This window comes from Paramormyrops kingsleyae, chromosome 22 (genome assembly GCF_048594095.1).
Source record: "Paramormyrops kingsleyae isolate MSU_618 chromosome 22, PKINGS_0.4, whole genome shotgun sequence".
Lineage (NCBI taxonomy): Eukaryota > Metazoa > Chordata > Actinopteri > Osteoglossiformes > Mormyridae > Paramormyrops > Paramormyrops kingsleyae.
Genome location: NC_132818.1, coordinates 4125722 through 4250537, shown reverse-complemented (window position 1 = coordinate 4250537; position 124816 = coordinate 4125722). Strand labels below are relative to the sequence as shown.

The following is a 124816-nucleotide window of genomic DNA, read 5'->3' as shown; positions in this document are numbered from 1 at the left end:
GTAGTCCCGAAACAGTGTCTCTTAAGAGCAATGAAATTACTGTCTCTAAATTTATAGTTTTATACCCATATACATCACTCCTATGAATTGACGAAAAAAATGCATTTTTCTCTATGAACCAATACTTTAACGAACTCTGACTATACCGTTTTTATAGTGTTTTTAACTACTGTTTTTAATCACTATTTTAAACTCATGAATTTCACTTATGAACTGTATTTATTAAACTAAACACATTTTAAATCCATGCCTTTTACTGATTTCCTATCTTATTTATCCTTAAGGACAAGAACATAAAGTATGTGACAATTTCTCTGACTACCAAGAGAATACATAGTGCAGTTTAGATGAAAAGTTTCGTTAATTTGAAAAAAAAATCTGAAACTGAAAGTTCAAGTTTTGCTGTTGAACTTTAAAAAGTACAACGATGTATTCAAACTAAAAAGACGTGTTTGAAAGTTTTTTTTGGCTTAAAAATCGAGGAAATCGAGGATGCAGATCTTTATTAGAGCACTAGCAGTGAGCTTGATATGAACAGATCTGGAGTGATTCTTCCACCTATTGAGTGTCCCCTCTCTGAGCAGGATATGGCAGACCTAAGGGCCACTGTTAATGTTACAAGACCTTCGGAGTCCTATGGCCGTGACATTTATTTAGCTGTATTGAACTATGTACTAAATCATGTACCCTAAAAGCAAACTGTGATGCCACATGTTTAAAATAAATCGCAAAAAATCGCAGGGGAAAATATCAAGATGTCGTCTAGATACACAAATACATGCTTATTCAGCATATCCCGAAGGACATCGTTAATTAAGGCCTGAAACACTGCTGGAACATTAGTTAGCCCGAAAGGCATCACTAGATACTCCTAATGACCAGTAGGGGTGTCATCTCCCTCCCGGATCCTCACCAAGTGGTAGGCATTACGAAGATCCAATTTAGTAAAAACTTTGGTTCCCTGGAGAAGGTCTAGGATGCACGGACAAAGAGATTTGTCCTTCTTTCTATGAAAAAGAAACCCGCCCCAGCAGGGGAAGAAGAAGGGCAGACAATGCCTGCTGCCAAAGCCCCGTTAACATACTCCTCCATTGCCCTTCTTTTGTGGCCTGAAAGAGAATAGAGACAGCCCCTGGGAGGGGAGGTTCCTGGTAGCAGATCTATTGCACAGTCATACGGACGATGCGCAATGTAAAATTGTTCCAATTTAATACAAGAGCCTAACAATCGGTCAGTGACAATGAGTAAGTGGGAAACAACTCATTCAGAAATGTGGCGCTCAGGAGCATGTTTACACTGACATACTGGCAATATACAATATCCATATTTAGCTCCATAGTTTTGCAGGCTGCTTGGAGCCACAGCGAATATCGGATATGGGCAGCAAGGACAAAGATTCCACGATTAAGCTGAAAAGTTGACTAAACAATTCAGATTAGTGCAATACATATTTGTGCATGTCACTCACAAAAAAGTGAGTAAATCTAAAACTTACAACAGTGGGGCTGGTGACCTGCTGGATGATAGAACTGGCAAATTGTGCAACTGAGGGGCTGGCGAACTTGTTGACTATACAGCTGGCAAACTGTTCAGCAGAGAGGGTGGCAACCTGCTGGACAGTGGAACTGGAGACTTGCTGAGCAGTGGGGCCAATGATCTTTTTCTTTGCTGCTGGCCCAAGGAGTTTTTCTGGGGATGAGTGAGTGAAAGTTCCTCTTCTGAATTAAAATGCTCACTGGATTTTGGTTGCTTGTTGGCTTGATTCTTGCGTTTTGCACTTGCCCTAGAGAGGTTAACATAAACATACACTATATCCACTGCCTTCATATTATTTCTAGAGAAAATGATTTTTAACCTGCTTTCCCCCAGAAACACCTACTTTCTTTTTCTTGAGCCAACTTCAGTGTCTGTCAAGTCTGATGAATACTCTGCTTGATGAAGCTTTACCCTTGCATCTGTGTAAGTGGCTGTAAAATACAATGACACAATAAATGGAGAGGCAAATATTAAAACAGAACTACGGCTTTCATAACTGTTTACAACCATGCAAGCACATGATACAAAGCAGCGATAGCTAATCTGCAAAGGGCTATTGTGGTTACAGGTTCTCTTTCCAAGCAAGCAAGAGCACACCTGATACAACTAATCAACTGTGTGAAGACTCAGATCAGTTTTTAGACTAATGAGGAAAATCAAACTTACCTGCATTTCCCAACACGCGCACATTGCATAGAATTCAGTTTTTGGCTGAATTCACAGCCCTCTTTCACAGCCTTGGTTATATTGAGCAATGTGGCTGGTGGCCACCAGCATGGGCGTAATTTCCAGGGGGGTTAGGGGGGTCATGACCCCCCCCCCCAATAATCAGATCCAGCCAATATAACCCCCACAATAATCATGTTTCCCCTGTAATGGGTGGAGACCTCGACCCCCCCAATGTTCCAGCCAAAGTTACGCCCTTGGCCACCAGTATAATTTTCCGTCGGTGCCCTCAAACCACTCTGATGGAATGATGTCCACTGTCTGGCAGCCATTGAGGTCAACTTCACCCAGAAACTCTACCACACTGAATGAGGACATCCTACAAAGTTCATCAGGTCATGTGCTGTGTAGCATAGTCAGAGCCACAAAAGCATTCTGTAGGGGTAACAAGAGCAGTGTTTTTGTGAAGTCTGTTACTGGAGCACTAGCAAGCTGACCAGACAGTCTTGATAGTAAAAAAGACTCCTAGAGATGTTGAATCAATGGGATAGTTGAAAAAACATGCCCCTGGCTCAAAATGTTCATATACCACATGTGTTTCTCCAGTAGAATGCACAATGTTCCTCACAATCACAACTTTACTCCCAAGTTCAAAACAATTGGTACCACTAGAAGTGGAGACTATTATGTCTTTGTGTTTATACATCTTAATGGTGTCTTCTAACTTTTTCAGATAGCCTACGTCTTTTACAGCATCAAGTACACCTAAGTCTAGTTTATTTGCCACACAGTGTGTAACAAGAACTTTGTTACTTACATGATCACTAAGCTTTCTGGCAACACCATTTTAGCTCCAAAATTAACTGCTGCACCATAAAGATTAATGCACACAAGCTTTGGGTCATTGTCTCCAATGTTTTCAATATCAATGCCACATTTTGACAAACCATTTTTTATGGCAGCAACAACACCATCTGTTCTGGCATTTTCTAAATTCTCAATGCTAGCCATGGCTGTGTAGTTTCTGGATGAACGTACCTCAATAGTATACCTTCTTGGTCTATTACTGATGAGTCGGTGCTTGAGTCACTCATGACTAAAAAGAATCTGACATGTTTCATGTGGCTTGAGACATCATTCAACAAAACAGACGATATTGACTTCACAAACTCAACACAGGTGTCTCTGTCTCGATGGTCACTCCCTAAATTTACACCATTCTTTTCCTGCACAGAACACAGAAATTGAAAGTCAATAAATGGCCTGTTGTGCTTAGCAGCAGCGTAAGCAGTATTGAACAGCCTAGCATAATGCGCAACCTCCGAGCGTTCAACTTTAGAAAACGCTTTTTCAATTGAACCAACTCTTTTCTTTCTTTTAGACTCATGCTTTGACATACAGGCAATGTGTTTGGCAGACAGCTGATGCAACAGTAGCGTGTCTTTTCTGTCGGCTTTCTTGCCTGTAAATAATGTGGATGTTTTGTCGGCAATAAGTGGATACTGACGACAAATTTGGCAAAAAATTGAGTCAGTGTCGTCTGCATTTACCCATGGAAACTCTTTGAGCCATCGTGATTGAAAAGACCGTTTTCATTTTTTCAGGGCCTGCTGTGCCATTTTTAATGAAGAAACGATCCATTTCTCATCCGCGATGCTACTTGCTTCAGTTTCAGCAACACGCATATAGCGACAAAAACGTGCTTACTACAGTGCATTATGGGTTACACGCGGTAATTCCTAATGACGTACAGTATTCAAAATTCCGCAAGAAGTAAATATTACCGATGTTTTCGGGAAAAAATAATCGCGTCTAAGTGAAAATTTTTATATATATTTCATAACATTTGGAAACTGTTACAATGTTTTCATCTTTATTTTTAATAAACTGACTGTCATGACCTGCTCATCCGATCCTCCGCTGTGCCACGCCCCCCTTGTTACCTCGTGTTACTTCATGATGTTCATCTCCGTCTTCCCTGTCTTTACCCTAATAAAACCCCACTTTCCTGCGTCCTCGCCTACCTGCCTCGTCCTTCCCCGCTTCCTGCTTGTTCGCCGAACAGCGGTCACTACACTGACAGCATGAAACCAACTTGTTTTATATGAAAAACTCTCTAATCAAAAATGATCTATAGACAGCTCATCAAAATTTATGTTGTCACGCAATACATTTCTTAAGTCCTCAACCCACGTGAAATCGCAAATTTCAGGAAAGATTAACTGCCTAACAAGCTTTGTTATGTGGTGAAAATATTTGCATTGTAAGTAAAATGACCTGATCATAAAAAAATCATCAGATTACACCGTAATGTCGACATTAAAAAAATGACCGCATCTCCAAGCGTGTAAATAGTACAGTAGGGTAAAATACTTATGTAAGACTGTAAGAGTGCTTCCCCTTTGAAAAATCAGCCGTCATTTTGTAAACAATACTGAAGACCAGTTTGAGACATGAGGAACATGCCTAAGTAGACTGTTTCCGCATGAAGTACGTACCCAAATGTTTCAAATTTGAAAGTAGTGGTAAAAATGTGCCCTGCACAGCACACATAATTCTTTTTTCTCCAGAAAATTGCACTTGTCTGCAGACAACTGAAACCAGAAAAACATGCTTGTCTGACAGTCAATTTACCCGTGTCGGATGAGTTGGGTGTTGGATTTCTGCACCCCTGCCTGGGCAACGAAGAAGAGCTGCCAGGTGCAGCTGCTTAACTAGCAATGATGTGTAGCTCAGTGTAGCCCTCTATAATCTCATTGATCCCTTTTGGTGACAATGTACTCAGTCCAATTGGGCTTCCCATATGGAGCCAGTATTATTGAAACCATATGGGATATATAAAGTGCTGGCCAGATCAAGCCCATGCCTAATTGGCCCATATACATCTCTTATGGGGCCCCTATAGTCAATCCACATGGGCATCCCATGTGGGAACCATGTTATGGAAATCTCATGAGTCCTAGATGATGTTACCCAGTTCCACCACACTTCCACTTAGCCCACTTCTATCCCATAAAGGGCCCATACAGTCAGCCCACATTGGCTTCCTAATCGGGCCCATGTTACACAAACCACGTGGTACCCACACAATTTGCCCAGTTCTAGCCCATGCCCACTTGGAACCCATGTAGCCTATTTTTAAGCCATGTGGGGCCCATGTGGACATGTCGGCTGTGTCACAGCAGTGTACATGCTGGTACAGGTTTTAGTTCACATAAGATGCTATTTGGGTGGGAGATGGTTCTCCTGTGGACATTATGCTGGATGTCGGGACTGGTGAGGCTTTTTCTTCAGCTATTGAATATGTTAGACATTTAAAAGAGATGTTGTCCACTGTAGCTGAGGCAGTAAAGAAGCATCAGGCTAAGGCTTCTAGTCAGCAGAAGGCCAACTTTGACTTTGACAATTTTCAATATTATTCCGGATGGGAATTTGTGTGCTTGTTAACTAAGGCCCGAAAAAGAGGACTGTGTCCAAAATTGCAAAGGCAATTTAAGGGCCCTTATAAGGCCATGGAAAGGATTACCATTACCAGAGATTCCATGCCGTTGGAGGACGTCCCATGCCAGGAGAAAAGTAACAAGAATAGGGCTGAGGTCTCTTGCCAGCAAAGATTGCTGGATTTGAGTGCAGTTAGTTAGCTGCACAGGCTACAGCAAGTGGGGGGAAACTAACAAGCAGTGGGCATATAGTACCAGACTCAGGCCCTACCAGGATGGATACTGGTGCTTCTTTGGAGCGATGGCATGATCATCATCAACTCCATCCAGGTGGGGGAAGCTGTCAACAGGAGGCTGCACACGGAGTCTGTGCAGGGAGTCTGCACAGGGAGTATGCACAGGGAGTCTGCGCAGGGAGTATGCCCTCGGCGGGAAAAGAGCGCATGTGTGGTCAAGGGATTATGACTTGACTTAAAGCGGATGCAGGCAGGTGGTATTATCAAATCCTCATGTAGTCATTGGGCTGCTCCTTGACTCGAGGACGAGTCTTTTCCGTTGAGGAAGAGGAGAGTGTAGTGAGAATAGGAGTAGGTCATAGTTGTTTAAGGACTAACTATACTCACCTGGGTTGGAGAGGGTGGAGACGTGTATAATAGGGGGTGGTGAGTACTTCTGGGCGTGGCTGTTTTGTGCTTTTTCTATGTGGCCTGATTGTGCGGAAATCTTTTTTGCGGCTTTTAGTGTTGCCGGCAGTGAAGATTAGTAACTGAAGATTAGTCCAGTAGGAGAGTTATTCGCCTGCTAGGAGGAGAAGGCTGACTTCATCCTTTAGATAGAGAGGGACCGGGAAGTGGTACGTGCCTTTTGACCCAGCTTTATTTTAATGGGCTCCAGTATAGCATTTGATTCGTCACACCAGCCAGACTTTCTGATTACTCTTTGAATCTTGATTGCAGTGAATTCCCGGGAGAAACCAAGTTAGACCCCACAGGGGGGTCTCATTGTCAGAAGGTTAAATGGATGTTTTATATATTGTCCATTTATGTTTTGTATGTTTTTCTTTTAAGGTTGGGTGCTGTTAATAAAAGTATTTCTTTATGATTCCTGCTTGTGAGGAGTATTCTTCTTCCTCTGATACCGGATCATACCAGGGTGACAAAGATGGTGGCAGCATAGATTTATTCTGAGCTAAAAAAAAAAAACCCTTACAAGCCTCTGTAAGTTAGTCTCTCCGGCAATTAAGGAAATTTAGCTACAGACAGGCAACCACACTCGGTAGTAGAGAACACTGCACGTACTTCATTATGATTATGATATTTTCTAGTTATTTTGAGTTATTATATAGCCATATATTGTACAATGTGGTAATAAGCATCTATTGTTATTCATTGATGTTGAAGGATGTATTGCCTTTCATTTGCAACTTTTTCTAATTGTGCTTGCGGTTTTAATAATAAATATTCTCTGAACAAATTCTGTATTCCCTGCTGTACCGAAATTGCCCCAAACTGTGAACCAAAACTGAGGTTTGTACCAAGACCTGAATCTTATGTATAATTATACCCGTAATACTAAGAGAAGTAGAAAGAATTTTTTTTTTTAATTACTTAAACCAACTGTCATGACCTGCTCGTCCGATCCTCCTGTATGCCACGCCCCCCCTTGTTACCTCATGTTAATTCCCGATTGTGATCACCTGTTGCCTGTTATTTTTGGTTTGTCCTATGTATGTAAGTCTGCGTCCCCAGATCTGTCATTAATGTTCGTTCGTTGCTACCTTGTGGTTCTCTGTTTTCCCCATAATAAATCCTGTCCCTGATTATCCGTCTCCCTGCTCCTGCTTCCCTAGACACAATCGTTACAGAATGACAGATCTCGCTCAAGACGCACCGCGGCAGACAGAGGACCAGTGCCTTGGTCTGCTGCAGGAGGTGTTGTACTGGCTGAATCAGCCCGAGGTTTTAGCCAGCCAGAGTAGGACCCTCCTTAGCGAGATGTCCCCACCCGGAAGCACATACACAATACATGTGGTCTGCGAGAATCTCCGACAACTCACGGACATAATCACAGAGAGGCTGCTCCGGCTGGTCACGCAGCATACCAAGGAGGGTACTGACTGGATACCTGAAGTCTCGGAGGTGCTTCAAGCTTCGCCACCCCAAACGAACCGGAGGAAGAAAAAGTGAAGACCGGCGGAAGCCCCAACGATCTTCCTGGGGGCCTGCTCTCTCTCCGCAAGGCTCACCTTGGACAGCCCCACCGCCTCGCTTTTACAGGTGCCCAAAGCCCGCCTAGCCACCATAGAGCAGCCACCGCTGGCGGATTATGGAGAGGAACTGATGTCCTACACTATATTGAAGAGAGCCAGCCATGTTGTTGTAAAGCAGAGGTCACAGTCCTGGAGGGCCGGAGCTCTGCACAGTTTTTGGTTTACCCTCATTTAATACATCTGATTCAACTCCATGTGCTAATTACCACACAGCTCCTGAGGTGAGTCATTTGTGGTGGATCAGGGGAAGAACTGAGCTACACAGGGCTCCGGCCCTCCAGCACTGAAGTTTGAGACCCCTATTGTAAAGGTAAACTAAACACTTTTCCTCGCCTATCCTTGTTTATTTTCATTGTTACCATAAAAATCGCTATTCTGTGAAACGAAGATTATTTGGCTCCCAGTTCAGAGGGTAGTGCAGGTTATTGTACAGAGCTAGAAACATGGCAGATTCTGAATCGCGGATCTGAACTACTATGGATCCAGACCATTATGAGTGAATCCACAGAACTTCTGACTCAGACTCAGAGCAGACAGGACTGAATGAGCGGATCAGTGTCACGTCCTCCTCACAGCACTTGTTGACTCAAGGGACTCATTAAACCAGATCTCTTTAGTGAGTTACTCAGAGGAACCCGAGTCAGTAAAATGTTCTGAGTTTACCATCAATACTTTGTTAGGGTATGTAATGTATGTAATCCAACAATAGTTAATCTCTTGCCTCACCGTATTTGTCTCCTAGGTCATCGTCAATGCCAGTGGTTATTTCCACGTTTAATTGCGTCTATTTCATATTTCAACGCTAGGTGGCACTAAATTTCAGTGTAATATTGTTATATTCATACTTCACTGTTTTTCTGATCCACTACCTCGCATCTTTCTTTCTTTCTTCAAAATGTCCCATTATGTATAAACATTGCAATCAACTCCGCTGCACTGTATGTTGTCTTGTCCTGTATATTGCACATCTGTAGTCCTGTGTTGTTTCTGTCCATTTTTGTGCACCTTGGCCCCAGAGGAACTATGTTTCATTTCACAGTGAATGAAATGTCTGAAATGACAAATAAACCTACTTGACTTGCCTAATGGATTGCCACACACACTTGTCAAGCATCTTGGGGTGACAAAAATTGCACTGTCCATTGTCTCGCACCTTCTTGTATTTATGGCACTGCTCTTTTGTCTTTTATTACACTGTTTCTGGTGCCATTACTTTTTGTTTTATTCATATTGTATTGTATATTGCATTATCACAACATCCGCACTGCTCATCGTTATTTATGTCACCCTATTACTTTACCCTAATGCAGCTACAGGTCATACTGTTACTGTATTTATTTATTTACCATTTATTTACGTCATATTTATGCACATCTTCACTGCTGCTGCTTGGTACTTGTACTTATTATCACTTAAGTGTCAGACTGCGAGGAGACATGCAAGTAAGAATTTAATTGTATTTTATTTTAATACATATGACAATAAATCTTGAATCATTGTTCTCTCATGCACCTGTCACCTCCCATGAAACTGTGGCACAAGAATTTCATTGTATTCCTTGAAACACATGTAACAATAAAACTTGAAACTTACATTACAATACCACATACACCAAGGAACCCTAAGAATGAATCCGGCATTCAACAAAATGGAAGTCACATTTAATTCCACACTAGCCCTCAATCTCAAATGGTGCCCTTTGTTTGGACCTCAGCTCCCTCACCCTGTCTGTGATGCTTAGTGTTAGCCCTCCGTCATATAGTAATGACTGTATTTGCTCTGTGTAAATGTCACCCTTATTCATCGTTCACAGAGGCATGACCCCAGAGACCGCCCTTACCCTTTTCTCAAACGTCACAAATCATGTGTTGGCCTGCGCTGCAAAAAGGCCACGTACACCTAAGCCAGAAGACAGGCCACTGGTTTGAAATGCCCTGAGGAAGTAGTGACTGAAGGGTAATTCCAACGAGTGGGCACTTCCAGCCGTGATCTCAAAGCCCCCCCCCCCCCCCGCTGGAACCACCTCCACTAGCCTTCCCGACTTGGCACCGGGTTCGAGAACACTGCCCTTTCAATGAAAAATGCAGGGCGCGCTGCATTCCATGGTCACACAAAAGCCCTCCTTTCACAGCACGATCAGACTAGGAAAATGATATAATTGCAGACATGCCGACAGATTCAGATACAGTGCACTTATGCTTGTGACAGTGAGCTCAAGGAGTTCAAAGGCTGTGTGGCTTTTAGGGGAATTACTGTATGGTAGAACTGTGGGGAATAAGTGGCATTTTTCTACATAGATACTGTAGTGTTGTGTGTGTGGTCTGTTATGGTTTCACATGCAGACCAAAACTGTGTGAGCAGCTAGATGTAAAGATGGGTCTGTTAAGGCCTGTAAAAATGATCTGAATTAAAATCAAAAATAAAATACAAGTGATATGAAAAGTGCAGAATCCTCTTTCCACCCTGAAGATACAAACCCATGAGAAACACAGAAGATGCCCCTGCCTCATGCAATCCCCCCCACACACATTCATGTGTGAGAATTGAGCCACTGTCCTCCATTTTGGACATGTCCCAGCATCTCTTCCAGCTCTGCGGATGGGTGCGTCTCCTTGGAGCACAAAATAGACTATTGTTAATTAGAGAAGGTAAGGGGGTGGGTTGGAGAGACAGGGGTACATATCTTAAACAATACACCCTCCCCCCCCCCCCAAAGACACACACAAGACGCTGCACATTGACGTACTTTAGGGGAGATTAACTAGAGCATAGTGCACAAAAACAGGAAAGAATCCCTCTTTACGTCGTCATGTTTCACTGAATCTTTCGCCATATAAATGTCTCTGTCACATCTGTTCCTGATGGGTAATCAGGTATTTCAGGCTGTCCTGCGATCCTGCTCTGAGCCAGTGGAAATTGCTGTATTTCATTCATATTCTAGTTTGTGTTGTGTGGTTTAATTTGTTTTTCTTGAGTTGTCAGCATTACTACTAGCTTAGTGATATTGAATACTGGCATCTTGTTTCAGGGTGCATGGTTTTTTATGACTAGGATGTAGTCTTGAGTTTCTGGTTTTGGTTAGCCAGTGACTTGTTCCTGGGTTCATGGCCCTGGTAAGTTTGAGCTCCACAGTTGGTATGCTGGGAAGCTGTTTCCTTATTTCCTTGTCTTTCCATGACTGTTCTGGATTTGCGTTTCAGCCCCATTTCCTGCTTCCTGGTTTCCCAGTTCTCAGCATCAGAGTTTGCATCTGGAAGCAACCCATTCAGTCAGCAGCCCAGTCCCCATTGGTTACCGGTATGTGAAAGCCAATAAATGTGTTTTTACCTGAATGCTCCTAGTCTTGACAATCTGTTGTGTCCTTAACCACTGTGCCACCTGCTGCCTGAATAAAATTTCTTTTAAAATCCCTGAAAAATTACAAACAATGAAACAATGTGTGATTTCTGCAAAACACAGTTATCTTAGCTGTCAACTTATTATTTAGCAATATATTATGGGCAATTTAGAGACACAAATACATGCATACATTGAGTACTTCAGGGAAACTTTTTGGGCAGAACCTCACATGCGTGTATTATTCTGTATGATCAGTAGGTGAATTGATATATCCCATCCAATTGGTGCTTTGGAGCCCCTTATCTGCCAGAAGATCAGAACCAAACCTTTGTTTGCTTGGTAGAACCAGATTAAAGATAAGCAGCAAAACAAAGAGATGTCATACGAATCTTCCTTTCATCTTCATGTTTGTTTTATAAATATTAATTATGGCTCAGAAAATATGAACTTCTTTGTTTCAGCTCCAGAATGGACCTCTGACAGTGTGAGGACAGGCTCTTCCTTTGCTGAAGCTCATCAAAGAGATATGTGAATATGGGACCACTCACTTCTGAAAGACGTTTTCCAAAGAACAGCCCAAAAGTAAGTTCCAGAAAGTAAAAAAATACAGTGCACATTATTACATACATCCATACTCCCATGTCCATATCCTGGTCTGGGTCACGGCAGCTGCCTATCCCAGGCAACACAGGCCACAAGGCCGGGGGCTGTTGCACTTTATGAAATGTGTAAAATGGTACAGGTGTCTGACATGCCTTAAGCAGATAATGTCTTTCAAACTTAAAAGTGACTCAACAAAATCCAGTCGGGAGTTAAACGTCGCTGATTATGATTAAACTTTTCACATGCATATTTTATGTACTACTCAAATTTAGTATTTCTAAGGTTGTCAGCATGCACTTGTGCAGGGACTTCAATCATTCTGCAATACAGATCAGGATTCTAATGAGGCTGAGAGTGATCTTACGATGGTAACTGATAGAACCTGGAATTTCAGGTAAAAATAACAAGAAATGTGAAAAAATTCTATCACTTAGGATGGGAAACCCGTCCATTGCTGGAAGTTTGAAAGCTGGATATATTTATATGTAAATTCTTCTGGTTATATATTATTAAGTAGACCTTTACTTTAATATTGTGACCTTTGGTTGTGAGAACAATCCCATTATATAACAAGCATGACCTTTCATTGGCTGGCGATCTGGCACAGTCACGCTGTGCTTGGGAGAGGGACAGTGACGGCGCTCTGTGCCATGAGGTGTCTGTGCTGCAGCAGGCTTTCCTGTAGTCTCTCTCTCTCTCTCTCTCTCTCTCTCTCTCTCTCCATGTTCCTTGGAATTTCTCTGCTGTTTGTGTATACACACACACACACACACACACACACCGGTTTGTAATTATATTCGTTTGTTGGGACCCTCCATTTATTTCCATGGGGGACACTCTAATCCCAACATGACGACATTAACCCCTACCCAGCCACAACCTTAACCATGACCTGAAAAATGGTCTCCACAACGTCAAAATAACAGGTTTTTTTTGCATTGTGGGGAATATAAACATAATACACACACACACACGCACGCATACATATGTGTGTGTGTGTGGGTGAGCTCTGAGGTCCCATCAGCAGGAAATGCAGCCTGTCTGTCCCTCGTTTAAGTCCACAAAAGCGTGAGCTGTAGAAAAAGTCTAAGCCGTTAGGGGGGTTTAATGTGAGATCTCTATCTATCTTAACTGCAAATGTGTGAACTTCAAGACTCAAAATTTGACGTCAGATGCAGGGGATGGGCAAAAGAGTAACCTTATTATTCTGCATTTTCACATTTTGCTGGTACTTCCTGATTGTTCCACATTAGAAATTAAAGGCCATCAGCAGAGTCGGTATGATGCTAACAATAATAGCCTTGTTGACCTTTTGGAACTAAACTGGTCTTGGCTTTGTGTCTGGCGGGCTCTATTGTGTTTGAAGTCTTATCATTGTATTGCAGTTTCCTCTTCCTGCTGTGACTGTGTGTGTGTGTGTATGTGTGTGTGTCATAGTTAGCATTAGCATTTTTCCCATAGAAATTAATGAGCGGTCCCCAAAACGATATGATTACACGACTCTGTGTGTGTGTGTGTGTGTGGGTTTGCATAGCTCACATTTGAGAAACAAATTGTCCCCAAAGTGTAGTGAAACCTGAAATTTCCCTACTTTTGGGGACATCTTTTGAGGTCCCCATTTGGATAACCTCAGTTTTATAAAAATCTGTGAATGCAATCAAAAAAGTAAAAATGCCAAAAGTCTTGTATTTGGGTTGGTTACTTATGGTTATAAGGTTAGGGATGGGTAGAGGTTCAGGGTGTCGTGATTGGGATGAGGGTTTTTCCCATAGAAATGAATGGACGGTCCGCATTTAGATAGGAAGACCAATTTGTGTGTGTGTGTGTGTGTGTGTGTGTGTGTGTGTGTGTTTTATGCATATATTACACTGTGGGGACCAAATGGCCCGACTAATGCGTTAAAAACCCATTTTTTGGCCCCACAAGGGGAAAATCAATTTTATAAAAATCTGAGACTGCAATCAAAAAACTAAAAATGCCAAAGGACCTGAATTTTGCTTGGTTACTTATGATTAGGGGTGGGTAAGGGTTAGGTTTGTCATTGTTGGGATTAGGGTTTTTCCCATAGAAATGAATGGACGGCCCCCATTTACATCTGTAGGAAGACCAACTTGTGTGTGTGTGTGTGTGTGTGTGTGTGTATTCACTTTTATTATTCAGACCTTGGCAGAAAACTTATGCAGACCTCACGGGAAAAATAAGGAAAAAATGGCCACAATGGAAGGCATTAAAAACTGTCGATTGCTGTGAGCTAACAGGGATAAGCAGACAGGGCAATACAGCCCAGCCTACACCTGTGAACCCCACACCTACATAAAACCACAGATTAGAGTGGGACTTACCCAGTGAAGTCATGTCTGTCCTGCAGACAATACACCCACACCTCCGAACCTCCAACAGGGGGTGCTGTTGTGTTCAGTGGTATGTGGATGACTCATCCTTTTTTCTCTTCCTTCGTGTCCCCCCCCGACCCATCTCTGCCTGTATGGACAAAAGTGGCAGCGACTGCGGGGGTGAAGAATGAGCATTGCTAGGCGAAGCCCGTGTCCCAACACAGCAACGGTCCCGGAGAGGTTCTCAGCGCAGGACAAATGCGGGCATTGAGGGAGAGAGGGGGCGGGACGGAGAGTGAGGGAGGTGCTGGGGTCGTATCCTGCCCCAGACAGACAGAATGAACTCTGCCTGCTGCTGGAAGTCTTGATTGTCTGCCTTGGGGCACCATACCGGAGACTGGGAAAAGGCCTTCTCAGTCCCCCAGGAAGACATATGGTCCTGGGAGAGCCAGTGTATCGAGGACTGTCACTCAGAACATTTAAATCAAACACCACTGTCAACAAGCAAATTCACTCCAAGTGTTACCTCTGTGGTCTGCGTGAGAAAAAAAAAATATTTGCAGGTCATTTTAGATTAAGGGATAAATGTTTGGATAAGGATGATATAAACCCATTATGCAGATCTCTGTCACTACCATAGTGGATCTGAGGATGAAAATAGCCCAGCCTGCTACATCAAAGCTATACCACCATTGTTCCCACAATGAGGAAATCGGACTCGCTGTGTTATTGTTGGATGAGACGGTGAGAGAGACAGGGGGTGTGGAGTCCGGAATACAGGAGCCAGAGAGCCATGGGTACCTGAGTCACTACGGAAGGGGGGAGCCTAACCAACACTTTCCAAAGTGGAATTCGGGCAGAGTAGGAAAACACCTGGGAATGCAGAACAAAAAGATTGAATAGGAAAGGGAGAACAGGAGGCTTAATGGTAAACACACGTGTACGGCTGCGGGGGAAGGGATGCAGCAGCACGGCAGGAAGGATCTTGCTTCCTTCACTGGAGACCAGGTTGGTCAGTGTCAGTTAGACCTGACAACAGTTTGGCCACAACAGAAGCTTTCAGGTGACCCAGCTTGGAGGTGCGGAGGCCAGAGATGAACAAGGTCTACCCATAAAGTACAGGGTTCTAACTGCTGAGATCTGTGAACTGTGTCACATGGCGAAAGAACATCAATCATTTTATTCCATTTTTTCAGATCTTTAGATATGCTGTAGTTAAAGCAATAAGACAGAAAAAGAACAATATAATACATATAATAATTAAGGAAGAGAAAGTGTGTTGGGTCCCTGCGGCCCATATTAATCCATTTGTTTAGATTATGGTGCCAACAATTTTAATGTCATATACTTATTTGTTTGGTGTGTCTCTAAAGACATCACATAGGTCTGACCTGAAAACCCTTTCACACATTCCTCAGCAATGGAAGCAACTGCAATGTGATTCAGATTCTTTTTCGTGGACGGTAACTCCAGTTTTCCATGAAGCATCATCCTACTTTCATCCTGTGAAAAAAATCCCATGTTTTCATGTAACAAGCACCTGCATGGTCAAGAGGCATTTGACCTATGACCTATAACAGCTCATGGGAAAATGTACTGCAGATATGCATAACCTTGTACTCCATCTCCCACCTGCTTCTGTACGGAATCACTTTTTTGGGGGAAAAAACACAGATACCCCCATTACCAGTCAGTCACGCTGATGTAATTTTTATGAACATGGTCTGTATTGTGATCTGTGCATGTGAGGGTGCTGAGATATCAATAGGTGGACATATGAACTCAGAAACTGTGTGAGACGATCAGCGCATTTCATCATCTGCTGTCTACCTGCTGTCACTGTGCTCTCTGTGCAGGCTTGTTTGAACAGCATGCCTCGGCTGCGATCATTCCCCTCTCAGCTGCTCTGCTGAATGTACAGTACGCAGGGAGTGACAGTTAAGCCACCCCAGGCATGGACAGGATGCTCGTAAATGCAGTCGCAGTAGGAATCTTGGATTTCCCTGATTTCGCTGCATTGATTTAATTTTTTCCCTTTCAACCCACAGCCTCCTGCATTTACCAACTCTGCTATTATTCACCCATTACATTGCCAATATAATGTAAGCATATAAAATCTAAAAGTGATATATGAGCAATGTTCACTGTAAAATACCTCATACACTTGAAATCAGGGCATTACAGTTGCATGTGACACTGAAGCTAACTGGGATTAATTCCTTGGATTTCCGCAAATGATGGGAAAGCAGGGCATAGGTGAGAAGAACTCCCAAATAAACATAGACATTCATACTGTCATAGGCCTGCTCTCTGGGAGAACGCAACACATTCACCTTCAAGCGGAAAATCTTGATTACGTGATCTGTAGGCGTAATAGTCGTAGCATTAGCGTTATCATGGTGCTTCAATATTCTTGTCAACTATGCATAGGGAGCAGGTGTGCATGCTGGTCAAACAGACTTAGAGGGGGTTGTTCTCCTAGTCTGGGCCTTCAGCATTTCTGCTCAACGCCCTTCAGACCAGAGGACATGGCTGAATGGACACCGGGTTCTAAACAGAAAGCAGGGAAGGCTGAAGATGAGGGGGGTGTGGAGGAATCCATTGAAACACACACCCACCCTATACATTTTTTGGCTTTTGCTTTTGTTGTACTTGGTCTTGGTCATTCAAGGCAGTTGGGCTGTTTCTTTGATCTAGTAAAGTTATAAATTGTTTTCATATGTGTATTCTCTCTTTAACTACATATCTCCGCCTGTCGATCTCCTGCTCCATTCTTCCCTCACTCATGAACAAGATCCCGAGATACTTAAACTCCTCCACTTGATGCAGTAACTACTCCCCAACACGGAGGGGGCAATCCACCTTTTTCTGAATGAGAATCATGACCTCAGATTTGTAGCTGCTGATTCTCATTAAAAAGTCACGTGTTTGTAGACTGCCTCAGTGTATTAATTAGCAAATGCAGTGACTGGGGGAATTACTCATGTTGGGTAAACGCTGACAGATATGGTGACATAGGTCCAGTGTATTACTCCTCCTAGATCCAAGGTTCAACCCTCCTCTCCAGTACCCTGGCATAGACCTTCCCAGGGAGGCTGAGGTCTGTGATTCCCCCGAAGATGGAACACTCCCTCTGGTCCTTTTTCATAAAGATTGGGACCACCACCCCAAGTCTGCCAATCCAAAGGCACAGTTCCCAACCTCAGTGTTGAAGAGGTGTGTCAGCCAAGACAGTTGACTCCTACCCTAATGATGGGCATGTCTTCCTCTGATTTTATAGCTTCCAAGGAAGGCATGCAGTGGGATTCAGGTTGTCCTTGAAGTACTCCTATCACTGCCTGTATATCCCCAGTGGAGGTCAATAGCACTATGAAGGTGAATGAATGTTCTACAAATGCATTATGCTGGCATTATGAAGGTACAGTTAATGTAAAACGTTACCAGATGTTTTGCTTCCTTTTATTAACCTAAGGGTGGTGCTGTTTTGCATTTTTTTTTTAACTGCACTGTACAGCTGCACTGTATGTATGTGTGTGTGTGTGTGTATTCACTTTTATTATTCAGACCTTGGCAGAAAACGTATGCAGACCTCTACTTCAATAAGCCCTGCGTATAAAGACCTTACTGCAGAAGTCAAATTTCTTAGCATTCTTATCTAATTGTGGTAACTTTACTGAGGAGTGAAATACAGAATAAAAGAAAGCCATGCCTTTTGCAGCAAAGGGGCAGGATTCACCCTCACCAAGCATGAGAGAGCGGGAATGAAAAATGTGTCCGTTTCTGAAAAAGGCCACCCTTGAGTGTCCTCCTCCATATCTGCAAAGGCAATTTCCTGAGTGGAATTCCAGATCAAAAGGCTGATTCCCACTCTGCCGTAGTCCCTGGGACACTTGCAAGCATTACAGTCAGCAGCAAGTTGAACGGCAAGCAATACGTGGTAATTCAGACAGTATAAAAGCAACAAGTTAATGCTGAGGTTTTTTTGACACACACAGCCCTGCCTTGTATAACCATTCTTTTCTTCCAAACAGAGAAAGCCTTATTTGCTGTTAAAAATGACAGTGCTCTCCAAAAATCTGAGGACTCTTGAGGCTTCTAATGGGGGTCAGGGGTATCAGAGCCAGCTTGATTCATTCTGAATATGTGTTGTCTTTTTCCACCATCACTGGCAACGGCAAGCTTCTCTACAACTTAGAATGGACCTAAATCATTACATCACTTATCTGGTTTATTAGTCAAGTTTACTACCAGCATGTATGGCATACCTACAGAAACTGTCAGTTTTACTGCCAAAGCACTTACCAGCATTCAAAAGTAGGTTCACACCTGAACTGTGGCAAGCCTGCTCTCCTCACTCCATCCACGCTGCCTGAATTTGCCTTTGGCAAAGTGACCCTTCCTGCACTGGTATGCTAGACTTCCTCACAAACAGTTGTCTGTGTATGACCTATGTGTACTATAAATTTAGCAGAATGATTTAGCTTCCTTAGGTACAGCACTGCAAACAATGCAGCTGGCTGCTTGTCCCCCCCTAACCTTGTTTCACCAGGGAAATCGGAAGCCTAACATCTTCCTGCTTCATCATTCGCAGTCAGAGATAGTTCCCTTTATGTTTCTGTGCTCCTAAACCCTTTGGTTCCCCATGGGGACCCTATTTTCCCCAATATTACCATTAATAATACCAACTATATTTCTATTAGAGTGTGGATCAGAACCCCACTGCTGCATGGAGCTTATCCCAATGAGGGACACGACGCACAAGGCTGGGCTAGCAGGATAAGTACTTAGGGGATGGATGGATGGATGGAAAATCCCTTTGCACTCAACCTCAAAGTGGCACCCCCCCCCCCCCCCCCCACACACACACACACACACAACACATAGCATGTGAACATGACTGGTCTGTAAACTTGCATGTTGGCAAATTAAAACAGTTACTACCTTTACTCAAGTTTGTTAACTTTTCAACACTGTACAGAAAGAAAAAATAAGTTTAGTCTGAAAATAGTACAGCTTGTTTTTGTTTAAATTTTACTCAAGATTTTTTTGACCATAACAACCTACTTTACCAGAGTTGCAACCATTCCATGAATAAGTTAGTTGAAGGAAGTTGTTATTTTTTGCATGTTTCTCTAATATAGGTTGATTACAGATTTATTTGAGCCATGCAAAATAAAATTAAAATAAAAACTTAAATTAATTAACTTATTTAGATATTGACATCTAACATGCATATTTTTGCATCATTAATTCAATTCAATGTATTGTTATATAGTGTCACAACACAATCACACCAAGGCACTTGATAAAAGTGTGCGGCCATGCAAATACCCTCCTGGTGCTCCTGTGGTTGAAAAAACGTTGCTAAAGTGCCCTTAAGAGTGGTGAAAGACCGCTGTTGGCTGCCCTTCACAAGGAAAAGAAAGTGATTGACGGTTTTTTAATCTGTAAAGCGCAGTGATACAGCTGATGCAAAATGTCCGAGAGTCATTCTCTGATAATCGCACTTAAAGAATTCCACTTGTCCAAACAGATTTCTTAGTCGGAATTATTATATAAAATAAATTAATAAATATATGTATATCAACATGAACTGTTCATTGCACTTGTCCTCCTTTAAAACATCTCAATTTAACATTTCCTATTAGAAAATCTGCCTTACCCTGCCTTCACGTCGGAAATCGTAAATACAAGTTGAGAGGACACGTACGTTACTACAAAGTCGTATTTATCAGTGGGAAAATCGGGATTTTCTTTAAGCCCAGAGTTCCCGAGTTGGGGGTCTGTCATTACAACAATCAGGGCGGGATAGCTGCACTGTGAGAAACAAATTATTTTGAAAGTAGTAAATTTAATATAGCGTACGTCATTGCAAAACTGAATTGTTTTTAATGGTGAGGAGATTGCTATTAAATGGTGTAGCCTGAAAATTATAGGATTTTGTCTCAATATTTGATATCTAATTGGTCATCCACCTGCTGTTTGAACAAGTGATTGCGAAAAATTCAATTAACGCTACAGATGCGTTTTGGCGTCGGAGGAACGAAAAATACAGTAAAACAAAAAGTACCTTTCTTTTCGCCTCCATTTGGCTTCGACTTAACCACTCGAACACGCGTCATATAGCAATTATGATTTTCCAACTCTCTAGTCGGATCTTCCGAGTAGGACTTGAAGGCAGCATTAGTCCCTAATATGGACATCATGGCCCTTCCTTAAAGGGGCGGGAGAGACGATACAAACTGTTGTCCGTCGTTCAGCCGAATAAGAAAGGAACAGCAGTATAAGAAAGTTGCTGCGTCGCTCTTGGCTCCATTCAACATCGCGTCCCACGGCGGTTTGTGGAACGGAAGAAAACGTGAATGAGTAACCAAACTGTAGCAAAAGTGTAATTTTATCGGAATGTACGCTTGTGTGTGCCTAGTACGGTGTTTTATCTTGACGACATTACCTTGATCATCATATAAAGAACAAACGCGTAGGTCATGTAGCCTACCAGTTTTTCATTGATGAAAATGCTTTTAAAATATTACATTGTTGCGAAGATCATTGCTTTCAGGAATAAATAATGCTCTCGTTGCGCGCCTGGGGTGGTTTACTACCGTAAGAGTGCTGCTTTACATACACCCATTCAGGGCTAGTTGTCATATATCTCTTTAAATAAGTTTTCACATATAAACCGTAAAAGTTTATATCTTCGATATTTCTTCACGGACATATGAGACTTTTCAAGAGAAACATTTGAAGTGAAATTAATTGACTTCTTCAGTGGACATCGACTCATCTTGACCTGTAAGACCGTTAATTCACAAATTGGGATTTAGGAAAACCCGAAACTAGACACTGTGAAGTAAGACAATAATCGGATATTCTCAGGAGAAGAGCGTCTTCGGGAGAAGTACGCGCTGCGAGCCACTGTCCTTGAACCAAGTGCTGAGAAGCGAAGTTGCCATAAATGAGCAGCCTTTTGCGGAGGCTCCACGTCGGGCAGCAAGATGAGCCTGCGGCTTCTGCAGCTGACGCTGCTGGCTTATCTGCGGCTTGCTAGCACAGAGGTAGGACCGTGCATCGCGCACCTTGGACGTATAGCTCGGCTTTACCCGTTCAGGTGCCTTTAATTGCCATGACATTTGTAAATGAATCCACTTTTGGCCAGAGGCTTTTTTTGTTTTGTAATGTGCTGTTTTGGAATGTGGTACGATAGAAATTGTAATCCATTTAATTAATTTCGTGTTTAATTTATACTTTTTTTTTTGTTAAAAAGGGGGTAATCCGTCGTCAGGGGTATGATCTTCCTCCAAGTGAAACGCGCACAGACATAAAAATTTTACATGTCAAGTTTGACAGCAACGGTAAACACCGTCCGGATTATAACAGCATAATTATGAGGCACGTTAGTAATACATAATGTGTATTACTATTGAACTTTTTATAATATAAAATTTTTGAATTATGGTTGCTTATATTAATTATAATTGGTCCACTACTCATTCCATAAAGGCTGATAGAATGTGTAATATCGATGTATTGGGGAGTGGATTCCTGGGTGTTGGGAGCATTACTTAGCTGACACTGTGATTAACAGCTCGCCCTGAGCAATGAAGTGATAGGGAAAAAAATGTTTTAAACAGACTGTATGGGAAGTCCCCAGTGGTACAATATGACTGTGTGCCTGCTTTGTATCTGCATGTCAGCAGTGAGCCAGACCCATAATTACTCCTCTTTGCAATTCACCTTTCACCTCTTACAGCCCACACCTGACATTCCTTAGTTGCTCTAGCTCCTCGTAAAAAACTCCAAGTTTTTGCACTGTGGTTCTGATAAGCAGCCTGTTATACTGACTTGTTGGCTGTGTCTCCTGTGCTTGAACACAAGGCGTGATGTGAATGTCCACGCTGTTGCTTTTTAAACGACATAATGCAACTAAAATGGATTGATCGTGCGGCTTAATCAGGTGTGTGCTTCTGTTAAAGGACAAGTATTGGAAAACATTGTAAAGAACAGCCACCATAACTGACCGGCCACTATGATGGAACACCAGACTTTCCATAATGAAACGTTGAGCCTGACAGCAGAACCCAGGCTTGGTTTCACTGCGTGCATCAACAGAGACCCGCAGGCAGATTCTACTGCACACTGCACACCTCAGCCATTTAATGCGCATGACACCCTGCCAAATGGCAGGTAAGAATGCTATTAGAGGGGCTTTCAGTGTTGACAGTTGCACCAACTGCATGTTTCATGGAGCAGGCGGTGTACAAACACAGGCTCATTAGCGTTGCACTAATGAGGAACATTGACATAATAAGATATGTTCCTAATTAACCTGGAAATGACTTGACAAGAGCCATTCTGTTATGCTTGGAATGAGATATACTGCATTCAGACAGATACATACTCCGTGATGTAGACCTAAATCATACAGGAATTTACACCATGATGTATAACTAATTCAGCTGCATATGTTGTAAAGGCAGCAATGAAAACACCCTTTTACAAGCCCAATGACCATACATTTGACAGATATCATTCATGGCCAAACAGCCAGGTCTCTTGACTCACCAAGTGCAGGCATTCTGAATATACAGCTGACACTCTGACAGTGAACATGGCCACGTGAGAGCATGTGAATAAGGTATATGTGCTACTAAACACACAGAGAATAAACAATGTGAATCATGCCTTACACGAACACATTTCCCATTACACAAACACATTAAAATGCTCTCATCTATCCATCATCTATCCATCATTATTTGGGTTTGTATGAGTTGCATGGCCGTAAATTACGGGGGGGATGGGGGGGTTGTAGCCCCCCCAATAAATCAAAACCAGCTAATACAACCCTCCAAATAACCATGTTTCCCTCGTAATGGGTGGAGACCTCAACCCCCCCAATGTTCCACCCAAAGTTACACCCTTGAGGAGTTGGTTGAGCGTAATTCGGCGTCAAGCCACATAATCCATTACGTTGTTATTATAAGGGAATGTGCCGCAATTTGGAACAATAGGGTACAGCAGCGGAATAAGGGCTAAGTTTCAAATCACTATCTGAGTCTTCTGCCTGAATACTGTGGGCAACAGTGGCTCTTTAACCCTAATTGTCAGTCTGTTTGTTGTTTGTCTGTCTGCCTCGTGACCCCTGGCAGGGAGTTAGGAATGCAGATATTCACACCTCTCTGCCTATGCCTCCTCACCTATGTGGAAATGTCCACAGCTTATGTAGCTCTGCTGCTGATGTGGAATCTCTGATTGTTAATATACCACCGGGTGCTGCGCAGTGCACCTGTACTGTATGCTGCAGGTTATAACTGCTCTATGTTATTTTATTCATTCATTTTGGAAAATTTGGGGGGTCGCTCCCCCCAGAAGAAGTAGGGGCTATAGTTCCCAGTGTGGTAGGGGCTAAAGTCTTAGTTGTGGTAGGGGCATGAGTCCGCGTGTGGTAGGGGCTAGAGACCCCAGTGTTGTTTGGGCAAGAGTCTGAATTTGGGGCTAGGTCCCCTGTGACGTAGGGGTCCCACAGTTTTGGTGGTATTTTATTATTATTATTGTTGTTTTATAATTATTTTTATTGCTACAATAATTATTATTTTTTGATTGATTCTATTGTTTATTTTTTGTGATTTTGTGTATGCTTATTTTGACTCCTTTCTTTTAAATGACTGTTCAGCACTTTGTAAACCATGTGGATTAAACAGTGCTGTATAAATAAAGATTGATATGTCACAGTAAATTGATATGTCTGAGGTAAACATCACAGTGTATGTACCTGTCTGAATGAGGTATACATCATGGTGTACATACCTGTCTAAATGAGGCACATGTCATTGTGTACATACTGGTGTGAATGAGGCATACCTCACAGTGCATAGACCTGTCTTAAAGAGGCATACCTCACGGTGTATGTGCCTATTTACCCTGAATGAGGCATACCTCACAGTGCATAGACCTGTCTTAAAGAGGCATACCTCACGGTGTATGTGCCTATTTACCCTGAATGAGGCATACATCACAGTGTACACACCTTTCTGAATGAGGTGTACTACATGGTGTATGTACCTGTTTACCCTGAATGAGGCGTACATCAAGATGTGCATACCTTTCTGGGTGGTGCGTACATCACAGTGTGCATACCTGTCTAAAGAAGGTATATGTCATGGTGTTCGTACCATGAATGAGACATACCTCATGGTATACATACCTGTCTGAGGTAAACATCGCAGTGTATGAAATTGTCTGAATGAGGCATCATGCTGTATGTACCTTTCTAAATAAGGTGTGCACTAGGATGTATTTATAGTACCTGTACGTTTGATTCTGATGTGATTCTGTCAGCTGCTGACAGACTGTAGATTCAGAAAGGTTGTGTGGCCAGGATCCGGTGTGTTTGTATCTCTGACGGGCGTTTCCTACTCCAGGGGAATCCGGCACCTGTTTCCCTGGTGGAGCTGGTGAGAAGCCCCGCGTCTTCGGTGGAGGACCTGCGTCTGATGATGCTGACTGACTCCGTAGGTAAATCAGCTACCTCATACTGAAACACAGAAAACCTGATGAACAGAATACCCATGCTGATGCTCTAACACCAGCAGGTGGCGCTGTGATTAAGAAACTCACCTGCCCACTGATGTAAATAATACATGATTGAATAATACATGATGGACACCTGTCTTCCTGAAGACAAACTTCAGGTTATATTTTTCCATATAGTCAAACACATATAGCAAGACCATATCTGTCTTGAACATGGTATACATGCACGTACCTATTACAGAACACAGGCAGGCTAAACTTTTAGGTTGTAATCAGTATTGTGCTCTGCGCTTCTGCTAATCAGCATGCATTCCCGTGGGTTTGCATACACACAGCTGGCTTGGCATCCTCCTGCTTCAGCCCAATGGTTGTTTATAACAGTCGATTGATTGCTTGAGCCCACATATCTCACTGACTGTATTACCCACTTATGTTTATACAGCTAGAAACAGATTAAATATTAACTTCTATGTTAGGTATTAAACAATGTGAATGCCTTCTCCCTTCCTCTCTCTCTCTCTCTCTCTCTCTCTCTCTCTCAGAAGAGGATCCAAGCAGTCCATCACACAAGGACATACAGTCCAATGAAACCATCAGTCGGATACCCAGAAGTCTTGGTGAGCCTGTCTCTCTGTTTGTCTGTCTTTCTGAATATACAGCTGACACTCTGACAGTGAACATGGCCACGTGAGAGCATGTGAATAAGGTATATGTGCTACTAAACACACAGAGAATAAACAATGTGAATCATGCCTTACACGAACACATTTCCCATTACACAAACACATTAAAATGCTCTCATCTATCCATCATCTATCACAGTGAGCTCATCCCCAGAAGCACAGGGCAGTGTGCATCCTGGATGGGAGGCTAGGCTACTGCTCACTGTGATAGATGATGGATAGATGAGAGCCATGATGCTATGAGCTCGTCCTGGTGAGTGGTAGTTAAGCATGAGCCTTCAGACCCCAGTGACGAGCTCTGAGCTGTCTCCGGTGGTGCCCTAGGAGTCCAACCCGCTCAGCAGGCCCTCTGCAAGGTGCGAACAGAGGTGCTGGAGGTCTCCCGCACTATGCTGGATCGTCGCAATGCCAACTTCCTGCTGTGGCCACCATGTGTAGAGGTGCAGCGCTGTTCAGGATGCTGCAACACCAAGAGTCTGCAGTGTGTTCCCACCCAGAGGCACACCCGCTACCTACAGGTACATCCCCCCCACACACCCGCTACCTACAGGTACATCCCCCCCACACACCCGCTACCTACAGGTACATCCCCCCCACACACCCGCTACCTACAGGTACATCCCCCCCACACACACCCGCTACCTACAGGTACATCCCCCCCACACACACCCGCTACCTACAGGTACATCCCCCCCACACACCCACTACCTACAGGTACATCCCCCCCACACACCCGCTACCTACAGGTACATCCCCCCACACACCCACTACCTACAGGTACATCCCCCCCACACACCCACTACCTACAGGTACATCCCCCCCACACACCCGCTACCTACAGGTACATCCCCCCACACACACCCGCTACCTACAGGTACATCCCCCCCACACACACCCGCTACCTACAGGTACATCCCCCCCACACACACCCGCTACCTACAGGTACATCCCCCCACACACACCCGATACCTACAGGTACATCCCCCCCACACACACCCGCTACCTACAGGTACATCCCCCCCACACACACCCGCTACCTACAGGTACATCCCCCACACACACCCGCTACCTACAGGTACATCCCCCCCCACACACCCGCTACCTACAGGTACATCCCCCACACACACCCGCTACCTACAGGTACATCCCCCACACACACCCGCTACCTACAGGTACATCCCCCCCACACACCCGCTACCTACAGGTACATCCCCCCCACACACACCCGCTACCTACAGGTACATCCCCCACACACACCCGCTACCTACAGGTACATCCCCCCACACACACCCGCTACCTACAGGTACATCCCCCCCACACACACCTGCTACCTACAGGTACATCCCCCCCCACACACCCGCTACCTACAGGTACATCCCCCCACACACACCCTCTACCTACAGGTACATCCCCCCCACACACACACACACACACCCACTACCTATGGGTACGCCCCCCCCCCCACACCCGCTACCTACAGGTACATCCCACACACACACCCCCTACCTATGGGTATGCCCCCCCCCCACACACCCACTACCTATGGGTACGCCCCCCCCCCCCCACACCCGCTACCTACAGGTACATCCCACACACACACCCACTACCTATGGGTATGCCCCCCCCCCCCACACACCCACTACCTATGGGTATGCCCCCCCCCCACACACCCACTACCTATGGGTACGCCCCCCCCCCCTGACACCCACTACCTATGGGTACGCCCCCCCCCCACACCCGCTACCTACAGGTACATCCCCCCCACACACACCCGCTACCTACAGGTACATCCCCCCCACACACACCTGCTACCTACAGGTACATCCCCCCCACACACCCGCTACCTACAGGTACATCCCCCCCACACACCCACTACCTACAGGTACATCCCCCCCACACACCCACTACCTATGGGTACGCCCCCCCCACACCCACTACCTACAGGTACATCCCCCCACACACACCCTCTACCTACAGGTACATCCCCCCCCCACACACACACACACACCCACTACCTATGGGTACGCCCCCCCCCCCACACCCGCTACCTACAGGTACATCCCACACACACACCCACTACCTATGGGTATGCCCCCCCCCCACACACCCACTACCTATGGGTATGCCCCCCCCCCACACACCCACTACCTATGGGTATGCCCCCCCCCCCACACCCGCTACCTACAGGTACATCCCACACACACACCCACTACCTATGGGTATGCCCCCCCCCACACACCCACTACCTATGGGTACGCCCCCCCCCACACACCCACTACCTATGGGTACGCCCCCCCCCCCACACCCGCTACCTACAGGTACATCCCACACACACACCCACTACCTATGGGTATGCCCCCCCCCCCACACACCCACTACCTATGGGTATGCCCCCCCCCCACACACCCACTACCTATGGGTACGCCCCCCCCCCCACACACCCACTACCTATGGGTATGCCCCCCCCCCACACACCCGCTACCTACAGGTACATCCCCCCACACACACCCGCTACCTACAGGTACATCCCCCCCACACACCCGCTACCTACAGGTACATCCCCCCACACACACCCGCTACCTACAGGTACATCCCCCCCACACACCCGCTACCTACAGGTACATCCCCCACACACACCCGCTACCTACAGGTACATCCCCCCCACACACCCACTACCTACAGGTACATCCCCCCCACACACCCGCTACCTACAGGTACATCCCCCCCACACACCCGCTACCTACAGGTACATCCCCCCCACACACACCCGCTACCTACAGGTACATCCCCCCCACACACACCCGCTACCTACAGGTACATCCCCCCACACACACCTGCTACCTACAGGTACATCCCCCCCACACACCCACTACCTATGGGTACGCCCCCCCCACACCCGCTACCTACAGGTACATCCCCCCCACACACACCCGCTACCTACAGGTACATCCCCCACACACACCCGCTACCTACAGGTACATCCCCCCCACACACCCACTACCTACAGGTACATCCCCCCCACACACACCTGCTACCTACAGGTACATCCCCCCCACACACCCACTACCTATGGGTACGCCCCCCCCACACCCGCTACCTACAGGTACATCCCCCCCACACACCCGCTACCTACAGGTACATCCCCCCCCCCACACCCGCTACCTACAGGTACATCCCCCCACACACACCCGCTACCTACAGGTACATCCCCCCCACACACCCGCTACCTACAGGTACATCCCCCCCACACACCCACTACCTACAGGTACATCCCCCCCACACACCCACTACCTACAGGTACATCCCCCCCACACACACCCGCTACCTACAGGTACATCCCCCACACACACCCGCTACCTACAGGTACATCCCCCCCACACACCCACTACCTACAGGTACATCCCCCCCACACACACCTGCTACCTACAGGTACATCCCCCCCACACACCCACTACCTATGGGTACGCCCCCCCCACACCCGCTACCTACAGGTACATCCCCCCCACACACCCGCTACCTACAGGTACATCCCCCCCCCACACCCGCTACCTACAGGTACATCCCCCCACACACACCCGCTACCTACAGGTACATCCCCCCCACACACACCCGCTACCTACAGGTACATCCCCCCCACACACCCACTACCTACAGGTACATCCCCCCCACACACCCGCTACCTACAGGTACATCCCCCCCACACACACCCGCTACCTACAGGTACATCCCCCCCACACACACCCGCTACCTACAGGTACATCCCCCCCCACACACCCGCTACCTACAGGTACGCCCTCAAACAGAGATGCGTGACTATGGTACATTTTGCAGTATAATTCATGTCTGTAATTTCCTTTCTGTATCTAACTCAGTGTTATTATACTTTTTACATTTTATTAGATTATATTAGTTTTATATATATTTCTATTTATTTGTTTGATATTATAGTTTTAGTACATTAAGTTTTCATCATATTTTTCAAGGGATAGACTAAAAGTTGTACAGCTTTTCTCTGTCTCTGATCTTCAGAGAATCCTACAATAAATACATAGTGCACATTATGTACTAATCTCCTCAAAATGAGTAAAGCATATAAAAATGTAGAAATCATCACAATAAGTAATATATATATATTGTATATCCCACTTAAAATAATAGTTCAGTTATATTAATATGTGTGCATGAAAGGATTAAAGACAATGTAAGAAATGTTACAACTGAGTATCTGGAAAACTACCTGTTCCATCTTGGTTATGATATCTTTTACTGTAAACAGTATTAAAAACCAGTAAAGCAAAGAAAAGTTTGACATTTGTTTTCCTTTTATTTTATTTAGTTTGGGAAACAATATCTAGTGTTTTCATTTAATTATACTTTTTAATTTATTTCAGTTTACAAAAATGTTTTCTTGTCGTTTTAGTTTCGGTAACAGTAATAACCCTGATCTGCTGTTCATTCTAACATAACTCTCTTCCTTACGGGTCAGGTGATGAAGATCCAGTATGTCAATAAGCATCCCTACTACGAGAAGGCCGTCATTCCCATTGTGGACCACGTGGAGTGTCACTGCCATAGGGCTGCTCCCCTGATGGCTCCCCAGACCACACCAGCAACCCCCCCCCCTCAGCGGCAAACCCCCTGGCACCCTAAGGTCAAAGGTCACTCCAAAGAGGAGCTGCACCGACATGACGAGCTGAAACAAAACCAACGGGTGCAGCTTGTAGAAGGTGCTGAACTGGGGCTTAACTGGTCCAGCCACACCCCCACTCTGGGTCTGCCGGCCCTCAATCTCACGAGGCAACTGGGCACAGGAAGCAGCCAATTAACGCCAGAAGAGAGCAGCACCCACATCATGGAGGAGCTGTCACAACGGGACTCCCAGTTCCCTCAGTTTGAGATCTCCCAGTTACCCCAATATGACCTTCCACTTTCCAAGGAACTTGAGAGACAGGAGCAGCCTCATGATAGCACAGGGGGCCCTAAGCACCAGCACCTTGGGACCCTGGAAAGAGGGGGGCGACTAGACCATCCGGCAGGGCAGCCACAGAATAACCAGCGAGTCCTGAGCATCGACGGTGAAGAGAAGCATCCTCTTCATCACCCTCACCAGCCAGCTGAGACACAAACAAGCACACAGAGAGCAGGTAGGCTGCAGGCCCTCTTATAACACGCCGTGCATGCATGCCGAGGCTCACCTGCTGTTTGTGCCCCCTGTCTGTTTGGTAGCGACAGCACCTCCCACTCCCGCACACGCCCCGTCAGCTTCAAGTGTGCCGCACCCCCCCTCTCGTCAAGAGTCCCCCAGGAAGAAGAGGCGCAAGAGCCGAAACCGGATAAGCAAGGCCTCCATGAGGGCGCTGCTGATGTGACAGAACCAAGCCGACAGGTCAGGAGGCGGCTGCTTTACTTCCAGGAAGAGCCTTTGCATGAAGAGACCGGCAATCGGCCTTTAAAATAACTTATTTTCATTTTTATTATTATTATTATTATTACCATGTTGCCCCAAATATAAGACGTTTTTTTTTTTCACAAAATACGTCTGAAAAACTGGTGCCGTCTTATATTCGGGTAATAAAAAAGGGGATAGATGCTGAAAAATATGATATTTTGTAACTGATTCAGAGCTAAGTTTTTTGATTTACTATAATATAGGTTTCCCTTAAGATTTCTTGTATGAGCGCATGAGTCAAAAAGTGTGAGTGTCACTCCGGATGTGTGAGGGCTCCCACCCTGGGCTACCATCCTGGGCTCCCACCCTGGGCTACCACCCTTGGCTCCCACCCTGGGCTCCCACCCTGGCAATGCGCATGTTTAGCGTGTCTCCCTGACTGTGCTGTGAATTATCCGCTTCCCTGTCTATGCCACTGCTAGTATTAAATCGATTGTGGCTGTTAATAAAGATAGTAACATGCATTTTAAAAGAGCTGTCATATCATTTATTAATATGGCTCAAGTATTCTCCGCAGTCTCCTGAATCGAAAACACCCTCAAGGGTTGTGGAGTTTGTAATATTCATTATCTACACCCCTCCCCGCCAATAATATATTTGTTTTTTGGAATGTTTGCAAATTAATACACTTATTATAATCCATTTGTCTGTGATTGCTTTTTAAGCTATGGTTGCTGGTTAATTTATTACATGTTCTTATCAAATAAAATTATTTTATTTATCTTAATCTAACACTTGATATTCCAAAAACGTTTTTCTAAAAATAGTTGCCAAAACGTGGGAGGTCGTCTTATAATTGGGGTTATATTCTTATATTCAGGCCAAAACAGTACAATACGATATAATTTATATAATAATATCTTTATACTATATATGATATATTTCTTATATTTTTATATAATAATATTATTGATATTATTATATATTATTACAATGTAGTATGTTATGTATTGTATATTTTGTATTATACTGTGTTATTATTATTATCATTAGTTTTGAGGTGTGAGTCCTAAGAACTGTAATTATCTTAATTAACCAGTGATTTCTCACTTCATCCCCTTCGCACAGGAGCAGTGACGTTGCCTTGTGTTCTGTTCGGGAGCTGAAAGGCGCCACCGTGGGAGAATCGCCTCAAAACTCATCCATTACCATTAGCCACATAACACATTTGTGCCTGCAACTATAGTATTACTAATGATTGTCCAGTAGGCCCAAAAAGCCTGGGACACCACTAGCAGGTGCCAGAGATCCACTCAGAACTGTAGCTTCCAGCTGCCCCTGTGGTGCTAATGGACACCGTGTTTTAGGTTAAACTGGACTTAAAAGGGGAGCTGGACTGTGAAACACTTCAGTAAATAAAAAGGCCGCAGAACTTACAGCTCTAAGCCTGTAAGGCAGAGCAGGGGTCTGAAGATGCTGAAGAGTGATGGCTGACTGCAGTCAAACACTGACAGTTTCCCTGTGAGAGACACAGAAGAGGAATCACTGCTGTTATTATTTCCTGTTTAGGTTGGAATCAATAACATTTCATATACACGCTGGATTCTTGCAGTCTGAAGCTGTTTCAGGAGGGGTAATTTACAGAGTATTAGTATTTATGGCCGCAGGCTTCAGTGATTATAAACAGTGTGACTGCAAAGCTTTCAATTTCAGTTCTCATACATGCAGACAGTCACGCATGTGTTTCTGACTGGGTCACTGTGTCAGCGGTGTGTGGTTTGGCAGAGGACCCCCCTCCCCCCAGAGCCCCTCTAACACGAGCACACACACACATGCACACAGATGCACACTCACCACAGTTTTCTTTTGCAACAGGGCAGTAGACACTACAGGGAACCATCAAGGTACCACAGTATTTTTAACCAAGCAAAAGGTCAAAGTTTGCACCTTTGCCCAGGATGCATATGCTCAGATCTTGGGCTGCCTTGTTCATTTCTCCATTTCTTTGTGGAAAAAAATTGCGGTTCCAAGACAGGAGAGTGGTGACAGACACCCCCCACCCCCACTGCGATACAATGGCAGGAGACCTTGGCCCTCAGAGAGGTGACCTGCTCCTCCGGCACAGCCAAGCCCCCCTGCACAGCACTCGATGGCCAACACTCCCTGTAAAGTATTTTCTCAACCTATTTTTAAAACAATGTAATGGGGGTGTTTCATCCTCCAGTCCCTACTGAAATTAAAGGGTGGTTATTTTAATGAAATCATAACTCATTAATGCTATTTTAATAGGAGTAACAGACTTTAGAGGATGTTTCTCATAAACAGTATTAAACTATATTTTCTTCGTTATGCTAGTCAATGAAATGTCAGGGATAATTAAACATTTACTTTAAAAGTATGTATGTACAGTATATACAGTGCAGCCTCTACTGACTGATTACTGACTCCTTGCCTTTCTCATGACTGACGTTCGTCACAACTGTAAATTGTTACATTTACATCCTAAAAGGTATTTATTTATTTATTGAGATGTCCTGATCCAGAGTAATTTAAATGATAGTCGCATTTGAACAATGCAGCAGGAATGCAATAGGGCTGAAACAAATTTGTCTTTAACTACTGAAGGCCATGAATTTATACAGCTTTCACTGCTGAAGTGATTCAGTTCCCTCCCTGGTCCTTCCCAGGTGGTGCTGTGATTAAGGAGTTGGGCTTTGCAGCTGAAAGGTCACTGGGTTAATTCTCAGTGGGGAATGTTGTATCCTCAAGGGTCATGTGTCACCTAAGTTATTGCAACTAATAGCATTTTATGTCAAAAAATATTCTAAGCAAATAAATAAGGGGCTTCTTGATTCCTGTGAGTGAACGGCTGGTCTGTTCTAAAAATACTGTCTGGTTCCTGAGTCTGGCTCCTGGTGGTTGTCTGGGTAAGTATCCTGCTTGGTCCATGCTCCCAGAAGAACATTCATATTTCCAGTGGCTGGCTGCTGTGTTGATTACAGTACTGCCCCCCAATGGACAAATGAGAGAGAACTTAAAGTGATAATACTGGACGCAGGGGTGAACTCATGGCGCATGGAATGAGGCAGACGTGGGGGCAAGAGGTCGCAGAACAGTGTTGCTCATGTTCTCCCTTCTGTCTGGAGATGCAGTGCTGACTGCACTTTGGGTAGCTCTGTCTGAGTGCTAAGATGCTACGTGGCGCCGCATGGACCAGACCCGCCCTGGCGTGAGGAGCCTACTGCTGAATCAGCTTCATAGTAAGAGGTGGCCCAGCTCCAAGACCACCTGAACTCTGGCAGCCCCTCCCTGCGGTTTCTCCTGAGATTATCTCCAGGTCATACTGCAACCCCCTCCCCAAGATGTCACACACTTTTTTGAACTGCAGACAAAAGAGGCTTCATCAGAAAGTGACCAAGTTATAAAGCAGCTAAAGCTATCCACTCTTATACTAACATGCAGGGCATGTGTCAGTTCAGGAAATGCAGTTCATCTGGGAGGTATTTCACAACACTGGAGTTATGTAACTAACTGAAGAGAGACGGTTGGTAATGCTTCCATAGCTTATTTTAGTGTTAAATCACTGATTTTTTCTGTATAGCATATGTTCATATTTGCACATGGCATTAAGTGAAGGCAAAATAGCTCACAGTCCATCTGGTGACCCAGCCCTGTGCTCCAAGCATCAGCCTGCCGCTAAATTCTCCATAGCTCTGTGAAAACAACGCACAGGATTCACCAGACGCTTCTGTAAAACAGGACAAAAAATGATTGTGTTTCACATGTGTCCCTGTGTGTGAGTGTAGAGTCACCAGAGCGCCCACCAATCGACGGCAGCCGTGGTGCTGATGTCACCAGAGCGCCCACCAATCGACGGCAGCCGTGGTGCTGATGTCACCAGAGCGCCCACCAATCGACGGCAGCCGTGGTGCTGATGTCACCAGAGCCCAATCTCTCCCTGTTTCACCACATAATCCCAATAATTTGTACACATTAGTTTGATTCTATTGTTGATGGAGTTTTCAGTTTGCCTACACACAGTACAGTTCTACACTTTTTCCACCTATGTGGCTGACAGTGCCTTCCTTGGATTACTTTGGCACATCCCTGACATGTTTCTCAGTGGGCCCGATGTAGTGCTTGACGTTCCAGCCCCTATACACGTGCACATGCACCCAGACAATGGGGCTGATCATTATCTCCTCTGGCGTGTGCAGAAGCGTTTCCTGTTATTTCATTTGAGACTAAATCTGTCCTGACGCACAAGCATCCTTCAGTTTGCGTGTGTCTATGTAAGGAAGGGGGGAGGGGGGAGGGGGGTTTAAATATACATGAAGGTAGGTGTAGGAAGCTGTTTTTATCTTTCATTGCTTTTCATATGAATGTATGGTATATGGGTGGCATGGTGGTGCAGTGGTTAGCACTGTTGCCTCACACCTCTGGGACCTGGGTTCGAGTCTCTGCCTGGGTTACATGTGTGTGGAGTTTGCATATTCTTCCCGTGTCGTCGTGGGGTTTCCTCCGGGTACTCTGGTTTCCCCTCACAGTCCAAAAACATGCTGAGGCTAATTGACGTTGCTAAATTGTGCATGTGTGAGTAAATGGTGTACGAGTGTGCACTGTGATGGGCTGGCCCCCTGTCCTGGGTTGTTCCCTGCCTCGTGCCCATTGCTTCCAGGATGGGCTCTGGACCCCCCACAACCCAGTAGGATAAGTGGGTTGGATAATGAATGGATGGATGGATGGATGTATTGTATATACAGTATATTGCATTATGATCAGATTTTGGAAGCTAATTGGTAATCCACTTTGACAGCAGAAGAATTTTGAATTTTAAAAACGTCAGTTTTACCTTTTTCCCACAAAGTCCATTCTCTCCTAGTTATTAGATCGTACATAAGTAATTTTCAATAGGTATTATAGACCATAAGCTACCCAAGCCAATTTTGCAAGATCTCGATCATGGTCTTTCCATCCTCTGTTCAAGCTCTAGAACTTGCTTTGTAAAAAAGGAGCCACTGCATATCATAACATTGATCACGAGATGGAAACATAGCAGCTCTTTCCCCACAGGCACTTTCTGAGAATTGCAATACTTCTGTATGGCCACTGGGTGGCGGATGTTGCTCAAAATTACAAATTATTAGGTAGATGCCATATTTTTCCTTCTAAAAAGTGTAAACTTTATTTAGATACTATGCCGTGTTGGAATCTGAAGGGTGTTGATTAACCTTCTGTAACCACACGCAAAAGGCCAGCTGAGGTAAATAACAAGGCAAAGAGATTGCTCCAAATCATTTACACAACAATCATGACCTGTGGTCACCCTGCTGAAAAACTAGCATAGACCAGCACAGCTATGCTGGTCCAGCAGCTATACCAACACCAAACCAGCACTGGAAATCAGCCTGGTCTAAGCTGTTTCTTTCAGCAGGGCAGTCATTAAATAACAAAATGTTTTTCTGATGTAATACACTTTAGATTAGATTAGATTGACTTTATTAATCCCACAATGGGGAAATTCCTTAGAAACAGCAGCAACAATAAAAAAGACAGTATAACAGGATCCATAGGATCAGCAAAAATAACAATACAAGAACAATACAGACAATAAAAACATTAGAAAACAATTTCTAAATTGTATAAATATATAAGTAAAAATATAAAGAAAAAACATATACACAATAGTCCAGCCAAAATGTGATGCTGCGGGGTCAGTCAGCATATGCAGTTACTCGCATGCTTTGCATCACACTGTGGGCATGTGTAGTTTAAACTAATATGTGTATTCACACATTTATGTTGTTAAGTGTCATACCTGTGAAATGAATAACCGTGAGTGAATTTGTTGTGCAAAATGTTGATTTCCATGTTTGTTCCACTAGTAAAGTGAGCTTTTGATGACTGACCATGAAGACTGAATCTCCTTTTTAAATAAGTAGTTGTTTCCTTTTATTGCAGAGAAAGTAGTGGCTAACACAAGGAGAACCCTGTGAATCGAGCATTGTGTCTTTTTAGGGTGATCCATTAAAGCTAGAATGCTGAGGTGGAGATTTCAGGTCCAGAAAGTATTAATCCAGACCAAGATTTTGGTTTAACCAACCAGTTGAGTACTCTGTGACTGTGACCCTTTATACTCAACTGGTTGGTTGAAACAAAATCTTGGTCTGGATTTGTACTCTCTGGACCTGAAATCCCCACCTCTGCTAGAATGTTGTACTGCCAAACCCAGAGAGCAGAGGGAGCCGTGGTTCAGTGATGTAAGGTGCCCAGTTTGGAAGTGCTGAATAGTGGGACACAGACTGCTGTGAAGCTACCCTGCTTCTGCAAAGAGGGGCGCTTGGAGCCTTATCTTGCCTAAGTACGTCAGGCACTCCAAGACCTCATCAGCCTTAGCCAGGACGATTAGCGAGATTACGCCACTTCATGTTCAGGTACCAGGTTCAACTGGTAGCCGTTGGAAGAGGCCTCATCCACCTAATCACCCCCCTCAGGCACTGACCAGCCAACCCCACCAGGGTGGGAGACAACCCAGGTCCAACTCGCATTTGTCACCAGTATGTCTGCACCAATGAGGGGGAGAAGGCAGCTCTATATCATTCTGGCAGGGCAGACCATTGGGCAGGAGGTATGATGGAAGCCCTCAATAAGTAAAATGATGATATTTGAGGACCACCACACACATAACCATTGTTGTGGTCTTGTATGCAGCCATCAAAAAAGGTTTTAACAAATAATCAACACTAATAGCATTTTATGGTATGAAGATGCTTTTGAACAGCTTGCCAATTACCACAAAAAAATTCGATGTTGTATTCAGTCAATAAAATAACACTTACAGTATTTCTGAATTTCTAAAACTCTAAACCTTATTCTTGGAACAAAACCACCAATGTCACTGATTAATGAAACTCAGTCACTGATTTAGCAAAGCTGATTAGACACTTAGACACATTGTGCAGATCTGAGTCACCCATTTTCCGAAACTCTAAACACATTGTCATTTATCAAGACACCTTTTGCACCGTTGTGAAAGTTGAAATACGGGCCGCAAAAGTTAAGCACAGCCAGCACAAGGTAGTAATCATTCAAACACGATTACTCAAAATTGTTCACACGTTTCTAAAAATGAGAAGAAGCCAAAGAGTGATTAGAACATATCTGTACACAATCATTTTTGGTAGACAACATTTGTTTTACTGTAGTCTTGTGGTTTTCAGTTTTGCAGCTCAACATGCAAAAGACTGTTTCTCTACATGCCGGTTTTGCCTGGTAGTGTTTTCAGTTTTTTCGCAGTAGCGTGCAATGACTGCTTAGTAGTGTGTTTTTAACTGACTGGCTTGATGCCTGATCTGAAAGCAGTGTTTGTTGTTGAGCAAAGATAAGATTGACTTTGCAAGGCGAGTTAAAGGATTAGTGAGCGTGGCTTGAATTTTAGGTTTTGTGCTTAGTGTTTTGAGAAAATGAGAGATTTTAGAAAATACCTTTTAGCAATTCAGAAAAACTGTAAAACACCGTGTTTCCTGCGAAAGCCAAACTGGCTGGTAGCACGCAAACTTTCAAACTATAGATATCGCTTAAATAATAAATATAATAAAGTAATCAGTCACAAGAAGCCATTCATTTACTTGAATCATATTTTTCACACTTTATTGCTGACATATTTTTGCTATTCTGTCTTTTTTTTCATAAAATGCGGCGATTAACGTCATACTCGGCACCGTCACACATGGAAATGTCATGACATCAACCTAAACTCCACTATCTAAAATACTCAGATATCTCAGAACCTCCTAAAGCACCGACGCAGAAGTGTTGGGCTTGACTTCCATGATATATTACTGGTGCTAATGCGAGAAGAGGTCCTGGACGAGCCCCCAAACTGAAAAACAAGAGCAAAAATATCAACGAGGGACCAGGAACAGGACAGACATACAAAACAGGCACAAGGGCAACAACCAGGACAGAACCTGACACAGAATGGGAAACGCAGACAGGCAGATGAGGAAGGGAGACACAGGGGGAACACCAACAGGCAGAATGAAAGGGCCAGGAGTGAACGTGGGAGGCACAGAGGGATGAGGAGCAGAGACAGGAAGGACAAAGGGACCAGGAGGGAATGGAGGAGACACAGAGGGACGAGGAGCAGAAACAGGAGGGACAAAAACAGGAGGCAGAAAGGCGGAGGAACAAGGGGAGCCCGAGGGAGCCACGGCGGGTGAGAGGCGGCAGCTGGAGGGGCTGCAAGCGACCGAGAGGAGGGAGCAGGAGGGGACCATGAAGGAGGCAAGGAGACAGGCTGAGGGACAAACAGAGGAGTCGAGGAGGAAGACAGGGGGCACCAGGGGAGACAAGGAGGGAGTTGGAGGGGAGCCCGAAGCAGGTAAGTTAGGTGGAGCTGCTGCAGGCGACGGCGTAGTCACAGCCGGCGAAGGCGCAGCCGACCGACGCATCGGAGGAGGGATAAACACAGGTGACCGACGAAACGACGTCGGGGAACCCGCAGGCAACCGATGAGGCGTCAGAGGCGGGACCGAGAACCGTTGAAGAGGTGTCGGAAGGGGACCCGCAGGTGACTGCCGAGCCGGAGACAAAGGACCCGCAGGCGCCCCCCGAGCCCCAGCCGAGGCAAGAAAGGGCGAGCCAGGGGGCAGGGCGGGCGGACCCCTGGCCCTGCTTCTGTATCCCCTCCCCTTTCGGGACACTGACAGGCGGGGCTCTTGCCGGGATCAACCTCGCCGATATCCGTAGTAGTGGAATAAGCACGTTGACAAACAAACTTACGTGAGAAAAAACACAATGGATGTTCCAATCCATCTTGACCATGCTGCATAAGTACCGCGCCAGCCACTACATCACTAGCGTCCACTGCCAGAATGAAAGGTAGAGAAATATTAGGAGCAGGGAACACAGATGCAGTTGTAAGCAAGGCTTTGACAGAATCAAAAGCTAACTGACTTTCCTTAGTCCACTTAAACAACCGTTTCATACTAAGCAGGTCCGTAAGGGGTGCGGTCACTACAGAAAAATTCTTACAGAACGACCTGTAGTAACCCACCATACCAAGAAATCTTCTGAGCTCATGACGGGATGTTGGGACAGGATAGAATAAAATAGCCTCGACCTTCGAGTGCACTGGGCGCACCATACCTCCACCAACCACTTTACCCAAATAAACCACAGTGGCTTGGATGAACTCACACTTTGCCAGATTTATGGTCAGATTTGCATCAGACAGTCGTTCAAACACGGACTTTAAATGGACAACATGATCATACCAGGTGGCACTATAAACCACCAAGTCGTCCAGACACGCCTCACAGTTGGAAAGTCCAGCTAGTATATGATTAATCAACCTCTGAAACATAGCTGGCGCATTCCGAAGACCAAAAGCCATAACAGTATACTGTAGGAAACTGTCAGGTGTTACAAAAGCAGAAATTTCCTTGGCTCGATCAGTCAAAGGAATTTGCCAATAACCCTTCAGAAGATCAATTTTACTCACAAAATTTGCTGAACCAAGGCGATCTATACAATCGTCCATGCGTGGTAAGGGAAAACTATCAGGCTTCGTAATAGCATTAACCTTACGAAAGTCTGTGTACAATCTGTAAGTGCCATCCGGTTTTGGCAGAAGAAGGCAAGGTGAGGTCCACGGGCTGAAGCTTGGCTCTACTATTCCATTTTACTACATAAACGTCACTTCTTTTTGAAGCTGAAGACGTTTAAATATGTTGGCACGATAGGCATGTTGTTTAATCGGCCTACTATCCCCAATATCAATATCCTGAGCTATGACCGTAGTACGAAGTGGAACATCAGAAAACAGGTTCTTGTAAGAGGAAAAGAGAGTAATCATATCATTACGCTCAGAATGAGAAAGTTGAGAAAAATAAAAATTCAAATCCATAAGGATCTCTGAATTACTCAACCTACCCATCACTACTTCAGCAAAAGGACAACGAATTTCATCCTTCTCAACTGGGGTAGCAATAAGTTCACCACGCTGAAATGTTGACACACTTTCAGCATTTGCCGTGGTGGACAGGGCCACTTCTGACTTAAACACACTGCGTGACACGCAAGAACGTTTAATATCGGGTGGAACTTGACCTTCACAAGATCCCCGCTCACAATAACATTTAAGCATGTTAATATGACATAAGCGAGATTTCTTTCTTCTATCTGGAGTAGATACCATATAGTTAACTTCACCTACACGACGCTCTACTCTACAGTATAAGGTCCAGTGTAACGTGTTTGAAGAGCGGAGCCAATAATGGGAATTATAACCATTACCTGATCACCAGGTTTAAATTCTTTCATGACAGTTTTGTGATCATAACATTGTTTCATCCGTTTCTGACAAATACCAAGATTGTCTTTTGCCAATTCACATTCACGATGTAACCTACAGCGAATTCTAGAAACATAATCAGAAAGACTGTGGTAAGATGTTTTCTCGGTCAGCCACAATTCTTTAAGCAACGTCAAGGGGCCACGAACACTATGTCCAAAGACAAGTTCAACTGGACTAAAACCCAATGATTCCCGGACAACTTCTCGCACTGCAAACAAAGCAAAAGGAACATCTTCGTCCCAATCTGTCACGTTCGGCAACGGAGGCGAGCAGGGAAGCAGGCGAATGGAGCCGGACTGACAGGCAAAAGGGGTTTAATTAGGCAAAGTCGAGACATCCACGGACAATACGTAACAATACAATGACAAGTCTGGGAACCAGAGGGAGACGCGAACTCATATACACAGGACAAGGCAAAAGAAACAGGAAACAGCTGGGCACAATCGGGGAAGCACACGTGGATAATGAGGGGGCGTGGCACACACTAGGATCGTACGGAGCCGGGCGTGACACAATCACGCTCAAATTCTAGTCAATAAGCGTGAAGCATAGATTTTAACGTTTGATGAAAATGCTCGAGAGCGCCTTGCGTCTGCGGATGATAACTACTAGAAGTAATGTGCCTAATGCCTAATTGTTGCATAGACTGCTTTGGACTTTGGACATGAAATTACTGCCCTGATCTGTTTGCACAATTTTTGGAAGACCGAAAAGAGAAAAGAACCCCAGAAGAACTTTAATGATGGTGGTAGCAGTTATTTTTCGAATTGGTATAGCCTCAGGAAATCGAGTAAAAGTACACATGATTGTAAGTAGGTACTGATTCCCTGACTTAGTTTGCGGCAATGGACCAACACAGTCCAAAATTATGCGTTCAAATGGTTCAGACAAAACCTGTATCGGTTGCAATGGAACTGGAGGAATCAACTCATTCGGCTTGCTGGTAACTTGACATACATGACAGGTCTTGCAATATTTAACAACATCACACTTAAGACCTGGCCAAAAAAAAATGACGCAAAATACGGTCAGTAGTTTTATTGATTTGTAAATGTCCGGCAAGATAATGATCATGAGCAAGACGCAAAACTTCATTTCGATAAGCCAGAGGGAGAACAACCTGATATAAAACGTGCCACTCATCTTTCGCAGAGGCCGTAAGTGGTCTCCATTTTTGCATCAAACCCCCCTCACGAAGAAAATAGCCATGAGGCATACATTCAATAGCTTCTAAAAATAAGAAAAAAAGAGATGGGTCATTTTTTTGTTCAAGAACAAGTTGTTCATGGCTAAGAGGCAAATTAGAGACACAAGGAGCAAGCAATGGGGTCGATTTACACACTTTATCGCTACCAAAAGGAGACATAGCATGAACAATAAAAGAATCACTAAGATCAATATGTTCATTGTTGCCTTTTTCAATCTTTACTTTTGCCTTGCGCGGGTAACCACATTCGCATGAAATATTTCCAGAAACTCCACATGCGAATCATTAAGACCTGGAAAAGAGGCGACAACAGGGCAGGGAAAAACTTCACCACCTGCAAGGTCATTACCAAGTAACATTGAAACATCTCCAATAGGGAGAGAGGGACGTACACAGACCATTATGTTACCAGTAACCAAATCAGAAGAAATGAAAATCTCATGAAGCGGAACACTCACAAAGCCCATTTCAAACCCCTGCACAAGCACATTCTCACCAGTGTAAGACATCATTAAATGGCAGGACACTCTCTAAGATAAAGCTTTGCGAAGCAGCCGTATGATGAAGTATTTTTATATGGACGCGCACAGCAGGCACTCCCAGCATGGTAACAAAACCATCCATAATAAATGGTGTAAAAACCTTATTACTACTCATTTTCCCGAGATGTCACCTTACAAGACAAAACACATAAGCCCAAATGCGATGCAGACTTATTTAATGCGGAGGAATGAGGAGCGCTATTTTTACGTTTCAAAGAATAACACTTAGAAAGTACATGTTAGCGTTTTTTACAATACCCGCACACAGGAACAAAATCTTTTCGAGTCTCTCGTTTATCCTCAATAACCCTAGGCTCAGCTACAGTATCTTTAAAAGTCCTGCAATCCTTTTGGAAACCTTTACCGCTGCTGTGAAACTGTGGAGGACAAGAGCTCGCGCCTTTATAGGCAAGCACATATTCATCAGCCAGCACCTCTGCCCGAGATGGTTTTAAATCTTTATGCTCACTAATGTAAGTAGTGTTATGCCCAGAGACCAGGGAAGAGCCAGATCCATGAATGCAAAGCGAGTGCTGTTTATGGAAATGCTCAGGTACACCAATAGCCAGTGGGTCGTTAGCCAGAAGGGTCAGTCCTACGTGGATGGACGAGACGAGGCAACAAGAGGATGAGAAGGACGAGGAGGGTGGATCGGGGAGGTAGGACGATGAGGGCAAACAGGGAAGGCGGGGTCAGCGAGAAAGGCAGGGCAAGCGAGACGGTAGGGCAAGGCAAGCGGGAGAGACGAGAGACAAGAAAATGCTCAGTAAGGCACATGAACATGGCAACAATACTTCGCAAAGTACTGTGGGTTATCTCTGTTTAAATACTGGAGTGATTAGGCGGTAATCGCCTGTTGCCCCGCTCCGTTGGGCGTGACAGTACCCCCCCCCGATGGGCGGCCAGGATGGGTGCCGTCGATGGAAATCTGTGATCATGAAGGGATCCAAAATGTCCGAGCCCGCCACCCAGGACTGCTGTTCTGGGCCAAAGCCGTCCCAGTCCACCATGTATTGCAACGTGCCCGCATGTCGACGGGAGTCAAGAATTACCAGAACTTGGTAGACCCTGGAACCGTCCTGCAAGGTGTGAGGCAGAGGAACTGCTGCCTCAGTAGAGGGGTGAGCTAGGCTGTACCGTACAGGTTTAAGTAGCGAGACATGAAACGTGGGACAGATTCGGTACACCTTGGGCAACTGGAGCCAGAACGTGTTAGGTCCCACCTAATGTTGGATCTTGAGGGGTCCTATATACCGGGCTGACAGTTTCCGGCAGGACGCGGGTTTATCCTTTATCCTTGCAGAGAAGCCGTAGAATTTTGGTCACCTCTTGATCCGTTGGTCTGTTCAGCCAGGCCGTTGGATTGAGGATGATATGCAGAAGAAAGACTTAGACGTGGGAGGCGAACTTGGGGCCTCGATCGGAGATGATGTCTTCCGGAAGGCCATAGTACCGGAAGATCCAGGTAATAAGGATCTCAGCAAGGTCAGCGGCGTTAGGGAGCTTGGGGAGTGCGATGAGCTGACACATCTTAGAGAATCTATCCACTATGGTTAATATGGTGGTGTTACCTTGAGAGGCATTTATGGTCCAGCTCGACAGAAAGCCCAGTGTAATCTTCGAACGATAGTCCGGACCCGCGACACGTCAGTTTATCTTGAACTTCCCGGTTCAGAGCGCATCGGTACATTATGCGGAGGCAGTCCTCCGGCCAGCGGAGCCCCGCTGCGAGAGTCCGGAACTCTAAGGCGAATTCAGCGACTGTGCGGTTTCCCTGCTTTAAGTCGAAAAGCCGCTCTCCCTGGCTGCGTCCGACGGCGGGGTGATCGAAGATCCCTTTAAAGGCTTGCTGGAAATCACGCGCCGAATCGAGGAGCGGGCTGTCGTCAATCCAAAGAGCTGATGCCCAGTCGCGAGCCCGGCCAGTAAGCAGCAATATTACAAAACGCACCCGGGCCGTCTCTTCTGTGAAGCGTTCGGGGTGCTCCTCGATGGACAGCCCGCATTGCATTAAGAATGCTTGACAGTGATCCGGGTTGCCGTCATACTTCTCGGGCATCGCTACGTGAACTGAGGCGGCTGCTCAGGGAGGCGAAGCCGGTAGAGTCGCCTTGGACGCTCGCTCCCCCAGGAGCTGGGTGATGAGCATGGTAAGTTGATCTACCTGTTGCTGCAGCCGTGAATGCTCCGCGGGGTCCATGGTGTACAGGCAAAGTATTCTGTTATGCCCAGAGACCAGGGAAGAGCCAGACCCCTGAATGCGGAGCGAGCGCTGTTTATTGAAATGCTCGGGTACACCAATAGCCAATAGGGAAATCCAAAAGAAGTGTCGAGTCCGGGTCCGTGGGATCGTTAGTCAGAATGATAATAATGGATAATCTTTACTTTTCTTACCCTAACTGCTTAGAGGACCTTCAAAGCTTTTCTCTGTTTCCTGTCCTTTTGCTTGTCAATGTTCTCCTTCTTCAGATGATAATGATTTTGGTGTCTGTCATAAGAAGACAGACACAAGTGCAGGGCTGATTTCCATTTTGGAGTCCGTTTTCCCCATTGCCTTTATGTGGGACTTGATAATGGCTAAAGCTTCGTATGTCTCAGTGTTCAGCCTGACCCTATCATTCTCAATTATGTTGTCCATGATGTTAAATGATCCATCAACAAGGGGGCCAGTGAACAATGACAGAAAAGCTTTTACCAGCTTCCCTAAGATGGGGAATCTCATGAAGGGTGTAGATTTGGGTATGGACAGTAGGGACATGTCCCTGTCACAGCAGGACACGGCGCAGACGGAGAAAAGGTGATAATCCACTTGCGACAAAAACTGAACGACACAGAAAAGGCACAAAATAAAGGGATCATTGACAGAGCATTGTCACCAATGGCTGAGGTGCATAGTAAGTTACCAACGTTCTATTGACTCAATAACTGCAGTGACCCCAATACAAAAACTCTGCATTGGGAGCTTCATGGGATGGGCTTCCATGGTTGAGCAGCTTCATCAAGCCTCACATCACCAAGCGCAATGCCAAGCATGAGATGGAGTGGTGTAAAGCATGCTGCTGCTGGACTCTGAAACAGTGGAAATGTGTTCTGTGGAGTGACAAATCACACTTCTCTGTCTGGCAGTCTGATGTGTGAGTCTGGGTTTAGCAGATGCCAGGAGAATGTTACCTGCCTGACTACATTGTTCCAGCTATAAAGTTTGGTGGAGGAATGATAATGGTATGCTGTTGTTTTTCAGCAATTAGGCCTGCCAGTTCCAGTGAAGAGAACTCTTAATGCTTCAGCAAACCAAGACATTTTGTACAATTCTATGCTTCCAACTTTGTGTGTACAAATAACATTGTGTGTTACAAGCTATGAAACATACTCATTAAAATTAAAGGCAAATTCATAACAAAAAAACTACCTCCTGGTGACCCTCACGCAACTTGTCGTGACAGGGGTTGCTCTGTGCTGTTTTGACTCAAACCTATCAGACAGATCATTTCCAGTGGTCTGGAGTGCAGAGGTGTTCAAATCTCATCATGTAATAACTGGTGTTCCCCAAGGCTCAGTCTTTGGTCCCCTCTTCTTCTCTCTTTACATTGACTCTCCAGGCCGCTTGAATCTGAGTGACATTGCAACCTACAATCACCTCCAGCTTAATCTCTTCAAGACTGAGCTTCTTGTCTTCCCTGCTAGCCCTACCATGGCATCACTGTTCAGTTTGGATCATCCTTCAGGGACAGGCAGGAACCTAGTGGTAATGATAGACAATCAGCTGTCATTTGCTGAGCACAGAACATCACTCTCCTGATCTTGCAGGTTTCCCCTGTATAACATCAGGAGGATCTTTTCTGTCTCAGTATGCAGCTCAGCTCAGCTAATCTAGGCATCTGTTACCTCATAACTGAACTATTGAAACTACACTACTAGCAGATCTACCAGCTTGTGCTATCAGACCACTGCAGGTGATTCAAAACTCAGCAACAGGTCTGATATTCTTCCAGCCTAAACATTGTCATGTCTCATCCTTCCTTGTCTCTCTTTACTGACTCCCTATTGGTGCTTGCATTAAGTTCACATCCTTGGTGCTGACTTACAGCTTACAGGTCCATCAAAGGACAGGCACCCATCTCCATCAAAAGGATCCTCAAGATGCCCCATTTAACGCCCTTCGGTCAGAATGAACGTGTGGCTCCCTGCTCCATATGAGAAGTGTCACTTCAGGTGGTTCTGTTGTGTGGTTCGCTGGTGGTGGAATGAGCTGCTAAACCAAGTCTGGTCATCAGACTTCCTCTCCACTCTCAAGAAATGCCTCAAGACTTTCAATTCCATTAATTTCTCTACTAATCTGGTCCTTGTTCCCTCTTCATGTTCCCTGAATGTAATTAAGTTGTGCTTCTGGTCATTGAATAGTCTTATTAGGTTCTTGCTTAGTCAGTAGTTGTTGTGTAGCTCATGCTCCAGTACTACATTTGTACTTGGGTATTCATTGGATACATTTGCAATGTGCTATTTGCCTCACTTGTATGTCAATTTGTACAAAAGTGTCTTCTAAATGTATAAAATGTTAATGAACTTAACCTACACCACTTGCACCACAGTGTTTTGGGCTGGTTTCAGGCTATACTTTGGGAAGATATATATATATATATTTTGGGAAGAACCTGGCCTGGAAATTTAGTGTGGTAACTAATACAGAAAGGAGAAGACAGTGCAAAGATATGTCCCATGGATATCACCCAGTGTTCCAGTGAAATTAATGCCACTGCCCTCTGTTAATTCCCTTTCAATGAGTATTATCATGTGTTCACTCTCAGGATCGACTTACATTATCAGTTTCACTGTATACAGTGCTCTGATAAAAAAAGCTAGTCTCATAACTGTGTCTGGTGTAGGAGAGACAGCTGTTGGGGAAGGGAGAGGAAAGCAGGGGGTGCTGTAGGATATAGTCTGCAGTTTGCCCCCCCTCCCCACCAGGCCGCAGCTGGTACAGGGGGGTCCCCACGGGACCCTGTGCATGACAAGGCTTCAGAAATGCACGTCTTCAAAGGGGAACTCTAGCTATCAGAAATACTCAGCTTTGTTCAGAGACATGATGTCCTCGGGGGATTGTTCCACATGCATCACAAGCAGAGATGAGGTGCTTTATTTATAGAGATGTGCATTTCAATATTGTGTCATTTGCATTACAGTTTTTCTCACTTTATGCATGTAGTACAATACTACGGTTTAACTGCAAAAGCCTGTAACTTACCCAAAACAATTAAGTCATGTCTCAAAAGCAAATAATTCCACCAGTGAATTAGTCAGTCCCACCAAAATGAAAAGTGCAACCAGTATTGTTTTAACCATGAGAGTCAAAATGCTGAGATGTTGAGATGTTGATGTCGTCAAAATATCCTGTAATTATTCTGATGAAATAAGGGTCACAACGGTGGACCATGTCCTCAAAAATAGTCTTACAGTAACCGAGGCTGATCGAAGGGTGCAACTGAATTTTGGCAGAACAACTGTGTCCTCAATCATTCACACATAAAGCAGATATTTAATTGAACAATGTGCACTGTACTGTAATATTATATGCTTGTTGTAATGCTTCATATTACATTATTCCACTTGCATTTACAGCATACAGTAAATATACTTTATAGTTACTGTACATATAACACACAAATATGTATACATACATGCAGTATTTATATATACACTGTATGTATGTATACATACTGTATGTGTGTTATAGTATACTGTTGCAGAAAAAACTGAGATCACAGCACAATCCTTTGTTTCACTCATTTCTCAATTTATGAGTGTGTGTCTGTGATAATATATATATTTCTGTAAACTTCGACACAGTTTTTCCCTGCTTATTAATGAAGGGCTTCTTCCTTGCTTTATGGGACTTGAGTTTTGCTTCTAGGAGCCTGATACAAACTGTCCTAGCAGTGCACTTCACACCTGCACTTAATGTTTCCCATTCCTTTCGAAGGTGACTTGATATCACACTACGATTCATGAGAAGTTAACGGACATCGCTGGCATTAGAAAATTGCTTCTGCCATTTACCTGGCTGGTTTCTGGTTGTTCCCAGTGTCTTGTTTCACCTTATTCTTGAGTACTGCTGTCTTATAAATTTTGAACCTAGAAGCTACCTGCTGCTCAGTTTAGCCTTGATGCCAGCAGAACCAGAATTAAACCAGGATTTAAAAATGCAGATTTGTTTAAAAACATAGAGTGGTCTCTCAATTTTGTCTGTGGCTGTATGTACAGTACATGTAACTTTGTACTGTTGAAACTGTTAAACGGCATACAGAATAAGTACAGTCTCGTTCATTTTCCATCATTATCATCAAAACCTTATCCATAGTTTACATCAGAAAATACTTGTACACAGTTACACTGACAACATGACTAAACAATTTGACTACATTGTTTTTAAACAATGACAAAAGATTTGTCATTCCAATAGTACTGACACGTTCACTGGCATGAATAATTACCGGTACTTTGATTTTGAGCAAGTTATGGGCTTTTGCAGGTTGTCCATTGTGGTGCTATTTGCATGAATTGTTTTGAGAAATGCACTTACTGATTTGCAAATATTAAGGATGATTTGTCTATGTTCCAAAGCATCTGAGAAAAAGTGCAACATTTGCAAAAAAAAAAAGAGTAATCACCACAGCATCGTATGTGATTCCCACAGTACATTATTTTGTTGCCATTTTATTGTTCTTGTATTACCATTTTGTTGTTTTCCCGTTATAGTGTTGTGTGATCAGTCACTGACAGTGAACCAACTACAGTGCTAAACAACTGTCATTCAGAATTGTGACGCTCAGGATCATACGTATACAATGTATCTAGGCATTTTGACTCTCATGGTTAAACAATGCTGACTGTACTTTTCATCTTGGTGGCACTGACCAATTAATTGGTGGAGATATTTGCTTTTGAGACATGCATCAATTGTTTTGGTTTTTTGCAGCTTAAACTTACTCTCGTGCTATATGCAGTTTTGAGAAATGCTGTTGTATTTACGTTTTATGAAACAGTCATGAAAAGCTGTAATGGATTTTTGAAATACACAGAAATGCAAGTGAGTGATATGTGACAAAGCAAATACCCTATCTATAATAATGCAGTATATAACAGGATTCATAGTGTCCAGTTTTAACAGATAAGCTGGTAATTGTACAGTAATACAGTTGTCTATAAAAGGTCATATTGAAATATATGCTTACATAAGGTGCTGACATGTTTGTGCGAGTGGCATACCGCTCTCCTCTCCTTTTTGCTAGCTTATTTTCACACAAAGGAAGAGCACAGGGCTTGTTTATGCATCTTCATTCTATGGTATGCTCTGCTTGGCTCCCCGTCATTAGGCAGTGGTTGTCAGTCATGTGACCCAGAGCGTTGGTGAGGAAGGTGGGTGGAGTGGGGGTGTAGGCTGGGGGGTCACATTCAGGGGGCTCACAGCTGGGTCCGGACCATGGCTCTGGCTTGGCTGTTCCGCTTGCCCCTAGTGGGCAGTCTACATATCCACCTGCCACAAAATCAATGCCCTGCGTGACTACATTGCCGTCCACTGGCAAGATGGCGAGAGGCGATGGAATCCTGATGTAGCCAGTGGCTAACTCCCTGAGGGAAAGCGCGAGCTGGGAGCCTAGGGAGACGGACCAGGACAGGGGGTCTTCGGTGCCGGGCTGAGCACCAGCATTGCCCAGGGAGCCCAGAGATTTTGACATGGTGGGACACAGCAGGTATGGCCCATTGAAGCTGACAGAGGAGTTCTCCTGCTGGCTTTTCTCCTCAGACTCTGAGTGTAGGCTGCTGAAGCTGTACCGGTCAGCATCTGAGTAACTAGGAGAGAAAGGCAGACCTGGTTCACAGCCGCATCATGGCTGGTGGTCTTCTTGTTTTTACACTTACTGCAAAGTTCAGCTCTTTTTGTGTGCATGTCGACAATAAGTAGTGAGAGCACAAGGAAACTGTGATGCTCACCTGGGAGGAGTGACGTTGTCCAGGACCTGGACGGAACAGATCCGGGCTCTCTCAACCTCCCTGTGGGGGGCTCTGGGACATGTGCTCTGGGACCTCTGTGAATGAGGGGGGGGGGGGGGGCACAGATGTGACATCAGCTACACTTGTGATAGAAAGGTTGTGGGTTCGAATCCCCTGATGGGGCCTTTAATGTATCCATCTTGGTGTTAGTTATTTGTGTTGACAATAAATTTAAGAGCTTTAGAGGTGGTCCCTGTTGGTTTGGTCAAACTCCCCTCATTAAATATTAATATTAAATATTAAACAGAAGAAATATGACAAGGCAGTTTGCAGATTGAAAGGAGTAAGACTAGAAAGTCATATTTATGAAAAACAACAGAGAAAGAAAAATTGCAAGCAAGCCGAAGATGGGCAGGAGGAGGAAATACAGTTTGGTCACAATAGGACCTTTTAAAAGCTGTAGTGGATGGGATTACTGTTATCTGTCAATTAGAGGTTGACCTTATTTGCGTGGTAACTCTGATAGTAATGCAGAAAAGAGAAAACGGTGCAAAGATATGTCCCATGGATGTCACCCAGTGCTCCAGTGAAATTAACATCACTGCCTCCCTTAATAAGAATGTCATGTGTCCATTCCCAGGATGGATGTACATTGTCAGTTTTTTTTCAATAGGGGGTGGGACCGTGTTTTGATACAAAATGGCTTCATTATGCCCATGACCTTTAGGATTTGATTATTTGTGTGTGATTTGTTTGTTCCTTGCATCCTGTACTACAACACTACAGTAATTATTTGTAATTGTATAATTATTTGTGTGGAAAACAGTTACTGCCTGTGTCCATTTCAAACTGTTTAGTTAGATACAGGTGTGCCAGTTTCAGGAGGACATCTTGTTTCCTGTTTCATCTCTCGTTCATCTCATATGTTCACTCATTTTACAAGAATAACTCATAGACCGGTCAGTTCTCTGTGCAATCTGATGACACATTAATGCTGGAATGTCAAGATGAGGTGTGACATCATTCTGATGGGCGTCTCACATCATGAGTACAGCACAGACTGGAGAAGAAACCCACCTTTAAGATTCCTTCCAAAACTTTGCTCTTGATGGGAGAGGGAAGGGACACGTTCCAGCTGATTACCCTCCTGGGAGCATGAAAAACACCAAAAAAATAGGGTAACATTATCAAGGTTATTATTCTGTAATGTGGATGCATGTAGCATATGTCTAACATTACATGCAGTGTGTTGCTTACTGACAAATTAAAGTTCCTCATTCCAGGGGCAAACTGCAGCTTCCCTTTCTGGGAAATGAACGTGGCACTTTGCCCAAGTGCTGCCTTGAGTGTTAAGTATCACTAAAGACTGCTCACATCCCGGTCACTACCCGTTTGACCTGTTTCCCTCTGGCAGGCAGTACAGGTCAATTAAGACATAAACCACTAGGTTTAAAAACAGATTCCATCCAAGTGCTATATGTGAACTGAGTGCTATGACTCGCTGTCATCCATGACTCTAATCTGTGTCTGTGACAATCAGAGGCGGACGTTTCAGGTCCAGAAAGTAAAAATCCAAACCAGGGTTTTGTTTCAACCAAGCAGTTGAATATAAAAAGTCAACTGGTTGGCTGAAACAAAATCCTGGTTTGGATTTTTACTTTCTGGACCTGAAATGGCCGCATCTGGTGACAATGCAGTGTATGTTATATCCTAAAGTGCAATATTAACTGTATGGTTCACACCTCAAGCTACTATACGCAAATATATATCTTATATACCCACATGTCCCTATTAAGCTGCTTTATTTGATTTAATTTTAAGACTTTTTCTATTTATTGTGTGTTGCCATGGTTGTTGGCCGAGTTTGCACTAATCAGGACTCGCACTTTTTGAATTTCACTGTACATTGTGCAATAACAATAATTCTGTTCTATTCTATTTTAAAATATGAACACAAGCTATAGCAGTAATGGTTACCTGCGGAAAACAGGAAGGCTCACATACAGACCGATGAAGACTATGGTCACAAGCCCCGCAACGAAGATGTACACGATCATGGGCCATGACCATGAACCTAGAAGCACAGCAAGGATTTACACAAAGAGATTCTGCTTTGAATCCAAAGGTTTCTGTATGGGCAGTAAGATCCCGATGGTGGCAATCGGAGGTGTGACTTTACCTGGAGGGATGACCCACTCCACCGGTTCCGTCCACTCGGAGGGTCGGCCCGTGAAGTATGCAGCGGGCACTGCTCGCACCTGTGCCCGGTAGCGGGTAGCAGGGCGCAGGGTGGCTCCATTAATGTGGTAAGAGTGGATGCCCACAGAGAAGTTCAAATATTTGTGGTCCTAGTGTCAGACACAGGGAGTGAAGAGGAAGACGAGGATGAAGATCACCGCCCTCAGAATTCACGGCAATTTAAAGGCAGAGCAAACAGGTGACTGAGGATAAGTATAATCTGATAGCTGATCTTGAGCTCAATCCTGCGAACATGCTGATGATGCACAGGTCTCTTCCCTTACCGTTGTTTCAGAGTCCCAGTAGTGCAGCTCGTGAGATAGTTTAATTTTGTCGTTGTATTTCGGGATGGTCCAGGTGAGCAGCCAGTCCTTGCCATCCTTTCTCAAGTGCACAGGGCTCGGAGGGAAGGGATAAACTGTGTGGGAGACAGACACTTACGCCAAGCACACGGCCCAGTGACACCGCACTGAGGAATTAGCATTGTTGCCTGCTGTGCCATTTTTGGCCACAAGATGGCAGCACCATCATAAGCTGTGGAACATGCCATACCAATGGGTCATTTTACATTGTCTACTGCTATAATGTAGAGACCTTGCTGTGCAGACAGAGGAGGAACTGATAATGGTGTCCACTCATCCTGACCCATGTGAAGTGACGTATCCTTTTCCGAAAGTTGCCACTTCACTACTAAAGAAAAAATTGCAATAGCGAACGAGCGGTTAGGAGTGGAGGAAGAGGGAGGACTTACTGTAACTGTGAGAGTGAAACTGCTTGGTAATGTGGGCAGGAGTGAGCTCAACCCAGAGTTCCTCATCTACAGGCAGGGAAAAGGAACAGCTGAACTGGAGCACGGGGTTACGGGAGTCACTGGTAACCAGGACTGTCTCACAACACCTCTGGGGTCTATGGGGGGGGAGAGAGGGTGTGAGAAGGATGCATGAGACTGGGCTGAACCCACAGGGCTTCAGTCTCGCACCAGCACCAGGTAATCCAGGGATTAGGAACGCCACAATGTAAAGTGGTGGTTAGACTCTAGAGGATAGTGCTGTTGTACCCTTGATTGGTGGGACAGTCCCAGTGTGAACATTGGGCACTCACTGTGTGCTCCGGCTCGTGCGGTACGACAGGTAGTAAGTGACGGACTGAGCAGACTCCCTCTTCAGCTCCCAGCTGCAGCTCACAGTCACGTCTCCATCAGACAGACACTGCAGGTTGGAAGGGCCTTCAGGCCCCAGGGCTGAAGGGGGGGAAGAGAGTAAACAGACCTCAGCTCTTGTGGCTCTCCATCTAACCGGCCGTCACAATGGCTGTACGAGGTCAGCCTTCCTCCTTACTGCCGAATGCAGTAAAGCATGCAGTGTGGACCTCAGCTACATCACACCAAAGAGGGGATGCTGAGTGTAGGGCAGCTGGCCATCTGCTTGCTTATGGATATTCAATTAAGCAATTTAGCATGGGGGGGGGGGATTTGCTGATGCATGCTTGACACTCACCCTCCTCAGTCTGCCACTGCACTGGGGGGCTCCAGTCGCTCCATAGGCCGGCTCCCGCCCGTGCCCTCACCCTGGCCTCATACTCGCTGTCGGGTACCAGCCACTCCTTACTGATTGTCGTATTCGTTTGTGAAACGTCCAGCACCTGCGGAACAATGAATAGAAGGACCACATGAAAGCCAACATATCACACTTCACAGACGCCTGCCTCCTGGGAATTTGCGTATTGCTATTGGTGGAATGAGGCCTTCTAATCCATGGTGGCTGGGTTACTTTTACGGGTGGGCGGGGCCAGTCAGTGATCGACAGCTCACATCTATCATGGGTTTCGAGGCCACTTGCCTGAAGTCAGACTCATGTTGGTAGACTGAGTGAAACATACCATCCAGTCGTGGCCGGGCCTCCTATAGCTGACCTCGTACCTCAGCGTGGGGTACAGGGGTGACCCCGAGGGCAAGGGGGTGTGCCAGGACAGCAACCTGCTGCCATTGTGCAAGGCTTGCTGGAACAGAGCTGGGGGCGAGCGAACTTTCACTGCGAAAAGGGAACGTCACAATCAAACCCAGTCACTCTCCTTCATGGCCTGCAGACACGATTAAATCACGTTTTCACATTATCTCAGGATTGATAAGTATGCTGTTTTAGTGGGTATTTGGGGGAGAGGGTTCCCATGACAACATCGGAATGGGGGGCATGGCAACCACACTGACCGTGTTGCGACAGGTTCATTGTCTTGGACACCTGTGGGGGGAGCGGGGTCTTGAAGAAGAATCCATGCTGGATGCTCTTGACAAACAGGGTGGTGTTGTAGCGACACCACCTTTCTGTATGGGGGCCTTCAGGAGGGCTGTAAGCCACACAGGGCAATTCCCTGGTAAGGGTGGAGCGGGGGGGGGGGGGGGGGGGCATTACTCTGAGGCCCATGGCATGGAGGAGGCTGCAGCACTGAGGGCGGACAGGGTTACCCCAAACTCTTTGTCATAGGCATCTCATAACAATCCTGTCCACCTTGGGATTTGCACCCCCATTTTGCAACATACATAGGTCATCCATCCATCCATTGGCCCATCCATCCATCCACTTATCCTGATCAGGGTCTTTAGCTTTCCCCCATTCTTATCAGCCATTGCTGCACCTAGCTGTGCAGTGCATGCTGTGCCTGATTGGGTCGCTGCTCTGCTGCGCTCTGCTGCACACTTGGGTTGTCAAGATTACCGTTCAGCACCACTACAGCTGCTTCACATTGCTCTGCTTCACGTCCTGATTCCTAACCCCATGTTATCTTCCCTTTCTCCTGTCCTCCATTCCCCATTATTCCATGTTTGTCAGTCCTGCTCACTGTAATTTGAACACCAACCCAGTAGGTGGCATATTAGTTAAGGTACAGTATTTGGCATTAATTCATTCTGTCATACATCCATCCATCCATACAAATCCATACAATCCAGAACATTCATCTGCCATCACACCTGCCCTCGGCGTCACTGTGGTAGAGAGAGAGATTCTCCAGCTGGTGTTCCTCCGTGCTTTCTGGCCATGTACAGCGAATGTGCGAGCTGTAGTCATTGTAGCACTGGACCCAGTCTACCAGGGAGGAAACTGGACATGGGAAGGAAGATTGGAATGTTTAGAAGAGCTGCCTGACACTTCCTCCCCATTCCGGCTTAGCTCAGAGTTAGGGTGCCGTCCTTACCGTGCTGTGAGCTGGCATTGAGCTTACAGGACATAGATGTAGGCGTCAAGGCCAGGATGGGGGGGGCAGCAATGCACAGCATCCACACGAGAAACATCCTTCCTACAGCGAAGGGAGGGGCAGCCTCAGGTCTGCAGGCACACCGCTGGCCTCGCTCACTCTGCTCAAAGAGATGAGGAACAGGAGAAGGGTTCTGAGGGCTAAGTGGCAGGTTATAGCGCCTCTGAGCGCTGTGGCAAGCGAGATGGCTCGAACAGATATGCAGAGCGGCGTAATGTTGACAGCGTTGTCAGCACATTCAGCAGCAAGCCGCCGAGCTCATAACACATACGCACTTAGGATTTCTGGGTTGGTGCAAAATGTTTTCTCACAGCTTTCTTACCTGGAGAGGTACTAACTGGGCGCTAACCTTGCCCAATTTATTCAGCTGGCTCTTTTATGAAAATGAAAAAGGCTTTATCACCAGCCCAACCTATTTCTTCGGGAATTTCTGTGGTGATTGAATTAAACAATTTAGGTTGGACACCTACGTCAAAGTAGCTGTGTCCCTTTGACATCTAAACCCATCCATAGCTCTAAACTCTAGCTGCTTAAAAACTTTGCATAGACATGTAAGCAGGCAGAGATGCTGCTAGAAGGACATGGATAGAGCAATACAGCTCACCTATCCGGTTTGGCCAACAATACATCCATTAGACTCTATAACACCACAGTCAACTGAAGACCATTAAATTCTCCATCTGAATGTCCATCACCCATGAATGCAATATCCGCTGCAAATACAGTGGAGGAAATAATTATTTGACCCCTCGCTGATTTTGTAAGTTTGTCCAATGACAAAGAAATGAGAAGTCTCAGAACAGTATCATTTCAATGGTAGGTTTATTTTAACAGTGACAGATAGCACATGTGGTCGAAACCTTAGTGATTTAGAGATGATCTGCAAAGAGGAGTGGACCAAAATTCCTCCTAAAATGTGTGCAAACTTGGTCATCAATTAGAAGAAACGTTTCACCTCTGTGCTTGCAAACAAGGGTTTTGCCACTAAGTATTGTCTTTTTTGTAAGAGGGTTCAAATACTTATTTCACTCAATGAAATGCAAATCAGTTTCTATCTTTTATTTAAAGCTATTTTTTCAGTTTTCCTTTTAATGTGCTATCTGTCATTGAAATGATACTGTTCTGAGACTTTTCATTCCTTTTCATTGGACAAACTTACAAAATCAGCGAGGGGTCAAATAATTATTTCCTCCACTGTACATTTGTAATTTCTATTCATATCCACAGGGTGCAATATTTATTTTTGTATCCACAGTCAACTGAAGTTTCTGCTCTGTACCATTGTTTGTCAGGGATCCGGGCGGCTCGGGAACGGGAACGAGGCCTAGTGCAGGCACAGAAAAAGGGTGGATGACCCACTTGCGGCTCAAGGAACAGAAAAGGGGTTTATTAAACAAAACAAAAAAAACTCCTGCTAGTCAAACGGCAGAGGTGGACATTTCAGGTCCGGAAAGTAAAAATCCAGACCAGGATTTTGTTTCAACCAACCTGCTGAGTATAAAGATTCACAGCCATATAGTACTCAGCTGGTTGGTTGAAACAAAATCCTGGTTTGGATTTTTACTTTCTGGACCTGAAATGTCCACCTCTGTCAAACGGGGAAGGGGCACGGAAGGACCACAGCAGGGGCTGACCCTGACAATTGTTAGGTTTTGACTTAATTACATATGAATGTTTGCTAAATCATTGCAATATCCACTGTATTTCTGAAATAAGTGTAATTGTGTACATGGTACACTCTCAGAAAAGTGTACCCTTGTAATTTTACCTTTTAAGGTACAGCAATGGACTCTGAGAAACATCCCAAAGGTACAAGTAGCATTAATAGTACAATGGTACAGAAATGTTTCTCAGATCCATTCCTGTACCTTAATAGGTACAGTTACCTACAGCTGTGTGTACAATTGGCAGATCATTGAGGGTACAGCCCCAGTGACTAGCAAAGGTACAATTTTTTCCTCTTTTTTGTCTAAGAGGGTAGGGCTGTCTCTTTTTAAACAATATTCAAACATTCGTTTGAACATGATGTGAAACATTTATATTCAAACTACAATTAATCCATTTGAATCCATTTTAATTTTAATGCGTCACTGTAGCCAATAACCGCATTAGACCATTAGTTGTGATTTTTTTGTTTGTTGTCTATGTAGCCCCTAAAAGGGTGGAAAATATATTTTTAATAGTTTTGTGTTCTCCTGCAATACTTTTGTGATTCCAGGGAAAAGTTTGTGTTTTTCTCAGAATGCTTTTGTGATCCGACTACACTTGCCCACTTGGTATTTGCTGCAACATGATGGCAAGGATAAACCTAAATATTACAGGAATGTCCTGTAAAGTGTGCTTTAAGCATTAAACCATGGGGGACAATGTAAACCATGTGCCTCTTTAATATTATTTGTTTTTATATGTATTTATTAATAATTGTACTGTGTCCATTTTGTTTTCTACTGTAATTTATTTATATTGGCTATTTTGACAAGTAAATTTCCCCAGTGTGGGATCAATAAATTTGTATCTCATCTCATCTTGTCTTATCTAATTTATTTCCTTATTTTGAGAATATTTTTTTCTGTCGACTTCACAATTTATTTGCCTGTACCGCTGAATGTTTTTCCCCTAGTATATTGGGAAAATTCACACTCTTAGCAATAATGTGATATTCATAAAAGGTTCCGTGTTCTTGTGAAATTGCTGGACTGGAGTCACACAGGATGGCATTGACTAGCAAAAGAGAAGTGGAACAGGCAAATTCAGTATTAGAGGGGATAAGAGACAGAAAGCCGTCCGTATCAGAAAAGGGGGATGGGTACAGAAGAGGGACAGAGGAGGGGAGAGAGACAGAAGGGAGGGGACATAAGAGGAGGAGTGGGATGGAAGGGGGGGAGGGGGACAGAAGAGGGACAGAGGAGGAGAGAGAGACAGCTGCTACACTAGCGCGCCCCTCCCTATATTTAGAGAGAGAGTGTAGGAAAAATGGCCAATGAGTGCTAAGCATATATGTGGGAACTGGCATAGAGAACGTAGGTCAGTCAATTGGGGTGTAGGACCATGCTGAAGAGCCACAATGGTGGGATCACTCTGTTGATCACAGGATTTGAACCGCCAACCTTCTGAGTCTCAACCCATAGAGCTGCCCCTCCCAACATTTTATGTCTTTAGAATTATTCTAAAATGTACAGAATTAGAACAAATAAACCTTTCTATGGGTGGGTGTGTCCAAATTTTTGACTGGTACCGTATATATTAACAAAGCCTCTTGCTTTATTTTGGTACTGGAACAATCAAACATAAATAAATCGTGCCATTGTTTTTAAATGTCAGTAAAATGGTCATGCGTATAAAAATATATGCAAAAAATATATAAAAATATGGGTGTAGAACACTTCTGCATTATTAAATCGTTCATCATTTTAAGTGATTTATCCAGAAAAGTAGCATGACCGGCAAAACTAAATTTAGACGGTAGAAAATCATTTTGACAAATACCGCCTGTGCGTTTAGTTTGATGTAATATATCAAAACATTTGCTCTGACTTTTTAGACCTTGAGATTTTTAGATCTCTTTTTGTACTCCGCTTTTACAATACTGTAGAATAAGACACGAGAACCACTGAGTATTATTTAGTTTAAACTCGTTAAACGAACAGACAAGCAATCGGTTTCCTACTCTTCTCAAAGGTTTGCGTTACTTCGCAGAAGTTTATGAAAAGAAACGCCTTTGTTGCAGTTAACTGGTACTAGAATAAATAAAATTTGCGCCGAAATCACATTATTCGTTAACGGAGTAAAGGTTGTTCTTCCAAGGAAGATCATGTTGATCAAATACAAAGACAAAGTAAAACGAAAGCCAAGAGAATCTTATTGAGGAATAGGCTACATTTCAGGAATACAAATTTTATAAATTAAATGATTTCTCACCATGTACTGATATGTTGCGGTCCGATTCTTCGCCCGGACACTTTTCCTCCGCTTCCGCTAATAATTGCTATTTTACAGCGTCCCTCATTATTTTCTGAACTTTTGCTGGAATGCAGTTTGCTTTAAATTAATGGAAAGCCCAGACGCGCACTCCCCGTTATTCCGCAAAAGCATCCGTCATTTACTTCTGTCCGGGTATGAGGCGCCGCAAATTTCTGAGCCGATCGCTTCCCCTTTTTCGGGGAATTATTGGGAGGGGGCGGCGAGCGTCATGCATCTCTGCCGTCGTCAGGTCTTCTAGTAATACATTCATTCAGCGTGTATGGGTGTACAGTTCATTTTAACACACTTAAATAAAGCTTATTCAGATCCTCCAGCTTTAGTGTTTCACTTTAAAATTTTTAAGTGGGCATCACTTATAGCTTATAGTAGATGCTATTACAGTAGATAATAGCGTCATTAAATACTATTTCTTGAATGCAGCGCTCTCGGAGATGCGGTCTTAATAACAAATATAAAAACGTAAAATAAATTAGGCGAAATAGTTAAAAAGATGAGAGAAGTGGCCTATATTTCCATGAATACTTGATAGGCTATACAGTAAGGGATGCCATGGCTATATTTCGGCATGTAATTATTGAATATAAATCTTCTCACATAAGTTCTCAGTGCTTTTGAAAGGTATGTATTAATATTCGCAAAACTTTTAAACGATCACCAAATTTATTTTGAGTGAATGGCATTTACAGAAAACGCCCCTGAAAGCTCCCAAGAGTATTTGGTTGCTCTTTGACATGTTCATATCACACCTGAAAAAGATTTGAAAAAATATTATGAATGGCTTCTCCTCATTCCGACAGCTGTGTGCAGGCACTCAGAATGCAGGTGGGGTATTTCTTAAATGTTCCATAATGTATCTTACTGATGCTTCTGGGACCCCCACCAACCTCGACTGACATCCACACCTTGCTGCGATGTAAGGGCGCTGTTACTACATCACGGACGCTAGAGGGCGGTGGCGGGTGTTGATTTACTTTTGCTTCTCGGAATCTAACCAAAATTTACTAGGCTACAAAAGTCACCCAGCTGCATACTTATCTGGATACCTAGTTAAGTATCAAGGGTACAAGAGTAAATGCTCACACATACAAGTTTTCTTTTTGTGTTTCGTTAAGCATTGAGAAAATGCTGTTTCATTGTTTTGCTGCCAGAATACAGTCAGTGTCCAGTTTACTGTGCAGTACAGGCTGCTTCTCCAAAAGTAATTATGTGGCTGCAATTGAATATATATGGTATGCAGATAGGGTCAAGAGGTTTACATTACTGTTCGATTGAATGCTGGAATATCTAACTCTATCTAACCCTAACCCTAACCCTAACTCTAACTCTAACCTGATCTAAGTGAGGCAGTAGATCAGGGGTGTCAAACTCCAGTCCTGGGGGGCCGCAGCCCTGTGTAGCTTAGTTCTTTCCCCCTTTCACCACAAATGATTCTGCTCAAGAGCTGTGTGGTAATTAGCACAAGTTGAATCAGGTGTGTTAAATGAGGGTGAACCAAAAACTGTGTAGGGCTCCGGCCCCCCAGGACTGGAGTTTGAGACCCCTGCAGTAGATGGTGCTGAAAATAAAGGTTCCAGCATCTCAGAAACAGCCACCTTCCTGGTATTTATGCATTACAGGTTTGCAGAGAATTGTGTGATGACCAAAAAACATCCTGTCAGGGGGTAGTTCTGCGGCCAAAAGCACCTTGTTAATGAGAGGTGTTAGAGGAGAACGGCCAGACTCATTAAAGCTAACAGGAAGGCCACAACTGGAAAAATAACAGCTCATTTTAACAGCAGCATGGAAGAATGTGCTTCTGAATGCACAACGCATCTGCTCTTGTACATTGTCTTGTGCACAAGTTTGGCAGCTGAGAAAATGATCTAAAAAATGCTCGACAGCTACATTAAACCTACAGATATAACTGCGCTCACTCTCTAGAAAGAGTGTTTGAAAGACAGCTATGACTCTGCTGCACATGCACCAGCCGCTTCACACCTGCAGCTGGGGATGAAACCAAAATAGGGGTGTAGGTGTGAACAAAACGTTAAAAAGGGGAAGCTTCACGCTAAGAATGATACATGCTAATTTGCCTTTCCTTTACTACTGGTATCACAAAGACAAACCTTTATAACTAGTTGAGTTTAGAAATTACTCCTTCAGAAAGTTGTAAAATGATTAGTCTTTGATTGGCTCATGTAAGTAATCTAGTACAATATATACTGTACAGTACAACATGCTGTGAATATACACAATTTCTAATTTACTTAGAGAGTACTTCCAGCCAACGAAATTTATGCAGCAACATTTTCTAGGGCTAGATATCAGTCTCCCCTCCAGGGATTGGGTAGTTTAAGTTTTGTACACCATTTCAATTAATTAATTATTCATTTTCAATTAATTCATTATTTTAGGAGTTCCACATTTTCATTGTCTGCATCCCAGAACTAAATGCAAATATAGGCATTGCATGCTTCATGCAGCAGCTGGTGACTGGGCTCCAAGGAGGGGATGTTGTCATTTGTGCAAGATGTGTGCATGATCATTCACGAGTTTCCTCATCTATCCTAGCGTGTGCATTTAAAAAATGCTAGCATTCACATTTGATTACTTCCTCATTCCCTTCAATATCTGTTTCTTAGCTGACGTATCAATCCCAAGCCAGTACAAAAGCAAGTGACCTGCTTCGTAATTCAAGAACTTTCCGCACTCTAGTTCTTAACAGATAGACTAGCCAGTTTCCTTAGACATGCGTTGCTATCACCCTGTTCTTTCACTGGGTCTCTCAGGTCCCACAGCACCAGACTCTCTGAGTGTCCTTCACATTTAATTTATGTACAGTATTTAGCAGACACTGGGAACCTGATCCACGGAGGAGTTTTCAGCATGACCTCTCAATTAGCCAATAACAGTGGGTCCCCAGTACTGGAGTTGAGAACCACTGCATTATTATTGGCTGATCGAGAGGTCATCTCATCTCATTCATTCATTAACCTTTATTTTACCCGGCAAAGCATTAAGAACAATTTCTTATTTACAATGATAGCCTGGCAAGTACCAGAACGCACTTGTAAAACAAAACAACAAAGTTAATAATATATAAATAAAATAAAATAAAACCCATATCAGAATGATTAAATAAAATTAGTAAAAACATTTAAAACATCTTTAAACAGGACCAAATGCATCATGCATGTCTTGAACCAGAAAAATTGGGTGGGACTGTTGATTGACACTGATAGTGTCAATGATAAGTGAGGTTACTGTATGTCGCAGCGCGTCATGGTGTATTTACAGCAGACTTGGCAGAAAAAAACACTAGTTCCTTTTTCTTTTTTATTTTCTCTGAGGCTGACTTTTTTGTCTATCTGTACTGACACTATGGTTGCCAGCCATCCCTTTTACAATATGGCGTGCGTTCCTCGCTGGGATCCTCCCGTATAGTATGGGAGGCAGAAGTTTATTTTGCAATGCAAGATGATCCCGTATTATATAAGAGACAGCTGGCAACCGCTAATGTCAGTACAGGATTACAACCATACTTATCCTTAATGCATGGAGCATGTAATTCATGACATATGTACAGCAAAAAAAAAAAGGCAGTATGAAAATCAGTAATTTTAAACAAAATTTAAAGTGCACTTAAATCACTTCTGTTTCCCCAACAAGTTATTTGAAGAACATGCCCTAGAGGCAGCACGCAGATAGACAAAAAAAATCAGCCTCAGACAAAATAAAAGAGAAAAAGGAACTAGTGATTTTTTCCCAAGTTGGCTGTAAATACACCATGACGCACTGCGACGTAACGTCACTTATCATTGACACTATCGGTAGTGTCAATCAACAGTCCCGATTTTCGTGGTTCAAGACAACCCTAATTGAGATATCTAATGAGATTCACTTTGAAAACTTTCTAGTGGGCCTACATACTGCTTTCTACAAAAATCTCCCACTGCTACACGAGAGCATTTATAGTTGTGATAATTCTCCATAAACAAAAATGGAAATCACCAGTCAGTGATACAGTGGTTAGGTAAAAAGACAAAGTAACTTGCAAAAGCAAATTTTGCGTGTTAATGTGCTTGTCTGCACGCTAATTTTCATTTTGCATGCTGGTTTGGGCTCATTTATATTCATGAAACTGTCCGATTGGCTGGTGAACATGCTCCCATTGACATGTGCTACCTATTTTTTCAGGGTAGTTCAGGAAAACATTAATATTCATGAGAGAAGCTACCTGGTTAGGCTGTGAACACAAAAATTCACTCTCCGCATACGCCGTGCATTCGCGCATCACACAGTGTGTCTGTTTGCGGGGGGAGGTTCACGTTGAGAGGTTCACTTACCTTGGCAGTGACATTCCTGTCTCTGGTGACTTCCTATTAAATCAGTAAATGGATTGGGAGAGCATTAGGGGTCATGGGGTCGCTGGAATGGAATGTTTTGCTGTATGGCTGCAAGACATGGACTCTATCCCCTGACCTGAAATGTAGACTGGACTCCTTTGGCACTGTGTCTCTTCTGAGAATCCTTGGGTTTGACTTTGTGTCGAATGAACAGTTGCTTAGGGAGTCCCTAATGAGGCACATTACCCGCATTGTGAGGGAGTGTCAGTTACGGCGACTCCCGGAGGGTGATTTGGCTCGCAGGATCCTCATTGCTGAGGATCTGAGCTGCTGGACCAGGCCAAGGGTACACTCATGTAACTGGCTATGGTAGATAGACAACCATTTCCAGAGGGTGACCTTGGACTGCGCATCGGCCTGAGTCATCTTCCGGGATCCTGAGATGTGTGGTCGTCAGGTGGGCGCAGCAACACGCTGTACTGGTGCATGTTCCTCAATCTGACCTGACCATATACTCTCCTGACATTATACCACATATGTTCTGCCCTTTTTCCTACCTGACAAAAATTGCTTCCAAGCACTATAGCAGGGGTGGCCAATCTAACCCGCAAAGGGCTGGTCTGTATGCAGGTTTTTGGGATAACCTTTAGGTCAGCTGTTCAAACCCAGGTGTGAGGACTCTTCAGCCAATCAGTCCTCTAATTAGTAATATAATTAGGGAGTTGCAGCAAAAACCTGCATACACACCGGAACTTGCGGATAAGATTGGCCATCCCTGCACTATAGCATGTAAATCGACATTACTTCACACATCTACAATGTCTGAAAATGTTTGCTACCCTTGCGTGTAGCATAGTTTATCTTAAATGTTATTTGTATTTTGTTGATGTTTGTATTTATTACAAACAATTGAGGTGGTAATATATTTTTTATATTCTGACAGACTCCGAATTCCATAAATGTGGGACCAAATTTTACCATTAAACTTGACAGTACATGTGTATTTGTTTTCCTTGTTGAGACTACTTTAAATTGTAGTTTTTGTTTTAATTTAAGTAAAATATTTTAAAAGCAACATGATTTATGTTTCTCTTTTACCTGGAACAAAACTGATTTGACATTACATTCTTACCCTGGCATTACATTTACCCCCATTCAAAACTATAGGTAGCAGTTTCTGGCAGCATACAAATATATACAAATATCCATTCTAAAGTATGAAAATGATATTTTGGCAAGGTAGCAAAAACCAGCAGGTATAACTGCAAATTTCTGCTACGGTAGCAAATTCTGGAAAAGGCAGCAAAAAATGGCAGAACACCGGCATTTTGAAATGTTTGCGATAAAATTTACTGGTGAAGGGTGGGGGACAAATATTGTCAAAAGGATTTGAAAATGCCTTGGTATGTCGTATTAATTCCTCCCAAGCCTAGCCTAAAATCTTTATCCATATCACTAGGCTACTTGTATTTGTGTTTTTTGCAGTACATCTGCCCTCTGCTGGTCTTGTAGAATATCACTGCTCTGCGCAGGCAACCTTCTGTGTCTGACACGTGTGAACTCAAGATTCACAGACCAAAAGAGCGCGAGGAAAAGTGAAGTATGAACCTGGCCAGCACAATAAGGAATTCTTTTGTTTTTATTCAGAAAAAAATATGAAATGTACCAAGCTTGCTGGCGCAGATTAGCGGAATGACTTTTTTACTCTGTGGAAGAAAAAGGGTCTATAGGCCAGATTTAATAATGAATTATAAACTTTTACGTGGCCGGTACTTTACCTCCACTACAGAAAATGGTTGATCATCAAATGCGTTCATAACCTTTATTTCAAAGTAGCTCTAGTGCTTTGAACGCTGATAAAGTTTAAAAATTGGATGCCAGTTTCAGTATGTTAAGCAATAGGCCAGTATCATGCATTTCTTCATGTATTGTTTGTTCCATCTTCATAAAAACAATATAATAATAATAATAATAATTTACATTTCACAACGCTGCAAGCTTTCCACCACAGATTAAGTGAATTGCATCATATACATATGCACGTGTCCGTGTATGTAGAAGAGTGAACCTGCCTGTATAGTGACGGCACGGCACCTTTGGCCTTTCCGGTGCAAAGCTCAGAAATATACTAACCGATAGCTGCTTTCAGTTGAACACACTGCATGAAAAATCTGAGAGGGATCAATATAAAATGAAATCTGGATCTAATACTGTATATATATATATAATAATTGAACCCTGCGGGGAAATTGTCTTTTTCACACCTCCCTCGACTTGCTCTTTGTAGAGTAAGCCGTCTGTGAAGGGTAGCTACTTGTTGGGGTGTCCAGGGACCTGCAGACGTGCTGAGGCTGGGTGTGAACTGGTGACCTTCTGCAGGCACACAGGCTTAGTCCACGGAGCCACACACTGTCTCATATGTATATTTAGGAGATGTTTGTGTTCATATAATTCAACTTGAGATATTCACAAAAATGACACTTTATGGTAGTCCCTATGTAGTAATGTAACGGATTACAGTAATTTGCGGCGATTTTTATATGCTGCTTGATGTATTAGTGACATTAATTGAAAGAACGATGTATTGTCTTGAAACCTCTTTATGACATGTTTCACCTACGCAATTCGACTATTCCAATATTTACCAATTACAAAGAAAAAAACAAATCCTTGTGTCTGGGAAACTTCAAATAACATTGCGATATTATGTCTATTAGCAGAAGAGAGGTTGATACATTGCGGCACTTGAAATGAGGTGTGAGGTGCTTTTAACATCATTGTATGAACATCCACAGCGCTGCTGTCCGTCGACCTTGGGCTCCAGATCCCACAAGGTACCCGACCTCCTGAGATGCAGCGAGATCATCTGGAAATTGAGGCCAACGACGAGAGTTAGGGATGCCTAAAAGTAAGGGCGCTGGAGGGTAACTGACGACAGGCATGTTTATTTTAATATTTCCTTAATATGCTAACATATTTCGCAGTGTGTGAGCCAGCATCTGCTGCAGTTGCGAGCTCGTTCACGGCAAAGACAAAAGGGGAAGCACATCACTGCAAATCCTCAGCCACACTGCTGAACTAGATAAACTTGATATCGAAGGTGGAAATAACGCTGTGGTTCCCCTAAAGTGACGTTACTCATTTCTCTTGACTACATAATGTCTCTCTTCAGGTCTGCCTTTTAGAATAAACATTTATTTCCTATATATAGCTCGGCAATTCTAATAATGACACAGTGACTTTGTAGCCATATGACTCAGGTGACAAATTAAATTCTTCCATTCTTTATGGAGTTCAGGTGTTATATTTTGCAAGCATAAGTCATATGACAGTATGGTGTTGCCCTATGTAACCCATGCCCAAGTGCCTGAAGGTGGCCTGTACTCACCTCTTTGTTTCTTCTTTTCAGAGCACTGGGACTGTTTCTTGCGTCCCAGCACTGAATAATAAGGGGAGTTCTATTGACAGTTTTCCCCATTTCTAGTACCACTTTGACCTTTGACCTTGACACAAAATCTGTCCAGAGTTTCCAAATCCAGAGAGAAAGGGAACTAATACTAAAAGTATTATTTGGAATATTTCAGTCGAACCAGACTTTAGAATTTTTCAGCGCCAGCATCTGAACAAAACCAGTGCCGGTACCCCCCCCCCCCCCAAAGCGTCCTTGATGGACTGGCATTCCTTCCACGTACCTCTGTCTGTGCCCTGATAGTGCCTGACAGAGGCTCCTGCCCCCCCCCACCCCCACTGTGATCCAGTCCGAGAGTAGTTGTTGGAAGATATATGAATGGATAGTGCCTTTTGTACGCATCACAATACTACATCCTAGTGGACGAAATGCAGAATAACCCTCTGTGATTTTGCCGATGATGGTCATGATGACAGTTTTAATTGCCGTGGGTTTGTAGATTCTGCACCTGTCAGCCACTGACTTATTTGCATCTCTCTTCATTTGTTCCTCTTCTCCATTTTTACCTGCGTCCCATCATCCCTTTCTCCTACCTTTTATTTTAATCCGTCCTTTTTACTTTCCTGTCTCTTCTTTTATCCTCTCATCTCGCCAGCATGCAATCCTCCCTTTCTAGCCTAACTAGGCTCCCACCCCCACGTAACAAAGTGAAGCCCCTCCTTCTCTCTCTCCCTCTCTCCCTCCGTCCCTCCCTCCTGCTGCCTTTATCTATCTGTCGCTCCCCTTCAGTTCACCTCCACTTCTTCAGCGTGCATCTCCTGAGCAGGACCTCCGCTCCACACGGTCAGCTTCCAGCTCCCCACCACTTTGAAGTCACCGTGCCGCCCCGGGACACACTCTGAGGTTAGGGGCCGTGGGCCTGGGGGGGGGCACCGGTAGCCAGGCTGGTCGGGATGGGTGGTACTGTAGAGTCCCAAGCCGGAAGAGTGTGTATGTGTATGTGTGAGTGTGAGTGTGTGAGACAGAGAGAGAGAGAGAGATGGGCAGAGGCGGGAAGGAGTTCGGTGAAGTGTGGAGGGGCGAAAATGCATGTTGTGCCCATAGATGTGGGGGGGGGGATCAGGGAGACAAGGGGGTGCCACAGAGTATGGAACCAGCGAAGCGCAAATTCGGAATGCAGAACAGTGTGATGCATGGAATGCTGCAGGCGGACGGGGGAGAGAGAGAGTGGGAGCAAAGGCACGTTACTGAGAGAGTGTGAACGTTCACAGGCTGTCCCTGCTGCAGCTCTCCCGGGAGCAGTGCGCGAGTTGCGGTATTGCCTGGCCGGCCACATAAAAGTCCAACATTCCCAGGTGTGATCACCAGGAACTGATTGGAAGCTGTAAATGGCTTGGAGAGATGGGGGATGAGTGCGGGTGTGTTTGGAAAGCTGGGGGCGGTGTGGAGGTGGGCTCTGTTTAAATGTGTTTAATCCAGTTTGATTGATGCCCTGGATTCAAATGAAATCTGAAAGTTTTTCTAATGGAGCAGTGAGCCTGTCATGACCTGACAGCTCACTAGGATCAAGGACTGCACTGCAGAACACAAAAAATGTGTGTACGCACCTAGAACCTGAAGAGGGTATGTGTATACAGCACCTAGAACATGCCATGCATAAGTGTGTGCTTAAAGCATCTAGAATGTGCAGAGAATGTGTGTGTACAGCACAAAGAACATGCAGAAGATGTCTTTGTACAGGACCTGAAACATGCAGGGGATGTGTGTGTATAGCACTGGGAATGTGCCTTGTGTGTGTGTCTATAGCACTGGGAATGTGCCTTGTGTGTGTGTCTATAGCACTGGGAACGTGCCTTGTGTGTGTGTATAGCACTGGGAACGTGCCTTGTGTGTGTGTATAGCACTGGGAATATGCCTTGTGTGTGTATGGCACTTAGAGCTGTAAATGTGTAAGAATCCACAAAAAATCACCCACGGATTAGTGGGTGTAAAAGAGTGAGAGCTTCTACCAAGGAACGGAGGAAGAGAGAGTGAGGGATGAAGGAGAACTGCCGCTGGGGCTCGCAGCTTTATACAGGCCATGGCCATGTGGGGGGCCACCTGTGGGTGTTTGGGGTGGCATGCTGTGCAGGGGCGCACAGGCAGAGCTGGGGGTCACACCGCCTGCGCTGCGGAATGAGGCCGTGCCCATGACATCACTGTCCTCGCGGGTCACCTTGCTGGAGGCGGGCTGGGTGTGGGGATGTTTCACTGAGTGCTTGTGGGTTCACATTCCAGGGGGAGCCCTGCTTCTGTGCCCTTGAGATCGGTACTTAACCTTAATTTCCTCAGTCAAGAGATTTGCTTTTTTTTTCTTTTCTTCCAATGAATAGAAAAAAAAACAGCAGCAGCAGGACAGTTAGAGCCGGCAAGGTTTTAGCAGTGACTGCAGGGCACACACATGTCACATCACACACATGTCACATCACACGCGTGTCACATCACACACATGTCACATCACACACATGTCCACTTCAGGATGCGCCAACACCACTACCGCAAACTTAGTTTTGAGAACGTCCCATCACACTCTCTCTCTTCCCACCCCCCCGATCTGTTGGAGGCCGCACCGGGCCATTAATGAGAACAGGAACCCTGGGAGGTGCTGGATTAGCAATCCGCCAGAGGATAGCCCAGGATAGAGCTCTGTCTCTCACTCTGCATGCCTCCCCCCCCCCCCGAGTTCCTGAGGATGCGTGGGAGCGTGGGGGCCCAGTCGCCTGCCTCACTATATTTTCTCATTTCTTTCTCCACGCACAGTTACATACATATGATATTGCGCTTGTGTGCTGGGGTCGCGGAGTGACTTGGAAGATGCTTCCATGTGGGAGTGAGTAGGTGAGGCCTCCTCCAATGGCATTTACTGCGGCGGGATCCGTGGGCAGCACTCACTCGAAGGCTGCAGACTGTGCAGCTGATCGGGGCCGACAAAGCAGGGAACCCTGGAGATCGGTGCTGTTAACTTTGGTGAAGTGAAACGACAGTGGCATAGGTTATACCGTGGAAAAAAGCAAAACAGATACATGTAGCACCAGAAAGGGTGTAATGTGATAAAGCACAACAGTAAGTGATGTAGTTCTACATTTTTACAAATTTCTGGGGGTGTAATTTGCAGAATTTGCAGATGATTAATTACAATTTATTTCCAATTGGCTGGACATACAGTACTTCCCCGATGAAGGTGCAGATGGCTTTAAGGACACTGAGCGGAAAGACAATGTCTCTGCTCGTCTCTGGGATCCGGCACACCTTGGGATCAATCGGGGTGCGCAGCACTGCGTGTGGGCTCCTGACTGCATGACAGGCGCACCCTAGCTGCGCAGACATGCACGCAATAGGTGACACTGCGCTCAGCAACTTCAGTGAGTTCAGCTCCTGCCCACACCAGGTCTGGTACTGCTTCTCTGTCCTGTTTCTGCTTAGCAACCTTAAAGCTTCCCAGTGTGTTGTGCGCACAACTACTGTGTGCTGTGGGTCACCCACAGGCTCCACCCACTTCCATTAGTTACATTGTTACTAACCCAGCCAGTGATTGGCAGCTCCTGGTCCTGCCCACCTTGGGTTTTGGAGCCTCTCTCCCTACTGTGGTGACCTCCAAATGTTGTGGTGACTTTTAGTTCCAGCTGTAGTGGTGACTGGAGGTGGATCAAAAGTGTTTGAGCCAGTTTACATCCCAAAGGGAGGGGGGTTACAGTACAACCCTAGAGCAAGATACTTAACCAGAATGACTTGTATGAGGTTATAATAAGCTTTATAAATGTAAATTGGAAGTCACTTTGGGTAAAACTGACTCGTTACCACATGAATAATGTCATGCTAATGAGCTGCTGTTTGCATTGACTCTAATTTATGGTGAATAAACAGGTTTTGGGGAAATATGTTTGATTTGGGCGGCCAGGGGGGTAAAGGGTGCATTAAAATTCCACCTGTTGGTCTGCCGTACCATTGTCACATGGAAAACCATGCCAAAGACATCTGCCTTTAAGTTGGGGAAAACGGTTTAGTGGAAAAACGTGAGAGAAGCGTTCACTGTTTTGGGGGCTGGTCACGTTTGAAGGGCAGGTATTTTTAACAAGAATAAAAAGTGGAAAAGAGCCCATCTAAGTATAGACTGACTTCAGGGCACAGCGCTGAAACCGGAGTCGGCCATTCCAATTAAGGAGCTGATGACCTCCTAAATGAGATTAGCGTTAGCGCTCCACCCGTCAGAGAGACGAGAACAGAATGAATTGGAGCAATTCTTTTTTTTTTGTCATGGAGCGGCTCTCGTAAATGAGAGAAAGTGACCTATTTCTGAGCCGTTATTGAAGACACAGGCATATGATTTTACATTTTGTTGGGATCTTAGTTCAGTTGACTATCAGGCAATAAGAAAGACATGTGTTATGGTGTGGAGCAAGTCAAAAGGTGTTTTATAGTTACTTTCACCTAAACAAGCAGTTTGGTGAAGATTTTGATGGCAGCTCTTGAACTGTGGAGGTCACTGCTACTTGAAGGTGTAAGCTGTCCCCTGTAGTCCCCTGTAGTAAGTGTAGGGTATTGCAGTTGTTCTCATGGGAAATATTTTGGGTTCACTTGGTTTAACTGAAAACAGTAATTCCCCACAAAAATGTCACAAAGTTACTGAGGGATGTAGAATAAAGTCTTTGAATACACAGTGTCCTAATGGTGTCATCCTTATACGAGTCTCCCTGGCTGTGGCAATGATGAAGGTCTGTGTTTTACATTTCAGCTTCCAGGCTTCTCTCTGGGTGCTCAGTGAGGCAGAGAGTATAAACGGGGGCTTGTGATTGGATCTGCCGGACTTTCCCATTTTCTGGAGGGCCTGATTGGCTGCAGGAGAGAGCGAGGGCAGCTTGGTGGTGATCGGCTTTTATTCATTCATTCATTCATTCAAATTTTTAAATTTGCTTTGATTGCACTTTGGAGACAAGTGCAGAGCACTGGTTTTGCTGGTAAAATTAGATAACAGAATTTGTATTAATCTAAGGTTATAAACACATGTCCACCTGCCAATTGTAAAGTCGATAACAATTAAAACCTCTGGTTTGTTCTACTGTCTCCTGTTCTTCTCATCTGTACCAGCCATGAATCGGCACTATATGTCGGATTAAATCTTCAGCATGCCGGACTTGTGCTTTCTGAGCACATAGTTCAGGCATTTACAGGGGTCAGAAAAGTCGCAGTATAGATCTCAACAAAATCACAATAAAACAACAATAAACAGCAGCCTTTTGAGGGATAACGGGCAGCATGACTCCATCACGCCGGGTTATAAACGCGGTGCTGCTCGCAGTCATCCCAGAATGAAAGGTTCATTTAAGCCTAACTTTTGTATCTCATTTTCCTTTCCATCTGAAAAGGGCGACTGGCTGGAATGACGAACATGCGGTGATTATAAAATCATTAGACGGCGAGCTGCCCTCTGCTTCAACCTCTGCGACTAATGTGAAGAGGTTGATACTTGTGGAAATTGCTTCTGTGTTCCCTGACAAAGGGCGTCCATGTCTCTCTATGGCTGTGTAGCTTTCTGCTCGCTTTTAAGGCACTTTATTTTCTTATATATATATATACATATATATATAGCGTTTATTTTATACCCTTTATCTGCCGATAATGAATAGATGCTTGCACAATCCTTCAAAGCATCTGTATGTTACACAGTCAGTGATATGGGTTAAGTGGCCAGGTGCAACTCTTTATACATACAGTACGGGAGAAATGAATATGTTGAGCAGGAGTGCGCCCCCCCCACCCACCCCGGGGCACTCTTGTAACCCGCATAGGACATTGCGGCTCTTTCCTCCACCCCTCTCATGCTGTGTGGCTGCATTGCTGTGAGAGGCTATGCGGAGGGCCCTTGTGCTCTCTAGCGCCCTCTATGTGTGTGTGAGTATGTGTGTGTGTGGGTGTGTGTGAGTGAGTGAGAGTTTGTACACCGCTTTAATGGTGCAAGGTCAGCAGAGTGACCCGAGTCTAGTTCCCCCCTGCCCCGTTTGCCATACAGTCCCCTAACTGCTGTCGTCATCCATACAGGGGGCACTTGCCCACTGCCAGCACCCCCAGCCCTCAGGTGCAGAGGGACCTACAGCCCTGTACACTCGCCCATCTCATCATCGCTGCTTTTCAGGTCCGGTATAATCAACGAGCCTCTTCACCAGGCCGGCTTCATCCGGGCCAATCTCTCTCTCGCCAAGGCAGTAAATATCATCCATGTGATGAACTCTGCACTCCGTATCCTGTACACTTTGGGAGCAGGATGAAAGCTGAGAGGGATTAACCTTTACACATGTCGTCTTCTATTGCTTTGAAAGCGGTATATGGTGCTGACATAAAGATTGCCCCCCACCTTCGCTCTCTGTACCTACAGCAACCGAATACAGATTATGCCCCCCCCCCCCTCCCCTTTTTCCTTTCTTCGGATCTCTGAGCTGTAGGCATGACTGGAATCGGGAATGCAAGGGGGTGGTAGAGACCTGACACAGTAAGCAAGCTCTCACTGCAGAGCCAGAGAGCCATTTATACAGGAAATACTTCAGACAGAAATAAAAAGATAAAAAATAAAAAGATAAAAAGGCTGCAGTGGTCATGAGGGTGCAGAGCTACAGGCATAAGGCAACGTATAACCCAGGGTGGGGCACCAAAGAGGGGAGAAACATACACAAAATTCATGGTTCAGTACAAACCTTTGTTTTGAGTTTGTGTTGTTTTGAGTTTGTGTTGTATTGTGTTGTTTTGAGTTTGTGTTGTTACAGTTGTAACACTTGTATGTCGTTAAACCTTTAACCACAATCAGGAACAGCTGTAAACCGAAGCCAATACTTCTGTCAACGTGTATGAAAAAAACAAAGATGCTTATTTGCACATTGTAAAAATGACCAGAATTCACTTTATCAGCTGGGTACATCTGCATGTACTAGGAATTTGTTCAGGCAGTATCTGTGCATACATTCACAAACAACACTGTCAAGATAGATGTACAGTATATTGAAAAAATCAAAACCATAACATTATAATAATCATAATGAATTAAAACTGTAGTTCATTACTCAGTTCTCTAGTACTGTAGAGATAAATACCCTATAGCTGTAAATATTTAAAGCCTAGCCTGAATTTCCTGGTAAAAGCACCTTAAATGCCACAGGGACTAACTTGCAGAGGCTGTTTTTGGGCCAGTCGTACACACCCTCGCATGATGTCGTCTGAAATTAGTTAGCATGATGGATGTGTTTCCAGCAACATATCAGAGTTTGGTATAACCACACTTTCTCCAGTGTTGGTGTAATTTATTGGGAAAGCAAAATGTTCACAGGCTGCTGATGATGACTGACTGTAACCAGCTTTACCCGTAAGCAACTCACAGCCACATTTAGCGTAATGGTAGCATAATCAAATTGTGAGTTTGGGTTCCGCCCATGTCAAAAAAGGTATTCATTCATTTTGACGTACTGAATGGTATACGGCACAAATATGTGTACCGGTACAGCCCGAGAACCATCCCATCACAGAATACTGGAAAGTTCTCAATCAAAATTGTCACCATCTGGGACCTGGTGATCTCTGGCCTTAAAAGGTGCTTTCATTCGTAGAACCAATCCCCTGAAATGGCAGCAATTTTTTCCCGGCTTGCGAAGGTCTTTCACCAAGTTCAAACACCCCCCCACCCTCAGGGCCAACCAAGACACGGCAGCTAAATGAGAGGGCTGAGTGAGCCGGGGCCGATCATTAACATTCAGGTGGGGGGGGTCCTGTGATCCATGCCGCTAGGGGGCGCTGCAGTTGCGTTATCTGATTTGGCCACGGTTAATAGGGTGTGAGTTCGAAGTGTGGCTGTGGAGGCCAGGCTTAAAAGCCAAGGACTAGGAGTTTGTCCATGAGTGACCTTAATCATCGTGACGCGAGGATTTCCTACAGGTTAGCTGTCTCTGCCGGAAGCAGGTTCTCGGCCTCCATTCGCGGCGTCCAGGACATGGGCTTTCTCACCCCCGGTGGAGATGCTAGGAGCACAGGAGCATGGCACTCTCTGAAGGTCAGCCCACCAGAGGCCAGGGAGTGGATCAGAAACAGAGCCAGACCAGCAGGTGGCATGGCGTTTAGAGGCCGGCAAGCTTGGGTACGTAGCGTGGAGGGGTGCAGGTTTTAGACACTGCTGTTCCCAGGTCACTTTGCTCCATATTCAACTTGGCTTAGTGGTGAGATAGCAGGCAGCACAGGGACACCAAGGGGCCACCGGGACTCTCTCAGCCTCCCCATGTGTTACCTGTTGACCCAGATTTATGTTATTTCTCCATCCATCTTACCGCTTATCCTGGTCAGTGTTGGTGAGGGGTTAGAAGGCTGGGGTACACCCTGGGTAGGATATTTTTAAATTGCATAATAACATAAGACAAATAGAACATCAACCTGACATCAAATAAAATTTCTAATTACAATTAAGTACCTTAATTCCTAAAAAGCTGCCTGAATGTAGCTCTTTGTTAAATGGATAAGATGGATTAATGTATTTGCCATTTATGTGAAAAAAGTTTAAAGTCTAGCCAATATCTTACCGTCATCTAATGAAGTTGGCAGAGAACATGGGGTTTGTCTGCAAGCTTATTACATTTATTGCTCAGAAAATCATTTCATCGCAACTGATGAGTCCCCACATGGCAGTGGAAATCACGTGGCTGCTGGGGAGGGACAGGCTGCACAGGGCTGGACCAAGAGAACGAGGGAATAGACCGGCACACATGGGAACGGGGGGGGGGCAAGGCTCACTTATCCTAAATTAATTATGAAATCTCCCAAATTGAATTTGAATCTGCTGCAAAAATAGAAAAAACAGAAATGGTACGCTGATAAATGAGAGGTGGGAGTAAGGAGAGGGAGAGGAGGTGGGGAAGGGAGGTGAAAAGGAGAGGAGAGGGACAGAGAGAGCGATTGAGTGAGAGGGGGAGTAGAATAGGGGATCAAGTCAGAGGGGTAGAGGGGGAGGAGAAGGGGATCAAGTCAGGGGGGAGGAGAAAAGGAGAGGGGGATCGAGTCAGAAGGGGAGGGGGAGGAGAAGAGGAGAGGGGGATCAAGTCAGAGGGGGAGGAGAGACAGAGACAGACTGACTGACAGAGAGATTGACAGAAGCAAGCGGACAGACAGAGACAGACTGACTGACAGAGAGATTGACAGAAGCAAGCGGACAGACAGAGACAGACTGACTGACAGAGAGACGGGCAGAAATACACAGAGACAGACAGAGACTGACTGACTGACAGAATGAGGCAGAGATGAGTTCGACTGAAGATGCTGCTGGTGATGATTGCTGCACTATGAAACCATCTCATTGGAGAATAAACAGGACCTCAGAAACCAGGTTTATGTCCAAAGGAGTGCCGCTCTTTCTCCAGGGTATCGATCACATTACTAATTACACCCCCCAGTTCTGTCCTGCTTATGGGATCAGATCTAAGCATAAATATGGAGGTTTTGTCACACTTCACATGTCCTGGAAGGGTCTCATGCATTATGACGACATAATGAACCATTACCTAAAGCTGCCCAGTGTTTGACACATTTACTGAATTGTTCAGTTGCTTAACATCATGCACACACTCTGGAAAAATGTTGCTTCCTACTGATATTTTCTATTTCAACTCCCCACACTCGTGACTAGTGGGCGACAGGGACATTTTGAAAGCACAAGAAGCAGCCGTGAGATATAGCGCCCTGCATGGGTGTCCCTGCTTTAACTAGTTTACGGAACATTAACTGTACCGGGGTTCATTTGTGATGAAGGTCAGGCTGGCTGCTGTGTGACCATGTGTGCCCACCTGACACAGCCGTGCCTGCACATCCTAACAGATCTTCATAATATGACTTTATTTTCACATACATTATCTGTGTGGTACCTGGCAGACTTGCCCTGTCCTCAGTCTCCTCCCCTAAGCATGTACTGCTGAATTTGCAGCACCCCCTCAGTTCCGCCACCCACGCTCTGACATCTCGCCCCCCTCTTCACCTCTCCCTCTCACCCTCTCTCTCCGCCCCCCCCTCTCCTCCCACCGCCATGCTTGTTGTGACTCTGGCTACACAAACTTGGCCTCATACTCTGTTTATGTGTTTTGTGTTAAATTTCTGCTCTTGGCGCCTGCACCTCAAACACAACAGCAAGCCAAGCTACTTCAGTTTTATTGAACATCTCTCAGTTGTTTTAAACATTTATTGTTCCTTAATATTTATAGTGTCCGGAACAGGTCCATTTCCAGTTCTGAGCTAATTTCACGCCTGCCGTTCAACATCCATTTCAAATTAGTCTTGACTGCCTGCGACGGTCCATCAGAGTGGCATCTCCATTATTCATGAGCTCGTTCGTTATCTTGCCCCCTAACCCCCGGCCCTCATCCCCACATTTCCCCCCGGATCGCCTCTGTTCTGGTGTTGCTGCGTCTTTCTCGGCTGGACTCTGCTGAGATGCCAAGATGCAATCGCCCAGCATTGTCCCACAGATCACCCGATATCAAGCAGCTGGACCACAATCAGCATGAAGCCAGTCACCCATTCTCTATTTAGAGTGTGGCCTTAATGAGGCACACAGATAAATATGGATTTTTCCTGCTTTTCACCTTTGTCTGCTTCCCTGTCCCCCAGAGCGGCCTTGGGCCTCTGTCCCTCTTTCTTCATATCTCTAGCAGAGAGTCACCTCCGTACCAAAGGTAGCATCTAAATATAACATTCATGTACCCCGAGGAGGTTCCTCACAGAGAAGAAGCACAAAGGAGAGAGGAGGCGTAGAGGGGAGAGAGGCAGCAGGAAAGTGACGTGTCGCATGAGAGCAGCTGGATTAAGGAGTCGGACCATGACGCCGTGGCTCAAAAGAAGGCACTTCCAAAAGGAGCCAATGACGCTCTGCCTGCAGATTCATCGGACCCATGGCTCAGATCCCGTGCTCCTCAGAAACACAGCACCGCCAGGAAGGTTTTTGCTAAATCAGAAAGTTGTGGGTCTGGTTCCATGCGGGCTGCTGGTGTCCTGTGGAGGAGTCCACACATGCGCAAAAAGTTTTTTTTCCCATCAGGTTTGTAAAGTAGGATCAAGGTGTGGTAGGGACGTAAAGGCCATCCTCAGCGCTTTTGGCTGATTATGTGGATCCCAGGTGAAACACCTGCTGTTAGCAGTGACTATTTTTGGTAAACTGTCAGTCCTGTTCTGGGTCAGATGAGTGGGTACACACTGTGGCCCATTCTGGAACAGTGGGACCAGGAACGGGCTCTTGTGGCAAAATCCATGGAGAGACGGCATGACGGGAGAGGGACGGACACGTGACATGGAACGGGGACCTGAACAATCAGGTGCTGTGGAGTTTTATTATTGCGTAGATGTCTTATTGATGACACCACTCACATTTCTGAGAATTTCCAAAAAATCCATGGGGAAAAAATGCGGACATAACAGTATTGAGTTTGTTAGCTTAGGGTACCTGGGGGGAGGGGGTGGGAGGAGCAGATGGATATGCCCCCGGAGAGATTAGGCACCTACGATGGGGGGGATTTCCTCAACGGAGAAGGGGTGAAACGCACCAGTGAGCAGTGGTTAACATGTCAACAGTGGTTAGTGTTGAGCATTGGTTAGCATTTGGGCAGTAATTAGCATATAAGCAGTAGTTACTGTTGAGCAGTGGTTAGCCTGTGAGCAGTAGTTAGCGTGTGGGTAATGGTTAGCACGTGAGCAGTGGATAGCTTAGTGGTTACCGTGTGAGCAGTGGTTGCTGATTGATGTTCAGGGTGTAATTGCGACCGATGGTCAGTGTTTAAATTTAATTTAAATAAATAAGCATTTAATAAACAATAACCTAGAAGAAAATGGTCAAGGCAGTGAAAAGGATTTTAATCCTTTAATCCCGAGTTTCCTCATCAAACCAATGGTCAACACCATCACATGCACCAGAGCCATCAGACAGAGCATATTTGTTTCTGCTCCCTGTGACCATAATTTGAAATGAGGGGGGTCTGGGGGTGTCCAGGACCTCCCATAAGCTGTAAGGGACCCCCCCCCCTCATAAAAAAGAAAATCCCTGTCATAGTAATTCATCTTGATGTATATGTTCTTCCTGGTTCACTGGGGGCTGGGAGCTGGAAAGGCTACAAAGAGATACAGCCACTAAAACCAGCTTTCAGGGTGACAGGGAAAACATAAAGGATATTTCTGTTCAAGATATTTCATATCCTGTCATTTTGAAGCAATTTGCCTATATTTATGTATTAAGTTATGACGGAGAAAACTTGACCGTAAAAGCAAGACAGAAATTCAAAATGAAGATGGATGGTTGGCTAATAGCATCCATTACTCGAACGAGCCCAGCAGAGAAATCCGATGCAGCACTTTCCGTCACGTGCTGTGATGCTGCTTGGTTCACAGGTTCCGCTCACGGCAGCCAGTTCGCAGTGGGTGGTAACTGGAGGAGGCGCTGATACTGCAGCATGCTCACTGCTCACTGCTCACTGCCACTAAGCCCTGCTTTACAGACAGTCCCTGGTTATGTGTCAGCACACGTTCCCTAAGTCTGTCTTAAGTCAAATTTGTAGGCAAGTTGAAACAGATACGTATAGTTCTCATTACTGTCAGTTAGTCAAATGTTTGTCCTATCATATAGTATATATTTTGCCTTTCTATGCATATAAAACACTTCCCAATACAGTAGAACATCTTAAAATAATAATACTGCAATAGTAATATAGTAATCATAAGAGTAATTACATACAGTACTATACTGTCCCTCAAGCCAACGAACTAATGAAGCCATGCGGTGTTTTCATGAGCGTTAGAAAGTAGTGTGTGCGTTCATTATTACGAACATTGTGTATATACTTAACCCAAACTTCTCATAAAATAGGTTTTATGACAGTCTGTTCATAAGTACGAGTTGTCTGTAAGTTGGATGTTATTAACCTGTGGACTTCCTGTATATGCATGAATTAGTGTGTCATCTGTGCGATTCCAGCTCTCCAGAGAGTTTGTAAGTTAAGATATGTCTGACGGTACGTGTTGCCAGGCCCAGCAAAAATAGTACCCAAGGTCTGCTTAAAATCTACCTAATGGAAGCTAAAACTAGCCAAATATTTGAAATCCTAGTATACTCTACCTCAAAGAATAAACCAGTATTTTGCATGCTGAATGTTCAGCATTTTAAAACCGCAGTTAAACACAAAGACGTCGTTAGACAGACGCACTCTCTTTGGCTAGCTGGCTGGAGTGAGATGACATGTCTGTACATGCATTTACATACTTGTAACAGTTTTAGTAACTTGTACTGTAAATAGTCTGTAGGGTTTGCAAATGTAGCTAATTTTAGGTTCATAGTGGAATAATATAGATTTGCCATAAGAGTCTGAAAGCATGAGCCAGATACGTGAGACTTGGCAACCCTGCATTCCAAGTGCGTCTGTCTCTAACCTTTGGTAGCTTCGATTCGGTATTACTCAGCATTAGGAGCCACCTTTAATAATAATTAACTTAATTATTACAGTCCGCTACCGTGGAACATTACGAAAGCAACCCAAAAACCCATAATCCGCGACCTCCTAATATTTACCCACAACTGTATTTTCAATATAGCCCAATTGGGCGGGAAAACCGCGGACCCTGGCAACTCTGGTCTGCACTGCGTCCCCAAATTATTTTTAGGGGAGTTTCTGAAAGAAAAGATCTGCATCCGCACTACCATTATCACTAGTGCTGAAAAAAACTTCTGCTCCTTGTAAAAGTCAAATGATGTAGCTTATGACTGCACAAATAATTAGCTTTAGCATTTGTGTAATTTTGTATATTGTAGGCATATATTAGAGTGGTTGTAAATGTATATATTTCTGACGTTTTTCATTTGCACATTTAACCAAAGCTTTTTATAATATGTATTTAGAAGTGGTGAACTTTATATTTTGTTTGTCGTGTTAGCTGTACACAAATAAGCAAAACAACATATCATTTGTGCATTTTTTGTCCAACCAAAATTGTTTATAATTCTAGAAGTGTCAAAGTATATATTTTGAATCATGTATTTTGACTTTGATTAGTAATAAAGTTCAGTTTTTATAAATGCTTGACTGTTGATTAATCTCACACACAACCATGTGTTTAAAGTAAATGGACGTGTTTTATTTAATAAAGGCGAAATATCATAATACTGTAGCGTCGCAAACACAAAGCAGTACATGAAAGAAACCATCACAGCAACAACACAGGGATACAGAAATTTTTTCATTACCCGTCTCACTCTGTTCCCCTCAGTTTAAAGTGCACTCTGGTCTTACTCTGATGTTTGTTGGCCGGATGTCTTTATCATAAGGTAGAGCTGCATTTAAACCTGGCTCAGGTACAGTGTCAGTTTGAGCTTCACAATAGTTGTAAACAGCATACAATGTACACAAAACATGATTTAGCTGCACACAAACAAGCAAAACAACATATGCTAGGTAGCAAAAGTCCTGTGGCTTACTTCCGTGGAAACAGTGGAAAAGCATTCTTCTTTCCTGTGAAGAATAAGCAATCAGGAAAAGAGACATCAAAATGAAGATAGCTAATCAGCTAAATAGAACGAATTGGAGCTCACTGATTTAGGTGTAACAAAATTTTTACATTTATGAGCGTCCTCACTAACGTGTTTACAGAAAGATTAGTTGTCGGACAGCGCTGAAATATTTCTTCGCTCGTAGGAAAAAAAAGATCCGTGGTAGTGCGGATGGAAGGCTAAATCGGAATGAAATTTTTGCGTTACTAAACGAAAGCGTATTATTACTGTGGACGTACCCTCACGGGTTTCTGCAAGGCTGTTAGGCAAAGCCCTAGTTAAGGCATCATCAGCATAAACAAATTTAGCTAAATGAGCTACAGTAACAACATTAACGCAGGTTCTCCAGCAGCCGTCTGTCTGCGGTGATTAAGGTTCTATCCCAGATTCTTATTGCCTTGGACCACATATAATAGAAGATATGACCCTTTCTAAGAAGCCATTTCATTGCTGTGCATCTGGCCTAACATTGGCTTTAGCTTAATGCTGTTAGCACATGTTAAGAGACAATTTGTGACCTGACATTGTGTTTCTGAGGTGGTGTGTTGGCCATCTGATATCAGAATCTCATTCGAGGCAATCCGACCTTCCTCCCTCCTCTTCCCCTCACATGCCCCCAATATCGCTGTTCCGTTCCAATTCGTGGAAATGCGCAGCTTGACTACAGTGTCCTTCACTTCACCCTGCAGCTACCAAGATGGCCATGAATGACATCCTGAAAGCTGAGGACATTAAGAAGGCCCTTGATGCATTCAAAGGTGAGCCCCCCCCACAACAGTATCAGTCAGGGGAACCTCATTCTGTGTCATAATCCCTCTTCATCAGTTTTTATTTCAAGGTTGTGAATGAAAATCTGGAAACAAAATGCTGAAATAGCACAAGAGTCGTCCACCAAAAGGATGCTGCTGCTGCTTTTCTGGGACACTGTCACTGGGCAGTTCGTCACTTCCCAGTTGTCCCCATTCCTAACCTTGCCCGGTTCTTATTAGCTGCAGACACCTTTGACCACAAGAAGTTCTTCGAGATGGTGGGTCTGAAGAACAAATCTACCGACGACGTGAAGAAAGCCTTCCTGGCCCTGGATGTGGACAACAGTGGATTTATCGAAGAGGAGGAGCTCAAGTGAGAGGCAGGGGGGGGGGGCAGGCGGGCAACAGTGTGAGGGAGGTGGGGACGCTACCTGTGAATGTGCTCCACAACACTGCACCCCCATCAAAAGTTGCACTTTGAAATTCTTCCCAGTTCCTCTCTGCCAGATCCCTTCCGGAGCCATTCCCAGACCCCCACCCTCAGGATTAGCCAAGGGAGCAGCATGTGTGTGTGTGTGTGCGCATCTATGTGTGTCTGTGTATGCGTGTGTGTGGATTAGGTTTATATTACATTGTTGGGACCAAATATTCCCCACAATGTGATAAAAACCTGTCATTTTGATGTTGTGGGAACCACTTTTTCGGGTCCCCACAAAGATCTGTGAATGGTTAAGGTTAGGGCTGGGTAGGGGTTAAGGTCGTCATGTTGGAATTACAGTTTTCCCCATAGAAATGAATGGAGCGTCCCCACAAAGATATATTTATAAACCTGTATGTCTGTGTGTGTGTGTGTGTGCACGCTAACCACTCCATGCCTGGGAGAGCAGAGGTGCGATGGCACTCTCTCACTCTTCTGCTCCCTCCTGCCCTCCATGATGCCCTGTCTCCTTCAGGTTTGTGCTGAAGGGTTTCTCCACGGACGGCAGGGACCTGACTGACAAAGAAACCAAAGCCTTCTTGCAAGCAGCCGACAAGGACGGAGATGGGAAGATCGGGATGGAAGGTGGGAGACCTATTTCCAGGCATCCATCATGCTGAAATGTGGAAGGAATGCTGGGCTCTCATTCTTTTACAAACCTGGAGTTTGCCTTCTCTGTTCAGCACGGTGTTAACACAGCATCACACATTACTGCTACAGATGATGATTCTTATTTTCTACAGGAACATTAACTTGTTGGACTGATTTAAGATTTCATACTTACCAAAATATTAATATTCTTGTATTTAGGCACAAATGATTCTGTCTTTATGTTAATATGAATGAATAATAATTTTAAACAATTTTAAAAACTAGGTCCTATCCAAATGATGTGACAACCTTGGCAAATCTAGTATGCCATGTAGGAATATTTTCTCAAAATTTCTATTTGTCCAGATTCTAATGTGATTTAAGTGAATCTCAAATGTCAGTGGTCAAGTGAGCTAACATTCAGATTACGACGATGCCACTGGCCGTAACTCCTGTGATGTCATCATCAGTCATGTGACACCCTCCCCCCCATCTCTCTTTCAGAGTTTGCAGCCTTGGTTCTGGAGTAAAAGCCAACGCCTTTCTGACAGACTAGTGCTCTGCCCTCATGGTCCTTAACTCATTGCTATCTCCATTGTCGCTGCTCCTTACAAGCCCCCCCAAAGGCCCACGACATCCCGGTTTCTCCATCCAGACACACTGGACAGAAACATGGGTGCCTACAGCCCCCTACCCTCCAAGGTAGTGCCTAACAGGCCATTCACCTTTTTTATACAAATACCGCAAATACAGTCAGCAAATGTGACGAAGGTCGAATCTCATGTAGATATATAAATATGTAACACCCCCCCCCCTACATAATCCTCCCGGCTCCCCCTCGGGATCCCTCATCTGGTAATGAGCCGTTGTGAAATTCACTGAAAGGAAAATAAGTTGAGCTGTGAAAAAAAGAAAACAAGAAAATAAAAAAAATAAACACACGCGTATGGTCTCAGAACGGCTCTTTATTTGACATTGCTTTCAGGATTCTGCTGAGCTGTGAAGTCTAAGAGCCGGGGGGTGGTGGGGGGGGGAGCGTCTCGCACACACTTCATAAAGAGTGGCGGGGGCAGGGTGCCCAGTCTCACACGGGCCACCGTGGCCGATGTCACACAGGCTGTTTTCTGCACCCAGAATCCACATGACAGACAGGAGAGCTTACAGATCTACAGCCAGCAGGGCTTGGCCCCCTGCTGCAATGGTGGCCTGAGCCCTCGCCACTCTGCCTCACTGCTAGGCCCTAATACTTGTGCTACAAGCCCCCCAGTGTAGCGGTGGGGGAGCAACAGAATGTCATGTGGAGTGGGGAGAAAACAACCACGGTACACAGAACAGTATAAAAAGGGGTGTATTTACCAAGTGGCTGACCAAAGTGTATGTACAGACTTTTGGAGTGACCCAGGTCAACACAAGAAACAAAACAATCCTACACACCTGAAAACCCAGCTAACTTCCATACAAGAAAAGAAATCAAAACAAAACACTTATCCTAACTCCCTAACCAAACATACAAAAAGAACCAAGTCAAAAGGACACAGCAGTCGCTCCTTATAGTAGGAGCCAGATCACACTATAAATAATAACACAAGCGTCAGAAACGGGGAATGGGCTTAATCCAGTCAAGGGCCCAAGCGAAACGAGTCGGCAATCAGAGAGGCTTACAACGGGAAATAGTGACAATACCAGGGGAAAGACAAAAATCGAGAAAACCAGTAAACAAACCAGGGTCATACGCAGATTGGCAGAAATCACAATAATCAGACAGCAAAGGCGAGAAAGAAAGTCAGCAAGAGCTGGTAGCCTTGGAGTCGTCTATCCTTATCTGCATAGTGGCTGAGAGTGACGACTTCTGCCGAGGGAGACCCAGGGGCAAATCACTGAACTGTACGACAAGAAACCCAAAACCTTGCGGCACATACACACATCCTTACGGTATGTAACAATGTGAGGGAGGGAGGGACTGATTGACTGTGATAAATCAGCTCCCTGCTATACAACAGCTGAGTTAGCCTGTCAGACCTCCACTAATTGCAGGCGAATGGCAGCAGTGGTGGGGAGCCTATCGCCCCACTGGCCACTGGCTACTGGTCACTGGCCACTGCGATTCTCTCATCGGGCAGCCAGAGCTGAGCTATTACAGAGGACATTTTTAAGCAGGTGTCCATCTGGATAAGTGCAGAGGGTCCATGCAGACAGTGATTTTTGAGGAGAAAATTAGGGTTATGATGTCAAAAAAAAGATTTTGAAGACCCATGTTTAGTGTAATTGAATCCGGGGGGCAGATCTGTAATTAGCAGCTGAGGGTCGCAGCGTTTCTGTCGCAATATGGTCGCTTCCCCTGAAGAAGGAAAGCACATTCAGCTTAGTGGGAAGTTAATTATTATTTCACCCTTTAATACAAATTAAATAAGAGGTCATTAGAATAGCAGATAAAACTGTTATTAAACTGACTGCAAACACTGGAGAAAGGGCACCTACCTGGGATGGAGATCCGGCAGGTGTCCCTAGGGAATCGGGGGGGGGGGCGGGGGATGACACGATTAGAGGTGCGTCTCAGAGGGTTCAGCACACACCCCCCCCCCTCCCCCGCCAGATGTCTTAGCAGACAGAACGAACACGTCTCAGTTTGGTGTGCTGGGTCCTCCCTAAGTTCCCACGTCTACAGAAACTTTGTTCAGATGTTATTTTAAGTAATGCTGGATTCTCTGCACTGAATCTGTGTCACTTCTTGCTTATGATGCATTTTACATGCTCAGGCATGTGGCTGCCCCAAAGGACTTCACTCGTCATGCTAAGCCCTGACCGTACACACACGGGCCGGCACATGCACACACGGGCCAGCACATGCACACACGGGCCAGCACATGCAGACACGGGCCACCACATGCACACACGGGCCAGCACATGCACACACGGGCCAGCACATGCACACACGGGCCACCACATACACACACGGGCCACCACATGCACACACGGGCCACCACATGCACAGTCCAACACTCACATGTCTGGATACTGTCACCACCCTGCTGTCAGCAGCTAGAACATCCCCCATGCAGCCACCAGAAAGACGGCTGAGGGGCCATAGAAAAGAGCACCTGGCCAAAGTGCCCCTGCAGGCCAGAGGATGGAACTGCAATGATACTTAACTGCTCTCTGTAATATCTGCATGATTGGTGTATGATTCATGTAGATATTCTTAATGTCATTTATTGTGACATCATTTTAAGCACAATAAGGGAAATATTGTATACTGTTTGAAATAGAAGTCCAGAAAATTAGCATATTAGTGTATGGATGTCTATAAATATATTTATGTAAAAACACCACATTGTTTTTGAAAAAAAGACTGAACAGCACTGTAATCAAGGGTCAAGTATTTGCAAACCCACCTTGCTGGCAGTGGTGGACTCTGCCGTCCTTACTGGAGAGGTTCTGCCTTTTAAGTGTGGGGCTGGGGGCGGGGCTGGAGGCGGAGCAGGGGGCGGGGCTGGAGGCGGAGCAGGGGGCTGAGCTGCGTCTTGACTGCTCCCAGTGTTCACTTGAAGGAAGCTGCTGGCGCTGTGACACGAAAAGCTGTTTGGTCAGATAGAACATGGGCCTCATTTTTAAAGAACTGTTCCCAGCATTTTTAAAAACAAATGTCACACCTTAACTGAGTCTTTATTTAGTGAATTTTCTAACTATATGTTTGGAGACTAGCTTAACCACTAGAGCAGGCAATAAATTGTTCATGTGATGTGATAAAATTGGCAGACATATTTGCTTTGGTAACACTTTGGTAAAATACTCCTGCATGTTACCTGAGGTGGCTGGCTTCAGGGCTATCCTCAAGTGGTTCAACATATGCTGCGGGGAACCAGCCCTGCCTGTAGAGGGCAATAAGAAGATATAAATATATAAATAGATATAAGATATACATGTGGGAAGTGTAAGTAAAAACAGCTCACAAACAATCTTGCCGGTTTATAATAAAATACTATAGGCTCACGCCTGTGAAAGCCCCCCTACTATAGGCTCACCTTGAGCCCCCCTCCACCCTGCCATATAGCCAGCCGTTTAGGACCTCCGATACCAAGACGGTGACCACCTGCCCCCGGGAGAAAGGCAGCAGTGTGGGGTTTGCGGAGTCATCGTGGGAGGCCAGTGCTCTCACTGATCTGCCCCTGTTCAGCCCAGGGGACGCAGGTGGGGAGCAGGAAGCGGAACAAACGGCCTGGGGGGAGGAGCCTGAAGGTGGCATGGAGACAAAGACTCTGGCATGTGGGAGACAGCTGTACCACAGTAATGTAACAGGTAGATGCTGTAATGGGGACAGCTGCAGTGATGTGACAGCTAGATGCTGTAATGGGGACAGCTGTAGTGATGTGACAGCTAGATGCTGTAAAGGGGACAGCTGTAGTGATGTGTCAGCTAGATGCTGTAAAGGGGACAGCTGCAGTGATGTGACAGCTAGATGCTGTAATGGGGACAGCTGTAGTGATGTGACAGCTAGATGCTGTAAAGGGGACAGCTGTAGTGATGTGACAGCTAGATGCTGTAAAGGGGACAGCTGTAGTGATGTGACAGCTAGATGCTGTAATGGGGACAGCTGAAGTGATGTGACATCTAGATGCTGTAATGGGGACAGCTGTAGTGATGTGACAGCTAGATTCTGTAAAGGGGACAGCTGTAGTGATGTGTCAGCTAGATGCTGTAATGGGGACAGCTGTAGTGATGTGACAGCTAGATGCTGTAAAGGGGACAGCTGTAGTGATGTGACAGCTAGATGCTGTAAAGGGGACAGCTGTAGTGATGTGACAGCTAGATGCTGTAAAGGGGACAGCTGTAGTGATGTGTCAGCTAGATGCTGTAATGGGGACAGCTGTAGTGATGTGACAGCTAGATGCTGTAAAGGGGACAGCTGTAGTGATGTGACAGCTAGATGCTGTAAAGGGGACAGCTGTAGTGATGTGACAGCTAGATGCTGTAAAGGGGACAGCTGTAGTGATGTGACAGCTAGATGCTGTAAAGGGGACAGCTGTAGTGATGTGACAGCTAGATGCTGTAAAGGGGACAGCTGTAGTGATGTGTCAGCTAGATGCTGTAATGGGGACAGCTGTAGTGATGTGACAGCTAGATGCTGTAAAGGGGACAGCTGTAGTGATGTGACAGCTAGATGCTGTAATGGGGACAGCTGTAGTGATGTGACAGCTAGATGCTGTAAAGGGGACAGCTGTAGTGATGTGACAGCTAGATGCTGTAAAGGGGATAACTCTAGTGAATTGACAGCTAGATTCTGTAATGGGGATAACTGTAGTGAGGTGACAGGTAGATGCTGTAAAGGGGACAGCTGTAGTGATGTGACAGCTAGATGCTGTAAAGGGGACAGCTGTAGTGATGTGTCAGCTAGATGCTGTAATGGGGACAGCTGTAGTGATGTGACAGCTAGATGCTGTAAAGGGGACAGCTGTAGTGATGTGACAGCTAGATGCTGTAATGGGGACAGCTGTAGTGATGTGACAGCTAGATGCTGTAAAGGGGACAGCTGTAGTGATGTGACAGCTAGATGCTGTAAAGGGGATAACTCTAGTGAATTGACAGCTAGATTCTGTAATGGGGATAACTGTAGTGAGGTGACAGGTAGATGCTGTAAAGGGGACAGCTGTAGTGATGTGACAGCTAGATGCTGTAAAGGGGACAGCTGTAGTGATGTGTCAGCTAGATGCTGTAATGGGGACAGCTGTAGTGATGTGACAGCTAGATGCTGTAAAGGGGACAGCTGTAGTGATGTGACAGCTAGATGCTGTAATGGGGACAGCTGTAGTGATGTGACAGCTAGATGCTGTAAAGGGGACAGCTGTAGTGATGTGACAGCTAGATGCTGTAAAGGGGACAGCTGTAGTGATGTGACAGCTAGATGCTGTAATGGGGACAGCTGTAGTGATGTGACAGCTAGATGCTGTAAAGGGGACAGCTGTAGTGATGTGACAGCTAGATGCTGTAAAGGGGATAACTCTAGTGAATTGACAGCTAGATTCTGTAATGGGGATAACTGTAGTGAGGTGACAGGTAGATGCAGTAATGGGGGCAACTGTAATAATGTGAAGAGTAAACAGTGTAATGGGTAGTTTGCCCATTCAACTGAAACTGCAGTTATAGGATATTTTTTCTTTAGTCATCTTCACACAGAATGATTGACGTCTGGACACAGTATTGTCCTCCTACCTCTGGAGGGCAGCACAGCCCATGGCTGCTGCCCTCTGGTAGCCTGAGAGAACGCTCCATCTGATTGTCTCCCTCCCACCTGCTGCAAAGAACCAGCCGGGTATCAGAGCTGGAATGGGACGTCATTCCACCATCCAGGGAGGAATGAATGACTTAACCATCCAACTTTCAGCCTTTCTATCTTTCCCCAAATTCTCCAACTCTTTCTGCCCCCTTATTGACAAGAGGATTTGGCTGATCTCCCTTCTACTAATCCCTGCCACCTCCTTCCACCGGAATCCCTCAAACTACAGTCCTACTCGGCCACGCTGTCCAGCTCTCTCCAGCTAATCGCAGGAGTAGAAGCCCAAACAGCAGAGGCCCTCCGCTGGAACCACTGATCCGACAGCCTGGGCCATGTCCTCACCGTCGCATGAGGGTCGGCGCGCATCTTCGTGCGAGGCCTGCCCCCCCTCAGCTCCACCACACGCTCCCTCCATCGCTCCGCTCGCTGCTGCAGCATGCCGCCCGTCTGACAAAAAAAAAATTGGCTGCTATCGATTGCTTCTGAGCGCCACAGTAAGTCACGCTTCTCAAGCTATTTACAGACACTGGGTCCAACTGGCATGCAGGGTGGCAGCAATAACACAGCATGCCAGGAATTATGGGAAAGTCAGCTAAAGTGGGCAGGAAACAGGACGTGCACTTAGGGGTCTCGGGAGCTGTTGGTTGCTGCTGGCTGCTCCTGCTACCTTGTTCATAAGGTACAGTATGGACTGAGTGAGGCCGCAGTGCTTCTCAGCAAGAAATCGGAACCTCCTCTCCTCCTCTTTCAACGCCTCCTGCTGGCTCTGCCAAAGGAACTGCATGTAGCTGCTGCTGCTCTGTACGCAAACAAACAGAAAAATGCAGACAGGCAGACATGCTGGCAGATGGGTTCAGTGCTGGTGCGTGATGCTCACTTGCCGGCACGTGGACTCACCTGGGTGTTTCTCTGAGAGCCTCTTTTCAGCTGCTTCTCCAGAGCTGCTGCCTGGCATCTCACCTCCATCTCATAGCGCCTCTTGCAGGCCTGGAGAAAGAATTGCAGAATTACCCCTGAGATACTGAGGAACTAAATTAGATCATTTTTAGTCTATGTATAGTAATAGGAGACCCACAGTAGGAGGGAGTACTATGCGTCAATAATTGATTGGTTTACCCCATTTCTCACAGGTTATTTCGATTGCCAATGAGTTCAATCATTTACTGACAACTCATCGTGAACTGCATCCATTGCCTCATTTCTCCGGGCCCTAAATGCATAGTTTATACAGTTAATAGTTCTTTAATAGTACAGCTATTAGATTTGCCTCTCAGTTGAACAATGGAAACATACAAGTATGGAGAAGAACCATTCACCGATATGTAATCTTTATCCATCTTGATATTACTGTCCATCTCCTGCAACACATCAGTATGAAACCAACGAAACTGCAAGAAAAATGTGCAAAAAGAGAATAATCGTTAATTAACTGCAGCAACCGGAATGGTAACGATACGCTTTCCTGTATAGTAGCTCTATTATCGGCTCTCCCAGGAGGGCCTTTGGTAGCGCTTAGCACGCTAACGATGTCACTGGAACAGGTGTAGAGCTCCACTTTAGGCAGCCAGAGGGGGTTTTCTGTCACTCCCTAGCCAGGGTTGACCTCTTTGTTTATTATTAGTTGTCTGGCCCTATTAGAGATGTGACGCAATGGCTCCTAAAAGACATAAACCTTAGACTATAAGCGAGATAACAGCCAGTGCTATCTCCTCATTTCCATTCCTAAACAATGTTCTGGAACCTTCCACAGCAACTGGGACTCCTGATGTGGACTCAGACCAAGCTAAAAGAGTGTGGTACACCTACGACGGGCTCCAGTTCAGCCATGAGTCTTCTCTGATTCTCGGAGATCTCGATTAAGATGTCCCCTGTAAAAGAAAATGCCAGAAGTTTCACGGAACTTTTGCTGACAAGCTATACATGCACAAACTCTTCAAGCAGCACGCCACAAAAACCTGCACACTCAAACAGAATGTGCGTAAATCACTTCCATAAATTTCCAACAAACATTTACTTAGTTAGACTCCAGCAGAGTTAGTGGTTATTTCCTGCAGGAGAGAGGACATGCGGATTATGATTCAGATAGGATGCCAGTCAATCACTGTTCAATCATTCACTCAGAATGGGCAAATTAGGGTTACCTGAACCATGTGGTGTTTTACCGGTGAAAACACAGACCCAGAACTTACCCACCACATCAACACCCGTAACTATTTAATTATTTACATAGTTTACTTCTGAGTGATTGCCCAGTATTTTTTAAAAGTTAGTAAGTATAAGAGGCCCCTTTTTACTATGTCCTGTGTGGTGCTAGTCTCCAGATTCAAATTAATCTGGAGCACTCCACCGCCTCCAGGAGCCACTCGACACGGGAGCAGCTGAGCAGATTAATTGGCTGGGCCTGAAATTTGGCCTCAATCTATTATTCAAGCAAACGGCGCACGCGGACCATCTGATCCCAGCCGGCGTCCGCTGCCATGTGCATGCAAAGTCACACCAGCTCGCAGCTGCCGGGGTCGTGAGCGCCCACTACACTTGGTGCACCTAGAACCCGTTTTCTGCTGGACATGGGTAACATCAGGCAGAGCTTGGCAGAGTGGCCTCGCTGTGTACCCTATTCTTTGTTGCACTGTGCTAGAAGACTGCTCCAGCTGACAGCCTGCTGGCTTGCTGACTATATACCCCTAAAGACTTCACTGCACTTCTTTCAGCAGCTTAGCAGGACCACTGAATGCACATTCAGCAGTATCTGTTTTTCAATTTCTATCTTAATCAGATCTATGGTAGACAGGGATAGAGTAATTAGAATGATATCGAACCGACAGCACACAGGCACACACGCATTCATATAGAAAATACACAATCATACACACATGCACACTCATACACACACACACACACACACACACACACACACAGACACATGTACACACACACACACTGTTTCCATTCACCACCATCTAGTCAAATGTCTGATCAGATTTAAGGTTTTAGATTCATGGAGCCGAACAGAAGAAAAGATCAAACTCTTGGAAAGACAGGATGTAACTTCAGGATGTCATTTCTGCCTCCCTGGTTGATATTTAATCTCGTTCAAAAACACTGTTGGCGGTCGGAGGAGCCAAGTTTACGGCTGCATTTTCATGGGGGGTGGGGGGGTGCATATGCCACGTGTGATTAAGATCTTGGTTCTTACCTAGTGAGTAGGATGAGCTGCTTCGAAGGGCTTGCTCACCCATCTTGGCCAAGGCATCAAAGTAGGCCTTACTGGTTACAGCCAAGGCTGCGGACCACCACACACACACACACACACACACACACACGTTTGTAATTATATATTGGTGAGGACTCTCCATTCATTTCTATGGGGAATACTCTAATCCCAACATGACAACCTTAACCCCTACTCAGCCCTAACCTTAACCACAAGTAACCAAACAAAATATGAGACTTTTGGCATTTTTAGTTTTTTTCAGTCACAGATCTTTGTGGGGATCTGTATAATGGACCCCAGAACGTCAAAATAACAGGTTTTTATAAATAACACACAGTGTACTTTAAACATAATCCACACACACGGTGTTTATGTAGAGTGTAATGCGAGCGGCGTCCTTTAATCCTCTTACTCTCACCTTGGAAAGCCTGCACGTAACTGTTACCGAGACCGACAAGTTTTTGCAAGAAGGGGTTGAACTGATCCAAAATGTTCTGCACATGAAAAGATGCTGTCAGTTACGGTACATAGACATTTTGTACAGACGATGAACAGGGTTATGAAGGCGACCACAGAGATTTTTTTTTTATTAAACTCGATTAATGTAATGTTAAAATTATAGTGATATTTTACATGTACTTGTTACGTCTGTGCAATAATGATACTAATATTTACCAGAGCCTAGCAGAGAATTTCCGAGGCGCAGAGGGGGCTCCTCCTCTCTAAATTAGTCGTGATTGTCGGTGATCGTGTCTGCATTTTAAACGTGACTGGTTCGCCAAAACTCCCGGTACCGATAAGGGAACAGATCGAAAATAAACTCTCACTCCTCCGAGGGGGTGGGGGGCACTTTCGACCGTTTGCGCAAATGGGTCAGGTGCTCAGGCACATCCCCGTTCTTGCTCTTTTTCGTCGTCAGTGATCTTAAAGTATTTGGCATTGTGCGAGAAATCAAAACAAATACAAATGATACATTATATTGTAATCTTTCGGAAGGGAAAACTTACCGCGTATACTCCCAGAGTCGACCGATGCACATGATCGCTGTTCGGCCCTGACATGGTACCTCTCCCCTGTTATGGAAACGCGATCAGATCAAGTGAATTCGATCAATTTCAACAGATTATATAAAAGCGTTAAGAGGAAAATACTGGACACTATATATAAAAAAAAAACCTGAGCCGATCAGTAATAATACACAGCTTTAGGTTTTAAGAAGAAACCCTTGTTCCCTGCACGTACTAGTCCGAGAAACCTCCTGTCAGGTGAGCTCTAAGAAAGTGCAGGCAGGGCTGTAAATTATTTAGCGATTCCAAAAAAGGAGATTAAAAAAATGTTTTAAGGCTCCATATCAAACACAGGTCCACAGGTAATAAGGAAATGGCGGAAAATATAGTGGAAACCAGACATAAAAATTATTTATAAAAGGAGCAAATATGTTAATGTTATATTTGTGTGATATGTAGTATCTAGACTAGGCATTGAAACAATAATCAGTTACAATCACAGATCCTTCCATGGAGAGTTACACCCACACGTTTTATGCCAGAAGTCGCATTTATTTCTTGCAGCATGCAGTTCCAGGCCAAGATTATTTTGTCAGGTAATTTTAGCAGCGAGCACCTTCCTTGTTGTTGTGCATCAGAAAGTTCACCTTGTTTGTAGTATAGGAGGCATTGTCTCAGTTTCATATACAGTGAGTAATCACTAGCTATAGTAAAATTATTGTAATGGCATCAGGGGGGGTTATCATATAGATCAGGGGTGTCAAACTGCAGTCCTGGGGGGCCGCAGCCCTGTGTAGCTTAGTTCTTTCCCTGTTCCACCACAAATGATTCAGCTCAACAGCTATGTGGTAATTAGCACAAGAAGGTGAATCAGGTGTGTTAAACTGGGGGAAACCCAAAAATGTGCAAAGCTCTGGCCCTCCAGGACTGGGGTCTGACACCTGTGATATAGATCATACAGATCATATTGCATACATGAAACACTTTTATTTCATCAATGAATGTGTTTACCAGCCCCAGGCCTTCAGCTCCTGCAGCGACATGCACACAGGCTGGCTCTGATGGCCACCTCAGAGCGGCCTCCATACCTCTGAAATCCGTAGTGGAAAATCACCAGGCTCTACAGGCCGACTGGCCCCAAAATACTCATTCGCAAGTGCTCCATTACTACAAACACCCATCGTTTTTCTGTAACCGCTTATCCTGTGCATGGTCATGGGGGAGTTTGGAGCTTATCCCAAAGGCTACGGACACAAAGCAGGGAACAACCCAGGACGGGGCACCATCCCATCGCAGGGCACACTCATAGGATGTTTTAGGATTGTGGAGGGAAACCAAAATAAAACCCCATAACAACATGGGGAGAACATGCAAACTCCACACACATGGAAGCCATAGCAGAAACCCTGTTTTCAGAAGTGTGAGGTAACAGTGCTATAACCACTGCACCACCATATTGCCACTGCTACTAACACCAGTAACTACAAAATGACATCTAATACAGCTTAATATCTTAGGATTTCTCAAAATGTATTCAAAGCATCAAATCACTGAGATTTATTCCACACACTCTCTTGTGAGCCCTCAGAGGAGGTAATGATCATGCACTGATTACAGTATGTTGCCACACCCACCACAGGGATGAACCTGAGTGCAGCTACATGGCAAGCAATACCTCAGCACCACTGTAGTCCAAAAGGACCAGCATGTTTTTTTTTTTCCCAGTGCCTGGAGTGCCAATCCTGCCACAATCCCCACGTTTTTTTTTCCCTGTAAGTTGGAGAACCTCCTTTTAAGGCTGGATGTAAATTAACACCATACGCAGGATGAAGCAGGTTAAGGACCTTGCTCAAGAGCCCAACGAAGTAGAATCACTGCAGGCATTCACATGATTTGAACCAGCAACCTTCCAATGGCTGGCACAGATCCCTAGCCTCAGAGCCACCACACCAATGCCTCAGACACAGATATATTTTTAAAATATCAATATTATAGTGAAGGAGACAGGGGTCTAATTTCATATTTGCTCAACTCCCAATATGAGTGAACTCCACTGCAACCAGACGCATCAAATCCAAACCTGGATCACACAAACTTTGCAATTTTAATGATCGTTCCTTTTCAAGATTGGCTAGTATATGTCCAAAAAAAAATCAGTGTGAAGTGTACACCACTGCTTCTGCATGAGCTCTGTGTGTGCTCTCTGAGCCTATCAGCATTCTCATTCTTGCTGTGGGACTCACTCACACAGTGTGGAGCATTTTGGAGAAATTTAACAGAAATAGGTGGGTGAGAAAAATGAACAAAACTGGTCTCCACCAGACATTTGTCTTCCGCTGTATGGAAACATTTTGAAATCGACTGAGATGATATTGAGCAAAATCGAGTGGTTTGTTGGCACTGCTTTGCAGGGCCGTGCAGAGACGTTTAAAGGGGCGGGTGCTCAAAGTTAAAAAAGATAGAACAGGCTGAATAACAACAACTCACATTCATGATGAATCTAATATGGAATTATGTGGATATCCATATTAGATCGTTTTTAGTGAAATAAAAGCCCTCCAGAAAAGAAGGGAAAAGTCCTGTAACTTACTTTAAAACAAAACATGTTCCCTAAAACGGTGGACAGAGCTACAGACCCCCTTGTAACACCCTTACCCAGTTAGCTAGCAGTTAATGACCACCACTACTTTTGCAGTTCATAAAAGGACAGGTAATGTTTGTCGCGCTGTTGCACAAACAGCATGCTCATTTATTTCAATTCATTTGTTGTTATAGACTATAGCAAGGTTTCTCAACCCAGTCCTCGGGGACCACCAGACGGTCCACGTTTTTGCTCTCTCCCAATTGGCAGGGAATTGGGAGAGAGCAAAAACATGGACCGTCTGGTGGTCCCCGAGGACCGGGTTGAGAAACCCTGGACTATAGTGTGCGCTGTACACCCTATTTACTGTTTTGTTGCAGTCTGCACCTTCCAATTAATTTGCCTGCTTCTCCTCCAGCTCCGCACCACCCAGCCTGCAGAAAAAGCGCGTGCACTTTGCAAGCTCGTACCCGGCTCGTAACGAGCGCGCTCTGCCCTCAAGGGCAGGCATTGGTTAATGGCAGTCATGTGACTGATGCAAGCCAGATCCTTTTATTTAGCAAAATTGAGATTAATAGTTACATTTTATTGTTGAGGGGCAAAGACAGGGCTCCATACGCACATACACATTAAAAAAAAAAAAAAAAAAAAACCAACAAAAAAAAAACCCAAGAAAAGGGCACTTGAGGCATCCTGGAGGAAAGGGGCGGGTGCTCAAGCACCCTCCGCCCCCCCCTCTGCACGTGCCTGCTGCTTTGTCAAAGTGAAAAGTTTTATCATGTACACAACCAAACAGTGTGTAATGAAATTGTCGGGACCAGGGCCTGTCCGATCCTACCCTTCATGTCTCTATCCTGTTTGGCCAGCAGGTGTCACTGGATATCCTGCTTTTTCACTCTCTGTCTAACTCTTGTGTGTTCCACTGCTCCTTGGAGTGCCACATGGCTCAAGAGGTTGAGTGTGTGGTATAGAGGCTACCACCCTGCAGACTTGTGTTCAAAGCAAGCTTTACCTGTTTAGTTTAATTATGGATTTTTTTTTGTTGTTCCTAGTGTTTGTAGTTATTTTACTCCTCTTGTTTGCCCTGTCTGTGTCCTGTGTGATTTTAGTTTTTGTCTGGGTGTATTCAGCCCTCTGTGTTATGCCGCATAATTTCTAGTTTTGGTTTAAGGTTCTTTAGATTCATGCTCGTTTAAGTGTAATCTGCCCCACCTGTTCCTAGTTGTTCCGAGTCCTTTTTGTTTAGGTAATTCATTATTAGTTGCACCTGTTTATTGTTTGCCCTGGTGTTCCTCTGTATTTTAGTGCTTGCCTTTGTTTTACTCCCTAGTTAGTAATTCTGTGGGAAGTTAATATGTGTGGCACTGTATGTTCCTGCATGTACTGTATATTGTTCTGTGTTGGTTACCTGTTTTCTTAGTTTTGTTTGCCATATACCTGTCCCCATTTGTGGTTCTATTAGACATGTTCCCCTGCTTAGTTCTAACCCCTTGTGGTCCTTTTGTTGTGTATTTTAGCCTAGTGTGTTCTGGGGGGGTATTCCATGAAGCAGTGGCCTGTACTACAAAGTGGGGTTACTGGCTTATCGGGGTAACTTGTCGGATTTAAGGTACCACACTTTAAATGGACTTCATATTTGTTCACTTACATTTTGCCCAAACTACCTCAAATCCGACAAGTTACCCTGGTAAGCCAGTAACCTCGCTTCGTGGTACAGGCCACGGGATTAAGGGAAAGTCGGACTTATTTCGACAAGTCTGGCTCATTTAAGTGGGAGTTCTGTTCCATCAATGTGTCTTAAAGGAAACACCGCTTTAGTACCATGGTAACTTACACCAGTGAACAAGCCTGCTCCGGACCAGGGCCTCATGTACACTGAACAAAAATATAAACGCAACACTTTCGATTTTGCTCCCATTTTGCATGAGCTGAACTCTAAGATCTGAAATGTTTTCTACATACACAAAAGGCCCATTACTCTCAAATATTGTTCACAAATCTGTCTAAATCTGTGTTAGTGAGCACTTCTCCTTTGCCGAGATAATCTATCCCACCTCACAGGTGTGGCATATCAAGGTGCTGATTGGACAGCATGAATATTGCACAGGTGTGCCTTAGACTGCCTAGACATGCTGCAACATGAGGTGATGATCGTGGATGAATGGCACTACAATGGGCCTCAGGATCTCATCACGGTATCTCTGTGTATTCAAAATGCCATCAATAAAATGCACCTGTGTTCGTCGTCCATAACATACGCCTGCCTATACCATAACCCCACCACCACCATGGGCCACTCGATCCACAACATTGACGTCAGCAAACCGCTCACCCACACGCCGCCACACACGCTGTCTGCCATCTGCCCTAAACAGTGAAAAGCGGGACTCATCCGTGAACAGAACGCCTCTCCAACGTGCCAGACGCCATCGAATGTGAGCATTTGCCCACTCAAGTCGGTTACGACGACGAACTGCAGTCAGATCCAGACCCCGATGAGGACGACGAACATGCAGATGAGCTTCCCTGAGATGGTTTCTGACAGTTTGTGCAAAAATTCTTTGGTTATGCAAACCGATTGTTGCTGCAGCTGTCCGAGTGGCTGGTCTCAGACGATCATGGAGGTGAACATGCTGGATGTGGAGGTCCTGGGCTGGTGTGGTTACACGTGGTCTGCGGTTGTGAGGCCGGTTGGATGTACTGCCAAATTCTCTGAAATGCCTTAGATGGCTTATGTTAGAGAAATGAAGATTCATTTCACAGGCAACAGCTCTGGTAGACATTCCTGCAGTCAGCATGCCAATTGCACGCTCCCTCAAAGGTTGCGACATCTGTGGCATTGTGCTGTGTGATCAAACTGCACATTTCAGAGTGGTCTTTTATTGTAGGCAGTCTAAGGCACACCTGTGCAATATTCATGCTGTCCAATCAGCACCTTGATATGCCACACCTGTGAGGTGGGATGTATTATCTCGGCAAAGGAGAAGTGCTCACTAACACAGATTTAGACAGATTTGTGAACAATATTTGAGAGTAATGGGTCTTTTGTGTATGTTGAAAATGTTTCAGATCTTTGAGTTCAGCTCATGCAAAATGGGAGCAAAACCGAAAGTGTTGTGTTTATATTTCTGTTCAGTGTATAGAATTCACACTAAAACATGGCGTACAGACAAAACTAGGAATGTGCGTAAGCAAGAAAAAATCCAGATGCACAAAACTGTGCATAAGAATAGATCTACGCACATTCCATTTATAAATCCAAATTAGCGTGAAATTTTATGCACGCGAACGAGCCCACGGTCACACCCCGACTCCTCCCATAATTATACATAGTTGAATATGCAAATCAATATAAGTACCCGCTTTGTTCAGCGTTTTGTTAAAAAACAATGGCCAAGGCACGCGGTAAAAAGAAAAATTTCAGCGAATGCGAATTGGAGGTCTTGCTTACTGAAATTGAGGCAAGAGAAAAAAATCTGTTTGGTGGATTAAGTATAGTGGCATCAGCAACAAAAGAAATTTGATGGAGTGGCATAGCATGGGGGAGGCACTTAAAAAGCGAGTAACGGCTCACCGTAAGAGTCTCAACACTACTGGAGGAGGTAGCGGGATTGCGGATCTCACACCTTTTGAGCAGCGAGTTGCTGCTATTATTGGGGACACACTTTTAATGAGAATTTTGCCACCGGATGAGGGGGACTCTGACATCAGCGTGGGTGAGTTTTTTATTTATTTTTCGTACTGTACTTGTTTGACTTATTTGCATGGTTACGTTGAACAAGCAGGCAGCAGATGCGGCAGTACTCATGTTTATTCTGTTTCAGACAATAGTACAAGAAGTGACCCCCTTGCTGTGGACGAAATTTCTGGCGGTGATGGCGCTGCTGTGCCGAGCACATCTTCGAACGCTGGCTGCACACACTCCCGTGCCTCAGAAACCGAGGGGCGACCATCCGGCCGTACGTGTGACACTGTGACAAAATAAGTATAAGGACATAAAACACAATAAACACCAAACAAGATTATAAATAACTATAAGCAGCTATAAATATGTGCAGGTCAGGCAGAATTAGTGCATAGTAATAGATAAATAAGGTTGGTATTTACATTCCAGCTTTGCAAGGCGGTACATTAAGTACCGAAGTAGTAGGCCTACTGTTGGGGGCATGGGCGTCGTCGCCATTAAATCTGAGTCCCTGATCATTTCTCTGATCATTTCACAGACATCTCTTGTTATTGTTGCCATTCTTGTTGAGGCTGTTCCGGAGGAATTATTTTGTTGGAAAACCTTATACAGACATTCCTCACTTAACGACTTACCTGTTTACCGACCGCCCGAACATACAACCAGCTCTCCAACCAGTCTGCATTGTATGCTGTATGAGAACTTTGGTCATGGAAACGGCAGTGCAGCATTTCTATTGTATTATGTTTGTTCTGCTCTCTGATTTATTTGGGTCGGTGAAGGAAGGTTGTATATTGTTTGCAGTAATTTACTTTTATTTTGATATGACATATCATTATACACTGACTTTTATTTCAGCACGTTGCCTTTATTTTGATGCATGTGCTTTGTATTGTGGGATAGGGAACCTCCAGTAGTAGTAAAGTACGGATGTGCACAAGTTTAAAGTTTTCCTGTGTCTTATCTATTTTGAAAGCAATGGCTGTGAGTGACTTATTCATGACTGACTTATTTATTTTCTATGTGCTGTTTTAGTTCGATAATGTGCAAAAGGACGCGAACAGTGAGTCACTGGATTGCGGTGATGCTAATTTGCAATATATGTTAGCGTAACATTTGTAATTCCGTTAATGATTAACATTAGCTCTTATCGATCAGCTTGGTGTAACTTTGCTATGCTAGATAAGAGATCTACTTTGTCTTTTCTGTGTTCTGTTTCTTACAGTTTCACTCAGATTTTCACCTGTCACATACAGAGAAAACACGTAGTAGGAACAGTACACTGTTTATTACGGTATACAGTACACAGTATACAGTGTTGTAAATGGTGCAAAGGTGACATTGAAACATTTATTTAAAGATGATTGACACAAACCCACTATTAGTAGCCTACAGTATGCTTGAAATATCAGTAAGGGGCAGCTCCTCGCTTATCGACAAATTCGCTTAATGATCTAGTAGGAATGGAACTCGGTCGTTAAGTTCAACGATCCAATATTTGTCAGTGTCCTTCATTTATAGGTAGTAAAACCCAGTGCATTGTGTGTAAGTAAAGCAAAGAAAACCACACTTAAAACAAATTAAACAAACAGTCTTGTGGGAATATAGGCAGCTAGGACGGCAACCGGGGACACACCTGCGCCGTCTTGTCGGTACAACTCGCGGAAACGCCGCCAACTTATTTGGCAGACTCTGTTGGTAGGTAATAAATTCTATTTGGTTTTGCATCTATATTTAACTCATGTTTGCTTTACAATTATCGAAATAATCATAAAAAAAATCAATCACATTGTCATATTTTGATTTTTTTTTTCCACCATTATGCAGAACTAACCTAAATTTGATCCTAACCTCAGTTAACGTCATATCTTGATATGACACAGATGCAAAACAATGCTAAAATTAACATACATTGGAAAGTCTTATCACAGTTTTGTCGGCTCTGTTCAAACTCTTGCTGCAACCGAAGTGTCCCAGTTGTCATTGAGACCACACACATACGTGGTTTCCCTCACATGACCACTTAAAACGTTGTTTTGGGTTTACACAGTTTTTAATGACAATTGAGCTTACTCACAATTGTTCGGTAACCCTATGCATTCCCCTTCGTTAAGTGGTAATAATAATTTTAATATTCTTACATTTTAATTAAAGCAAAACAGCTTAATCTATCAGTAAAAACTACTGAGTTTTGTGAATAACAGTTCTGCCAACAAATATTTTTTCAGTGTGTGTGGCCCTGCCTGGGAGTAGTTCATATGTCACTGCCTCCTACAATAAATATAAACATTAAAATTACCAGGTTAAAAAATAGATATTTTTTAACATTATATTCGATTCACAAAATGAAACATTCACTATCAGTATTTCAGTATTGATGGGCACATCCTTAGCTGGATAGCTTGTCAGACTTAAGGTACCCAGGTTTAAGTCTGTGATACAGGCCCCTGACCCCACTTTCACCACAATGAACAAACACGTGATCGACGTAAGCATACGTTGATTGAACTCTATTGACATTGTATTGTTTTGAATGCATAAAACAGAATTCATTTGGTTTAGTGTTATCAATAAATGGTTGTAAAATATGAAAACCGGAGTATAGATAAGGCTTGGTGCTAATGACTCTGTTATCCACTTTTTTCCTACTTCCCATGATGTCTTGTTTGAATTATGAGCACAACTTCCGCTTTGTTGTATCACTGAACCAAAGTTGGCATTTTTGTGCAACAGCAATAGCAAAATAACAAATCAATATGTGGGAACAGAGCCTGTCACCCTGAAACACGACAATTTTGTCATACCTCTGCCTTCTATGGTCGATAGATAGGAGGGTGAAAAGAGTGAAAGAGTGGCCTCGGATTACCTACAGTGACATATTTAGAAGTCATTGTACCCTAGGTGATCCGTGATCCATATGGATACCTCCCCACACTCCACAGTTCAGCTTGCATGTGAACTACAGATTAATTGCAAAGTTTTACCATAATAGTATGAAATGCAGTGTAAAGGACATGCATTCAGGGCTTGAAATTAATTTCTTACAAGGGGGGGATGGGGGTTGATTTTCAATGGGAATGCAATACAAATCTGCGCAGATTCAATAGCAGTAGCCATAGCATTTTTAGTGGAATCTGCTTCCTTCATTCACTCGACAAATGTTGTTTGCATGTCTAACGTTTGTCTGTATAACTTTTGTTTTCCTGAGATAACAACTTTACTTTAATTGTTAAGTTCTTTAAGTAATACATGGAAAGCAAAGGTATATTTGTCTCCCCCCTTTATTTTTGCTGATCCAATAATGATCCAATCCATGACTCAAAAACTGTGATGAGATTAGAACCATGAGTTTTGTGATCCATCAACAAAGTAACATAGAGTGTTTTCAGTGGTTTCTTCAAGTTCAGATTTTTCAGCCTATTTCATTCAGTGGAAGATGTGCAAAGACTGACAGTTACAGTCCCTATTTGGTTTTCATGCATGATCATAGCATTATTTTTAAGCCACACATTTAGCTATTATTAGTATAGCATTTAGCGACATATAGGCCTATCTGAGCTCAGAAATGCCATTTCATACAACACTAATGACACAGAAGAGATTCCTTTGAAAAGCAATACACACTATGCGGACAAAAATATTGGGACACACCTCTTAATCGTTGAATTCAGGTGTTTCATTCAGTCCCATGGCCAGAATTGTATAAAATCAACCCTTGCCATGCAGTCGGGTTTACAAAACATTTATGAAAGAATGGGCAATTCAGAAGAGCTCAGTGAATTCAAGCCTGTTGCTGTCACAGGATGTCACCTTTCCAATAAGTCAGTTCATGAAATTTCTTCCCTGCTAGATATTCCACGGTCAAATGTAAGTGGTATTATTGCAAAGTGGAAGCATTTCGGAACAGAAACTCGGGCACATAGTGGCAGATCACGTAAAGTAACAGAGCAGGGTCACCAATGGCTGAGGTGCATACTGTGTAAAAGTTACCAACGCTCTGTTGACTCAATAACTGCAGTGACTTCCTCTTGCATTAACCCCAATTCAAAAACTCTGCATTGGGAGCTTCATGGGATGGGCTTCCATGGCTGAGCAGCTGCATCAAGCCCCCAATCTTGCGGGAACAGTTTAGGGAAGGTCCTTTTATGCTCTACCATGGCTGTGCCCCATGCCCAAAGCAAGATCCATAAAGACATGGTTGGGTGAGTTTGGTGTGGAAGAACTAGACTGGCCTGCACAGAGCCCTGACCTCAAGCCCATCTAACACCTTTGGGACGAATTGGTACAGAGACTGTGAGCCAGGCCTTCACATCCAAAATCAGGGCCTGACCTCACAAATGCTCTTCTGGATGGATGGACAAAAATTCCTACAGACACACTGCAAAATTTTGTGGAAAGCCTTCCCAGAAGAGTGGCAGCTGTTATAGCTGCAAAGGGGGGACCAACTCCATATTGACGTCTATGGATTTAGAATGGATGTCATAAAAGTTCCTGTAGGTGTAATGGCCATGTGTCACAATACTTTTGTCCATATAGTATATGTAACATTATATGTTTAACAGGGTTTCCAACTTTGCTCAGCTGGCTGGTGTGAGATTTTCAATATAAGACAAGTCTGAAAGTGTGAGTGTAATACCAGATGCGTGAGATTTGGCAACCTTGCTATATATGTTGAACGCATTTGAACGGACCGACGTGGATGACTAGCAAGGGCGTAACTTTGGCTGGAACATTGGGGGAGGGGGGGTTGAGGTCTCCACCCATTACGGGGGAAACATGATTATTTTATATTAGCTGCTTTTGATTTATTGGGGGGGGGTACAGAGACCCCCCCATAATTTACGTCCATGGTGACTAGACATTTAAAAGCATATGTTTCTGCTGCTCATGCCGACTTCTACTGCTTCACTGTGATTCACGATAGACAGTTTGTGTACGTTTCCTAAGGAACATTCCTACAGTATCTTACAGATACTAAAAGGGAGATGTTACTACATGGCTATATCCTTGACTAAAACTATTAGACGACAACAATTAGTTGCATTCTTTAGTCCCATCCTTGTACAGTATTACTGTACATGCAATAAAGTGCTTTTATAAATATGCCACCCTGTTGAACATAATAATTAATAAACACAAAAAAAGGCCAATGAAATTAGCAGTAAAGTGACAGGTGGTAATGTACAGTGTCAAACGAACGAATACGCCAATATTTATTTAAAACTAATGAATTTAATGAAAATTTTATGAAGAACAGACTGTCCTTGATGTAGCTGGTCGGGAAACTTTATACACCCAGGTGTCACGAGCCCCAAGTGCGGGTTCGAACATCCCCTTAGGGACATGTCACCGACGTGATCATGCATTTCCCTCCACGCTTGCTGCCTGTCACAGAGGGCTGGTGCAAACCCGCGTGACCTAGTTGTCCCCACCCTTCCCTCGGGGTGCCCGTGTCAGGAGCCTTCCTCCCTCTCGCTCAGCTTGTCTCACGTGACAGCTAGCGCTGCCTCACAAGCCGCTGCAGCCGCACGAGCCGTGGGAGGGGGGCTTCGCTGGGCGCCGTTGTCGCTCGTATATCCGCCTCTTTTGCAGTGGAAGATGGAGCTCTCCGCGGTCGGGGACCGAGTGTTCGCGGCGGAGTCCATCATCAAACGCCGCGTCCGGAAGGTGAGCCGCCCGGAGGATAGTCTGCTTACAGCCGAGACTTTCGGAGCGGTTTTCACGCATCCGCGTCAGCGTTAGCCGGCCGGCTAGCAGTCTGGCTGGCCGATGGCCTAGCTCGGTGCCTTTTAACTGGGCTCACTGTCGTTTCACCGGTGGTGACGATACGATACGACGGAGGTCCGAACAGGCTGCCCGGTTGTGGTGGACAGACAGAAAACGGGCAGTAAAGCGCCCCGTTATTCAGGCCGCCAAGCCGATTTATTTTCACTAATAAATCTTAACAAAAGAGGGTCTGAATGTTGCCTGACAAGGGGTAGGTGTTTCAGCCCCTTGGTTAACGGCTAACCAGCAGCCCGTTGAGTCCTGCGACACCCCGCCTCGGCCCCCGACTTAACGCTGGAAAAGGAGCCTCTCTGCTCGGCCAAACGTGCACGGCTCCGCGACTCATTCACTGGTGTCTGGCTGTTTCTTTTTAAGTCGTTAGTCCCCTTCTTTATAAACACATTTAATCGCTGCGACCGCGAGGGTCTAAACAAATAAGCTATTTCCTGTAAATCGAGCTGTGTATGTTTTAATTGTATTTGTTTTGCAGGGTCGTATTGAGTATCTGGTTAAGTGGAAAGGATGGGCGATCAAGTAAGTGCGGTGTCTATTGTCTCACGCCCACCTTGTGTTTTTGTCTCCGATCTCACGTTTTTTTACGTGTTTTATATATTTTTTTATACATGGCTTTTGATAATGGGACAGTATGACTGGTTTCTTTGTAATTTGCAGCAATAAACTCGGATCACGTCTGTCTTTAGTATCAGTTACATTTAAGTATCTCATGTTGTTCGAGTGAATTTGGAGTTGAACGTGACTTGTTTTTTTTCCTCAAATGCATTTTTGTAGATATAGTACATGGGAGCCAGAAGAGAATATTTTGGACGGACGCCTTATTTCGGCTTTTGAACAGAAGTAAGTAATTTCAACAACGTACTGCATTTTCCAAGTAAAATTCGTGTTCAAAGCAGTTTGTATGTACCTGAGTAAATCTTGCACGGATCTTAAGGTTTATGTCTAGATGTAGTGCTGCATGACATACTTTTACCAACATTTTGTTTGGGAATTTAATTGCATGGGCCATTTATGAAACTGCAACTGGTGCTATCAAGCCCTGTTTATGCCCAATAACTTTGATTTAGTCCACCATATGGGTCACTCCCCACTCCGCATGTTTTAAGTCACTGGCAGATATATAACTGTTTAAATAAAGGTGTTCTTCATGTTAAATAGTTGTGCTTTTCCTTAGCTTCCTAGTTTAAGGTTTAGCATTAATGGTTGTTGTCTTAAGCCTAGTTAGAGCTGCCTCTGGTGGGTAAGTGCTGGATTATGGGGAAAGCAACAGTAGCAGGGGAATGTACAGAAGTATATGTGTCTGTCTACAGCTAAAGCTCTTCATGTCTGTAAGTGTCAGATTAGCTGAGCAGGGATTTTCCACGGGGCTGGTACTGTGCTGGGGACAGTGTGTTGACTCAGCTCAGTATCTTGAGTTGAACAGACCGCGCTGAAACTGCACCACAGTGCCATTTTCTCTGAGCAGTGTGTCTGTGGGTGTTAAAAGCTTTCACAGGGACTATTTAGGCTGACAGACATTGTGTTCACTGGCATCCCAAAACAATCCAATCATGCACAACTCATGATGGCTAGATTTCTGCAAAGTAATTCCAAAAATTGGAATTAACCAGTTTTACAAACTGTGTTTGAGTGGATGAGATCTGATTGATCTTTTGCTGTGTTTTTTGTCTAAGATGGGGATATTAACTTCTGGTGCTGTCTTGCGGCTTTTCAGGATGAACAAATCATTTTTCTTTATGAATCAGCGGATGCTGTACGCTCAGAGATAAAAAGGTCATGTGCTGTCAGAGCCAAAGTGCATTTTTCAGCTCTGCACGGCATGTCTGATTACTGCAGGAATGATAAATGTTTGTTTTCTCCACCACAGCGAAATGTACATAACTCTTAATTCAATTTACATTCTCTTCTTTATTCCAGAGAGAGAGAGAGGGAACTTTATGGGCCAAAGAAAAGGGGACCCAAACCTAAAACCTTCCTTCTCAAGGTATGATTCTGAAGAACTCTTGGTTTTGTTCTTCATTAAGCAGGGTTCCCCAGTTCTGATGCTTTGCAAGACTTGCAAGTTTGCAGACTTCCCTGCTCAGACACACCTACATACCCTGGTAGTTAGCTGATTAAGATGTGTCTGAGCGCTGTGCACACTGTGTTGGATTCTGGCCCTCCATGACTGGAATTTAGGAACCCTGCCATAAAGATTCAAGATTCCTTATTAGTTATTTTTACATCAGTACATAATAAATCTTACTTGTAACATGTAACATAATTAGACAGCACAAATCAAAGGCACTCCAAAATGTCAAACAAGTGTGCATATAATAACCAAGATGTTTGTCTTGTTGCGTTCTTGGGGAAAGTCACAGCTTCTCTTTGGGTGAACACCAAATCTTCAAGAGAAGCAGTTCTTTTTCTGACGACCTGGTTTGGGTGTTGTGTGGTTCTGTGGATTAGGACAGTGCCTGTGATCAGAATGTCACTGGTTCGAATACCAGGGTTGGCAGAGTGATTTCACTGTCGATTCCCCCAGTTGTTTCAGGGACACTTGTCTAATTCCCACTTGCACATCACTCTTTGCAGAAGTGTCTGTTCAGTTCATAACTCGCTGAAATCTTATTATAGAAACATGAAAGAAACACTGACTAAATCCGTAATCTTCGTAGTCTTCTTTTCAAAACGTCCATTGTCGGAAGTATTAAAGTTTTTAAAATTAGGTTAAATCGACGCAAAAGTAAACCATGTCACCTTACTTTGTTTTACCTGCATCGGGGGCGTGTAGTACCGCTCTCACCCGAAGATCGCTATTCACATTCTAAATAGGTGCATTTGCGCGTATTCAAATCGCATTTGCATGGTTATTTGATGAACAATGCAACAGTGAAATGCGATCCAGATACATCCCCATCAGCGCCATAAAAGGGGGGGTGGGGGATATGTGGCCAGGTGTCAATGGCTCATTCATACACATGAAAGTTGCTACATATTCAATGAAAGGGGCCAAAAGTAGTGGCATGAGTTCGGTTTTTCTTATTTATTTATCCAACTGAATGTTGCAAATACACCATTTAGTCAACTTCATGTAGCAAAGACTTTGGTGATCAGATATCTGGGATCAATATAAACTGCCAGCATTGCTTACTATGTACTTTTATAATGTTTCTGCAAATGTTCCAAACTGCATTTTGCAAAGTCTATACTTTGATGTCAAATTACAAATTTCACATAAATCTGATATATTTACAAAGTACACTAAGATTAAGATGAGTGTAATGCCAAAACAAATATATAAGAAATAATTTATTTGCCATGAATTAAGTTTATGATATTGAATGAAATGTGTGACCATGCCCCAGTCAGTGAAAGTGTGTTCCCTACCCCTAGACCCCAGAGCGTTAAATAAATGTCAGTCTTCTTGGAGGTCCTCACACATTTTCATGTAGCTGAACACCATTTTAATATGTTGCCATAAAACAGGGAGATGCTATGAGTCATGCTCTATAATGATGCCTGTACCTATTCTCATGATCTTAGCTAAAAGTCAAGCTTACCATGTTGCCAGATCTGACCTTAGTTGTAATCTTTGAATCTGTTCTCTCCTGCCTCCAATACTTGATTTGCTCTGTACTTGTGGAAGACGACTCCTACCCATTTCCGTGTGTGTGTGTCTCCACCTCTGTTCCAATTCTCAGCACCATTGCTGTCTTCTGATTTCATGTTTCTGTTTCCACCCCCATACCTGTCCAACCAAAATCTGTAACCCCCATGTTTTTTTTCCATATCTCAGGCAAGAGCCCAGGCAGCTGAGACTTCGACACAAGTCCCTGACATCCAGCAGTACCACTCTTCAGCCTCCTCCACCTCCAGGCCTTCTTCATCTTCTGCCTCCCCCGCATCCTCCTTGCACTCCCCTTACCCTTCTTCATCCTCCTCGTCCTCCTCCTCAGCCCCCACCGTCAAACTCCAGTCAGGTGCTGCCCACCACAAACTGAAGAAAGATATTCGTCGCTGCCATCGCATGTCTCGGCGTCCCCTGCCTCGCCCCGACCCTCTGGCCCCGCCTTCAGGCTCCTCCTCCTCCAGCTCGGCCTTTCCCTCCCGCCCGCCTGTCTCCCCGTTCTCGGAGACCGTTCGTATCCTGAACCGCAAGGTAAAGCCTCGTGAAGCCAAGCGGGGCCGGATCATCCTGAACCTGAAGGTGATTGACAAGGCAGGTGGAGGCAGGAGAGCGCCTTCGATGGCCCACCAGCAAGGGATGCACCACTCCCAACCAGGACGGCCCAAAATTCCCTCCCGGAACCGCATTATAGGGAAGAGCAAGAGGTTTACCGAAGTGCCTTATAGAGGTCTACAGCCCCCACTGAAAGTAACAGGGTTCCCCATGTACGCAAAGCCTTTTGGTATCCAGCAACCCATTAGTCAGTCTCAAAGCAGTACTGGTAGTAGTGAAAACACAGAAGGGAAAGGTGCTGGGGAAGGTGCTCCTCCCCTTCCCGGCTCTGCCCTGTTAAATCCAGATTCTGTAATGCCGGAGCCTCAGACTTTGCCCCGCTATCAGCCCTCCCCCTCATCGTCGACCTCCAGTGGCTCTGACAGTGGTCCCAACTCCCCGCCTCACATTCAGCCAACCCCTCTACAAGCCATCCCTGAACCGGCCTCTGCCGCCTCGCCGTCCCCACCCAACCTCAGCCCCAAGCCCCTGGAGTCAAAGCAAGAAGCGCCCCACAACCCTCCATCTTTTCTCCCATCTCCTTCATCCATCTTTCTCTCCTCGTTGTCCTCCTCATCCTCTACCTCGACTTCAGAGGATGAAGAGGTCCTGGATCTGTCTGTGCCCCATGAAGACAAGAGGAATGCCCGGCGTCGTCAACACATGCGTCGACTTCAAGGCAAGTCAGCCTCTGCCATCTCCATCCCTCTGACCCCAAAGAACTTGGGCATTGGGCCACCGCTTCTGTCCCCTGAGCAGACAAGGACATTGTCGGAAGGCAACCCTGACTGGCACCCTGAAATGGCCCCTCGCGCCAACGTGGTTGTGACGGACGTAACCACAAACCTGCTCACTGTCACCATCAAGGAGTTCTGCCATCCGCCTGAATTTGAGAAGCCTGAGCCACCGTCCCCCTCATCATCCTCTGTCAGCCTTCAAGTAGCGACCCCTTCATCAGCAGCCACGGCGACCTGCCAGTCTAAACTATAAACCTGAACATACCTGCCTACACTTACCCAAATAACCCGCCGATTATTAAGCATAAGAAATATTGTATTTAAATTTAATTTCTGATTTATTTATCATAAAACAATGACCTGACAAACAGGACATTTGTATGTGATTCTGCATTCCCTCCAGCCATAAATGAGGCGGTTTGCCTTTTTAGAGATGTCACTCTGTTCCACAGTGCTCATGTGTGCCAGACATATGTGATGTGACTGTTACGAGCTGTACCTGAGTGACTGCACGCAGGAAGTGTGTGTCCTGCATGGTGCGATGGGCATGCACGCACATGTGCTGACATATTTGAGTATATTTATGCACAAGCAGCAGTGAAGTTGTGAATGGTTTCATTGATCTTCGCAGTGTGTGTTGGTATCAGCCCCCCACCCTCCCGCGTACCCCCGCGTAATCCTAGGGCCTGCCAACTCTGTCTGTGTATGAGCATTCCACTTACACGTCTTAGACTGGGAGTTCAAGTTTATTCCCCTCCCTTTCGGTGGTAACAGTCCGAATTAGTCATAGTTTAGAGAAGCTTTTGATACAGGCTGATTGCATAGTAATATTATTATTTTTTGTTGCATTTCAGCAGAGGTAGCATGGGGGGGGGTTACACATCGTGTTTTTTCTCCTTTTAGTAGCCTGTAAGGTCAAAGGTCTTATAGGTCTCAAAATATCCTTAGTCTGTAAATGAGGGACTCTAAAGCGGTTCTAGAATGAGTGTGACATAGGCCAGCACACACTAGTTAGCCATGCAGTGTGAACCACCATTTTTCCCACTTTGCCCATCCCAGGAGCAACAGCAGGCCTACACATGCCAATCCTTTTAGTGATTAGCTCCTGCAAGCTGGCTGACCAAGCTAAGCAGAATGCTAATGTACACAAGCCAGTTGGCTATGCTAAGCTAAACGCTAACAATTTCAAGCATGCTAATCTGAAAGCTAACACTCGCAAGCTGGCCAGTCATGCTTGACAGAATGCTAATGCTCACGACCTTACCAGCCATTCTAAAACGAGTGCTAATGTTCACAAGCTGGCCAGCGATGCTAAATTGATAATGCTTATCACCTGGCTGGCCATGCTAAGCTGAAAGCTTTGCTCATTACCTGGCCAGTCCAGCTAAACTTCACGTTGGCCGCTGTTTTCTGTCCTCCCACTGTCACTATGGAAGTTTTGCAGTAGGAATCGAGCAGTAAAACATGCATGCGGACAAGAGGAAATTCTTCTTTAGCCGGATTCCAAGGCCAAATGTGCACTTAAACAATTTTAAGCAAATTTTCTGCCTTTTTCCAAAACTCAGGACTTGCATAAGGTGAACTTTAACCTTCAGAAGATGAGAGTTGCATGGCAATAACAGCAAGCAAAATTCTTTACTGGGACCTGTGCAGTCTCTGAGATGCCCTGAAAGATGTGTTGACCCAACATGGTGTTGTTTTTCTCACTTTGTTGTATCTGTGTCTGTCTTTTTAAGGGGCAGCAAGCTTTTCAGACGATTTCCCCTTTTTGTGTGCCTTTAAGTGAAGCATTCCTTCACTGAAGAAAAAAGGATTTGAACCTTCTGAACAGGAGAAATGTACTTGACCTTGAGAATGAAGTATTCATGTGGAGATGTCGGGTTGATGTGAAGCTTAGCTCTTGTATTTTTGTCCTCCTGGGGCATCTCTGTTCAGCTCTGAACCGTGGAAATGTACTCATAGTCCCAGATGCAAAAGATTTTAATAATTTTATATATTTTTAAAATATTTTTTACTTATTTACTTATCTCTCATACACTCATAAACCTTCCAGAACCTATGAAACCGGGTTTTACAGTTACGACTGTGAAATGATCCTACATTTGCCATTTGTCCAAGTACAAACACATAGGAATTCTGTAATTTCCGCGTGTCCCATCTTGCTCTTTCAGACTTACACATGAATACAGCTCTGGGGAAAAAGTAAGAGACCAAAGCAAGTTTTTCAGTTTCACTTATTTCTCAGTTTATGGGAAGGCACCTGTGTAAAATGTAATTATTTTTGCAAACTCCAGCCTGGCTTTTCCCCGCTTCTTGTTGATGATGGGCTGCTTCTTTGCTTTATGGGTCTTCAGTCCTGCTTCTAGGAGCCTGTTATGAATTGTCATAACAGTGCACTTCGCAACACTTAATGTTTCCCATTCCTTTTGAAGGTCACTTGAAGTCATCATCCAATTTATGAGGCACTGCCGGATAAGCTGACGATTATCTCTGGCATTAGAAAGTTGCTACCTGGCTGGTTTTTGGTCATTGCCTATGTCTCCTGTTTTACATTATTCTTGTGTACTGCTGTCTTAGAAACTTTGAGTCTGGAAGCAGCCTGCCTCGCAGTGTAGCCTTCTGCCAGCAGAACCAGGGTTAAACCAGGATTTAAAAATTTTTAATTTTTTAAAAATAGAGTGGTCTCTTCATTTTTTCCAGAGCTCTATTTGAGATGAAAGCACTGGTTCAGCCATTTCATCTGGTATCCCTGAGGCTTTTTTTTCAAGGTTAAGGGCTTTTCTCAAGGATTCAGCAGTGATGCAGTACCCTGCTGACCACTGGATTTGAAGTAGTGACCTCCTGATCCCAGTCACAGAAGCCTAACCAGCTGATCCACACGCCAGTTGTGTCTGGGTAACACTTGCTGTAATTCAGAAAGTCTTTCACAACCTTAACTTAGCTTTTGGCATTTCATGTTCTGTAAGCCAAGTATGAAAACGTTTGTCCAGCTTGATACCCGCACTGTTTCCGTTGCAGTGAAGGTTTTCACATTTAATATTGTGCCAGCAGGTGAGCTTGTCTATTATCATGCACCTTGGATCCACCACTCTCATAATCTCGCTGAAAGCCACGTTTCCTGGCATTTCCCATTTTGAATCATCATCTTTCCATCTGGTACTGTACCACCCAAAAAACAAAAGACTTCAGCTGATAGGAGCCAGGGCTGAAGGAGGCTGTTAGGAACAGCCCACAATGAGATGGGAGATTGAAACGTTTGAGCCTTTTTTTAGTATTTGTGTCTGTGTCAGTGCTTGTGTGCCCATCAGTGTGTACCTTCTATACAGCTTTTTATGGGTTAAATAATGTGAAATGCACTGATGTTACTCCTACTGAGCTAATGGGCCATCAGGTGTGCACCTGTTATTGTCCTGAACACGTTCAGCTGTAACATTGAAGTAAACCACCCTAAGCAGGATGACGAGGTGTCTTCCCTCTTTAAATAGCTCTTTATTTGTGAAAATGCAGGGTGAAGTCTGATAAGCAACGTGTTTCTTCTTAGTCCTGCTTATTGTTTTATGGTTTTAATAAGTCTGCCTAATGGTAAATCAGATTTGGGGATATTTAAAATTTACTGCACCTTTATCATTTATCTGAGTTTTTGCCGTGGGTTATGAGTAAAGTTATTTTATTTCATTTTTTTTTATTTTATTATGAATCTCGAGGTCTTTGAATGTGTACTAATTGTTAAGTAAGGACATTGATCAAGTTCAAGACTTTCTCAGTTTCTCAACGTGACAAGCTCTTACAGTAAATCACACACGGAATCTGATGGCAAGCAGCTGGTGATAGTAGTTGACCTTTTCTGTTGGCACCAGTAATAACAGAAACCTACTAGAGCGAGTTTGGCAAAAGAGTGAACCATTTCTAACAAAGGCTGCTTTATGGCAGATTTGAGCCAACGCGTTACAGTCTATGACATCACTCTCGATTAATCAAGATGGCTCCCATGCTGTCGCTGTAATCCTGACTACTTGGTGCTCAGGATGAGGCTTAATTTATGGTGGAAATTATGGAGCAACTTCCTTTCTCTGTATGGGCCGCTGTTTGCTCTGCTTCCAGTATCTGCCGCACAAGCGAGTCAGCACTTTTCTGGAGTGTCCATGTACAGGTTTTGTTACGTCTCTAAAATCCCCGTCTTACTCGTACAAAATGGTGCTCTGTTTCTAACAGGTGCTAAAGGCATTGATAAAACAACTTTTAAAAAATGAAGAAATAAGCTTAGATACTATATGAAGTTTTGTGTTGCATTTTCTACCAACCATTTCCAGAAGATTAAACACGATTATTAAGAATCATGCCTTGGATCTTACAGAACCTGGATTGAATTTTTATATTTCTGATCGATTGTTTGGATTTTCCTTGTATTGGTTTGCTTTCTGGGGTTGGTTTGGGGTTGGTTATTAAATGGGTGATTCATAAAGTTAGTCGGACACCTCATGCTTTGTGATGTTTTGAGAGAAGTGCCAGGCGTGACAACCCCCCCCCCCCCCCCCAAAAAAAGCTGCTCCCGTGTGGTGAGCAGCGTGGCTGTGTTCCCCCCCCCCCCCCCCTTGGTATCGCTGTTCAATTCCGCTGCATTTTCACAGAGTTGTCCGGCTTGTTGAAGAGCCGTTGTGTGTATGGTCAATTTTTTTTGGCATTCAACAGCTGATATCGTAACACCCTCTGGTGTGTTGGCTGGCCATAATTAGCACACAGGGGGGTGTCTACTGTGGTGTCACAAAACAAAAGTCAGCGCCACCCGAAGGCACAGGAGTGGAAGTGCCTTTAATATTCTTATTTACAGCCTGATCTGTCTACTGGGACTGTTAAGCGAATTACTTTAAAAATTGCGATTTTTCATACATGAGCTCAGTGGTTACGGTTACTGTGCTGCAGCTGGATTGAACAGTAAGTGCCAAAGGTTTCCTTGCCTTCCCTCATAGTGGTCTTTGTATGATGCCATGTGGTTGAGCGACAGGGACCATCTGTATATGACGCATGGGCCTTTTTAGCGCCCAGCTGGTCTCTGAGGCACGTTGTACCGTGAAATGCTTTTCATAATGTTGGTGTTAACGCCGGCTAATGTATTTAGAAGCATGTTTAATTGTACAGCTCATTCGTCATGTTTGTGTTTCTTGTATTACATTTTTAATAAAAAAAAAAGGAATTGTAAAGACTTTTTAGATTGATATACCGTTTTGTCTGGATTTTGGTGAAAATCACTGTTGCGTTTTTTGCATTTTGTGTATTGCTGATGATATGAAATGTAATTTAATTTTCTATGTTATTGAAAGAATTTAGGGTTTCAAGTAACATTCCAGCTACCCCTATACACCTTCTGTTCTGGTGTACGGTTGCAAAAAAAAAAAAAGCGACGAGAGCAGTATTGCCGTGCTTAAGCACCAGGTGGCGGTAGTAACACGCCTGAAATATTCAGAGCTCATCAAAAGTATTTAAAATAATTTTTAAAATAATGCTGCTCATTTTGCATTTTAATCTATTTCTGAAAAAACTAAACATGAATTTAAATTTTACAAAATTAATGTTACTTAAATATCTATATCTTTGCGCTACTTTTAACTTTGCAGTCAATATAGCAGTCAAATACGTATCGGTCCGGGACGTTTGTTGGCTGTTAACAGATAATATTGGTGTATTACTCATGTATTTTACTTGGGTCTCCACTCATAGTGTTGGGAAATTGATGGATACTTTTTTGCTTTGTTTAATCGTTTTTCTGTTGTTTTTCTGTGCGTTTTCATTTGAATTCTTAGGACTGTTCTGTCTGCTATTTCTTTTTGCACAGAAATGCGGTGTTGTATCCCCTAAACTCCGAGTGAATGAATATGGCTCCTAATCCCAGCGATTACTCCGCTAAGCGAAGAAAATTTTACCCACCAACACTCTTTGTTTCCCCCCCCCGCACAAACACTCATGGCAACACCTCCCTCCTCCTATCCAGGGGGAGTGGAAGGTGGCATTTCGCCCGAGATCTGAGCACACAGACGTGTTGTTAATATTAATGTAGGGAGAGGTCATCAGAAGATATCGCAAAGCATTTATTCACACAAGCAGTAACTTGTGCTCCGGGAGTGAGGATCTGGTCCGACGTGCGGAACGGGATCTCACTTTTTTCCTGTGATGATTTATCTATGATGCGGGTGTCACTCATACTGTTCCCTCTCCCTTCTGTTTTTCTCCCTCACACACACACACACTCACTCTTTCTTTCTCGTAGTCCCGATTGCCACGAAGAGCCTAGCAGCTCAGGAAAACAGAAGGTGCCCAGCAAGACACCCAGTAGGAGACTCGAGGCACCACATTTGTTCAGCAATAACCGAGCGTCGCAAATCTGCGGTGATGCTCACTAGAAGCGATCGGATTTCGACTTTTTGTTTTTATATTTTCTAAAGGGGTAAAGAGACGCAGGTCAGCATCATTCCCTGGTCCAGCCGACAGAGCTTAGAAATATATCCGTACTGAATTGAGGTATGATTGCAGACTTAAGCATCTGGACTGGTGAGCGTTTTTTCCTTAAATAAACTCTCCCCCAAGTCGCCCGTTTCCTTCTTGCGACCGACCGCGGATTCCGCCACCCTGAAGTTCCTCGTTATTATTCTGGCCGCGGGGATGCTGGCCTTCCTCGGCGCGGTCATCTGCATCATTGCCGCGGTCCATCCCGGATTTATTTCTGCCGCACCCCAGGCGTTTTCGGACAACGAGTCGCTGTCCCATGACTCGGTTCTGGAGACCCTTCCGGAGGGATCCTTGGCTCAGGCTGGACCGATGGGTGCTCTCCACGGTGCTGAAACGGAAGAGGGGATAGGGGCTTCTGTTGTCAACGGGCTGAGTAATTCGGGCAGAGCTGGTTCAGGAGGAAGACAGCAGGTTACTTTCAGCCGCCTCATATGCACCCCCGTTCCTGCCGGCGAATGCAACCCAAAGACCTTCCTGAAGCAGAGTGCCAGTCCGCCGCTGCACTCAGACGAAGATTGGAGTTATCTGAGCGCCACGGCCAAGCAGCTCCAGGAGACCATCCTGCAGCAGAAGGACCAGATACTTTCAGATCAACAGACAATACAGGAGCTTACCGGGAAGCTGTCCGAGTGCGAGATCGGACTGGGCGAGCGCAGCTATCCGGGGCGGAGCGCGGGGCTTTGGGGGAACAGACGGCGACTCTTGGCCGGGAACGGCCATATGTCACCCGGCGTGCCGGAACAGCAGAGCACCCTCGTCTTGGAGGAGCTGGAGCAGGCCATCGTTCAGATGAAGGATCGCATTGAGAAACTGGAGGTAAGGATCGAGGATATTTACCCTGTGTAGGATATCTTTAGTCCACGTGTGTGGATTTAAAGTTATACTCCTTACTCTGAAAAGAAAGGCATCTGAGTGTGAGGCATTACAACGGTTTTTCATTTAGTAATGATTATATATATATATATATATATATATATATATATATATATATATATATATATATATATAATATATACTACTGTCCATGCATCAATTTCCCAACTGTTTATACTTGTCAGGGTCGCGGGTTCATAATGCTATTAATGTTGGATCTCATGCTCAATGAGAAGATTGGTTACTGTTCGCTAAATCTGTTACTACAAAAATCACGCATTGCGTTTATATTAGTTTTTCTTTATACATGGATTAAATTACGTTATAAACGTATTGTATGTTTGCACTTCAATTTGTGACGGATACAAAGCGTTGGGGCAGACTGCTGCATCATGAGCTTAATACTATGTAAGCTCTTGTCCCACGCAGCGTAGTTATACTGTAGGCATCCTTCTTCTTTTGAAGTTGTTTCTGCCGCACTTGTTAGGAATAATCCCTCTATATCTGTTAAGTAGATATGTAACATTTACTCTATGTTTGTGTTTCTGCATCTGAGCGTTAGTGTGTGTCCTATGAAGCACAGAAAAAATAGACAGGAATGGTAAATGAAACAATGTTCCCCTCTCCCTCTTCTTAACCTTCTCCATCTCCCCTCTCCCCTTCCTCTGCCTCTTTCTATCTCTCTCCCTCTTTCTGCCTTTCATTCTCTCTTTCCCTCTATTTCTTTCCCTCTTCCACTCCCTCTCTTTCCTCCTCTCTCCTTCTTCCTGTCTCCCCTCTCCCTCTCTTCCTCTCCTTCTGTCAATCTCCCTCTCTCTTTCCCTCTCTCTCTGACTTCCCCTCCTCCCTTTCTCTCTCCCTCTTCTTCTTCACCCTCGCTGCCTCTTCATCTCTCTCTCCCACTTCCTCTCCTTCTCTCTATCCTTCCAGTTCTCCGTTAGTAATATTTTTCTTAAACCTTATTTAAAATCCTTTGTTAGCTTTGCTTGCATTGAATTTGTCCTTGAGCAATAAATCCAGGCAGCTGTCACTTTTTTGTAATTACTATTGTTATGAAGATCAAAACATGACAAATTGCCTCCTTATATGTGAGCAATGTGTCAATGATGTTGGTTTAAGCTGCTGTTAATCATACAAGTATTAATGAAATCAACAAGAATGAGAGTCTATAACACCGGATGAAAATAGTGGCTGTCCCTTATGTCCCTTTAAATGGCAGACTGACACGCCGCCTACATCCCAGAACCACACGGGGGCACCACAGAAAGGTCAGGAGGGACTCCCAGGAAGCCGGGGCACCTGGACCAAGGCACCATCTCGACGACCACAGGACAAGCTGGGGGGCAAGCTTGAGGCCAAGGTGCAGCAGCTGGAAGGGGAGAGGGGCCGCCAGCAGGAGGCGCCAGAGGATGCCGACTCTCTATGGCGCAGCATTGATCACCTGGAGCAGAGTAAGACCACGCTCTTTAACAGAGATGTGTTTGCAGGGGCTGATCCTGGGGGTGACTTAGGTGATTTACAAAATGCCTGTATTAACATCAGTCAGGTTATGTTATACAATCATATTTACTTTTTCTATACAGTTATGGACGTAATTTTAAATGTCTGTTGGAGTGGGAAACTTTTACTTTCAGCTGCATTTGAGGTTAGACACAGCGTGTGCATTTCTGCACAGGGGCTTGATTGTTCATCATCCCTTGTTTGTTGTCAGGTCTGCAATTAAACAAACTTTTTTTAAGTGAACCTTTTTGGTTTCAGTAAGGAGCCCCAATTTGTTAGGAGGGGTGGAGATCAAGCTCGCCACTCAGCTTTGATTAGGCTCCCAAGTGTTCAGGGTTCGCACTGTGGGGGGCCAGGGGCTTCACAGGGCGGCCGGGAGCTCTGGAAGAGGCAGAGCCACTGTACCAGGCCTGGACAACTGACATGACCCACACCGAAACGAAATCGCTTCCAGGCGTGAAATTCGATAAGCTGGGGCCGTCACTCTGGATAAAGGCTCACTATTCATTTTCGGGCTTAGCGTGGGGTGCTCTCTGCCCACTTCATGCTATAAGCTTCATCAGGGTATGGCTCATGCCGTGCTCCTTTACCCATCTCGAGCCACGTGCTTCTTTTTGTCTTCTGTGCTCCTTCTCAGGTCTGTCCGGGTATAACTTCCCAGAGAGCTACAAGCTGCTGTTCCCGGTGCGGACTGACTACATGTATGGCGTGGTGCGGCACCCCATCCCGGAGATGTACGCCATGACTGCCTGCCTGTGGCTCCGCCCCAAGGGCTCAGGCCTGGGGACACCCTTCTCCTACTCCATCCCAGAGCAGCCCAACGAGCTGGTGCTGCTGCAGGGTGTGCACAACCCCGTGGAGATCCTCATCAATGACAAGGTGGAGACCCACACTCTGGTTTGCCGTTCCGTGATGCACATTTGCGGGTGGATATTTGGTCGCTCACATGATGTTTCTGGAAACCTCTTATTGCGTCAACATTTCACTACTGTTACATGCTGTTTTATCCTCCTGCCTGCAGGTGGCACAGCTGCCTCTAGCCCCACAGCCAGGCAAATGGCAGCACCTGTGTGTGACTTGGAGCTTGAGGGATGGGGTGTGGCAGGCCTACCAAGGTGGTACACTGAAGGGGGAAGGAGAGGGTCTGGCTGCCTGGCACCCTATCCGGCCCGGGGGCATGCTTATCTTGGGGCAGGAGCAGGTGAGGAGGGAATAGGTGCTGATTTTGGCTATTAGACACTATTTTTCTTTTCATCCTCTCACCCCTCCTGCCAGTTCCCATGTCACCCACCAATTCACTTCATCTTTCCCATTTTTTCCCCTCTTGGTTCTGCTCCCCCTGCACCCCCCACCCCAATTAGGATGCGATGGGCGGTCGCTTCGATGCTTCCCAAGCCATGGTGGGGGAGCTCTCTCAATTTAACCTCTGGGACCGGGTGCTGTCATCCTCGGAGGTGGCGGACCTGGCGACCTGCAGCTCAGCTCTGCTGGGCAACGTGGTGCCGTGGACCAACCGCGGTATCGATGTGTTTGGGGGGGCGGCCAAGGAGCCAGCGGAGCCGTGCACGGAGCAAATCGGGGCCCATTAGGGACGATTTGTGAACTACCCTTGAACGTGAGGAGCCAGTCCTGGCCAAGCAGCCGCAGTTTTTTCTGTTCCAGCACGTTTTTACTCGTAGAAAGTGCTCGAGAGAAAAAAGTAACCGCGAGGCATTTGAGGAACACATGGAAACTCCTTCAAATTTGGGGTAAATAAATCACCAAATTTGGGCACGTTTAACTGTTTCTGACTTTTTACTGTCTTAAGAGCAGGAGGTTCGTCAGCCATCCCGTATCACGTGGGCGTTAGGGTCAGTGCCCCACTCCCACGTGCTCTGTCCTGCAGGTGTGACCCCTCCCCAAGACGGGCTGACATGGTGACACTCACACTCTCCAGGCACAAGGTGCACGTGCACACTGACATGGGACACTGTGCAAGGAGGCAGAGTGCTCTGCTCTATTGTAAATAATCCACAATATATTTGGCACTGAGCTTTACTTACTGTATGTGCACACATTCTTTCATTTATGTCTTATAACCTGTAATTTTGAAGCCCTACTCTGCACTTCGTCTTCAGTTCCTGCCTGTGTTTTACTTTGCACCTTGACAGATAGATATATGACTGGGAATTTGGGAATTTTAGTGAAAAGAGTGTCGGGAGTTATCTTGGTAATTCCAACTCCCCCTTAAAGGATGTGGCCACGTGCCGCACACCAAAGGGCTGTAAGCTACTCTCCCGTGCAGAGAATCTTGTGTGATTTTACCTGTTTTATGTGTTTTAGTGGAAAGCAGCTGTAACGATAAGATCCACATGTCTTCCCTCTCTCTTGAAACTTGATTGGCTGAAGTGTCGTGCCTGCAGTTGGGTTAGTTATGTTTTATAGTCATACCTGGTCCACTGTGGTGTCGTGAAATACATTTATGAAAATATAATCATGATGGTACTTCATAATTAAACAGTGATTAAATGTTTTATTTGTGGAAAACTGCTTTTTGTTTGTCTAAATTGAGTTACTTCCTCCCCTAATTTTCCTCTCTTCCTAATTTTCCTGTCTTCTTCTCGGGTCACGGTTTTGGTGACTGTTCTCTGCCCTGTGTCAGCCTGCTCCTCACAGTGTCATTTGAAATCCTACCTCATAAAAAAAAATGATAGATTGCTTATTGAATTTATTTCGGAAGTTTTTGTTTTATTTCAGAAGACTTTTGTCTGGAGGGTATTTTACTTGTGACCCACATAGCGTGATCGGGAGCAATATGACAGCGTTTTGCATCATTAGATGAACCTCATTAGGCATATATGTATGTGTATGTGTGGGAGAAGAAACAGTGACTGTATTTCCCGGGAATGTTAAATACTGGAAGATCAGATATGGTGCAGCTTGACGTGCGTCTGTCAGCGTTGTTACATGACATGCTCTTGTGTAGTCACGTGTTACAGCTCGGCCTGCTGAGCTCGGCCTGCTGAGCCCGGCCTGCTGAACCTGGCCTGCTCTCCTCGTAGCACCAGGACTGTGGCTCTCATGGTAATTGCAGGCACCTCGCTGTCTGGGGGAGCGTGTCACGCACTTCCTCGCTTCAAAGGTTACTGACCTCCTTACCTCTTTCAGGGGGGGCTCTTTCTCTGTCTCACACCCCCTACAGTATCGAGTATCACTTTGTTCAGCTTTTATGATCCATGGACAAGTCCCATAGTGTGTTGGGATGGGAGGTTTGGTGTCTGCTGGGCTTGGGGTTGTGCATGCTGATGGCCTGTTGGTTGCTCGCACAGACCGTGGACAGGCGGCAAGATCAGAGGTCAGCTATTGGAATAGCGGTGGGATTAGACAGATCAGGTGCCGGCATTTGTCTGCCAGCTTCCTTTACCTTACAAAGAATCCGGTGACGTGTTGGTGAGATTAACCCGGAGCAGGGTTGCTGGACTGCCTTCAAACAAGGACCGGATCTGCACCCAAACCCAGCGGTGGCACCGGAGCATGTGACTGGACAGTATCGCGTATTAATGACAGGCAGGTCGTTTGCAGAGACGTCCTGCCAGCTTAGCCCTAGCCTGCATGCAGCACGTCTGACTGCACCCATAAATCATGAGCAGTTCTCTGCTTGGCTGCCAGCGCTGCCTTCTGCCACCCGGCCCGCAGACGTGTCCGGACGCTGTGTGAGACGTCCTGTGTGCCTGCACCCAACCTCCCCCGGATCACACGGCATCTCGTTACGGCTCACCCACCAGCCCCCACACCCCCCCTTACATAACCACTCATCTCATCGCGCGCCACATGCTGTTTGCACCCAGTTATCGATTTCAGGAAGGTTCCTACACGCGTATGTGATGATCCCAATAATGGTGTGAGTGTGGCTTGACAGGTGCCCCAGAGCGGGAGTCTGGCATTTGAAGAACAGACTGTTTCTGTCCCTGCTACTTTGGAGGGATGTCCTGTCTGATA

At 44.8% G+C, this 124816-nt stretch overlaps 6 protein-coding genes and 1 long non-coding RNA gene across 11 annotated transcripts; 5 read left to right on the top strand and 2 right to left on the bottom strand.

Annotated features, from left to right (window-relative positions):
* Positions 1-20437: 20437 nt before the first annotated feature.
* LOC111846386 (uncharacterized) lies at positions 20438-33643 on the top strand. Of its 2 annotated transcripts, XM_023816511.2 has the most exons (8): positions 20438-20978; positions 21063-21241; positions 24608-24701; positions 25262-25336; positions 25727-25920; positions 29889-30546; positions 30629-30788; positions 31920-33643. In XM_023816511.2, exons 2-7 carry the CDS (start codon positions 21182-21184, stop codon positions 30769-30771), a joined length of 1224 nt encoding a protein of 407 aa, XP_023672279.2. In that variant the 5' UTR covers positions 20438-20978; positions 21063-21181; the 3' UTR covers positions 30772-30788; positions 31920-33643. The 2 variants fall into 2 exon arrangements, with proteins under 2 accessions (XP_023672279.2, XP_023672280.2); XM_023816512.2 differs by having other exon boundaries at positions 20438-21241; positions 25265-25336.
* Positions 33644-48018: 14375 nt separating this feature from the next.
* LOC111846397 (cytokine receptor common subunit beta-like) lies at positions 48019-60522 on the bottom strand. The gene is made up of 14 exons (XM_023816522.1): positions 60295-60522; positions 56317-56476; positions 56093-56222; positions 55334-55494; positions 55006-55157; positions 54624-54768; positions 54229-54367; positions 53879-54033; positions 53412-53545; positions 53069-53237; positions 52867-52963; positions 51967-52036; positions 50890-50984; positions 48019-50748 (listed from the first exon to the last, which is right to left on the bottom strand). Exons 1-14 carry the CDS (start codon positions 60295-60297, stop codon positions 50232-50234), a joined length of 2127 nt encoding a protein of 708 aa, XP_023672290.1. The 5' UTR covers positions 60298-60522; the 3' UTR covers positions 48019-50231.
* An 8328-nt stretch (positions 60523-68850) lies between these two features.
* Positions 68851-85428, top strand: LOC111846438 (parvalbumin-7-like). Its single transcript, XM_023816600.2, has 5 exons — positions 68851-68994; positions 83359-83427; positions 83659-83791; positions 84372-84481; positions 84992-85428. The coding sequence occupies exons 2-5, from the start codon at positions 83367-83369 to the stop codon at positions 85015-85017; spliced, it is 330 nt and encodes a 109-aa protein (XP_023672368.1). The 5' UTR covers positions 68851-68994; positions 83359-83366; the 3' UTR covers positions 85018-85428.
* A 6-nt stretch (positions 85429-85434) lies between these two features.
* LOC111846436 (BAR/IMD domain-containing adapter protein 2-like 2) lies at positions 85435-95415 on the bottom strand. Of its 4 annotated transcripts, XM_023816598.1 has the most exons (16): positions 95215-95415; positions 94980-95045; positions 94648-94756; positions 94391-94466; positions 93955-94041; positions 92565-92626; positions 92075-92146; positions 91656-91745; positions 91426-91557; positions 91101-91205; positions 90695-90776; positions 88510-88717; positions 88291-88356; positions 87880-88048; positions 86966-86991; positions 85435-86825 (listed from the first exon to the last, which is right to left on the bottom strand). In XM_023816598.1, the coding sequence occupies exons 5-16, from the start codon at positions 93995-93997 to the stop codon at positions 86744-86746; spliced, it is 1137 nt and encodes a 378-aa protein (XP_023672366.1). In that variant the 5' UTR covers positions 93998-94041; positions 94391-94466; positions 94648-94756; positions 94980-95045; positions 95215-95415; the 3' UTR covers positions 85435-86743. The 4 variants fall into 4 exon arrangements, with proteins under 4 accessions (XP_023672366.1, XP_023672362.1, XP_023672363.1 ...); XM_023816594.1 differs by lacking the exon at positions 94648-94756; XM_023816595.1 differs by lacking the exon at positions 94648-94756 and having other exon boundaries at positions 90695-90773; positions 94980-95415.
* A 5531-nt stretch (positions 95416-100946) lies between these two features.
* LOC140581674 (uncharacterized) lies at positions 100947-102185 on the top strand. Its single transcript, XR_011984811.1, has 2 exons — positions 100947-101276; positions 101385-102185. It is a non-coding gene; the product is annotated as an uncharacterized lncRNA (long non-coding RNA).
* Positions 102186-106638: 4453 nt separating this feature from the next.
* Positions 106639-117165, top strand: LOC140581623 (chromobox protein homolog 6-like). Its single transcript, XM_072704903.1, has 5 exons — positions 106639-106912; positions 107502-107545; positions 107801-107866; positions 108944-109010; positions 110805-117165. Exons 1-5 carry the CDS (start codon positions 106844-106846, stop codon positions 112215-112217), a joined length of 1659 nt encoding a protein of 552 aa, XP_072561004.1. The 5' UTR covers positions 106639-106843; the 3' UTR covers positions 112218-117165.
* Positions 117166-117987: 822 nt separating this feature from the next.
* LOC111846425 (neuronal pentraxin-2-like) lies at positions 117988-123364 on the top strand. Its single transcript, XM_023816572.2, has 5 exons — positions 117988-119281; positions 120558-120789; positions 121476-121717; positions 121860-122039; positions 122200-123364. Exons 1-5 carry the CDS (start codon positions 118619-118621, stop codon positions 122425-122427), a joined length of 1545 nt encoding a protein of 514 aa, XP_023672340.2. The 5' UTR covers positions 117988-118618; the 3' UTR covers positions 122428-123364.
* The last annotated feature ends 1452 nt before the right edge of the window (positions 123365-124816 follow it).

What these genes read in the sequence shown, in the direction of transcription:
- LOC111846425 (XM_023816572.2), top strand. Translation starts at nt 118,619, where the DNA reads ATGCTGGCCTTCCTCGGCGCGGTCATCTGCATCATTGCCGCGGTCCAT. An exon ending in ATCGCATTGAGAAACTGGAG is followed by an intron (nt 119,282 to 120,557) that starts GTAAGGATCGAG and finishes TTTAAATGGCAG; the next exon opens with ACTGACACGCCGCCTACATC. An exon ending in TTATCTTGGGGCAGGAGCAG is followed by an intron (nt 122,040 to 122,199) that starts GTGAGGAGGGAA and finishes CACCCCAATTAG; the next exon opens with GATGCGATGGGCGGTCGCTT.
- LOC111846386 (XM_023816511.2), top strand. Translation starts at nt 21,182, where the DNA reads ATGAGCCTGCGGCTTCTGCAGCTGACGCTGCTGGCTTATCTGCGGCTT. An exon ending in TCGGATACCCAGAAGTCTTG is followed by an intron (nt 25,337 to 25,726) that starts GTGAGCCTGTCT and finishes GTGGTGCCCTAG; the next exon opens with GAGTCCAACCCGCTCAGCAG. An exon ending in GGCACACCCGCTACCTACAG is followed by an intron (nt 25,921 to 29,888) that starts GTACATCCCCCC and finishes CTTACGGGTCAG; the next exon opens with GTGATGAAGATCCAGTATGT.
- LOC140581623 (XM_072704903.1), top strand. Translation starts at nt 106,844, where the DNA reads ATGGAGCTCTCCGCGGTCGGGGACCGAGTGTTCGCGGCGGAGTCCATC. An exon ending in ATTTCGGCTTTTGAACAGAA is followed by an intron (nt 107,867 to 108,943) that starts GTAAGTAATTTC and finishes TCTTTATTCCAG; the next exon opens with AGAGAGAGAGAGGGAACTTT. An exon ending in CTAAAACCTTCCTTCTCAAG is followed by an intron (nt 109,011 to 110,804) that starts GTATGATTCTGA and finishes TCCATATCTCAG; the next exon opens with GCAAGAGCCCAGGCAGCTGA.
- LOC111846438 (XM_023816600.2), top strand. Translation starts at nt 83,367, where the DNA reads ATGGCCATGAATGACATCCTGAAAGCTGAGGACATTAAGAAGGCCCTT. An exon ending in GGCCCTTGATGCATTCAAAG is followed by an intron (nt 83,428 to 83,658) that starts GTGAGCCCCCCC and finishes GGTTCTTATTAG; the next exon opens with CTGCAGACACCTTTGACCAC. An exon ending in ATCGAAGAGGAGGAGCTCAA is followed by an intron (nt 83,792 to 84,371) that starts GTGAGAGGCAGG and finishes TGTCTCCTTCAG; the next exon opens with GTTTGTGCTGAAGGGTTTCT.
- LOC111846436 (XM_023816594.1), bottom strand. Translation starts at nt 95,033, where the DNA reads ATGTCAGGGCCGAACAGCGATCATGTGCATCGGTCGACTCTGGGAGTA. An exon ending in TGGATAAAGATTACATATCG is followed by an intron (nt 91,746 to 92,074) that starts GTGAATGGTTCT and finishes TTCTTTCTCCAG; the next exon opens with GCCTGCAAGAGGCGCTATGA. An exon ending in GCGCCGACCCTCATGCGACG is followed by an intron (nt 90,777 to 91,100) that starts GTGAGGACATGG and finishes GGTTCTTTGCAG; the next exon opens with CAGGTGGGAGGGAGACAATC.
- LOC111846397 (XM_023816522.1), bottom strand. An exon ending in CACAGTGACGCCGAGGGCAG is followed by an intron (nt 55,495 to 56,092) that starts GTGTGATGGCAG and finishes CACCCTTACCAG; the next exon opens with GGAATTGCCCTGTGTGGCTT. An exon ending in GGCCCGGCCACGACTGGATG is followed by an intron (nt 54,769 to 55,005) that starts GTATGTTTCACT and finishes ATTGTTCCGCAG; the next exon opens with GTGCTGGACGTTTCACAAAC.